Raw genomic sequence first — 108,578 nt, 5'->3', positions numbered from 1 at the left:
TGTAAGCCTTAGTGTCCATGCTACCCCTCCTCACATTTCACCTAATATATGTAGTTTTTTTTTTTTTTTTTTTTTTTTTTTTTTTTTTTTTTTTTTTTTTTTTTTTTTTTTTTTTTTTTAAATATTTTATTTATTTAACAGAGAGAAATCACAACTAGGCAGAGAGGCAGGCAGAGAGAGAGGAGGAAGCAGGCTCTCCGCTCCGCAGGGAGCCCGACGTGGGGCTCGATCCCAGGACCCCGAGACCACGACCCGAGCCGAAGGCAGCGGCCCAATCCACCGAGCCACCCAGGTGCCCCTATATGTAGTTTTTTTAAAAGAAGATTTGATTTATTTATTAATTTGAGACAGAGTAGGAGTAGGGGGAAGGGTCAGGAAGGAGGGAGAGGAAGAGGGAGAGAATCTCAGTGAGGAAAATATGGCTTGTTTATTAAAAGGTGTTAGGACACCTGGGAGCTATTTGCAGGAAAAAATAAAAGTTGGATTCATACCTCATACCAAAATAAAATCCAGCTGTTTTTTTTTTTTTTAAGATTTTTATTTATTTATTTGTCAGAGAGAGGGAGAGAGAGTGAGCGAGCACAGGCAGACAGAGTGGCAGGCAGAAGCAGAGGGAGAAGCAGGCTCCCCACCAAGCAAGGAGCCTGATGTGGGACTTGATCCCAGGCCACTGGGATCCTGACCCGAGCCAAAGGTAGCCGCCCAACCAACTGAGCCACCCGGGTGTCCCTAAAATCCAGTTTTAAATGTGAAAACTGAAATGTTTAAAGTACTTGAACAAATCATAGGAGAATCTTAAAAGATTTTAGTGCGGTGAAGACTTTTTATAAATTTGTTACAAAATCCAGAAACAATAAAAAAATTATTCAGTACAAATTTGTAATAATGTATGATATATATAATGATGATAATATAATTATATATGTGTGTATATATGTGTATATATAATAAATTCTTCATCTCAAAAACCACCATAAGCAAAGAGAAATTATAGATTTGGAAAAAAATTTGCAAATCATATCATGCATTGCTTAATATATAAAGAAGTCCTAGAATTTAATAAGAAAAAAATTCAACAATCCAAAGGAAAAAGATCCTAAACTATAAACAGTTTTCACAGAAAAGGATATAAATGACACAAATTGAAAATAAAATTCAATTTCATTGTTAAGTACAAAATAAAAACTATCCTGAGATACAAGTTTTTAACATATTTGATCAGGAAGGATTTTTTTAAATTTTATATAACATTGTGTTACATCCTAGATATTATTGATAAGAGTTGGGGAACAAGTATTTTTGCTTGTAGTGGGGTAAATTAGAACAACCACTGAAAATGGTGTGCTATCTATTCTAGATTTACTCTTCACCTACCAGTTTTCCTTCCTAGTCAGAGTGGTTGGAAAATACATTTCCCAGATTAGTTTGTACAGCTACTGTTCTGGAAGCAGTTCGATTTTCCCAATTATTTGTTCCCCGCATGATCTGAAACAGAAATGAGGCAGAGGCCATCTTTCTGGGGTTCTTGAATGTAGCATGAGACATGTTCCCATGCAGCAGTGATCAAAGGTCTTTCCTCCAACTTCCTGGAAATGGAGAAGTAGTGATGGTGGCAGCAGCTCCTTAAAATGAGACTTTAATCCCTGGATTGTGGTATCAGATCTTCTTTCTCTAGTTTACCAGGAGTGGGGAGAAGGTGATGGTAGTCCCTGGCTTCCAGCATGGCTTCACAACGACTCCAGAGGTAGTAGACCCCAGTAAGTCAATTCTGTATCACGTTGGGATTCATTCTGGGAGGTTCATTCTATATTGCTAAACCTTGCTCTTTCAGCCCTTTCAATGGCCTTTCAAGGACCAAAGTCCCTATGACAAGTGCCTTCCTGTTCAAAATCTCTAGAATGGGTTCTGTTTCCTCCATTGAAAACTGACTGATCCATTTGGCAATGGCAATCAGAACTGTAAATGTATTTCCTTTTGACCTCACAGTTTTACTTATAAGAATATATTCTATAGATATGCTTGTATCTGAAAGTAAAGAAGGTTTTTCAATGGATTGTAAACTGACATCAGTAGGGGAATCATAAAATGGATTATAGTACATGTATATAATAGAATCCCAAGTAGGTAAAAAAAAGAATGAGAAAGTTTGTATATTTAAGAGAAACAATAAACAAGGCATATCAAGTTAAAGAAAAAAAAAAAAAAGAAAACGGCCAGGGAGCCGAACTGTGTATGCCGCTTTAAAAGAAATTAATTAGCTTTGTTGAAGTATAATAGACATAAAGCATATATTTAAAGTGTGCAGTTTGACAAATTTGACCCACGAAACTCTCATCACAGTCAAAATAATGAATATATCCTTCACCCCAAAAAGTCTTCTATTGCTTCTTTGTAATCCCTTCCTCCCATTCCCTCTTTCCTTTACAGTGGTTTGAATTATCTAGAATTTTATATAAATGGACTCAGTGTATATACTTTTGAGTCTGGCTGCTTTCATCCTACATAATTATGTTAAGATTCTTCTATGTTGGGGCGCCTGGGTGGCTCAGTGGGTTAAGCCGCTGCCTTCGGCTCAGGTCATGATCTCAGGGTCCTGGGATCGAGTCCCGCATCGGGCTCTCTGCTCAGCAGCGAGCCTGCTTCCCTCTCTCTCTCTCTGCCTGCCTCTCTGTCTACTTGTGATCTCTCTCTGTCAAATAAATAAATAAAATCTTTTAAAAAAAAAGATTCTTCTATGTTGTGTTTATTAATAGCTCACTCCTTATTGTTATCCCTTCGTATGGATACACTTCTTTTTTGTTTGTTCATTCACTTGTTGGTGGACATTTGGGTTGTTTTTCGTTTGTGGCTATTACAAATAAAGCTTCTGTAGAGGTGGCTGGTTGACTCAGTAGGTGGAGAGTGCGACTCTTGATCTTGGGGTTGTGAGTTTGAGCCTCACATTGGGTGTGGAGATTACTTAAAATCTTTAAAAACAAAAAACAAAGCTTTTGTGAACATTTGTATACAACTTTTTGTAAAGACAGATGCTTTTATTTCTCTTCCATTGGGTAACTACCTAGGAGTAAAATGGTTGGACTATTTGGTAGGTGTATGTTTAACTTTTCAAGAAACTGCCAAGGTGTTTTCCAAACTAGTTGTACCACTTCATATTTCCACCAGTATCAGTTCTTCCATATTCTGGCCAACACTTGATATGGGCATTTTTTAAAGTTATAACCATTCTAATAGATGTATATATCATTGTGTTTTTTTAATCATGGTGGTTTTAATTTGTATTTCCCTAAAGACAAACGATATTGAGCATTTTTTCATGTGCTTATTTGACTTCTGTATATCTTCTTAGTGACATGTCTGTTCAAATCATTTGTCCATATTTGTTGACTTTTTTGTTATTTAGTTTTGAGACTTCTTTACATATTTTGGATACAGGCACTTTATCAGATATGCAATTTGGTCTGACTTCTCTTTCCATCCTCTAATATCTTTAAAAGAGAAATTTTTAAATGATGATGAAATCTGAGAGCTTCTCCTTTATGGATTGTGTTTTGGTGTTGTTTCTAAGAACTCTTTGCTTACTTAGCTCATCAACAATTTTCTCCTATGTATTCTACCAAAAATTTTACAGTTTTAGGTCCATGACTCATTTGGAGTTATTTTTTATATGGTACAAGGTAAATATTGAAGTTAATTTTTTTCTTTTTGCTGTAGCACCGTTTGTTTAAAAGACTGTTTTCTCTTTATTGCTTTGTGTTTGTTTCTTTGTTGAAAATCAGTTGTCTACAGATGAGTGGTTCTACTTTTTTAAAAAAATTTTACTTATTTATTAGAGAGAGAGAGCAAGTGAGAGAGCAGGAGCAGGGGAGCAGAGGAAGAGGGAGAAGCAGGCTCCCCCCTGAGCAGGGAACACAGCACGCAGGACTTGATCCCAGGACCCTGAGATCATGACTGAGCCAAAGGCAGACGCTTAACTGACTAAGGCATCCAGGTGCCTTATTCTATTTCTGAGTGCTTCTATTTCTGAACACCATTCTATTCCATTGATTTGTCTATCTTGATACAATACCATACTGTACTGATTAGTGCAGTTGTATAGTTGGTATTGATGTGTTGGTCCTTCACCTCTGTTTTTTCCCAAAATTGTTTTTGGCTATTTTAGACTCATTTGTATATGAATTTTAGAATCAGCTTGTTATGTCTATAAAAATAATTTTTAAAAACTTTTCTAGAATGCTGATTGCAATTTCATTGAATCTGTAGATCAATTTGGGAAGAGTTGACTAAACTATTGAATCTTTCAACCAATAAAGATAATATAGCTGTCCATTTACTTAGGTCTTTATTTCTTTCAGCAGTGTTTTACAGTGTTTAGTGTACAGGTCTTTTGCCAGATGTTTTTCTAATTATTTCATGTTTGATGTTATTTTAAACGGTGTTTTTAAAAAAATATTTTATTTATTTATTTGACAGAGAGAGATCACAACTAGATAGAGAGGCAGGCAGAGAGAGAGAGAGGGAAGCAGGCTCCCTGCTGAGCAGAGAGCCCGATGCGGGACTCGATCCCAGGACCCTGAGATCATGACCTGAGCCGAAGGCAGCGGCTTAACCCACTGAGCCACCCAGGCGCCCCTAAACGGTGTTTTTAATTTCAATTTCTAATTATTTATGGCTAGCATATAGAAACAAATTATTTCTTGATCTTGCATCCTATAACTTTGCTGAACTCACTTATCAGTTCTAATACCTTCTTTGTAGATTACATAAAATTTTTTTTACATTATTACATCATCAGTCAGTAAAGACAGATTTCTTTCTTTCTAATTTGGATGTGTTTTTCTTTTTTCTTGCCTTCTTGCACTGGCTATAACTCCCAGTACAATGTTGAATAGAAGTGGTTAGAATTGACATTTTTGTCTTGTTCCTGATCTTTTTTGTTGTTGAAAAAAAAAAAAAAAAAAGAGGGCACCTGGGTGCCTCAGTTGGTTGGCATCTGCCTTTGGCTCAGGTCATGATCCCGGGCATCCTGGGATTGAGCCCCACATCGGGCTCCCTGTTCAGTGGGGAGTCTGCTTCTGCTGCTCCCCCTGCTTCTGCTTTCTTTCTCTCTGTCTCTCTCTGTCATATAAAGATAAAAAAAGAGTAACCATACACATATTTGTCTCTATAGGCCTTGAATATCTCAAAAAATATACGTAAGAAACTGATTAATACTGGTTGCCTTTGAAGAGAGAAATAGGGTTGGATTGGAAAAGGGACAAGAAGCATACTTTTTGTTGTTGTTGTTAAGAGCAGGGAGCAGGGACCCTGATGCGTGGCTCCATCCCTGGACCCTGGGATCATGACCTCACCATTCTAAGGTGCTTAACTGACTGAGCCACCCAGGCACCCCTGAGAAGCATACTTCTCACTGGATACCTTGTGGTATATTTTTTTTAAAGTAGGAGTCATGCAAATATATTGCCTATTCCAGAAAATAAATGAAGCTTAAGAAAGAAAAGTTAAGTGTATAAACAGAGAATTTGCTAAAAAAATGACTTTCTTGCAAAGAAACATCTTAAGAATGTGACACAGGGATCATAAAGTTAAAAATTAACAAATGTAGATTTAATCACTTACGAATACTTGAGAGTAGATAAATAATATTTGCAGCAGACTTTGAAAGAGAGACTGAACAGAGGGTGAAGTAGACATTTTAAGAGGAAGATATATGCAATGGCATGAAAATGGGAAGTGGCAAATTTTAGCAAACAAATTGACTTGGCTGGGGGTGGGTAGGGCACGGGGCCTGGTAGAAGAAATAGGAAGGAAAAGGTAAGTGCTTTGCAGAAGAATTAAGACTAATATTAACGGTAATTTTGTAACATTCAACCCAATACCAACCTAACCAAGGCACATATTTAACTTCATTATCTTAATTCAGCTAACAGAAATTTTAATAAGTGCCTGCCATTATTCACCAGGTCCAGAGCTAGGTGTTGCATAGACATGATCCCTGTTCTGATAGAGCTTAGTCTAGTGGGCACCTCTGGGCTTCAACAGAGTAAGCAACCTCCATGGTCTCCAAAATTCTGGCTATGTATTTAGTCTAACATTCTCTGAACACCCCTAACCCTTTGTCCATCCTTAGACATCTCCATCTCTGTAACAATTTAAGTCGTTACTCCAGTTGCTTGGCCCTCCCTCCTCCTTTCTTTCCACACTTATCAGTATAGGATAAGGACTGAGACTGAAGACTGAGGCCACATGCCTGGATTTGAAATTTTATGTTGCATTTCCTGGTGAAACTTGGGCAATTTACTTAACTTTCTTTGCACAGCTTCTTCATTTATAAAATAGAGATAATAATAGTATGTACCTCATACAGATGCTGAGAATGTTAAATGAGTCATTACATATAAAGTGCTTAGAACACCCCCATGATGATAAATTATTAATAAATATTAGCAGTTATTACTATTAGCAAAAGGTTTTACTTGTGTCATTTCACCTAAGTGTGTCATTTCACTAATACTTCCCACCACCTCTTTCCCACCTCCTCCCCCCTGGTGATCTTTTAATAGATGATCTCATTTTTCCCACAGCATATTGAACAACATTCTCTCTACTCGCCATTCTTCTAGAATTATAAACATGATCAAGAACCTCCCACTTAAAATCTATCCTTAATTGTGAGCAGCTCTTTTTCTTTTTTCCTTTATAATCAAATATATTAAAAGTCCACACTGGAACCTCCATGTTCTTCTATTTTCCCTTCATTCCTCAAACTACCACAGTCTTCTGCTTGACCCTAACATGTCACAAAATTGCTTTTACCAAATTCAACTATTTTCAAAATGCCTCTCCTATGTTTTTCCATTGTATCCTAAGTTCTCCTGACTACCTTAAAATTACAACTTTTTCAACACTTCGTATCCCCTCTAACACAGTATAATTTTTACTTCTTTATTTGGTTTATATCTGTTTTCCCTGGTTAGAATGTAAAATCAGGGAGAACAGGAATTTTGTCTCCTTTGTTTATTGCTATATCTGCAACACCTAAAATAATGCTGGAACATCATAGGCACTCACTAAATACGCATTGAGTGAATGAACACTAAATTGTGATTATTTATTTTTCTGTCTTCTACTTTAGCTCAGGAGCTACTTTGAAGACTGGAACTGTTCCTCCTATCTCTTTACCAGTCGTTAGCTCAGAGCCTGACCCAAATCAGAGTGTGAATATGATGGGATCATGGGGAGTCACTATGGTTCCAGTATTTTTGGCAAATGCTCCTGGAGGATACTCCAAGGCCTGAGAAAGTATTTTTAAAATTCTGCAATCCTCAGCTCCAATGAGCTAGTATGACTATTTTGCAAATAATGGAGATTTAATTTGCCTAAAGCAACTGTATTAGTCAGTGGTCTCCAGAAAGACAGTATCAATAGGAGATTATCTATCTATCTATCTGTCTGTCTAGAGATTTATTAAGACGAATTGGCTCATGTGATTATAGAAACTGAGAAGGCTCACAATCTGGATGAGACAAACGAAAAACCATACGGTATAGAGAACAAATAGATGGTAACCAGAGGAGAGGTCGGTGGGAGGAATGGGTGAAATAGGTAAAGGCATTAAGAGTGCACTTACTATCTGAGCACTGAGTATTATATGGAACTGTTGAATCACGATCTTATATACCTGAAACTAATATAACACTGTATATTAACTACACTGGAATTAAAATAAAAGCTTAATAAAAAATAGTTCTCCTGCTAAAATAAGTTTGAAAATGAAAAGTTTAAACCAAAGACAGAGGAAGGAGGGGCACCTGGGTGGCTCAGTCACCCAGTTGGAAGTTGGGCTTCCAACTCTTGATTTCTGCCTCAGTAATGATCTCAGGGTCATAAGATGGAGCCCTACATTGGGCTTCATGCTGGCCATGGAACCTGCTTAAGGTTTTCTCTCTCTGCCCCTACCCCTGCACCCTCTCTGTCTAAAAACAACAACAACAAACAGAGGAAGAAAGGAAGTATAAAGAAAGAACAGAGGACATAGAGCTCTCAGTGCACATTCAGATCACTTGGGGAATTTCCATACTGATACCTGGGCCCCATTTCCAGAAATGTCAGTCAAGGCTAAGGATTGTGCACAGTTTTAAAATTCTTCAGGTGATTCTAATTATCAGCCAGGGTTGAGAACCACTGGAATAGGTCATCCTTGAGAAATGGAACAAGACTACAAGGGAAGATGAAGGTTAGTCTGTTGAGAGAGACAAAATGTCCCCAGTGGCTGCTTAAAGTCCTCTTTAATAATACTGAGCCATAGACAGTCCTGTTACTGGCATTTTATAGGGATCACTAGTAATTGGATCCAGACACTCGAAGGGACATAAGAGCAAAACTAAGTAAGTACTTAATGGTTACTTTATGGGACACTAATAAGAGCTAAAAAATCAAAAAAGCCATCCTTCTTCCTTGAAGCTTTCTAAAAGGTTAATTATCAACCAGTTCTTTCAACCCTTAAATTACTTTCTGAAAGTGAATTAGAGAGAGGAGCCTGAATTCTATTAGGAGATTGTGGTACTACCATAGATTAATTCTTATTAAATGGTACTCTGTTGTTCATTTGTCACCATGAAGAAGCTAACTTAATCCTTGTTTTGAGCTTGCATATTGAACAATTCTGGATAATTGCATGTAGAATGATAACCTTTATAACAGGCACAATCCAATACAGAGGAAAATTCATTCTTGGAATGCAATTTCAAATTCATAAAATGAAATTTAACATCTTAGAAAGAGGTATATGAGCTTTATGTTGTAGTATTATTATTCCCAAGGGAAATTTCCAATATTCTGTGATTCAGTATAGACTCAGAATAAACATATGCTACTCACACTGCCTGAAGGCATTCTAACAATCACATTTGATTTATTAGCAGATAAGTATTATTAATCAAAGTTTACACAATGCCGATCACAGGTGCCTTGTTTTTGTTATTATCCTCTTTATGAAAGACATTTCAATAATAGAACTCTCCATATAAAGAAGGACATATTATAATCCAGTTCTTTGTAAAGAATATTTTCATAAAATATGATGGACTTTTTTACCTTTCAAATTAACAGGTTCTTGTGAGCAAATCCGATGAAATGGTTTACCACGGGAATTGCCTTTTAAATTCCAAAACAAAAGCATTAAACAAGTTGACTTTAACAGAAATGGATATTGCATTTTTTCTTCCACAAGTGCCAGTACTTTTTATTCTGCAATGATTTGTGTTTCCTGATATGCTTTATCTCATGCTTGACTGATTACAAGTGTGAAGGAGGGTTAAATGTATTTGCTATTGGCAAGTTAGCATTAATTGTAATACGCTGTAATCCAAATTACAATCTGTCATTTCCAGTCAAATTGTGAAGCACTGTAATTGTATTTTAGAGTTCCACCATCATTGATTTTAGCTACCTCATTTGTGTTTTAATATACCATGACGAATTTGCAAATGGAAATACAATCTTGTAACAAGCCAGGAAACAAGTATTGTTCTTCCTATAGTAACAGCTAGAAAATTATTTCTTAACAAATGAAAAGAGAAGGAGATGATAAGACATTAAAGAGAATTCATTTAAGGATGAAAAAGACACAAAACTATTTCAGTTTTCTAGCAGTGCAAAAAAATAAGTGAGCCATAGATTTTTTGAAAAATATTTAACAAAACATTACAAAAATATTTTTTAAATTTTTGAAATCTACCCATACTAATACAGATTGCTTTAGTTTATTGATTTGAATTGGTGTATAGTATTCCACAGCTTATACAATATTCTTTCCTTGGTGATTATTCACATTGTTTTTACTATTACAAATAATGTTGCAGTGAGCATTCTTATATATGACTCCTCATAACATGGGGAAGATTCACTAGGGAATATACTTAGTAGTGGGATCTCTGGGTTACAGAGTATGCCTATCTTCTATTTCACTTAAAAAAAAAAATTCTGGTAAGGGGCCCCTGGGTCATTCAGTAGGTTAAGTGTTCAACTCTAGATTTCAGCAAAGGTCATCATTGCAGGGTGGTGAGATCAAAACCCTTGTCAGACTCCATCTCAGCAGGGAGTCAGCTTGAGATCCTCTCTCCCCTTCCCTGCCCCTTCCCCCAGTCACACTCTCTCTTTAATGTAAATAAGTAAGTAAATAAATAAATAAATAAAATCTTGAAAAATTCTGATAAGAACACTTAACAAGAGATCTACCCTCTTGACAATTAAAAAAAAAAAGATTTATTGTCGCGGCCAGCACGGCAAATCAACCAGGAACGTGAGGGTAAGAGGATGGTGAAAGAAAAAGACTTGAGAGACAGAGATGGGGACAGGAGGAGCACCAAGGAGGATGTCCGACAGTGCCGACTTCATTCAGGGCAGTGAGGCATTATATAGCCAACAGTAACTATTTTCAGCTGGTTACAAAAGAATTTGCTACATGCACAAAAACCCTCCGGACTTCCCCATTACCTACTTCTCAAGGTCTAATTGCAGACCCTCTGGTTTCTTATGAGAACTAGTGAGAAACAAACGAGGTACACCTGCAGGCAATGGCTGATGTTAGTACAATTGTCCCGTATTGATACCAGAAGTAACAGCAAACCTGAAAGTGATTTATGAGCTGTGCTGGAACAGCAAGGACCAGCTAAGAGTTTATGACCCCAACCAATTTGCTCTCATTTAACTAGTAAACACGTGGGAAGTCACGTTGGCGAGCGCACAACACATAGCACAGACCCTTTCTCAGTGCTACTCAACTTTTCCGTCCTAAGCCTTTTGTTAGGCTATTCCGACTTTAAAGGAGACACAAGTCAGGGCCTGGTTTGGTCCTCGTCTCAAGCCTTATCGTGGCCTCCCACAATTTCTTATTTGAGAGAGAGTATTTTGGGGAGAGGTTGAGGAAGAGGGAGAGAGAATCTTTTTTCCCCTCTCTCTTTAAAATAGTTTTTTATTTAAATTCAATGTACTTAACATGTAGTGTACTATCAGTTTCAGGGGTAGAATTTAGTGATTCATCAGTTGCATATAATACCCAGTAGGAGGAGAGAGAATCTTAAGCACACTCTGCACCAAGCGAAGAGCCTGACTTGGGGCTTGATGTCACAACCCTGAGATCACTGCCTAGGCCCAAACCAAGAGTCAGATGCTTAACTGGCTGTGCCAGTTAAGGTAGTCCAAATTTTTAAGTATACATTATTGTTGACTAGAAGTATAATTGTACAACCAGATCTCTAGAGCTCATTCATCTTGTTTAGATGAAACTCTATGTATGTTGATTAGCAACTCCCCATTTACCCTTCCTCCCATTCCCGGGTAACCACTGTTTCACTCTTCGGTTCTGTGAGTTTGTTTTAGATAGCTCATGTAAGTAGAACCATGTAGTATTTGTTTTTCCGTGACTGGCTTATTTCCCTTGGCTTCACTTCACTTATTTTTCTGTTCTTAAAGGTTCACCCATGTTGTCACATATTTCAGATTTCCATCTTTTTTAAAGGCTGAATAGTATTCTTATAGGTATATGCCACATTCTTTATCCATTTATCTACCAATGTACATTTAGCTTGTTTCCACATCTTGGTTATTGTGACTAATGCTGCAATGACCATAACAGTGGTAATATCTACTTAAGATTCTGATTGCATTTCTTTGGATAAATACACAGAGTAGGATTGTTGGATCATATGATAGTTCTATTTTTTAATATTTTGAGGAATCTCCATACAGTTTCCCATGCATTGTTTTGCATTTCCACCAACACTGTGTAAGAGTTCAGTTTCTCCACATCCTCACCAACATTTATTGTGTTTTGTCTTTTTGATAATAGCCATCCTGACAGGTATGAGGTGATAATTTATTGTAGTTTTGATTTGCATTTCCCTGATGATTTGTAACAATGAGCATTTTTTCATATGCCGGTTGGCATTTTGTATGTTTTCTTTGGAGAAATGTCTATTCAAGTTCTTATCCCATTGTTTTGTTTTGAGGGTTTTTTTTGGATTTTTAAATTTTTGTTTTATTTATTTATTGTTAAAATTTTATTTATTTGTCAGAGAGAGAGAGAGAGAGAGCACACAAGCAGGCAGAGGCAGAGAGAGAAGCAGGCTCACCACCCAGCAAGGAGCCCAATGCGGGACTCGATCCCAGAACCTTGGGATCATGACCTGAGCAGAAGACAGCGGCCTAACTGACTGAGCCACCTAAGTTTTTATTTTTATTCCAATTAATTAACATACAGTGTTATATTAGTTTCAGGTGTACCTTATAGTGATTCAACAATTCTATACACCACTCTTCATGACGAGTGCACTCCTTAATCCCTATCACTTATTTAACCCATTACTCCACCCAGCTCCCCTCTGGTAACCATCAGTTTGTTCTCTATGATAGGGACCATTTCTGGATTTCTCACTTTCTCTCATTTCCCTCTGCTCTTTTGATTTGTTTCCTAAATTCCATATATGAATGAAATCATACAGTATTTGTCTTTCTCTGACTGACTTATTTCACTTAGCATTATCCTCTCTAGCTCCATCCATGTTGTTGCAAATGGCAAGATTCATTCTTTTTAATGGCTGAATAATACTCCATTGCATATGAATAACACATCTTTATCTATTCATCATTCAATGGATACTTGGGCTGCTTATATCTTGGCTATTGTAAATAAGGCTGCTATAAACATAGGGAAGCATGTATCCCTTTGAATTAGTGTTTTTGTATTTTTTGGGTAAATACCTAGCAGTGTGATTGTTAGATCATAGGATAGATCTTTTTAACTTTTTAAGGAACCTCCACCGTGTTTTCTACAGTGGCTGCACCAGTTTGCATTCCCACCAATAGTAAATAAGGATTCCTTTTTCTCCACATCACCCCAAACTCTTGTTTTTTTCTTGAGTTGTTGATTTTAGCCATCCTGACAGGTGTGAGGTGATATCTCATTGTAGTTTTTTTTTAAAGATTTTATTTATTTATTTGACACACAGAGATCACAAGTAGACAGAGAAGCAGGCAGAGAGAGAGAGAGGGAAGCAGGCTTCCTGCTGAGCAGAGAGCCCGATACGGGACTCAATCCCAGGACCCTGGGATCATGACCTGAGCCGAAGGCAGTGGCTTAACCCACTGAGCCACCCAGGCGCCCTCATTGTAGTTTTGATATGCATTTCCCTGATGGTCTAAGTGATTATGAGCATTTTTTATGTGTCTGCTGGCCATCTGTCTTTTTAAAAAAAAAAAAAAAAAGATTTTATTTATTTATTTGGCAGAGATCACAAGTAGGCAGAGAGGCAGGCAGAGAGAGGGAGGGAAGCAGGCTCCCCACTGGGCAGAGAGCCCCATGTGGGGCTCAATCCCAGGACCCTGGATCATGACCTGAGCTGAAAGCATAGGCTCAACCCACTGAGCCACCCAGAGGCCCCTGTATGTCTTCTTTGGAGAAATGTCTGTTCATGTATTTTGTCCATTTTTAATTGATTATTCTTATTTTTTGGTATTGAGTTGCATAAGTTCTTTATATATTTTGAATTATTAACCCTTTATCAAATATGTCATTTGGGGGGTATAGCTCAGTGGTAGAGCATTTGACTGCAAATATGTCGTTTGCAGGTATCTTCTCCCATTCCATAGGTTGCTTTTTGTTTTGTTGATTTTTTCCTTTGCTGTACAGAAGCTTTTTATTTTGATGTAGTCTCAATAGTTTGTTTTTGTTTTTGTTTTCCTTGCCTCAAGGGACATATCTAAAAAAAAGCTGCTATCACTGATGTCAAAGAGGTTACTGCCTGTGTTCTCCTCTAAGATTTTTATGGTTTTAGGTCTCATATTTAGGTCTTTAATCCATTTTGAATTTATTTTTGTGTATGGTATAAGAAAGTGGTCTAGTTTCATTCTTTTGCTGTCCAGTTTTCCCAACACCATATGTTGAAGAGATTATCTTTTTCCCATTAGATATTTTTCCTGCTTTGTCTAAGACTAATTGGCCATAGAATTGTGGTCAAGTTCTTAGCCCATTTTTATTAATAATTAATAGTTCTTCTACTGGTGAGTTCTAGTATTTCCTTGGAGATTTTGGAGATGAGCCCCATTTCAGATATATGATTTGCAAATATCTTCTTCTCTTTCGTAGATTGCCTTTTCAATCTGTTGTTGCTATTGCTGTTCAGAAGCTCTTAGTTTGATGAAGTCCCACTTATTTATTTTTGTTTATATTGCCTGTTCTTTTGATGTCATATCCATAAAAGCCATTGCCAAGACCAATGCCATGAAGACTGTGTTCTTCTAGAAATTTTAGTCTGGGGTCTTACATCCAAAGTCTTTAATTCATTTTGAGTTGATTTTTGTGTATGGTGTAAGATAAAGAGTCCAAAATGTCATTCTTTTGGGTGTGGATATCCAGTTTTCCATCACCATCTGTTTAAGAAACTACACTTTCTCAATTGTGTATTCTTGAGGCCCTTGTTGAAGATGAGTTGACCTTATAGGTGGTGATTTGTTTCCAAACTCTCTATTCTGTTCCATTGGTCTATATGACTGTCTTTATGTTAGTATCATACTGTTTTGATTACTTTAGCTTTGCAATACATTTTGAAATCAGAGAGTGTAAGGCCTCCCATTTTTTAAAAAAAAAAATTATTTATTTGAGAGACTGACAGAGAGAGAGAAAGTATGAATGGGGGTAAGGGACAGAGAATGCCCATGGTGGGGCTCAATCCCAGGACCCTGGTATCATGACCTGAGCAAAAGGTAGATGCTTAACTGGCTGAGTCACCCAGGTGCTCCAAGCCCTCAGTTTTGTTGTTCTCTCTCAAGACTGATTTGATTATATGTGATATGTGCTTCCGTATGAATTTTAGAATTTTCTTCTATTCCTGTAAAAAAATGCCAGTGAGGCTTTGGTAGATATCTTTGGGTTGGATGGATGTTTAAAAAGTATTACATGTTTTAATCCATGAACACAAGATTTTTTTCCATTTGTTTGTGTCTTGTTTAATTTCTTTCATCAGTGTTTTGTAGTTGTCAGTGTACAAGTTTTTCAGCTCCTTAGTTAAATTTATTGCTAGGTATTTTACTTATTTTGATGCTATTATAAATGAGATTTTCCCCAAATTACCTTTCTAGAAAGTTCGTTGTTTGCGTATTGAAATTCAACTGATGTTTTAAAAAATTGTTTAAGTAATCTCTGTACCCAATGTGGGGCTCAAACTCACGACCCCAAGATCAAGAGTCACATGCTCTTCTGAGCCAGCTAGGCACCCTAAAATGCAACTGATTTTTGCGTTTTCAATTTGTATCTCATAATCTTAATGAATTTATTTAATCATTATAGGTTTTCTATATATAAGATCATATTGTCTGCAAACGGATAATTTTCTTTCTTTCTTCCTTTCCAATGTGGGTGCTTTTTATTTCTTTTCTTACCGAATTGCTCTGGCTAGGAGATCTAGTACTATGTCAAATAAAAGTGAGCAGCCTTGCCTTGTTCCTGATCTTAGAGGAAAAGCTTTCAGTTTTGTTTTGTTTTTTTACCACTGAACATGATATTTAGTTGTGGCTTTTCATATATGGTCTTTAGTGTGTTGAGGTAATTTCCTTCTATTCCTAGTTTGTTGAGAGTTTTTGTTATGAAAGGGTATTGAATTTTGTTAAAATTTTTTTCTACATCTACTGGGACAATAATGTGCTTTTATTCTTTATTCTGTTTATTGTGGTGTATCACATTAGTTGATTTTCATATGTTGAACCATCCTTACACACAAGGGATAAATTTCACTTGATCATGGTATATGATCCTTTTAATGCGCTGTTAGTTTCTGTTGGATAGTATTTCATTGAGGATTTTTTCATGTATTTTCATCAGGGATATTGGCCTGTAGTTTTCTTTTCTTGTGGTACTTTGTCTGGCTTTGGTATCAAGGTAATTGTGCCTTATAAAATGAGTTTGGAAATGCTTCTTCATCTTCTACTTTTCGGAATTTTTTGAGATAGATTGGCATTAATTCTTCTTTAAATATTATTAGAATATACGAGTGAAGCCATGTGGTCCTGGGCTTTTCTTTCTTAAAAGGTCCTTGATTACTGATTCAATCTTCTTACTAACTGCAGGTCTGTTTAGACTTTCTATTTCTTCATGATTTAAATGGTATGTTGTATGTTTCTATGAATTTATCCATTTCTCCTAGCTTATCCAATTTGTTGGCATGTAATTGTTCATAATTATCTCTGATGATCATTTTTATTTCTATGCCATCAGTTATAACGTCTCTTACTTTTCATTTTGAGTCTTCTTTCCTTTTTTCTTAGTCTAGCTAAGAGTTTGTGGGTCTTTCCAAAAACTAACTGCCAGTTTTGTTGATTTTTTTTCTATTTTCTGTTTCATATATTTCTGTTCTGATTTATTTCCTTCCTTCTGCTAACTTTGGGTTTAGTTTGCTCTTCTATAAGATTTCGATGAAAGAAATTGAACAAGACACAAATAAATAGAAAGATATACTATATCTATAGATTAGAAAAATTAATATTGTTAGACTCTCCCTACTACTCAAAGCTACCTATAGACTCAATGCAACCCTACCAAAATTTCAACAGCATTTTTTACAGAAATAGAAAAAAGAAATCTTAAAATTTGTATGGAACCGAAGAAGACCTTGATTAGCTAAAGTAATCCTGAGAAAGAACAAAGCTAGAAGCATACTTTCTGATTTCAAACTATACTACAAAGCTGTGGTAATCAAAATATGATACTGGCATAAAAACTGAGAGATAAGTTAATGGAACAGAATTGAGAGCCCAGAAGTAAACCCATGCATAATACAGTCAACTACTATTTGAAAGGGAGTCAAGAATACTCAGTGGGAGAAAAGATAGTCTATTTATTGATTTTTATTTTTTTTAAGATTTTACTTATTTATTTATTTGTCAGAGAGAGAGAGAGAGAGAGAGAGAGAGAGCGCTCACAGCAGGCAGAGTGGTAGGCAGAGGCGGAGAGAGAAGCAGGCTCCCCACCGAGCAAGGGGCCCAATGTGGGACTCGATCCCAGGACCCCAGGATCATGACTTGAGCCCAAGGCCGATGCTTAACCGACTGAGCCACCCAGATGCCCCAAGACAGTCTATTTAATAATGATGTTGAGAAAACTGAATAATCATATGCAGAATGACACTGAACCCCTATCTTATACCACTCACAAAAATTAACTTGAAATGGATTAAAGACTTATATGTAAGATCAGAAACTGTAAAACTCCTAGAAGAAAACATAGGAAAAAAATTTCTTTGTGTAGGTCTCAGCAAGGATTTTAGGATATGGTAGCAAAAGAAACTAAATAAAGGAATTTATCAAACTAAAAATCTTCTGCACAGCAAAAGAAATAATCAACAAGATGCCCAACCTATCGAATGGGAGAAAAAATGTGCAAATCATGTATCTGATAAAGGGTTAATATACAAAAGAGAGAGAAACTTATACAATTGTATAGGGGGTGCTCAATTTGATTAACAGTTTTGGAGGGGTGGGGGTGGGGGTTGGGAGGACCTGGTGGTGGGTACTTTTTAAAAAGATTTTATTTATTCATTTGACAGAGATCACAAGTAGTCACAGAGGCAGGCAGAGGAGGGAGGGAGCAGGCTTCCCGCTGAGAGTAGAGAGTCCAATGCAGGGCTTGATCCCAGGACCCTGAGATCATGACCTGAACCGAAGGCAGAGGTTTAACCTACTGAGCCCCCCAGGTGTCCCTTGGTGGTGGGTATTAAGGAGGGCACATATTGCATGGAGCACTGGATGTGGTGCATAAACAATGAATCTTGGAGCGCTGAAAAAAAAAGATGGGCTGAGGAACTGAATAAACATTTTTCCAAAGAAGACATATAGATTGCCAACAGTACATGAAAAGATATACAACATCACTAATCATTAGGGAAATGCAAATCAAAAGCACAATGTGACATTACCTCACACCTGTTAGAATGGCTATCATCAAAATGATAAGACATACCAAGTGTTGGTCAGGATGTGGAGAAAAGACAACTCTTATGCACTGCTGGTAGAATATAAATTCATCCAGTTACTATGAAAATAGTATGGAGGTTACTCAAAAATTAAACATAGGTCTATCATATGATCCAACAATCTCACTTCTGCATATATATCCAAAGAAAAGGAAATCAATACCTTGAAGAGATACATGCTCTCCCATTGGAGCATTATACACAATAGCTAAAATATGGAATCAACCTGGGGCGCCTGGGTGGCTCAGTGGTTTAAGCCGCTGCCTTCGGCTCAGGTCATGATCTCAGGGTCCTGGGATCGAGTCCCACATCGGGCTCTCTGCTCAGTAGGGAGCCTGCTTCCCTCTCACTCTCTCTGCCTGCCTCTCTGCCTACTTATGATCTCTCTCTGTCAAATAAATAAATAAAAAAAAATGGAATCAACCCATGTGTCCATCTACAGATTAGTGGATAAATAAAATGTAGCATATGTATATATTTATATATGTAACACACACAATATAAAATTGTTCAGCCAAGATGAAGAAGGAAATGTTGCCATTTATGATAACATGGATGGAACTTGAGGCCATTATGCTAAGTGAAGTAAGCCAAACAGAGAAAGACAAATACTATAATGATATCACTTATATGTGGAATTTAAAATAGCTAGACTCTTAGAAAATTAGAATGACAACCTGGCAACTGCCAGGGCCTGGATGTTGGGGGAAATGACATGTTGGTCAAAGGGTACAAACTTCCAATTATAACTTATAATGAATAAGTTTTGTGAATCTAATGTATAACATGGTAGTTATAGTTAATAATACAATGTTACATACTTAAAGGTTGCTAAGAGGATAGATCTTGAATGTTCTCACTACAAATAGAAATGGTAATTATGTGAGTTGATGGAGGTGTTATCTAATGCTACTGTGGTAATCATTTTTTTTAAGATTTTTATTTATTTATTTGACATAGGGATGACAAGTAGGCAGAGAGGCAGGCGGGGGGGGGGGGGAGACACGCTCCCCGCTGAGCAGAGAGCCCCATGCAGGGCTCGATCCCAGGATCCTGGGACCATGACTTGAGCCGAAGGCAGAGGCTTTAACCCACCGAGCCACCCAGGCGCCCCTATGGTAATAATTTTGAATATATATTTTACCAAATCAATATGTTGTACATCTTAAACTTACACAATGTTGTATGCCAATTATGTTAGTAATACTAGAAGGAAGTAAAAATAAAAACAAATAACCTTCCAAGAATATAAAACATTTAAAAACACATATAAAATAGCTTATGGGTCAAAGAAGAAATTATACAGAAAACTAAAAAATACTTAGAACTGAATGATAAGTGAAAATGCTACATACTGTGGGATGCAGAAGAAGTGGTCCTCTTGGCATTTTATAGATTTAAAGTTTGTATTAGAGAAGAAGTAAGGCTGAATAATAAGATAAAGAGTTAACTTAAGAAATTAGAAAAGGGGGGGCGCCTGGATGGCTCAGTCGTCAAGCAGCTGCCTTTGGCTCAGGTCATGATCCCAGGGTCCTGGGATAGAGCCCACATCAGGCTCCCTGCTCAGCGGGAAGCCTGCTTCTCCCTCTCCAGCTCCCTGGTGCTTGTGTTCCCTCTCTTGCTATCTCTCTCTGCCAAATAAATAAAATCTTTCAAAAAAATTAGAAAAAGAATAAAATCCAAAGAAAAGAGAAGGCAGAAGAAAATAATAGGAGCAGACTTCAATGAGAGAGAAAGCTGAAATATAATAGAGAAAATAAGTTCAGAAATTGGTTCTATGAAAATCTTAAAATACAAAACCTTTGGAAAATTTTTCAAGGAAGAGGAAAGCACACCTAAGCAATGTCATGAATGAGAAAGAAAACATAACTATAGTTACATTAGAAATGTAAAAGATAACAAGAAAATATTATCAATAATTTTATGCCCATAAAGTTGAAATGCACTAAAAATTGAGAGTATGTGTGACAATATGACTTAAGTAACACTGTAGACCACCTAGGTCAACTTGACTTAGCTGGTTTTTCAAGGAAATTTTGCCTGGAACGGATGTTATTATAAACAGTAATTAGTTTCACTTTAGGAAAATTCCCACAGATCAATTTATCTGAGATAGTCGACTATTCACTTCTACAATTAGCTTGCAGGCATCCACAACAAGTTACACTTGCAACAAGTGACAACAAAATTCACTTCAGGATCCTGTCATTTAAATAATTATATCACATATTTGCCTGATCTCAATCATTTCCTTTCCTTGAAAGGCCCATCTTAAACCAGTTGAACTTAGAACCCAAAACTCAGTAAGTATTCCATTTCTGATTTCTCCTTTCTGAGACATTGCTAAGATCTGCCAAGTTATGTTCTCTCTTACTGAAATAACTTCTAATTAATGGCTTTGCTTTAATAGCAGGTCTAGTGATGTTTTGGGGGAGTTCAAAAGGATTAATTCCTTCTTTTTAAAAAGTCTCTCTCTTGGGACACCTGGGTGGCTCAGTGGGTTAAAGCCTCTGCCTTCGGCTCAGGTCATGATCTCCGGGTCCTGGGATCAAGCCCTGCTTCGGGCTCTCTGCTTGGCGGGGAGCCTGCTTCCTCCTCTCTCTCTCTCTCTGCCTACTTGCAATCTGTGAAATAAATAAATAAATAAATCTAAAAAAAAAAAGTCTCTCTCTATATATTAAAAAATTCTGGTGCTCTTCATTCTTTGCCAAAGCCACATCACCGGGATAGCTCAGGTCCACTGGGTAAGGAAATATATTTCACCTTTTAAGGAAATATAAAGTCACCTTGAAAAGAAGTGGGCATATGGAAGGGATGGATAAGTGTGGCTGTTTTTGCAATCTACCACAATGATGGAGAAATCATTTACCTCCATCCCTGCATTTTACTAAAATCTCTAATTTAGAGATTGGTTGATTTGTCAATGGTTAAACAACAGTTAAGTGGTAGCACCTTTCTTGAGTCCATTCCTAGATATTCCTCTTCAGGGCTTCTCCCACGTGTGTTCTTGATTCCCATAGTTCTTAGCACAGTGTACTGACACAGTAAGCACTTAGAAAATGTAGAATTAGTGAGAGGTGCCTGGGTGGCTCAGTTGGTTAAGAATTTGCCTTTGATGGGGCGCCTGGGTGGCTCAATGGTTTAAGCCTCTGCCTTTGGCTCAGGTCATGATCCCAGGGTCCTGGGATCGAGTCCCACATCGGGCTCTCTGCTCGGCAGGGAGCCTGCTTCCTCCTCTCTCTCTCTCTCTGCCTGCCTCTCTGCCTACTTGTGATCTCTGTCAGATAAATCAATAAAATCTTTAAAAAAAAAAAAAAAGAATTTTCCTTTGGCTCAAGTCATAATACTGGAGTCCAGCATCGGGCTCCCTGCTCAGCAGGAAGTCTGCTTCTCCTTCTCCCTCTTCCTCTCCTCTTCCCCTGCTCATGCTCTCTCTCTTTTGCTCATTCCGTCTCTGAAATAAAAATAAAATCCTGGGGGGGGGGGGGACATAGAATTAGTGAATATCTATATTTTTTAAAAGATTTATTTATTTTTGAGAGAGAGAGAGTGAGAGATGAGAGCACAAGCAGGGGGAGGGTCAGGCCAAGGGAGAGAGAGAAGCAGGTTCCCCACTGAGCAGAGAGCCCCATGTGGGACTCGATCCCAGGACCCTGGGATCCTGACCTGAGCCAAAGGCAGATGCTTAACTGACTGAGCCACCCAGGTATCCTGAATATTTACATTTTAAAGGAAGATCACAAACTCAATTTAGAAATTCTTACTGATATCCTACCCTTCAAGTAAAACATTTATATTTATTTGTATAGAATAAATGGAGGGAAGGTTTGTGGCTTGAATTCCTTGGTTTTCCTCATAAAAGAATAGATAGAATTATCAGGCATATCTTCAAAATATTCTTTTTAAAAAAAGATTTTATTTATTTGAGAGAGACAGCGAGAGAGAACACTAGCAGGGAGAGGGGCAGGAGGAATGGGGGAGAGAGAGAAGCAGACTCCCCTCTGAGCAGGGAGCCCAAAGCAGGCTCCATCCCAGGATGCTGGCGGGGGTCATGACCTGAGCCAAAGGCAGATGTTTAACCAACTGAGCCACCCTGGTACCCTCTTTAAAATATTCTGATTTAAAAAATATATATATATTCTGATTATTTGATGATTTTGAAAGTAATATAGAGCCAGTGTTATGGATAGGGGGTGCTTTTTCTGGGTTCTTCCCACCCTCCAACATTATGAGAATCTGGCAGGGTTTCCAGAGGGAAAATTCAGTGGGAAGGTGGGAACACCCCCTATTCCCTGGCCCCAGGGCTATAGGCCCAGGAACTTCATATCTGGAGTTGGTCTATGCCTGGCCTCCAGCAATTCATACAGATTTCTAGTTTGGACTTCCTGCTGGTTAGTGTGGTGTTTGGTTGCTTTCCCAAGTAAGTTGCCAAAGCTTCTGACGCAAAAGAACACACGTTCAGAACTTGCATGCCATAACATTTAAAGATTAAACCACTGATGGGTTGAGGAGATAAATTTCAGAAGATTAAACCACGTGCCCCATTGTATTGTGGGTAAGGATTCACCCAAGACTGTCTCCAGATACCATATTCTCTACCACCCTCTACTGCCAAAAGGGAATCCAATTTCAGTATAAGAACGTTCGGGTAAGAGGGAAGAAAACCAATATAAAATTTCAGACAATAAAACCTGCCCAAAGTAAAGAATGGCAGTTTACTCCGGCAATTCTATACATACAGACTCCTGACTATCACTGCTATCATGAAGAATTGTAGAGAAGACTTCCAGAGATTTGATGTCCAGGCTGATTCTTAAAAGGATGAGGAGCCATTTCCTATTTGAAATGGGGAAAGCAAGGGCATGCCAGGCTAAAAGGGCTTCATAAGCAAAGGGAGAAATAGCATCGGAGTTCAGAGAACCATAAATAGTTTGGGATCATGAGTAGTAGATAATAGGCTGAGGAGTTAAGTCAAGGAAGGGGCCTGGCTTTCACCTCATCAGATGTGGATGAAAAATTAGCAAATTATTTTAAGGGGCTAATGACATTGTTATTTGAAAAAGAAAAATATATTATCACTGTGTTTCATTGTAAAGTAAGGATTATGAGAGCAATACTTTAGGCAGGGAGTACAAGGAAGTTGGTATAGTCATTATGGGTGAGATGATAGTGGCCTTAGATATAAGGATAACTAAAGCTATTACTTTTCTTTTTTATTTTTTAAAAAGATTTTTATTTATTTATTTGACAGAGAGAGATCACTAGTGGGCAGAGAGCAGGCAGAGAGAGAGGGGGAAGCAGGCTCCCTGCTGAGCAGAGAGCCCAATGCGGGGCTCGATCCCAGGACCCTGAGATCATGACCTGAGAGGCTTAACTGACTGAGCCACCCAGGTACCCCAAGCTATTGCTTTTCAATTGCATTAAGGTTGAAGAAAACTTTTCAATTCCACCCCATTTTCCACCATTCTACAATGGTGTTGCAGACATAGAGGCTGTTGACCCAATAAGCATCTTTCCCTTCTCTGTTAACTGCTCTCTGATATTGAGCAAATATACTTCAGGGCCCTAGTATATTCCCAGAGCCATACTACTCTATGAATGAGAATGAGATGCAATTCTGGCTGGTAAGATTTGAGAAAATGAATCTTAAGGACTTTTCATTAGTCTTACCAAAGGAACCCACGAAAGCTAATATCTCTCTTCTGGCCTTTGCATGTTTTTGTAGAAGGATGTGATTAAGGGGGCTGCTCTAGCCATCCTGAGACCGAGTGAACAGTTTTAATACAAAAGACAACATTCTGCAAATGAAAGAGCAGAAATATGGCAAGAAATTTGATCTCTGATGGCTATGTTGAAGTGGTGAATTAATCAGTCCTGAAACTACCCTATCTCTTGAATTTTTATGTAAGATAAATATCTACTAATTACAATTTTATTTGGATGTTCTGCTTCTTGCAGCCAAAGGCAGCCAAACTGACATGTATGTAAAAATATGTAACTGAATTAAGAAATACCCCAAATACAAACTTGGAAACTTGCAAAAGAAGTACGGGTATGCCCATATACCTTTCACCCACTTTTCCCTAAAGGTAGTATCTTATACCAGGAAATTGATATTGGTACAATCCATAGAATCTACTCAGATTTCACATTTTATATGCACTTATTTATAACTGTATGTGCATGGTGTGTATAGTGTGCAACTTTTTCATGTGTGGATTCATGTAGCCATCACTACGATCAAGATGTAAAACTGTTTCATCACTATCAGCACCTCCGCACTCATTCCTTTTCCTTCCTCTCCAATCCCAAACTCCTGGAACCACTAATCTGTTCTCTGTATCTACAATTTTGCTATCTTGAGAATGTTATGTGAATAGAATCACACGGCATGTAACCATTTGACATTGTTTTCACTCAGCATCGGCATCTTGAGATCCATCCAAGTTGTTGCATATATCAACATATATCAATAGTTAATTCCTTTTTATTGCTATGTAGTATTCCATGGTATGGATGTACCACATTGTTAAAGGACATTTGGTTTGTTTCCAGCTTTGGCTATTAAAAATAATGCTTCTGGGGCACCTGGGTGGCTCAGTGGGTTAAAGCCTCTGCCTTTGGCTCAGGTCATGATCTCAGGGTCCTGGGATCGAGCCCCGCATCAGGCTCTCTGCTAAGCAGGGAGGCTGCTTCCCTTCCTCTCTCTCTGCCTGCCTCTCTGCCTACCTGTGATCACTGTCTGTCAAATAAATAAAATCTTAAAAAAATAATGCTTCTATGAATATTAGTGTAAAGGTTTCTGTGTGTACATGGTTTTCATTTCTCTGGGTAAATGCTCAAGTGTACAATTAATTGCTGGGTCATATGGTGAGTACATGTTTAGTATTAAGAAACTGCTAAACTGTTTTCTATAGTGGCTGTACAATTTTATATTCCCACCAGCAATGTATTAATGATTCCATTTCTCTACATCCTTACAAGGATTTGGTGTTACCACTATTTTTATTTTAGCCACTCTAATAAGTATGTTTTGATATCTCATTATAGATTTAATGTGCATTTTCCTAATGACTAATGAAGTTGAACATCCTTTTTTTTTTTAAAAGAGATTTTATTTATTTATTCGACAGAGAGAGACCATGCATAAGCAGCAAAGGGAGAGTAAGCAGCAGACTCCCCACTGAGCAGGGAGCCCAATGTGGGGCTTGATCCCTGGACCCCAGGACCATGACCGGAGTTGAAGGCAGATGCTTAATCAATTCAGCCACCCAGGCCCCCTGATGTTGAACATCTTTTATGTGCTTATTTTGCCAACTTTATGTCCTCTTTAATGAAATATCTGTTTATGTCTGTGATAGGCAAAATAATGGCCTACCAAAGATACCATGCCATAATCCCTAGAACCTCAGAATATTTATCTCATACAGCTAAGATACTTCGCTAATGTGATTAAGGGTACAGACCTCGAGATGAGGAGACTGTTGTGAATTATCCAAGTGGGACCAATCTAATCCCCTGAGTCTTTAAGTGGAAAAACTTTCAGGGAGAGATGTGACTAAGAAATAAAGATCAGAGGCAGAGATTGCAGAGAAACGGAATATTGCTAGCTTTGAAGAAAGTAGGTGACTTCTAGAAACTCAAATGTTAAGAAAATTGTTTTGTGCTGGTCTCAGCCTATCAATGATCGATGTTGTAGTTGGACTGACTGGTTCTTTTTTTTTTTTAAATATTTTATTTATTTATTTGACAGAGAGATCACAAGTAGATAGAGAGGCAGGCAGAGAGAGAGAGAGAGGGAAGCAGGCCCCCTGCCAAACAGAGAGCCCGATGTGGGACTCGATCCCAGGACCCTGAGATCATGACCTGAGCCGAAGGCAGCGGCTTAACCCACTGAGCCACCCAGGTGCCCCATGTGGTTCTTATTATGATTGCAAGATGCCCTTTAGCAATAACCATCAGGAAACTTTGAAAAAATAAAGGTTTATTACTTACAAGATCTAGATATTACATAGCACACCTGGGGCCACACAGCATGGATGAAAGGAGAGAGGGATGAGAGAGTGCATGTCACAGGCTAGCAAGAGAGAGCTCATGAGTCCCAGGGGTTCACCCCTAGTATCAAGGATGAGAGTCAAGGATTTTCCAGGCTCACTCTTTAGTAGTAAATTTAAAACATAACAGTAGGAATTTAAAGTGCAGGAAGAGAAAAAAACAAGTGGCCCAAATTGTCAGTTATTAAATCAACCAAGATCTCTAAAACAAAGGAACTTCAGTGCGGGGAGGTAACTGGCTCTTTACCTAGTACTGTGGCTAGCCATGTGTTTATTTGAAATAGCCATCACTGAAGAGGGTATCTCTTTGCAGTGGATGCCTCTGCAGTCAAAGCTTAAGTCAGGCACCTGCATTACAAAAAGAAGAAAGAGAAAAGAAAAAACCCAACTGTCAGGGTTTATGCCAAGAAAGAGAATGTCCTTGAAAGCCTCTAGAAAGAAATACTGTCCTGCTGACACCCTGATCTTAGGCCAACAAGACCTGTGGCTGACATCTGTTGTGTTTTTTTCCAGCAACTAAATTTCTGGTAATTTTTTAGACCAGCAATGGAAAGTGCAATTAATGCACTTTCTTTTACCCATTTTCTAATTGGATTTTTTTAAAATGCTGAGTTTTGAGAGTTCCTTATAAAGGTTAGGTACTAGTCCTTTGTTGGGTTTGTGGTTTGCAAATGGTTTACCCTAGTCTATAGCTTTTTTTCATTCTTTTCAATCTTAAGAGCAAAAGTTTTTAATTTTGATAAAGTCTACACTTGATCTTAGCCCAAAGGCCGAGAAGCGATTAATTTTGATAAAGTCTAATCTTATCCACTATTCCTTTATGAATCAGGATTTTGATGTCAAGTCTCAGAATTCTGCTTAACCCTACGTTCTGAATATTTTCCTCTATTTTTTCCAATTATTTAAAAATTGTGGTAAAATATACACAAAATTTACCATTTCAGCCACTTTTTAAGTGTACAATTCAGTGGTATTTATTTTTTAAGATTTTATTTATTTGACAGAGAGCACAAGCAGGGGGATAGTGGCAGGCAGAGGGAGAAGCAGGCTCCCTACTGAGCAGGGGGAGCCCTATGTGGGACTTGATCTCAGGACCCCTGGATCATGACCTGAGCCGAAGGCAGTTGCGTAACCAACTGAGCCACCCAGGCACCCTTCAGTGGTATTTATTGTAATTAAAATATTTCCTTCTGTTCTTTGTACTGTTTGTATCAAAATGGTTTTTGTTTTATTTTGTTGTTGTTGTTCATTTTGGTCTCTTGTCTTTCAACTTAAAGTTCTCAAATGAGGACTGATCCATGGTTGTCTGTCCATATTTGAGGAACTAAAACCAAAAGGTGATTGGAAGTTTTAGGTATACAGGTGGGGTTTGTTGATTTTTGGTCTTCACTGTAGAATGATATGGTTGGTTATTTCAATGGAGATCACTGACTATCAGTACCTATCAGGCTGATTTCTTCAGCTACTCAATTTACCCAGAGGGAAATCCTACAGTCATTTGACTGTCAGTTCTCTTCATGGTACTACTTTGTATAGTTAAGCACAAAAACAAAGTTTTTAGTTTGACTGTTCTTTAAAAAAATTTTTTTTTTAAGATTTTATTTATTTGAGAGAGTGAAAGCGAGAGAGATCACAGAGCTCTAGAGAGGGAGAAGTAGACTTGCTGCTGAGCTGAGAGCGGGATGTGAGGCTTGATCCTAGGACCCTGTGACCAAGCCACCCAGGATGAGTCACCCATTAGTCTGACCTAAGAATTCAGAAAAGGTAGAGGTCAATGATGAGTGGCAAAGTTGGGAAGTCTTAACAGATGATGTATGACATGGGATGAGCCCTGAAAGACAAATAGTTTGGTCAGAAACTGAGGTAAGAGGGAATCAAACTGAATGGGTAATTAATGTTGTGGTTTACAAAGGGAGTAATCACTTTCAGCTGATAGTGTGGCACAGCTGACTAAGACATGTATCAGTAATGAAGTCCAATTCAGCAATAAAGCAGCTTGTGACTTTGGCAAATCATTAATCTCTTAAGAGTCTCAATTTCTTCAAATGAAAACCATGGGGAGACAAATGCTAAAGTTCTGCCTAGGTCTAGAGTTGGAAGTTCCTGGTTTAGGATACTTATTAAGATTCTTTCACAGCAGATGACTTTTTGAGTGATAAGTTATAATTAGTGAATGACTATATAGTTCATGTGAGTGAACTCAGGAACTACAGAATTACTCCCATGAAAACAACAATTATTTTAAGTGATAGGGAGCCCCATAACTTTATTTACATTAAATTTATATGATGTTGCTTCTAAAAACCTGTCCACTTACTTCGTGTAAGTGTACTATGATTTTTTTCTTAAAAAATCATATAGTAAAAAACTAAAACATGAAACAAACTACACTGAAATCCTGACCTTGTTTCTTCCCTTTGCATATAGAGGATATCACTATAAATGGAATATGGTTTCTTTCTTCTTGAATGTAAAGCATAATTGTGCCATTTGTAGAGAACTGATTTAATTTGTTAAACAAACCTTTATTTAGTATCTGCTGTGGGTCAGGCATTTGTGCCAGGAGTGATGATTCATAGCAATTAAAAGTATAGTTCCTACCTTCCATTAGTTCACAGCTTAGCAGGGAAAGGAAGGCAGGTCAGTCAGCCAGGTATTTTACAGTGTGATACCATGGGAGTGCCAAGATGGATCCTCTGTAATTAATGTCTCCTTTGGCCTGCCCAGAAACCACTCCTTCTTTCCAGAATGGTTCCTGAATTTTTCACTTGGAATTACCCCTCCTATCATTCTCTGTACTTTGACTGGGGCTGTAGGCATATGAGCCAAATCTGGCCAGTTAGAACATCTATATACTTTGGGTCACAGTGATTAGTTTAGGGATGGTCCCATGACCCAAGTCAACCTGCTACAGTTACAAGGAATCTTGGGACCTGGCATGGTATATTCAAGAAGAAGAGATATTTGGCTATTGTGGGCAACTTGGGTCTGAGTGTGTAAGGTTGGGAGATAAAGCTAAAATAGGCAAGAACAGTTCATGAAAGGCCTTGTATGTTATGCTGGGGAATTTGGACTTTTTCCTTGACGAGATGGAAAGCCATTAAAGGATTTAAAGCAGGGAGTTCACCTGATCGGATTTATGCTCTCAGAAGACAAATCTGGTGGGGTTATGAATTATTAGGGGGAAGATGAAGCAGAAAGGAGGGGAATGAATTAAGATGCCACAGTAGTTGTCCAAACCAGGGGTAACCAGAGACCTCAACTGTAGGAGTGGTAGTGGGGATAGGAAGGAGAGACACAGTGGGGATGTTTGCCATTTCTCCAGAAGACTCATACCATGATAGCAACACTTTGGGGAAATTGTGCCCTGTCTATATCTCTAATTCAGCAAACAGTAGTCAATTTCAGAGAACAAAAGCAAAATTTAAGACTGCTTCTCAAAGTTTAACATGCACAAAAATCACCTGGAGATCTTGTTAAAGTGCAGCTTTTGATTCAGTAGTTCTGGGACATGAGATTCTGCATCTTTTTTTTTCTCTTTAAATTAATTAACATACAATGTATTATTTATTTCATAGGTACAGGTCTGTGATTCATTAGTCTTATAGAATACCCACTGCTCCTTACAACACATACCCTCCCCAGTGTGAGATTCTGCATTTATAACAAGCTTCCAGATGCTACTGGTCTGCAGACTACATTTTGAGGAGCAAAGATTTAGGATTTTTTGAGGTGTGATGGGTCATTCAAGTAAAAAGGTCCAGCAGACAACAGGTATAGGCCCTATATTTTAGGAAAGAGAAGCTTGGGCTGGAGATATTTCAGCCATTAGTACATAGTAGGTAGTGATGTCAGAATATATAATGTCTAGGAATGTGCTTGGAAAAAAGTAAAAGAAACCCAAGAATAGCCTGTGGCTAGTTAGTGTCAGCATTTAAGCGGCATCTGGAGGATGAGGCTTTAAAACATGGAACCAACAGATGAAACTAGGATGCCAAGTTTTCAGTGAGAAACCTTTAATTCCCAAACTTTATATTATATAAATAATAGTTCCATTTACTGAGCATTTTATTCCAGACAGTGTACTAAGGGCTTCAACTTTTCTCCAAACCACAGGGTGTAAGAAATGTCTGTTAAAAATCCCTCTACCAGGGGCGCCTGGGTGGCTCAGTGGGTTAAATCCTCTGCCTTTGGCTCAGGTCATGATCTCAGAGTCCTGGGATCCAGCCCCGCTTCAGGCTCTCTGCTCAGCAGGGAGCCTGCTTCCTCCTCTCTCTGCCTGCTTCTCTGCCTACTTGTGATCTCTGTCTGTCAAATAAATAAATAAAATCTTTAAAAAACTTCCTCTAACCACACCCAATTACTTTGAGCTGGTGGAGTGTTTAATGTGGGTCACTATTAAGGATGTACATACCACATCTAGGATTGTATGAAGGTTCTAGGGGGTCTTACTCAAACCAGTACTTTTGGGAAAGGAGACTTCTCAAGTCTTCACTCAATGCTGGTTACTATATGCTCACTTCTCCTGCTCATTTATCCTTTCAGGGTGACCTGCTTTGCTGATTCAATGCCAAACTTGGACATGGGGTCTTGGCAGTGATTGGAATCTCTGATGCCTCGTTCGCGGCCTCCCTTACAGATACTACAAATCTATTCCTTTGGAAGGTCTTGCCACTTCCCTTACCCATTAGGTTTCTGATACTCACAGAACTTTCAACCTTCCTTTTCTGTTACGCCCTTTGGTTGCCACTTAACCCACCTGAGAAGTCTCTAACCTCTCTCCACAGTTCAGAGAGAGAAGTACCTCAGTGGGTACTTAAGTTTTAACACAAAGGGGCCATTTATTCTGCCCTGGGGCAAGGAAAGTCCCAGAGCTAGCAGAGTGGTATCCAATCATCCTCCAGCATACTGCTCCTCTCTACTCCCCCGCCCCCTCCCCCGCATTCTTTACAGCCTTGAGAACAAAACAGTATCTTGGTATCTCAACAACTTATCCTGACACACATGCACACACCCATGAGATCTCTACAACCAGTCCACCTGTAATCTTCATTTTACATCCTTAAGCTTGGATGAATTTAGAAACTTGTTTCAAGTCACGCAGCTATTAAGTAACTATGTAGGAGCTGTGAGCTATGTGCTTTGGATTCTGGAGCAATGAGGGCGTGGTATTACCGCAGTTCCTATCGAAATACCTTACTCAAGGTCATGTGTGAGTTGCAATTATCAGACTCAAATTCAGAAACTTCACATACAGAAGGTAAAGTCTCCGTGTGGGTGCTCAAATAGAGGGCTGGGATTCCTTTTACCTTCTCCATAGTCTTAAACCGATTTTCAAATGAGAAACAGAGGCTGAAGGTGTGACTTACCTATAGCTACAAAGCCAGGACCACTTTTATTGGTTCCTAATATATGTTCTTCCCACCGTACCAAACAGAAATGGCCCGTGAGCGTCTCAAAATCTCGTCCCCAGGAAAACACAACGCAAATACGCTTTAACTCAGCCTCCCTCCACGGGAAAACTTGGCGCATGCGAGGTATGCACCAGAGACTCCCTAGCGCCCTGAGTTCCACTCCACTACGCATGCGTTAGGCTATTCCTGTCCTCCTTCTCTTCGCTCTGCGCAGTTCCCGCCACCCCCCGCCCCTTTTCCGCCCGGATATCAGCCTAGTTTTGGCGGATGTTGCTGTGAATCCCAGAGACACGTGAGGCGCTGCTACGTCATCACAGGCACGCGAAGGAAACATGGCGGCGGGTGTTGTGAGCGGGAAGGTAAGTAACGGCCCCGGCGAACGTACCTGCTTTTCTCTGGGATAGGGGTGCTTTTGCTGCTTGGAGGCCGGTCGGGGAGGGACGTGAAGGCCATTCTGTATCAAGAACAGCTGTGGCGGATGTAAGAGAAGAAGACTTGGTCGTGTCACCTGTTGTCTGGAGATTGCCGGCTCAGTCTGGGAATTAAAGACCGGCTCCTGCTCCAAGACCAGCTAGGCCTCGGCGCTGTTCTGCTCTGCACTGCCCCGCAGCAGGGGGGTCTTTATTTTTTATTGCTTTTTCTAAGAGACAGGTTGCCTAGTTCCTTTCCTTCTGTGGTTCATTTTTCCCTGAATTTGGTTCTTTAGATCTACTCTGACTCCAGCGTCTTTTTTTCTTTCCCTTTGAGGCGTTAATCTAACTTGCCTGTCTTTCTCTGCATCACTTTGGTGAAGGTATCTTTGTCCTCTTTGGAAGGAGCTGAAAACAGGTGCTGTGCAGCTGAGCACTTAGAAGAAAAGAGTGTTTTGGATTCATTTTACCAGCCTGCCGAGTTGGCTGGTGCTTGTGAGCAGCAGGGCATGTTTCCACTCAGGGAGCAGGAGATTTACACCATCCCACGCTTGTCTAAGAAGGCGTTAGTTAAGGTATTTATTTCTTAGAGGTCTTTATGATGTTCTCTTGGGGAGTATCTGTGATGCTGTCATAACTTCCTCCTAGTTCGTTAGGAACTAGGATTACGTGCGGGGGAGATTTCGTTGTATATTGCCTATATACGTTCCGAGGGCACATCTTAATGTGTGTTATATAGGACTATCATCACATGCCACAGGCAGCGTTTCCTAGTACGGGAGTGTTTCGTAAACAGTTGGGTCTGGTGATGACTCATGGAAAACTAATGACTACATATTTACTTGTCACTGATAGCTTCCTCTGTGCTCCGAGTTTTGGTTATTTTCTCTATGCTGCCCTCCTTAATGCACTTTGAATTATTTGACGTTTGTGGTTTGGTGTATGGACCGCTAGACTTGGCGGCAGAATAACACATATGGTCTTGGTTTTGCTGTTACTTTGAAGTGTGACCTTGGGAAACTGAGCAAGTGTGACTTCTCTGTCCTTCATAAAATTTTTTTCTCCAGAATAGTGGTGGTGCCAATTATTATTTTTTGTATTGGGGTTGTTAGGATTGCATGAAATAATACAAACATTAAGAAAGTTTTCATACTTCTACATATTTGCTGTTTTAAATGATAGATTGGTCATAGTTTTTTGGATTATTCGTGCTCTTTGATTGTCTTAGTTTTTAAGTCTTCATAATGGATGCTGATTTTCTGTTTGACTTATTACATATTTGAAAGTTACCCTGCTTGATTTTCTGCCTGGACTGATCCAATTTAGGTCTCTCTAAGGAGGGATCCTTTCCATTTGAGATACGCTTTCCTCTTTCAGGTGTGGGCTGTTTTTGAGAGAATCCTTGAGATGATGAAGCCCAGTTGTGAAATATAAGACTTTTTTCACCCTTTCCTTCCACTCTCTTTCATAATCTGACATTTAAAAATATATATATATGTATATATATATATATATATATATATTTATTTTAGAGGTAGCATGCATAGGGGGAGGGGGAGGACGAGAGGGAGAGAGAGAATCTCAGGCAGGCTCCCAGCTGTGCATAGATTCCACACAGGGCTTGATGCCATGTCTCAGATCAGGACGCGAGTCAGTATCAAGAGTTACATGCTTAGCTGTGTGAACCACCCAGGTGCCCCCATAATCTGACTTCTTAAAATTAGTCTTTTATTAGATAACTGTGTTTCATCATCTCATTTATTCCCAGTCATTGTAAATTGACACCCGTTACCATTATACCACCTAAACTGTTTTCCTATGCCAAAAGCTGCCCCTTTCCCAAATAATACTATCATGACCTGCAAAACTCATTTATTCTTCCCTCAGTAAGTTCAGATCTAGTTTAATGGTATCATCATTCAGTGTTTGCGTGTAAAACAAACTTGGAGACATCCATTTCAATAAAAATTTATAAACAGCCAAGTCCTACCAGTTCACCTCAAAGAACTTTCTTAAATTTCTTCATACTTTTCATTCTTTGTGTTTAGTACATTTAGTCTGTGATTAGTCTTGCGTTCTTAGCTGATTTTTCTGATTTGTTGCAGTTTCTCTCTCAGTGTCCCCTCTCTCACTACCACTGGATGGTTTTTGGTTTTTTGGTGATGAACATATCTGATTGCCTCTTCTTTTAAAAAAACAAAATCTGGGGTGCCTGGGTATCTTGGTTGATTAAGTATCTGATTATTAATTTGGCTCCGGTGGTGATCTCAGGATCATGTCGTGGAGCCCTGTTGGCTCTGCACTCAGCATGGAGTCTGCTTCCGATTTTTTCTCTCCCCCCTGCCCTTTCTCCACTTGTGCATGCTCGCTCTCTTCTCAAAATAAATAAAATTAAAGAAAAAATTCTTTATTTTTTTACTGTCATCATTAGAATAATATTACAGGCTGCTTAACATGGCATTAAAGGCCATATTTCCTTTCTGGCTTTATCCTTCTCTTCCCTCCTTTCCAGTTTTGTTTTTTTGGGAAAGGGGAATAGGGAAAAATACATAGATGTGAGAGAGTGAGTGTGTGTATGTGTATGCATGTGTATTTCTTTGTCTCCACACCCTTCCCACCCAAAGGTTCAGCTAAGACCTATCTAGCTTAGAAACCTAGATCAGTGGATGTTAACCAAGGCTCACAAGAACCACATGTGGTACTTTTAAAAAATGCTGATGCTGGTGGATAGAATCAGTGTTGAGATCTGGGACGTAGAGTAATTTTTCTAACAATTCTGTTTTGCCTTCTTTGAATTTTGAGTGTAGGAAGTAATGGAGGAGTTGATCTCTGTCATATGGAGAAGCAGTGTAAGGTAACAGTTAAAAGAGTTTGGATTCTGGATCCAAACCAGTTTCAAAATTAACTTCACTCTTATTGGTGACTTCCAATTACTTAATATTTCTGTGCTTCAGTCTCCTCATTTGTATTATGGGGATCGTATAGTACCTACTTTATGAGATTGTGAAGAGAATAAGTAAATAGAACAAAGCCTGGCATGTGGTAGGTGCTGTGTAGGTGTTACTCATAATCTCGGTTTCTCTGCAAGTCACTGTTAAATGGTTTTGGTATGGATATAAACTTCATTTGAAGTCAGTTCTAGCTCTAATTCTTACTGTTACTTTAGGAATTGAAAAATACCTTGTTTTAGAAATCATGTAGTTTTGATGAATGAAAAATCATCACAGCTGGGCAGTGGTTAAGGAGATGGAACTTGATGGATTCAAATTCTGACTCCGCTGCTTTATGGCTGTATACTTTGGGCACATTTCTTAACTTCCTTGTGCCCAGTTTTCTCATTTGTAAATGAGGGATAATTATATTTCCATCATGGAATTGTAAAGAGGATTTGTAAATGAGTTAACTGTAAATGTAAATTGTAAATGAGTTAATATTTGCAAAGCATTCAGAACAGTGCCTGGTGTCAACTAAGTGCCCAGTAAACGTGAGCTGCTGCTATTACTAAGGAAAATCTTTCAGACTTCTTAAACATTATAAGGTTATTATTGGTTAGAACGTAGTTGAATGTTTATTTTTGCTGCCATTTTCCACAGATTTAAGCTGCTCACATATATAAAAGCAGTATAGTTATGTAAAATAAATTAGAAAAAAAGTAAAAGGAAAGTAGGGGTAAAAAAGGTAAATGGTACTGGAAGTACATTTATTAAATAAACTGTATGCTTTAATGGGCCACAGTTCAGCTCTAAGTTTTTTACCAGCCTAAGAGGGTAACCTGATCCATTATAAGGATTATAGGACCCACACTCAAATAAAACCCAAAAGCAAAACCCCAGAAAACTAGTTTCTGAAGGGTAGACCAGAGAATAAAGTCTTCTGTAGGTTCTTTATACTATATAATACAATGTACTTATGTGGCATAGTGCATCTTTTTCTTTTTTTTTTTTAAAGAGATTTATTTATTTGAGGAAGAGGGGAGAGTGTGAGAGAGTTTTAGGGAGGGGCAGAGGGGGAGAGAATCTCAAGCCGACTCTATGATGAATGCACAGCCTGATGTGGGACTCCATTCCATGGCCCCTGAGATGATGATGACCTGAGCAGAAACCAGAAGTTGGCTGCTCAACCGACTGCACCACTAGGTGCCCCTATATCCTTTCGGTAAGAAAAAGGACCCTCTAATACCTGTAGTATGCTGCTCGTTTTATGCCAGCGGGTAGTTCAGTAAATACAGGGTACCAATTTGATGCCCTCAGTTCTCTGATGATTTGACTTAATGAAGGGTAGGTTTTTGTTAGCATATTTATGCAAACATAAATATGTTTTGCATAAATACTTTTCTTAGCAGAACTTTTGAAAGTAGAAAGTAGGTTTGAGTTGATTATAAACCCTGATTAGTTCTTAAGTTCAGCATTTTTTTTTTTTAACTGTCTGTAGAACAGTATTTTAACAGTCAACCAGAGAAAGTGACATTCTATTGTGAATATTGTGGGGAGTTATTGGGACACTGCCTGTATAGATGATCTTTTGTCTTCTATAACTGGTGGACAGATTTGAGTTGAATTACTTTAATAATTTAACAGAATGAGTTGAATTTACCTATTACAGAAAAGGCAGGAAAAAGGAGATAGCCTGAAGTAGGTTTTGGCCTTAGACCCACTGCTCTGATTGTCAGTTTACTCTCATTCATTTATTCAGCAAATATTTATTAAGCATCTGATTTGTTCCAGGCACTGTATTAGGCTTTGGGTGTATATTAGATAGCCCTTACCTTCTATCTTAAAGACAAGTTCTTTAGAGGGAAAATAGTAACATCCACATCTTTGCCTTGTCTAAATAAGAAACGCAAAATGAATTTCAAGTCCTTGAAGTAGGTGCTATTTTTCCTGACTGTATTCTGAAGACCAGTAAACTGACTCATTATGAGGGCAGGGCCTGATGTGTTTCACCTGCATCTAGACAAAATTCTGGCACATAGTATGTATTCAGTGAGTACGAATGAGCAAGAAGATAGAGAAAATGAGTGGGGACTGGAGTGGGAGAGAGGAATCACTAAGAGTGCTCTTGTTTTGGAGTTAAAAAATCCTATTTTAGTACCCTTGGGTTTCACTCTGTTTTTACAGTGTTTGTTTTAGAATTTAGTTCTATTGAAAAAAAAAAACATGAAACAATTGGGAAATCAGCTGTTACTTTTTAAGAATTTGTTTTGATGGCATTCTTAGTAGGAATACATTTTGTAACTTAGATTTAGTCCCTTCTAATTCCCTTTAGATATGCTTATAGTTCTGTGAAACCCTTCTGCTTAAGAATGGAAAGAATATTCTAGTATCTAGATTTTCCTGGAGAACTTTTCTTTTCCTAGACTAGATCTTATATCATGGTAGTGTATTCCTGGTGTAAAATACAAAATGAGTAGGTCGTCTTTTTTTTTTTTTTTTTTTTTAAGATTTTGTTTATCAGTCAGAGAGAGAGGGGACGTGCACAAATAGGGGCAGCTGCAGGCAGAGGACCAAGTGGGCTTCCTGCTGAGCAAGAAGCCTGATGCAGGAGTCTCTCGCAGGACCCTGGGATCATGACCTGAGCCAAAGGCAGACATTTCACCCAGCCACCCAGATGTCCCTTTTCTGGCATTCTTTAGCAGACATTTAAGTACCTATTGTTTGTTCTTTGGATACTGAGTGGATAAGCATGACTTTATTTTTGACACAGTACAGTAGTTTGCAAATTTAACAAGTTTATGAATTAATAAAAACATGACTTTTATTGGGGAAAGAATTAAAATGTTAGGTCTTTGGTGGGACGTAGCTGCTGGAATTAAATGAAAAATTATGACCCAGCTTTTTTATTTTTACTTTTTGGTGGAGGGTAATCCTTATGAGATCTTTTTACTGTCTCAGTGTGGAATACTAAAATGTATATGCAGTCCTTACTATAAGAGAAGTAATTCATTTAGTCCTCCTCGTACCTCCCTAGGCTGCTAAATTATTCCTGCCCTCTTGTCTGACATTGTTTGGCATACTGTTGCCCTTAAGAAGCAATAATAGTTCTGCTGCCTGCCCTTTGAGACTTGTAACATCCTTAATATTTCAACATCTCTATATCTTTGCTCTCAGAATTTCTGTGACTTGTTACTCTTAAAACCATTTATGTTCTACATTTCTTTAGCTCCTCAGTCATTACTGATTGACTTGTCCAAATAAAACTCACTGTTTACTTTTTTCCTTCTGTATTCCCTATCTCAGTAAATAACCTCATCCACTGTTTGTCCCTGATTTCTCTTCTCTTCCTCTCCCACATCTAATCAGTCCTGAAGTCCTATCATTTTGACCTTCTAAATATTTTTCTGAGCCTCTGCCTTTCTTCATCCCCACTGCCACTGCTGTTCTTGCCACTGTGAATCTCTTCCTCCCTGGATTACTGCAGCTGTTCATTCTTGGCTCTGCAGCTGGTGTGTGTGTGCTTAGAAAAGGCAAGTCTGACCATGGCATTCTCCTGCTAGAACTTTTTAATGGCTTTCTAGTGGCAAATTCCAAACTTAAGGACAAATTCCAGACTCCCAAATTCTTGAGCATGGTTTATAAAACTCTGTGATCTCATATGGTCTCTACTCTTGTCTCTAAGCTCTTTAACCTCTACTCTCTGGTCTGGATGCTAGCCATGCACTAAACTACTGTTGCCTGTGTAGAACATACACTCTTTGCCAAGAGCATCAACCCTTTTCTAGTTAAAATTGTCACTCTCAAAAAAAAAAAAATTGTCACTCTCCAGGTCTCAGCTTATTTGTCCCTCTAGTTAAGTCTTTCTGATTTCTTATCTTGCTGAGTCCTTAGGTCTAGATTAGATATCATTTTTTTAGGTCCTACTCTGGTAGCCTATTCATGTTTGTATCACATATTGTAATTATTTGTTTTCTTATTCTAATCCCCTCTTAGATTGTAAGTGCTATGAAGTCAGTGACTGAATCTTACATATTTATTCTAGAAACATGCTCTGTGCCTGGCACATTGTATGCATTCATTATATATTTTTTGGAGGAGTAACTGAAGATGATTTCTTATTCAGGAGCCTGTGCATACTTCCATCACACTCTGCTGTGACCATTTATTTACTGGTTTACATGACATGAGTAGTTTAGGCAGATACTTTTTGTTATCTGTGTGGTTTTGGTGTGTGTTTTTCCACCAAAATCTTTTTTCCCAACATTTAGTTGAAGCTCAGTAAATGTGTTGAGTGTATGAGTAAAGAACTTCTAAATCAGGTTAGGTGGAGTGGAGGTGGTAGAAATAGTTCATACGGGCTGTTGCTCTTTTGAAGGATTTAGAAGTTATTTGCAGAGAGACTGTGTAATGAAGAGAACAGAGAGCACACATAAAAAGGCACAGGCTTTGAGGGAACAGGTAACTTAAGAGTGGCCCTAAGCAGGAAGTTTGTATGTATTGGGGAGTGTCAGGTGTTGATTAGCTGCAGAAAAATATAGTCAGAAGGATTTTTAAGCTCAGGCATGACATAGTCAGATGTACATTTTATAAAGACTAATTTTGGCAGTGTTTTCACATTATACACTTTACCAAATTATTGGAAGTAGGTTATTAATTTCTAGGTATGTGGGAGTGTTCTGAAGATATTTTAATCACTGATTTATAATTTAATTCTGTTATTGTCACGTAATATACTTGAACTCTTAAATTTACTGAGATGGCCCAAAGTATGATCTTTCTTGGTAAGTGTTTTGTGTACACTTGAAAAGAATGTGTATTCTGTTGTTGGGTAGAGTGTTTTGTAAGTGCCAGTCAGGTCAAGTTGTTTGATAGTGTTATTCAAGTCTTACATTGAGACTGGTTTCTTAACTGTTTTAGGAGTTATTGAAAGAGGTGTGTTGAAATCTGACTCTAATTGTGGAATTGTTTATTTGTGAAATTCTATCAGTTTATGTTTAAAATTTTTGAAATTCTGTTATTAGGTGCATAAACATTCAGGTTTGTTAGATTGTCTTGATCTCAATTGATCTTGATCTCAAAAAGTAGTCTATTGACTACTTTTTTATCATTGTGAAATTATCCTTGTACCTGCTAATATTTCTTTTGCTATGAAATTTACTTTGTCTGATATTAATAAAGCCATTCTAGCTTTCTTTTCATTGTGTTCGTGTGATACATGTTTCTACCTTTTTTTAAAGCCTGTTTGTCTCTATATTTAAAATACTTTTAGGTAACATAGAGTTTGGTCTTATTTTCTATCCAGTCTGGCAACCTCTTTTTGGTTGGAGTCTTTACATGATTTACATTTAATGAAGTTACTGATGTGGTTAGATTTAAATCTGTCATTTTGCTATTTGTTTTCTATTTGTCTTCTATTTGTCCCATATTTGTTTCATTTTCTATTTCTGCCTTCTTTGTGGTTAACAAAGTAGTTTTAATTATTTTGTGTTTACTTCCTTTGTTGACTTATTAGCTATATCTCTTAGTGATTGCTTTAGGGCTTATAGTATATATCTTTTACTTTAACTTACCTTAACTTTTACATCTTTAACACTTATCTTTAAGAGTTCTACTACTTGGTGTAAAGTATAAGAACTTAAAATAATATGCTTCCATATCTCTTCTCCTGAACTTCCCAGCTCTGTGTCCTCAGCTCCAGGAGACTGCTGGGTATCTGTTGGGTTTTCTCTCTCTTTGCCAGCTAGAAACTCTCAAGACAGTAAGCTCTGGCAGTTGTATGGCTCACCTCATTTGTTTCCTTTGAGCAGTCATTGTCTTTTATTACCTGATTAAAAAAAACATTGTTTCATAGGTTTGGCTGGCTTGCTTCCTTTTTTTTTGTTTTCTGATGAGAGGGTAAATCCAGTCTCTTTCACTCTATCTTATATATTATATTATATATAAAATATATTACATATATAATATATATATAAATATATATATTATATATTAAAGCCCCTATATTATAGAGTGGTTTTTTTTCCTCTCTTTTTGGTGGGATTAATTCCTACTTCTATATATGTTTTTTTCTCAATCTCAGGCTGAGCATTTGACTGTGTTCCAAATTTGTTTCCTTGATTGTTAGGAACTCTGAGATGATCTTTTTCTTCCAGAGATTTTTTCGGTTTGTTTTTGTTTTGTTTTTAAAGACTTATTTATTTGAGAGCGAGCGAGCGTGGGAGGGCACACACATGACCTGCGGGGAAGGGCAGAGGAAGAGGGAGAAGCAGACTCCTTTCTGAGCAGGAAGCCGGACATGGGGCTCTATTCCAGGACCCTGAGATCATGACCTGGGTGAAGGCAGACTTTTAACTGACTGCTACCCAGGCACCCCTCTTCCATAGTTTTTATAATAACCATTTCGTTCTTGCTATTCTGTACTGGTTTTCTTTTGCTGTGTGTTTTCTGAGAGGTGATGTTGTCAACAAGACATTTAAGAATATCAGGTCCTAAGTATTTAGAAAATGTCAGTAGATATTTGGGTGGTTGAAGGTCATAATCACTTCTATAGAGTGGGTTATGCCAGTTTGTAATTTATATCAAAGTACATTTTTTCACCATTTCATTGATAGTTTGTGTATCATCTCTGTAATGATAACATTTTTCCCCCTCCTCTGCTTCCTTTTATTTTGCTGGTATTCTTAGTGATAGGTGGTGCTATGCCCTCAAATCTGCTTGATGTATCCTTCGGTTTAGTTTCTCAGTGTATGTCCTTTCATTGTTGAATTCATGTCATGATTTCCCTCTGACAGTATTCCTTCACTGCTTGTGAGATTTGGCTTAAATTGTTTTTAAAACTACACATTTTCCTTTTATTACCAATGATTTTTAGCATTTTGGTTGTAAAACAAAATGTATGTACAGAAAATGGCACATCTATAACTTCATACAGCAAACATCCTTGTAACCACTGCTTCAGTCAAGAAATAGACCTTAACAGCCCCTCCAGGAGACCTTCCGTGTACCCTTTCCCCCCAGGTTAACCACTGTCATAACTTTTGTAGTACTTATTTTCTTGCATTTTGTAATTGGTACTAGCATTTTTAAAATACTGCTGTCTTGTCTTTTTTTGCTTGTATTTAAATTCTTCTTTTCTGTCCCCTACTTAGTATTACTGGATACTTCTTTCAGTTCTTTTTCTCTCGGTCTTGCACGTTTTGTCTTTTATGGTTTTTGATATTTATTTTTCTTTGATAGTTTGTTTATTCTCTTGTTTCATTTTAAATTCCTCAGCAGACACAGTATTTGATTTCGAGAAATTGAACCATAGAGGAATCATGGTCCTAAAACCAAAACCCCAAATCCTGATTTTGACAACTATATATCCTGTTGTATACAGTTTTCATACTTCATTTTCCCTGCCAAATAAATTGGAAGATGAAGTGAAAACACCATTTATATCTTCATTAGAGATGTATTGCAGATATATTTTTGCCATATAATTTGTCCTGTTGTAGAATATCATAAATTAGTAAGTTATTAGGCTTGGAGACTCTGATACAGACTTTATATAGTATCTCAGATATGTGTGCTAGAGAAATGATTAGGCTGTTATATTTTTACATTCAGTGCCTGTGTCCTTAGGGCAGCAATCATGGGATATCTTTACTGCCTGTACATTGTGTTCCTATTAGGGATGCTCGGTGCAGGTAACTGAGAGTTTCTCTTTGAAAGGAGGCTTAAACATGCTGTGCATCTCTAGTAGCACAGACTTTTGTCTCAGTCTTTTTCTTCTCCTGGCTTTCCATTTGCCAGCTTCCCGTGCTTGCTTTGGCAGCACATATACCATTTGCCAAGTTCCTGACGTTAGTTTTCATTGCCTTTTACTTCATTGGAATGTGATTTTTTTCTTGTTTTTCTTTCTGACTTAAGTTTGTTTTCCTATAAAGTGTAAAAATTCTTCATCTTCTTTCAAATCTTAAGTAGTAGAAAGAGAGCCATTGCTGGTGTCCTTTCTTTACTTTCTGTGGCACAGAGGACCTACTCATGTTCACAGCTTTGGAATTGCTGACTTCTTCAGATTGGAGTATGAGCATTTAGTATACTGGAATAATTTTGTCGATGTCTTTATATTATGTGCCTTATGTTGATTGGCTTGTTATTGTATATCCTTTGATCAAATGAAACTTGTCAGAGCGAATCTTTGGATCTCAGCCCCAGACTAGTGTAAGAACCTTGATCAAATCACTTAACTTCCCTTGCATTTTTTTCTCAGTTACAAAGTGGGGATGGTAACACATATCTAATTGTGTTACAACATCACATGTGATAACATACAAATGCTGTGTAAAGTAATGCTTAATAGAAACATTATGTGCTGATAATAGAATTTTAACTTCTCTTTTTATTTGGCATTAGAGATTATGAAGAAACCCCGAGGAAAGAAATTGGAAGCCTGTTTTACTAAATGTATTGCTTCAGATGAAATGCATGATATCATAATTATCCCCTGTAGCAAAATAATTTTTCGTATCAAACAAGCTTGGAGATAGCTTTTCAAATTCTAATTATTACTATTGATGGAGATAGGAAGCAGAATGTCCTATGGCAGAGATACTCCTCAGGAATCAATTCACTTATAGAGTCTAATGAAGAAGAAATACTGTTTTTATATTGTGTAAGATCAGAATTTTAGTTGTCCTTCTGTTTTTGCGTTTTGAGCTATTGAAGGTAGTTGATACCTGTAGAGTAGTGTTTTATTAGGCACATGTACCCAGAAGCTGGAGTGATGAGCAGATATATGCTGTAAAAAAAAAATAAATAAATAAAATAAAATCACTCCCGCAAAAGTAGAGTGAAGTACTATATTAAAATGAGTGATTCAAACCAAGATGATATAAAGGGGAGTACTAAGCTTTTTATGTTTAATATTTAGAAATATAGATGGGAGAAAACCGAAGATTTTTGTTTGAAGACCATATTATTAAATAGTTAGCTGCTGCATTGGTTTATAAATTAAAAACATTTAAAAATTGTTTTTAGTCCTAAGCAGCATTATTTTCTACATCTGTGTCTAATTTCAGAAACTGCTTTCCTCTAGGGAAGCCATGTGGAATTTCTTTTGGTAGGTTCTTTAGGCAGTAACAGTTGAAATTTAATGGATAAAGGCATTGGGAAATCTCCACTCCTTCCTTTGGTATGCATATGGTCTTGAGTAAAGTCACTGAACAGCTTTGTGTCACGGTTTATTCTTCTGTAAGATAGAGATGGAAATAAGGTCTATTTCTGACACATTCATTTTGGTTCTGAGGATTAAAAGAGATGGAAATGCTTTGAAAACAATAAATAGTTAAAACTGTTATTCAGTTGTTTCCTATTTGAAATAAATTATGTACTGATGCAACTAGTTTGGTCTCTTTAAATCTCATAAGACTTCATAAAGTTTAGGAACTCAGGAAGGTAAGTTTATTAATTTCATTCTATTTCTGGCAGAATTAGTAATTTGTATTGGTTAACATCACACCCTTCAAATTAGAAAGCTGAACATGACTGCTTTCTAAAGACAGTACCTAAGTCTGGGTTCGGAGTGGTGGATTTTTAGGCATGTAATTTGTGCTAAAGAGTTAAGGAACACAGAACCCAGAATGAGTGCAACTTGGATTTTTTGTAAGATGCCTGGTACTTAAATGCTTTTAAAATATTTTCTCAGCTGAATTACTTAGGAAACTCAACTTATTCTTTCTTTTTTTTTTTTTTTAAAGATTTTATTTATTTATTTGACAGACAGAGATCACAAGTAGGCTGAGAGGCAGGCAGAGAGAGAGGAGGAAACAGGCTCCCCGCCGAGCAAAGAGTCTGACATGGGGCTCGATCCCAGGACCCTGAGACCATGACCCGAGCCCAAGGCAGAGGCTTTAACCCACTGAGCCACCCAGGTGCCCCAATGAAAAAGAGAATAGGCAACACTTGACCAATATATGCATGGGAAAGAAAGTTCTTTAATGTGCTTCAGTTAGGTAAAGTGTTTTATTTGGTGCTTTAGTATTCACTAACTTTATTAAAGTTCCAGAGTCTGTTTAGTGTTAATAGTATCACAGAATCTTAGGTTGCATTGTTAATGATGCCAAGCTTTTCTGGGCAAATGAGTCTCCCTCTTTCTGCTATGAAAACTTTGAAGCTCCTTTTTTTTTTTTTTTTTTTTTTTAAACATTTTTTTTTTTTTTTAAGATTTTATTTATTTATTTGACAGAGAGAAATCACAAGTAGGCAGAGAGGCAGGCAGAGAGAGAGAGGAGGAAGCAGGCTCCCTGCGGAGCAGAGAGCCTGATGCGGGGCTCGATCCCAGGACCCTGGGATCATGACCTGAGCCGAAAGCAGAGGCTTTAACCCACTGAGCCACGCAGGCGCCCCAAACATTTTTTTTATTTGAGAGAGAGAGTGTGTGTGTGTGTGTGTGTGTGTGTTGGGGGGAAGGGGCAGAGGGAGAGAATTACAAGCAGAATCTCACTGAAATCCCATGACCCATGAGATCATGATCTGAGCTGAAACCAAGAATGGAGGCTTAACTAACTGAGCCTCTCAGGAGACCTGAAAACTATGAAGCTTTTAACTACTGTTTTAGCTGAGACTTAGGTGAAAATATGCTAACCTGTGCTTTCCAGCTATGTCTTTGATCTGTTTGTTTTTCAAGCTCGAGATTTTAACAGATTTCTTTCCCTTAACCTTTCCATACTTCCATGTTGTGGTCCCAGATATAATTATCTAGTTTAACCTCTTGTTTTAGAAATTGATAAAGTGAAGTCTGCAAAGGTTATAGTTTATACTGCTGCAGTTTCCTTTTTTACTTATTAAAGTTTTTTTTTCAATTTTTTTAAATGATTTTATTTATTTATTAGAGAGCGAGAGCATGAGAGGATTGAGGTCAGTGGGAGAAGCAGACTCCCTGCAGAGCAGGGAGCCCAATAGGTGACTCAGTCCCAGGACTCCAGGATCATGACCTGAGCCGAAGGCAGTCGCTTAACCAACTGAGCCACCCAGGCGCCCCGAAAATTATTTTTTATTACTAAGCAATGTGTAACTGTATTTTAACTTCGAAATATTCAAGTAGGTTAGAGGCATTAACGTAGACAATTAAAGTTTTCTTTCAGTCTTTCAGTATCCCATTCTCTTTTACAAGTAATCTCTGTTAACATCTTAAAGTGTGTTCTTCCACAACTTGTTCTGGGTATTTTATAGTGATTTAGAGAAGCTTAAAAAAAAAAAAAAAATGTCATCATACTATATATAACTGGCAGTTTTTTTGCATGTTTGATCGTTTGATCTATCATTTCCTTTATTAATTTCCGAATAGTATTCCCCATAGAATGACTGTCCCAGGATATATTTGATCATTGAACTCTGTGTGGATTTTTAGATTCATAACTTTCCTGTTTTCCTCCCTCTCTCACCCAACCTGATGCTATAAATAATAGTATTGTGAATAGTCTTTAGCATATCTTTATGCACATTTGTGAATAAATCTGTGTACTTTAAAGGTTTTTATCTTTATGCAAACAATACAGAATTGTCTCTCACTGATTCCCAACTCATGTCATCCCCAGTCTTTGCCTTCTGCTTAATGCTGGTCTGGTGCTTAACAATGATTTCATTGAAGGCTATCTTGGGTTTTTGAAATCAGAACTTCTCTGGTGATCTTGTTTACTAGAAGGACTCTTTTCCTGACATATAACTTCATATCACAAGTGATAACATAACATGGGAATAACAGTAAAAGTAATATACTTTATAACGAAGTAGCAGAGTTCTCTGGCACGAGATTGCCTGGATTTTAACCTCCACTCATTAACAATCCCTTACTATTTGCATCAGTGATCTGAGGCAAGTCATTTAACCTCTCTTTCAGTTTCTCATTAACACAAATGGGCTTTCCATTCTAATGATAAAATAGGATACAGTTATAGAGGCTGTGGTCTAGGGTTTTGGGAATTAAACTATAACCTGTGGAGTTCTGGTGCACAAGTATTTCATAAATGTTAGTTAAAAACAGGAAGATGCATACCCATTTACATTGGTAACTAGGGCATGATGGTGATGGGTTGTGATAGTGCTTGTCTTGCATGTTGGTCTCCATGATATATTGAATAGCGACGTGGTAAACATAAAATGTCCACACTATGGAAAGCAGTCTACAGATTTAATACAATCCCTGTCAAAATACCAACAGCATTTTTCATAGAATTAAAATAAATAATCCTAAAATTTGTATGGAACCACAAAGACCCTGACTGGCCAAAGCAGTCTTGAAAAAGAACAAAATTGGAGATATCACTGTCCCAGGTTTCAAGATATGCTGCAAAGCTTTTGTAATCAAAACAGTATGTTACTGGCACAAAAGTAGACACACAGCTGGGTGGAACAGAACAGAAACCCCAGAAATAAACCCACGTCAATTAATCTTCAACAGAGGAGGCAAGAGTATGCATTGGGGGAAAGACAGTCTCTTTAACAAGTGATATTGGGAAAACTGGACAGCTGTATGTAGAAGAATGAAACTGGAGCATTTTCTTATACCATACACAAAAATAAGCCCCAAATGGATTAAAGACCTAAAGATGAGTCCTGAAACATATAAATCCTAGAAGAAAGCATAGGTAATAATTTCTTTGACATCATTGATAACAACATTTTTCTAGATATGTCTCCTCAGGAAAGGAAAACAAAAGCAAAAATAAACCGTTGAAATTGCATCAAGATAAAAAGCTTCTGCACAGCAAAGGAAACAATAAAACTAAAGGCAGTCTATAGAATTGGAGAAGATATTTACAAATGACATAACTGATAAAGGGTTAGTACCCAAAAATATAAAGAACTTATGCAGCTCAATACCAAAGCAACCAAATAATCCAATTAAATGGGCAGAAGACAAGAACAGACATTTCTCCTAAGAAGATATACAGATGGCCAAAAGACACACGAAAAAGATCCTCATCATCACTTATCCTCAGGGAAATGCAAATCAAAACCATGATGAGATACCACCTCATGCCTGTCAGAATGACTAACAATACAAGAAACAACTGTTGGCCAGGATGTGGAGAAAAAGAACCCTTGTGCACTGTTGGTGGGAATAAAAACTGGTGCAGCCACCGTGGAAAACAGTATGGCGATTTCTCAAAACATTAATGGAATTACTATAAGATCCAGTAATTCCACTACTGGGTATTTACCGAAAGAATACAGAAACACTAATTCAGAGGGATACATGCATCTCTATGTTTATAGCAGCATTATTTACAATAACTAAAATATGGAAACATCCCAAGTATCCATTCACAGATGAATGGGTAAAGAAGATGTGATATACACCCCCCACACATAATGCAAATATCACTCAGCTATAAAAAGATGAAGTTTTGCCATTTGCAACAACATGCATGGATCTAGAGTATAATGCTAAGTGAAATAAGTCATTCAGGGAAAGACACCATGTGATTTCACTTATATGTGGAATTTAACAAACAAAACAAATGAACAAAGAAAAAGAGACAAAAAAAATGACCTTAAATATAGAGAACAAACTGGTGGCTACTAAAGAGCAGGTGGGTGGGGAATGGGTGAAATAGGTGAAGGGGATTAAGAGGGTATGTATTGTAATGAGCACTGGGTATTACATAAGACTGATGAATCACAGACCTGTACCCCTGAAACAAATAAGATACTACATGTTAATTGAATTAATTTAAAAAAAAAGAGTACACTTATGAGCACTGAATAATGTATAGAATTGTTGAATCACTATGTTGTACACCTAAAACTAATATAATTGTATGTTAATTATACTGGAATTAAAGAAAAAAGAAAAAGGTTAACATAAACAGAAATTTACACTCTATTCCAAACTTGTATATGTCAAAAGTACTTCGGTCTCAAAATGATGATTTTATTTCTCTTATTTCTGTCATGAAAAAAAGTTAATTTTTGAAGTGGGTCCCAGGATTGGAATCTTAATTTATAATATTATACTAATAGAAGATAAGTCTTAACTTGACATGGTTCAGTTTACTCAGGAGTTAACTTCAGTCTCCCTTATATTCTCATAGGATATTATTCAGGACCATGTTTTAATTATATCTAACTGTAGTCTTTCGCATGATTTTACATATACATGCACTTAGTAAATATTTACGTGGATGAGCTACTTTAATCATTCCTAGAAGTCCTCATCATTACTCTTTAAAACTCCCATATTATTCCCTGAGTTTCTATGCTACTGTGCTACGAAACTCACTGAAATGATCTTAGCGTAAAACATGTGCTGTTCTAGGAATGGTTAGAAAACATTGATTCCTTATTGTATTTCATCCGTTCTTATTTTTTAATATTTACATGGCCTTTTTCAGTTTGAAACCAGTATCTTGCTTAACGTTAAGAATATATTTTAAGTGGAATTCGCTTGAGACATGTATTAATTAGTGTGACATCTTTATGGAGATGATCAAAATTGTGATTATCGCTAAACCAACAAACTTCCATACGACAAACTTCCTTCCAATTTATCTTAGTTTGAAGTGCTCTTAAGCCCGAGTGGTATTTTAAAAATAATACGTTTGTATATGAAATAATCAGAATGTGGCTTTGTATGAAAACATCTAATTTTTTTAAACAAATGTCAAAATATTACTGTACAATAATGGTGTGATTTTTTTTTGTTGTTGTTCCAGATTATATATGAACAGGAAGGGGTCTATATTCACTCATCTTGTGGAAAAACCAATGACCAAGACAGCTTGATTTCAGGAATATTACGTGTGTTAGAAAAGGTATGTTTTTAGTAAATGATTTTATTTAATAATGGTTTATGGCAGAGGTTTATCTTTGGGGCATTATCAGTAAGTTTGAATTTCGTGTGTAAGGTAAATTATGTAATTGAACAATGATGAAAATGAAACATGAAAATGTTTGTTAAAATGAAAATGATGTTAACGTGGGAATGATGTTAAAAAATACTTTATTTAAAAAAATTTTTTTAAGGTTTCATTTTTAAGTAATTTCTTCAATCAGTGTGTGGCTTGAACTCACAAGTCTGTTATCGAGAGTACCATACTTCATTGACTGAGCCAGCCAGGCACCCAAGGAAAAAAAATACTTCCAATAGGCCCATAAAGTGGCATGGAATGTTAAAAACTTATGTAAAAGTTTCAGTATTATAAATTTTTTGTCATGAAAAATAAGCAGTATTTAAAAATAATAATTGGGTTCAGGGAATTAAAAATGGTAACTGAGAACGTAGGATGCTGCTGAATAGTAAATATAGTCCATAATTTCTTTTTCTAGGATGCTGAAGTAATAGTGGACTGGAGACCATTGGATGATGCTTTAGATTCTTCTAGTATTCTCTATGCTGGAAAGGTACTTAAAGGGAGTGTTAAAGGAAGTACCACTTTTATTTTTATTTTTTTGTTTTTGTGTTCATTCATCATTCACATACTCATTTATTCATCCCAGTGTAAGGAATGCCATTTTTATTTTTATTTTTTTAAAAGATTTTATTTATTTATTTGGCGGACAGAAATCACAAGTGGGCAGAGTAGCAGGCCGAGAGAAAGGGGAAAGCAAGCTCCCCGCTGAGCAGAGCCCGATGCGGGTCTTCATCCCAGGACCCTGAGACCATGACCTGAGCTGAAGGCAGAGGCTCAACCCACTGAGCCACCCGGGCACCCCAGGAATGCCATTTTTAAAATAACTTTTTTGAACTGTAATTCATATGCCATAGTATTTCTCTTTTAAAGTGTATAAATCACTGGTGTTAACCATTACCAATATCTAATTTTAGACACTTCCATTACTCCTTAAAAAAGAAACTGTACCTTTTCGTAGTATACCCCTCATTCCCACTTAGCTCCAGCCTCTTGCAATCAATAATCTACTTTTTATCTCTGGGAATTTGCGTGTTGTAGACATTTCATCTAAATGGAATCATAAAATATGTGATCTTTCATGACTGGCTTCTTTCTCTTAGTCTGTTGTTTTCAGGGTTTATCCATGTTATAGCACCTCTCATTTTGTTCTTTTCCTTTTTCTTTTTCCTTTCTTTCTCTTTCACTCTCTCTTTATTGCTTTCTTGCCTGCCTGCCGAACAGCATTGCAATTATGGAAATACAGTAGTCTCCCCTTATCCATGGGGATTACATTCTAAGATCCCCCCCCCCATTGGATGCCTGAGACCACAGATAGTATTGAATCCTATACATATTGTCTTTTTTCCTGTGCATACCTATAACAAAGTTTATAAGTTAGGGAAATGACAAAGGCATTGTGATATGGTGTTAGGCTACTAAATCTATGTACATAGTGTCAGAAGGTAGATCATCTGCTTCTAGATGGACCTTTGCTGACCACAGGTAACTCTTTGTGGAAGAGAGAAACCATGAATATGTGATGGGAAGGACTCCTATACCACATTTTGTTCATTCATCAGTTGATGGATTTTTGGTGGTTTTTATTTTTAGTTTAATATAAATAATGCTGACATGAGCATTCACATACAAGTTTCTGTGTGGACATATATTTTTCTCTTAAAAACCTAGCAGTGGAATTGTTGGGTTATATGATAGTAGTGAGTTTGCCATTTGTATTGTATATTGACTTACTGTGGAAGGTAGAGATTTCTGTTTTATCTCTAATTCACCCTGAAACTCAGGCTTAGTTCTCTGCATATCTTCTCAAAAATATCTATTTACTTATTTTTAAAAATTTTATTTATTTGAGAGAAAGGAAGAGAGAGAGGACAAAGCAGGGGGATTCCCAGGCAGAGGGAGAAGCAGGCTCCCCGCCAAGCAAGGAGTCCCATTCAGGACTCTGATCCCAGGACCCTGAGATCATGACCTGAGCCGAAGGCAGATGCTCGCTGGCTGAGCCACCCAGACAACCCTCTTCTCAAAATATTTCAACACGTATATGATCTTTGGATTTCATCTTTTTTTTAAGGATTAATTTGTTTATTTGAAAGAGAGAGAAAGAGAGCCATTCACATGGGTGTGGGGGCGGGGGGAGAGGGTCCCAGATGGAGAGGGAGAGAGAGAGAATCCTAAGCACACTCCTTGCTGAGTACAGAGCCTGACTGGCCCTGAGATCCATGACCTGAACCTAAATCAAGAAATCAGGAGCTGGATGCTCAGCCAGCCGAGCCACCCAGGTGCCTCTAGTTTTCCCTTTCTAGAGACATTTCTTCCAGAGTCGCCTTACAAGCTTGTTCTGAACTGGCTGCCCTTTTGGTTTGCTGTGTAGCAGTTGTCTTGAAGATTCTTTTTGCCTCTTCCTCATATTTGTATCCCCATTTCTTACATCCTGTGCTATTTTTTATTTTGGTTTACTCCTTTGTTCTCATTCAGCTCTGGTGCTTCTGAGAAAAAGGATGTATGGGATCAAAGAAATTACTTGTTTAGACTTTTCTTTCCTAATTCTGAATTGATAGCTTGGCTCACATAGAATTACAGTTGAAAAGAAATTTTCCCACATATTTTTTAACATTATTGCTCTACATTTGTCTAGTTTCCTTTATTAATATTAAGTCTAATACATTCTAACTCCTGATCCATTGTATATATTTTTTTCACTTTAGAAGCTTTCATGATTGTCTCTTTGTTTCTTGTATTCTAGATGTCCTCATAGTAGCCTTTGTGATCCTTTTTATCCATTGTTCTGGGCACTTGATGAGCTCTTTTAATATGGAAACTTGTGTTTTTTAGTTAGTAAGAAATGTCGAATTATTTCCGTGATGATTTTTTTCTTCTGCTCTATTTTCTATTTTCTCTCTTTCTTGCACTCTTTAGACCTGGATTGGTTCTCTACTTTTTTAATCCTTTCTTTCCTGTTTTTAATTCAGTGTGTGTGTATTTTTTCTAGGAAGTTCCTTCCATTTTTTTCTAATCATTCCTCATTTTCTTTCTTTTTTTCTTTTTTTAACTTTTTTTTTCTGTTAACATATAATGTATTTTTAGCCCGAGGGGTACAGGTCTGTGAATCGTCAGGCTTACACACTTCACAGCACTCACCATAGCACTCACCCTCCCCAATGTCCATAACCCAAACACCCTCTCCCTCTGGCAACCCTCCAGTTTGTTTTATGAGACTAAGAGTCTCTTATGGGGGAAAAAAAAGTCTTTTATGGTTTGTTTCTCTCCCAATCCCACCTTGTTTCATTTTTTTCCTTCCCTACCCCCCAACTCCCCACTCTGCCTCTAAAATTCCTCCTATCAGGGAGAGTATATGATTTATTGACTTATTTCGCTCAGCATAATACTCTAGTTCCATCCACATTGTTGCAAATGGCAAGATTTCATTTTTTTTGATTGCTGCATAGTATTCCATTTTATACAAAACACACACCCACTCACATACACATACACACACACACACACACCCACACCCCTGCATCTTCTTTATCCATTCATCCGTTGATGGACATCTAGGTTCTTTTCATAGTTTGGCTATTATGGACATTGCTGCTATGAACATTTGGGTGCATGTGCCCCTTCGGATAGCAATGTTTGTATCTTTAGGGTAAATACCCAGTAGTGTGATTGCTGGTTGTAGGGTTGCTCTATTTCCAATTTGTTAATTTTAGCCATTCTGACTGGTTTGAGGTGGTACAATTTTTTTTTTTTTAAGATGTTATTTGTTTGTCAGAGAGAGTATAAGCAGGGGGGAGTAGCAGGTAGTGGGAGAAGCAGTCTCCCTGCTGAGCAAGGAGCCTGAAATGGGACTCAGTCCCAGAACCCTTGAATCAGGACCTGAGCCAGAGGCAGATGATTAACCAACTGAGCCACCCAAACACCCCAAGTTTCTTCAGTTTGGTTTTTTTTTTTTAAAAGATTTTATTTATTTATTTATTTGTGAAAGAGAGAGCACAGGCAGGGGGAGTGGGAGGCAGAGGGAGAAGTAGACTCCCCACTGAACAGGGAGCCCAATGTGGGACTTGATCCCAGGACCCTGGGATCATGACCTGAGCTAAAGGCTCACTTAACTTAACTCACTTAACACTTAACTGACTGAGCCACCCAGGTGTTCCTTAAGTTTCTTTAATTTTATTTTTCAGTTCTTCTTTTGCCTTTTTCATTTTTGCTATATTTTTAATTTCTAAGACATCTTATTGTAAGTGTCCCTTTTCCAGTCCTTTTTAAAAATAGCATCCTGATCTTTATGGATATATCTTTCCTTATTTCTAAAGAGTTTAAAGGTAGTTTTAAGATGTTTTTGTCTCTGTATAATCTGTTTCTTCTAATTGACTTTTTTCTCGTTTCATTTGTACTTTTTTTCTGTGTAGACTTTGCCTTTGATGTTTTGTGATCTTTGTGGTGTGGTGCTTATTTTTAACAGCAGACACAAAAAAAAGTGATCGACTATCCTCTGTAGGTATAGGTAGGTAAGGGTAGGCTTGGTAATCCCTTGGGGGAATCCCTAATGTTAAAATTAGATCCTTTCCCTTGAGCTAGTCATTTGCCTGAGATTCCTGCAGATTCCTTCGTGGAGAGCGTATGCCTGGATGCCATTGTTCTGGGAACTGAGTGGAGAAAGAGAGCTGGAATCTCACTTACTCATTATATAGATGGATTTTTAATTAATTCTTGTTTTCAGTGTGTTATCCCTTTGCTCAGTGTGCTTGGTTTCTCCTAATCCAGAGATAATCTGTTTTATTTTCTTTAACGAGTAACCCTCCAGCCTTTTGGACTTTTGTTAGTACTCTTTTTAGCTTGACCTCTATCCTAATTTCCAGAAGTACTTGATCGACAGTTCCAAGCCTTTCTGCTGATGGGTCTCTAGATGCTTCTTAAGTCTCCCCATTGATTTCATTCATTGAGTTTTCCTCTCTGTTTTTTTAGTCTACTTCTTCATTTTCTTGTGCCTTTATAATACCTTTCTGTTCCTACAGATTTTCCTTTTTGAAAAATTACAGTAGCAATGCATGAGTACATTCTTGTAAAAATATTCAAGTAATACAAACAATAGAAATCGAAGTCCTGCTTTACTAGAATCCTGTTCTTCATCTGTCCCTGTTTAGTGTATCTTGCCAGACTTTTATCTGTACACATTTCATTATTGGTCTGTCGAGACCTAGTTTTTTTTCCTATGTCTTTACACTATCTTTCATATTTTTATTTTTTACTTGAATGGGACAAAAAATTGAAATTCATCTTAACTTGCTTTTTTGTTTGTTTTTTTCTTTTAAAGATTTTATTTATTTGAGAGAGAGAGAGAACAAGCAGGGGAAGGGGTGGAGGGAGAAGGAGAAGCAGACTCCTTGGCAAGGAGAGAGCCTGTTGGCAGGGCTTGAGGGCGTCCACCTGAGTGGAAGGCAGACACTTAACTGACTGAGCCACGCAGGCATCCCAAGTTTCTTTAGTTTTTTGTTTTGTTTTGTTTTTTAAGATTTTATTTATTTGTGAGAGAGAGTGTGCATGTGCAGGGGGAGGGGCGGAGGGAGAAGGAGAGAGAGAATCTTGAGCAGATTCCACACCAAGTGTGAGCCCAATGTGGGGCTCCATCCCAGGACTCTGGGATCATGACCTGAGCTGAAACCAAGAGTCAGACACAACCAGCCAAGCCACCCAGGTGCCCCTTAACTTCTTTTTCTTTTTCTTTTCTTTTTTTCTTTTTTTGAAGATTTTATTTATTTATTTGCCAGAGAGAGAAACAGTGAAGGAGGGAACACAAGCAGGGGGGAGTGGGAGAGGGAGAAGCAGGCTCCCCGCTGAGCAGGGAGCCCAATGTGGGGCTCCATCCCAGGACTCTGGGATCATGACCTGAGCTGAAGGCAGATGCTTTCTCAGCTTTCTCGCTGAGCCACCGAGGCACTCCTTAACTTATTTTTCTTTGATTGTTTCTGAAGTTGGATGTCTTCTATATGTTTGTTCCTTCATATTTCTTCTTGACTTGCTTGTGCATACCATTTGTTTGTTTTTCTGTTTTGATATTTGCCTATTTCTAGATAATTTGGTAGGTGTTGTTTTTGTAGTCTGGATGCTTTTCTTTTGTCTGCCATACATTTTGAAAACATTTTCACCCAGTCTTGTTTATTTTTAACTTACCTGTGCTACCTTTTATTGTATAGGAATTAAATATTTTTATTTAAATAATTATTGCATTTTAGACTTTTGGTTTTATTCTCTTTTAAAATGTTAAGTTCTGTAGAACTATACATGTGGATATGTTACTGGTAGCTCTTAGCAAATTTTATTTATTTATTTATTTATTTATTTATTTATTTATTTGACAGACAGATCACAAGTAGGCAGAGAGGCAGGCAGAGAGAGAGAGGGGAAGCAGGCTCCCCGCTTAGCAGAGAGCCCGATGTGGGGCTCGATCCCAGGACCCTGAGACCATGACCTGAGCCAAAGGCAGAGGCTTAACCCACTGAGGCACCCAGGCGCCCCCCTCTTAGCAAATTTTGGCTGAGAAATATGCAACCAGTGGTGACTTAAATAAAATTGCTACCTTGGTTATTTTTCTCAAATAACTGAAGATCTACAGGTTTGGAGTGATTCTCCTGTTTTTTTTTCTTGCAGTCATAACATGGCTGCCATATTTTTAGGCATCATAGCTACATTCGAAGTACGGGAAAGTGGAAAAGGGATGAGGCTTTTTTATTAGGAAAGCAAAAGCATTTCCAAAAGCCCTGCAGTAGATCTCTGCTTTTATTTCATTGGATACACTAACTGCAAGGAATATGGGCAAGCTTTTCTTCCTTGGCAGAGGCGGGGGTGGAGGGTGGGTGGGTGGATGGGGATGACCACACAGGTATGGGGTGGGGGGGAGCGGAGAAGTAGGGTGATGGAGTGGGTGGCAGGTGAAGATAGAAAAAGATAGAAAAGGATAGGAAATAGTAGTTGGTCCTCCCACCAGTGATGTTGGTCACAATCTCCAGACTTTATGGAGTTGAGAATATATTGTTAAATGAAATTAAATTCTAGTTTTAGTTTCTAAATATTTTATAGGTCATTTTTTTTTTTTTTTTAGGACTCTAGTTCAGTTGTAGAGTGGACGCAGGTCCCAAAGGAAAGAGGTCATCGGGGATCTGAACATCTGAACAGTTACGAAGCAGAGTGGGACATGGTCAATACAGTTCCATCTAAAAAGAAACCACATACCACTGGAGGTATGAAGTAAATATTTTGAAATCTTAAACTGATCTGCTACAGTATAATAAAAATAAAAGTGCAGAGAAAATTCTTTAATGTTTCTCTGTCACAAGGATGATTTGGTGCTTTAATCCATTGAACTCCTATTTTAGTTATATTCCCTCTTCATCTCTTTTTGTTGGTTGTAACTTTGTAAAAAAAAAAAAAAGGTCCTTAAAAATACATATTCTGTTTTGTAGTTATTCATGGCAGAAAATAGAAACATGTTAAAAAATTGCTTTAGATTTCTCTCATGCACGTTTTTCTAGTCTTTAAAAAAAAATCATGTTATTTCATCCTAAAGCACCAGGGGGAGATGGAGTATACCACTGAATCATACTGTTATAATTTCAGTGCTTACTGAGATCTTCACAGCTCATTACAGTCTCCCATTTATGTATGTCCAGTGACTATTCTCCTTTATGTATTACATGTGTATATTTAAATCTGTGTTGCTTTGTGATGATAATCTACATGTAGATAACAAAAAAGAGCCAAGCTAACAGCCTGATAGAACATATATACTACACCAATATGATTTAGGTAGCCCATTTAATGATGTAGTCACATCTATTTGTGATTCCTTTAAAAATAGTAAATACTCATACAGAGTTAAGATGTTTTTTTCCTTACTGATTAATTTGTGTTTTATAACTAAAATGACATTTAATCTCTTGCTGATTTTAGTCTGAGTTTATGATTTATCCACATTTCCCATTTCAGAAAACCTGGCCAAAATTGGCTGGAATATGTAATGCTACATTTATACATCACTGTTACCCAGTGCATCTGATTTTCATGTATGGGAATCATTCTCATATACAGTAGTTACACTTTGTACTGTATCATTTCTTGGAAACAGTGGCAATTAAGAAGTTAATAGTAACTCATAAGCTTTTGGTGAATTAAAATCAGGTCACTTCGGTGTGTTGTTTTTGGTTTTTGTTTTTTTCCTTTTTGGCATTCTTTTTCTATTGAAAGGGAAGGTTCTTACCAGAACAATACAAAGTGTTAAGATAAGACCACAGGGTTTTAGTATATTTAGCATGTGAAGTGATTTTTAACTGCTCTAGATTAGATCTTCAGGATTAATTTATGTGAATTGTTCTTTTTTTCTTTGTTGTTGCCTAATATTGTTGATTTCTTGAAAATGAAAATGTCAGGCAATAGCAAAGAGCAAGGGAGTGAGTTTTCAGAATTCCATAAAAGAAGCATTACGTGTATAAGAAGAGCATAATCTGATAATAAACATCTTTTTAGATTAGCAGTTTTCAGCTTTGGCTGCACATTGAAATAACCTGGGAGGTTAATATTTTTTAAAAAGTACTAATGCCTGTGTTTTATTCCAATGAATTAAATCAGACTCGAGGGATGGAAACTGGGCATTTGTATTTTTTAAATGCTGTCTTGTTGATTTTAATTTGCAGAACTGAGAACCTGTGTGTAACTGTGTAGTTTAGCAAAAAAACACAGATGTAAATACTGCTTATATGGCTTGGCCATGCACTGTGACTTATAAAGAGCCTTTATTTATCAGTTATTAGAAAATTTAAGGAGACATTTTCTTTTTTTTCCTTGGTGTTTAAAAAAATTTATGAGTGTATACAGTAGTAGAAAACGGTATTGAACATAATATGGCCCAGTATACATACACGTGCACATATTTGGCAGGAGTTATGAAGTATAGTATATTCTATCCCATGCCATCCCTTCTTCTCTCAGACTATCTCATCCAATTATATCTCATCAGAAATTCTCCTAAAGGAGATACTTTCTGAGCTTGATGTTTCAGAGTTCAAATTTATGCCATTATGAAACATTTTTATATGTTTAAAAAGCATTTTTCTAATTTTATTCATCATTGTATAGTTTTCAAATTTTATACTTTTTACTTTTTTGTGTGACAAAGGAAATTGGGACTAAACTTAAAAAATTGACTATTAAAGACTTAACTTTCCTTATAGTTTGTAAGAGTTCCTATTACAAAATCTTTGTTTTCATATACCAGATTAAATGTTTTAAAAATGTTTCTTCCCAGAACAACAGACTCCCATCATATTCTGTACACGCATCCAAATAAATGTCATGTCCTTGGTGTTAATTCTATTTAAGACATATAGGGACTTACTGAACTGTTTAGTTTTACTCTTCTTCTGTTATGGTTAGTTGTCCCATGTCACTGTGTTGGGGATGCTTCTTACATGTATTTGGTAATATCATCCATCAAAATAATTAGGTTTTTTTTTTTAAGATTTTTATTAATTTGAGAGAGAGTGTGCATGCAGGCATATGGGAGGGAGAAGCAGAATCCCTGCTGAGCAGGGAGCCTGATGTGGGACTTGATCCTAGGACCCCAGGATCAGAAGCATGACCAAAGGCAGATGCTTAACCAGCTGAGCCACCTAGGTGCCACAGAACTAATTAGTTTTAATTACCTTTAAGAGAAAAAAGGAAATTTTGAATTAACTCAAATTTATTAGTTTTCTTTTTGTAACCCTATTTCCGGTTAGCTGCCTGGGTGGCTCAGTGGTTTAGGCTGCTGCCTTCGGCTCGGGTCATGATCTCAGGGTCCTGGGATCGAGTCCCACGTCGGGCTCTCTGCTTGGCAGGGAGCCTGCTTCCCTCTCACTCTCTCTGCCTGCCTCTCTGCCTGTGATCTCTCTCTGTCATAAATAAAAAAATAAAAAATAAAAAAAAATAAAAAATAAAAATCTTTAAATTGCAGGTTTCTTTTGTGTTGACTTGGTAACTAGATGATTCATTTATTCGGTGCATCTTTGAGTACCTGCTATGTGCTAGTTACTTTTCTAGGCATTGAGAATATAATTATGAACAAAATAAAGTTCTTATTCTCATGAAACTTACTATGTTCAAGTAAAGGGGCTTCCGGAATTGACCTGTAATGTTTCTTTCATTGTTTATCAGAGCTTCAAGTGAGGAAATGTATAAGGCATTTCTATTTCATATGTGATGTGTTTCTTCCATTAACATGGGAAAAATCTGTGTGAAAGTTTTACTTTTGAATATGCACAAACTCCTGATAATTCATATAGCTTGCATGTATTTATATTTTTATATGATTTTCTTGCATTAATCTATAGTCTTTCTATGTAATTTAAGAACTTAATTTTAGAAATTGTCTATATCTAGTTTTTCATTGCTTCGAAAGTATTTTTAGTCTTTGCAATTAATCTAGTAGTCCTAAATACATTCACATGTAAATGATTCAGGAAGATGTTGGAATTCTAGAATTGTTTTCACTTTGATATTAGCTTGTAGTGGTGCTATGAGCTCCGTGATATAAATTCCAGTGAAATATGATGTAATCAAGTGGGCACATGGCGCTTAATCTAGTATTGGACTGAGGTGTGAGTGCATCATCTGAATTGGTGTGGAACCTAGGCAGGTCACTATAGAGATAAATCACTTTATAGTCTTATAGTCTTTCTGGACTTCTTTCTTTTTTTTTTTTTTTTAAGATTTTATTCATTTATTTGACAGACGAAGATCACAAGTAGGCAGAGAGGAGGCAGAGAGAGAGGGGGAAGCAGGCTCCCTGCTGAGCAGGGAGCCCGATGCCGGCTCGATCCCAGGATCCTAAGATCATGACCTGAGCTGAAGGCAGAGGCTTTAACCCACTGAGCCACCTAGGTGCCCCAATTTCTGGACTTCTTTCAAATGATACTTAAGTGTCCATGAAATAATGATGATGACTGTATTTTTTGTAAGTAGAGTTTCTGTAAGCTGTAGATTTCTTTGTGTCATATTAGGAGATCTGTTTGTTGGAGCTGATGGAGCTATGGTGTTCCCGACTATATAGGAAGGTGACATATATGCAGGTCAACACTGATCTACCCTTTTATTAAGTTCTGTAAGCACATATCTTCTATGCAGTTTATGTTTGTGGAGCTGATAATGTGGAGTTAAGATCTTGAATAACAGGATAGTGTAACTGTTCTTAGGAAATAACATTAGAGAAATGGATTTTTAAAATTTCAGAGATACGATATGCTTATGTCCAAGTTAAAATAGGTCAAAATGGCATTTTTGGATAGAAATGATAAGTAGTAGTGGGAAAGTAACATTTTCCCCCTTGTTCTTTAAAATTTATATATTTTTAAGCTGCTTGTTATCAGGTATGCTATTGTTCACAAACCTAAGATTTTTTTAAGCTTCTATAACTAGCCCTCAAACTCAGAAAATATTTATTTTATGTTACTATAGTTTGGCTTGAACCGAGGTCTTACTTTAGTAGATTGAATTTGTGGAAGATTGAATATATTCATTCTTTTTTCTTAAAAATATGGAATGCTTCACAAATTCACGTGTCATCCTTGCATAGGAGCCATGCTAATCTTCTCTGTATCGTTCCAATTTTATATATGTGCTGCTGAAGCAAGCACTGTATTCATTCTCTTTGAAGCACTCACAACTTAGTTATATTTGCATCCTCAACTCCCCACTGCTCTTTGGGTTTTTGCAAATAAATGTCTGTTGGTATATTTACTCCAGTGTTGTTGTTATTATTTTTAAAGATTTTATTTATTCATTTGACAGACAGAGATCAAAAGTAGGCAGACAGGCAGGCAGAGAGAGAGGAGAAAGCAGACTCCCTGCTGAGCAGAGAGCCTGATGTGAGGCTTGATCCCAGGACCCTGGGACCATGACCTGAGCTGAAGGCAGAGGCTTTAACCCGCTGAGCCACCCAGGCACCCTCCAGTGTTATTTTTTTATACCAGTGTATTTACCTTCACTCAGTGTAGTCTAGTAAAAATAATTGTAAAAGGAAGTGAGGAAGTAAAGGGTTTTTTTATTTTTTTTTTATTTTTAATGACTCTCCAAGAGCATCATGCCATTTGTATTTGGAGGGGCCTGGGGGGAGTGGGCAATGGAAAAGAGTAACATTTATTGAGTATTTGCTATATAATTGGCACTATACTAATTAGTGAAAAGTATGATCTCTTTTAATTCTTAGAATAACATTGGGAGGTAAGTATAATTATCTCCATTTTTACAGATGAAGAAACTAAGGCTCAGAGATTTTCACTTATTTGCCCCAGATCATTCAGTTAGTAAGATGGTGGTGCTGTAATTTAAATCCAGCCTGCATACTTCCAAAGCCATAGTCATTTTTGGACAAGCTTTTATTTGAAATAGGGATAACATTTTTTTCACTTTGTATTGCAGTAAGATGATTATTTTCAGAACTATTCTTTTAAGAAAATGTATGTTGTCATTTCTAATACAGGTAGAAGCCATAGTAATGTGAATGCTATAGTCATTCTCTAGGTTCAACAAGTATCTGTTAGGCAGTCATGAAGAGCGCTGTCAGTACCTTTTGAAAGGGTGAACAAAAATATTTTGCCCCACTTTCTTGTTTTTAAGATGCTCCAAGTCATAGAAATGGGAAAAGCAAATGGTCATTCCTGTTCAGTTTGACAGACCTGAAATCAATCAAGCAAAACAAAGAGGGTATGGGCTGGTCGTATTTGGTATTCTGTCTAAAGGATGACGTCGTTCTCCCTGCTCTGCACTTTCATCAAGGAGATAGCAAACTACTGATTGACTCTCTTGAAAAATATGTGGTATTGTGTGAGTAAGTATCAAATTATTTTCTACTTATTGAAACTGGATTGTTGTATTGGTCCCAAGACAAACAATTTTTACTTGTCATTGGGCATCAGTGACCTCTGTGCAGACGAGGGCACAAGCAGCATTGTTCTTTCTTGGGTATTGACTGCTTTGGATGAGGGACTGAATAAAATTTTACCATTTTAGTACTTTGGATCTGCAACTTATCACCTTATTACTGTTCTAAAGAAAAGAGTGGTCCCATATTTTTTATACACATTTAAATGAATGATGATGCATCATTAACTGGGTAACTGCATAAGTTACCCAGTAACTTATGGATTATATATTTAGGCAATTAACCTTTTATTACATATTGTCTGTTAAAGGTAGAATTTTATTTGTAATGTTGTGTATTTAAATACAGCAAGTCTAAGGCCTTTATAAAAATTATTTTTTAAATTGAAGTGAAAGTGAAAGATAGGGCTTTCTCTCTTTCCAAAAATCTGGAATATATTTATATATATTTTATATATATTGTGTGTGTGTGTGTGTGTATTTATTTATTTATTCATTCACTTGTGTGCATTTGTACACTCATATTCTTTCTTGCTTTCACTCCTTACAAATACATTTTGAGTATCAAAGTTCTGAGCACTGTGCTAGTTGCTTGATAGTTAGTAGTGAACAGAACAGGCTATTCCTGGATATCTGAGAGTTTATGGTTTTATGAAGGATGCCAACCAGTAAATGGCAATAAAACTCAAGATGAAGTACAAGGTGCTTTGGGAGATCCTAGGAAATGAAGATGGTCCCTCATTCAGACTAGAGTTTGGGTGGGATTCAGGGAAGTCTTTCTGGAGGAAGTAGTATCTGTGTTAGACCTGACAAATGAGTAAATGTTAGCACGAAAGAGAAGGAAATTAATTTAGTGGAAGAGATGTTTTAGATAGAGGGAAGAATATGAAACATGATGTAATCACAGAACAGAGTAGTTGAATAACACAGGTCTGCATACTGGGGGACAGAGAGTACCAAATTTAAAGATGAAGCTGGAGAGCTGAGTAAATGTCAGAGCATGAGAGTCTTATAAATCATTTTAGCTGTTTGTTCCAGTCATCTAGATGAGATTATAGTGGCATGAATTAGGAGAGTGACAGGAAAGATAGAAGTATTGGAGAAAAATATTTAGGGTTTGATTTTGTGATTGAATGGGTATATGGACGTGAGACGAAGGGAGAAGTTGAGATTTTTAGCTTGGGGAACTGTAGGGATGAGTGTTAACCTTATTAATAATGTCACTTTATAATCGTGTAATATATCTAAATTTAGATTATATAAATCTCGTAGTCATCCAAAAGTTGGAAAATATTGGCTGTGTTTTCTGATATGAAATTCTCCCTCCTGCCGTGTTGAGCATCTCTGGCTGGCACTAGGCATAGGTTAGTACCGATATCCATAAGAAAGTTAGGCCTGGTTGGCAGTATGTGGGTCTTGAATCTTGAAGTGGGAAGCTTTGAATAGGTTACCACCTGGAGGTGGAAGTAGGGGGTTTAAGTAGATTTCAGGAGGGGCATGATTAGAGCAAAAGGTTTGGTTGTTGAATGGCAGGTGTTGAAGGCTTGGGGGTTTTAGTACTATAGCAAGTTCTGTATTGGTCAGTGTTGTGATGTAATTGTCAGAAAAGAGTTCATTCAATTTGAGACCACTGATTAAAGCATAATGTTGAGGATGAGGTTGTAGTTCCTCTCTACCCTTTACTGTTGTTTACCTTGGAGAACCAGGGTTGGTGTTAAATGTGCTAGACTATACAGTATAGAAAAGATGACCAGTGTGTATTGAGAGGGATCAGAGTGGTATGAAGAACATTAGAAGGATATGGAGATTTAACTTACAGAGGAGGAGTTTTGGTGCAACATTAAATAAAATCCAAACTTACTAGGGTTGATGAAGTCCTGCACTGCCTTATTAACTCTGTTTATCTCTTAAGCCTCACCTCATGCTGTTCTCTTTTATATTCTAGCCATATAGTTTTCTTTCTGCTCCTGAAACATACCAAACTCTTGAGTTAGCGTCCTGTATGTATGCTGTGTTTTTTTGTTTGTTTGTTTTGTTTTTTTGCCTGGACTATTTTTCTCCCTTTCTGATCCTAACATCTCAGTTTAATGTCACTTCCTCAGAGAGGCTTATCTGGATACCCCTCCCATGTAATGTAGGTTCCCACCCCAATTTCTTTTTCATTGTCTTATTTCCTTGTTTGCCTCATAATTCTTAATAGAATAATGTTACCTCCTTACTTTTTAAATATTCTACTCTAAATATTCTACTTTAATATTTTTAAATATTCTACTCTAGAATGTACGCCCACAAAAGCAGAGATTACATCGTTTTGTTTACATTTTAGGTTCCTAGCCACCGTACCTGGCACATAATATCTGCACAATAAATTTCAGTGGAATGAATAAATGGCATAGTACTTAACCAGTTCTACAAATAATTTTGAAAGAGTTGTTATAAGAACTATATCATAGATTTGTTTTGTATGACTCCAAAGAGCAATTAGAAGAAATAGGTTGTAGCTCAGGGATTAGAGAGTTTTGTATCCTGGATGGGTTCAGTGGTAGATTCAGTAATCACTTAGATGCTTTTGAGAGTATGTGTACCTTGAATGTTGAATGTGTGTTCGTGGTTGTTTTTTTTTTTTTTTAAGATTTTATTTTTTTATTTGAGAGAGAGAGAGAGAGACAGTGAGACAGCATGAGAGGGGAGGTCAGAGGGAGAAGCAGACTTCCCATGGAGCTGGGAGCCGGATGTGGGACTTGATCCTAGGGCTCTGGGATCATGACCTGAGCCAAAGGCAGTCGTTTAACCAAAGGAGCCACCCAGGTGCCCCTGTTGGTGGTGTTTTAATGAGGGTTGTAAATGAAACTTCTTTACAAATGCAGAAAAGGAAACAAAAGTAAGGAGCAAATAGAGGAATCAGATGATGGTAAAAATATCATTATTGGTGAGGCTTAGATGTGCAGCATCATAATAATTCACTCCACTGTAATTTTGAAGTCACCCAGTTATCAATTTTGAACAACTACAGGTCTTCCTATTGAGGATAGACCGATAGATGTGAATGAAAGCAGACTGGAAAGCCCCTTCTATGTTGGTAGGCAAATCCGAGAAAGAGAGAGAGAGGTGCGTGCGCACCTGGATAGGATAATTTATGCCACGCATGCACCTTACTCTTTGCTGATCTCAGTATCAGATATGTCCTAGCGAAAAGGAGAGTTTAATAGAAGTTCATCTTTCCATTTAAAAACAGGAAGCCATGGGAATGGTGTTCCTCCATATATATATAAATATTACATATATACATTTAATTTTTTATTCAACAAGTTTATTTTTGAGGACCTCTTATGTTCTAGACACTCTGTGCTAACTTGCTGGAAAAAGCAATAAAAAAATATGGGCCCTGCCTTCATGAAGTTTGTACTATTGTGGGAGAAACAGATATTGCTTATGCAAATAAATGTAGCATTTTAGCTGTAATAAATACTCCAAATAAGAAATGTAACAGCATAGAATAGGATATTTTTAAAGTTGTTTTGTGTGTCAGTAGTAATTGAAGCTCTGAGAGAGAATGAAATTAAGGGGAGGATAAAATGGGACATGATGTGCGCATCAGTGATTAATTGTAACCTTTAATGACCTAGTCAAAGAGAAGAACTAACAAAGGAGACTGACCTCCCTCCTTGTACTTGTTCTTTTGTCTTTTCCTTTTGGGGTTTGTCGTTCAATTTATGGTCAACCAGGGATATGGCCATTCTTGGTGGGGGGGTGGGGTGGCGGTTGGGGACTAATTTATTCTTTGCCCCCTAGATGGTCTGAAATATATAAAAATAATTTATCAGATATTTTATCTCCAAGGCCCCTCTGTACCCTAAGCTGAAAATAAATACTTCCTCTTCTCTTTCCCATCATAAATTATACCCAATTATATTGCACGATAGAACTCACGAGAGATTATATGTTGAGCCTAAGTGGTAGAATATGGATACTCCAAATAAATTGTCATTGACATTAAGAAAATTCCATATTTGTGTAAACCATCTCTGTCAAATTCTTAGGGAAATATTAAAGATCCTTATTCTTTATTTCCTTAGTTATGATCTAAATAAATGGAATTCTCAATTAAGTTGAACTCCAAAGAAATGAAAATTCCCAAGTATTTTTGGTTTTTCACTCCACTAGATGTTAGCCATGGCAATCTCATTTCCTGTTCCCAGAGCAGTTATTGCAAGCAAAATCATGTTTCCGGAGTCACATTCCTGAGGCCAGAGATTGTTGTAGAGACCAGAAGGAAGAAGAATAGTTCCAGAAAACCCTGGTTTCTGCAGCCTGACTGCGGTGCCAAGCAGTCTAAGCCAGGGTCACCCTTCATGTCTTCTTTTCAATTCAGAACCAACAGAGAGAGTCAGACCATATTCTCGTTTTTCTCAGATTAATTTAGATTGCACAATGCAGTTTGCATTTGTGACCATCTTCTCTTCCTAATACTGCCCTAATGAATTAAGGGACTTAGCATACAGATGAACAGAAGTCATGAATGTCCTAGGGATGTGCAGCCTTATAAGAGAGAATGAGGCTGGGCCAGCTGTGCACACATAGTTCCTTCTTTCCTTCTCATCAGCTGGATCAGGGAGTGCAAAATAGGCTAGCTGCTTGAGACCTGTTATTTCTCAAATGGTTCTGTTATCTCCTGGGAAAAACATGTCCTTTTCATTCATGTTTGTTAGTGTTCTTTGATTTATTACCATTTAAAACATGATACTTGGGTAAAGAATGAATCATAAATTTATGTTACCTTTCTGGAACCAAGTTGGTTGCTAGGATATGAATGAAGGTTGTGATATGAAGGTTCCATTAAAATTATTTTATATATTGGCCTATTTTTATGTTAATGTATAAATAAGCGGTAAGATATGTCCTAAAAAGCCAAATTGGTTGTAACACCATTTATAAGGTTAGGTTATAAACTCTCATTTATTCCCTTTGAATTATATGGATAAAATGAGTAAGAATATATATATAGTTTTGTTGTGAATATTCTGAACTTTTTAATTTTATCATCTTTTTTGATATTTTTATCAATCTGTCAAATTCTTGCAGTGATATTTTTATTTTTATTTTTATTTCTTTAGTTTTCCATATTGGTCATTCTCAGTAGCAATGGAAAATAGTTACCACTACATCTCAGCACACAGAATATTCTTCAACTGTTATCATTCCTGAATTTATTCTGAGGTCTTTGAGAGAGGCTCACTCCAGAGTCTGGGAAATACATATCAAGTTTTAGTAGATATACTTCTGTAGTTGTGATATTAGACAATGGTTTTCTTTAAGCTCTTTAGTAGGCTCTAATAGAATTACTGATGTTAACATCATTAAAAGTTCTGTCTTGCTGCTGCGATGAGTTTGAAAGTCTTGAATAATGTCATAAGATACCAACTTCCAGAATCCATTATATTTCCAGAATATGTACATGTAAATCCCTGATATTTGTGATCTTTCCAAATTAAATCAGTGTGATACCCTGGCAGGTGGAAACGTAACAATATTCTGGAATACCACCCCTCCTTTTGATGAGCTGTGCAGTTGCCTAGCAATATACAGCTTGTCCTTTGACTCATGTACTTTTTTTTTTTAAAGATTTTATTTATTTATTTGACAGAGAGCGATCACAAGTAGGTAGAGAGGCAGGCAGAGGGAGGGGAAGGGAAGCAGGCTCCCTGCTGAACAGGGAGCCTGATGCGGAGCTCAATCCCAGGACCCTGAGTCCATGACCCGAGACGAAGGCAGAGGCCTAACCCACTGAGCCACCCAGGCGCCCTGATTCATGTACTTTTTAAAAATGTTTTTGTTGATTTCCTTAGCTAAGGGCAACTAAGTCTTAAATTTCTTATCTCTTTCTCCTAGAGCTTTCCCCAGCCCCTCATTACAGAGCATTGGGTATAAAAAGTGAAATACTTTCTATTAATTTAAAATTTAAAAAAATATATATACTTTTTATTTATTTGAGAGATAGTATGAGCAGGGGGAGGGACAGAAGGAAAAGGAGGAGAAGGACAAGCAGATTCCCCGCTGAGTGCAGAGCTCAACGCGGGGCTTGATCCCAGGATCCCAAGATCATGACCTGAGCCGAAGTTGGACACTTAATCAGATGAGCCACCCAGGCACCCCTAAATCCTTTCTTAAAAGAGTATCTGTGGGAAGATGTAGTATATATACATATACAATGGAATATTATGCAGCCATCAAAAGAAATGAAATCTTGCCATTTGCAACAATGTGGATAGAACTAGAGGGTATTATGCTGAGCGAAGTAAGTCAATCAGAGAAAGACAATTATCATATGATCTCCCTAATGTGAGGAATTTGAGAGGCAAAGTGGAGAGTTTAGGGAATAGGGAAGGAAAAAATGAAACAAGATGGGATCGGGAGGGAGACAAACCATAAGAGACTCTTAATCTCACAAAACAAACTGAGGGTTGCTGGTGTGGGGAAGAGTAGGGTTGGGTTATGGACACTGGGGAGGGTATGTGCTATGGTGAGTGCTGTGAAGTGTGTAAGCCTGACGATTCACAGACCTGTACCCCTGGGGCTAATAATACATTATATGTTAAAAAACAAAACAAAACTAAAAAGCAACATATGGAATGGGAGAAGATATTTGCAAATGACAGATCAGATAAAGGGCCAGTATTCAAGATCCATAAAGAATGCATCAAACTCAACATCCAAAAAACAAATAATCCAGTGAAAAAATGGGCAGGAGACATGAACAAACATTTCTCCAAAGAAGACATATGAATGGCCAACAGACACATGAAAAAAATGCTGAACATCATTCTGCATCAGGGAAATAAAAATCAAAACAGGGAGATGTATGGAACTGTTGAAATACTATCTTGTGGGGGCGCCTGGGTGGCTCAGTGGGTTAAAGCTTCTGCCTTCAGTTCAGGTCATGATCCGAGTATCCTGGAATCTAGCCCCATCTGGCTTTCTGCTCAGCAGAGAGCCTGCTTCCCTTTCTTGCTCTCTCTCTGCCTGCCTCTCTGCCTACTTGTGATCTCTGTCTGTCAAATAAATAAATAAAATCTTAAAAAAAAAAAAAAAGGAAATACTGTCTTGTACACCTGAAACTAATAGAACACTGTTAACCAGATGGAATTTAAAACTTTCATTTAAAAAAAAGTATCTGTGGTTGCTTATTGGTTGGGCAGTCATTTCTTCTTCCCATCGCTAGTCTAATGACTACAGTTTTGTTTTTGTTTTTGTTTTTGATCACATTTTTCTATTTTATTAAATATTTCAAGTGTAATGTTTTTTTAAAGATTTGTTTGTTTGTTTGTCTACAGTTTTAAATCTGGAGCCGTAGTAACTATCTGAGCCCAGATTGCTGAAGGTTATATATTTGTTCCCTTCCTTTTTTCTTTTCTTTTCTTCTTTCCTTTTCTTTCTTTCTTTCTTTCAAGATTTTATTTATTTATTTGACAGAGAGAGTACAAGCAGGGGGAATGGCAGGGAGCGGGAGAAGCAGGCTCCCGCAGAGCAGGAAACCTGATGTGGGGCTCCATCCCAGGACCTTGGTTTCATGACCTGAGCCAAAGGCAGGTGCTTAACTGACTGAGCCACCCAGGCACCCCATTTGTTCCCTTTCTCTATGCATAGCCAGTGTTTTGACTTTGATGACCAATTTTTATTTGGATTTTAAATAAATAATTAGACTCAATTTATTGTTGGAAATAAAATAATAACCGTAGTGCCAGCTGTACTGTGCTAGGAAAATGTATCTTGCTATATTAGTTACTTTTTCTGGTGCTACATTTAAAGGATTTATTAAAAAATGCCTTGTGGAACCATATAAGTCTTCATATTAAGCACAACCCCAGTATTCAGTGTTCAGAAAAATGACATTTGATGAAAATTGAACATTTTAAAAGTCATTATCCTTTTCTTACCTCAAATGACTCAACCTCATCTCCTTTTAAAAAGCCAAGGGGCTTATTAAGCTCCCGTTGTCTGTGAAGATCAAGTGTTGTTTCTGAATGTGTAAGAGTAAGATCCTGCTTTGGAGTTCATATCTTCTCCAGCATTGCTGTTGCATCCTGTTATGTTAGAATTGAGAAGAGATAACTGTTATTAAAGTTCTTATCTCAAACATTTATAATAAACTAGAAGTAGATAGCCACAACATAACACATTTAAGCTCTATTTTAAACACAGAAAAGTTGTGTGAACTTACTAAGTTATAAAACTTATTGAATAGAAAAAAGACTGGATAATTCATCTGATTACTTGAAATTCAGTGTCTATTTAGAAAACATTCTGCAGTTATTAAGAAATGTGAAGAAAAACTTGCTTCTAGAGCTTAATAAGCAAGAACTAAAAACACAGTTACCTTAACAGCATTTATAATTTATAACCTTGTTAAATATGTTCTTGTGTTTATAATTATGGTTAGCATAACTAATGATCTTTAAAAAAAGATCTATTTTATCTTGTGGTTTTAAAATATGTTATATTGCAGTACTACCAAGCTGTGGAATGAGGTTGGAAACCATTTCAAAATAGGACATTAAAGTGTGCTTTAACTTTCTTTAATTTTTACGATAATAAAGGCATAACGATTGTAAGGTTTTCCTACTATAAGTATAAACAAAAACTTGGGTTCATTACAATTGAGTCCTCTTGGCTTTACCTAGAATAAAATTACACTTCAACCCTTTTATATATGTTAATTTAATATTCATGTAGTTTTAGAGCTTCTTTAAGGTAGTTACTAAGTACTTGCTTATATTGTATTAATGGGAAACAGTTCTAGAACTGGACATTTGAGTTTTGAGATTTTTGTTGTTAAGGAAAAGTAACTAGGCATTAATAATTCTTCAGGTAGTAATTAATGCAGTGTGCTAGTATTTTCTACAGATCCCTTCTTTTATTACAGATCTCCACAGGATAAAAGAACACTTCTTGTGAATTGTCAGAGTAAAAGTCTTTCACAGTCTTTTGAAAATCTTCTTGATGAACCTGCATATGGTTTAATACAAGTATGTTTCTTAATCTGATTTGTATTTATCTGTTAATCTGACACCGTTATTTCATACACCTCCTACCTCTCACTTTCTCAGAGATAATATAGAACAACGCACGTGTCTCTGTGTGTAACGTTTATGGAAATATTCTCTAATTTTTATAGAAATAATATGCTTCATATTATAAGACTCAGTAGCTTCCTTGGTTCTTAGTTAACGCTTAAGGCAATTTTCCCCCTTATTGTAATACTGACATTAGACATTAGCAGATTTTTATTATCATAGCTTTTGCTAACTAGGTGCAAGGTCACTGGGTGAGCCACTTTGAAATCATTAATGATAAACTTAGTAAAAAATATGGTTTGAATTTTTATTTTCCAATTTAAATAGGTTCATTTGGGGTGATGATAAACTGATGCCCCCTAAAGTATTTGAGTATATTCTTACATTTGGCTAAAAATATGCACTTAACACAGAAATAAAGTTAATTTATTTTTCACTCAAATTTTTATGTAAACTAATGAAATGGTTGTTTATTCACTTATTCACTCAACAGTGTTTGAGTGCTTACTCTGTCCCAGGTATCTTCTTCTTGCTTCTGAAGGTAATAGGATAGAAGGGGAACTTTTGAGGAAGGAGGACAAGATAGATAAGCACTGATTAAAGTAAAAATTAGGGAACAGTTTTTGTTGTGAAAATAATAATTAAAAGACCTTTAAAAAGTAACTTTTTGCTAAATATGAATAAATAGGCAGTTTGGGATTTAGAAGGAACTCTAGCAACAGAAAAATCTTTTGCTGTTTTCCAGGGCAACACTGTCCAGAACAGATTACATTCATTGGCATGATTAATTAATCATATCATTAGATTAAAATATCAGCTAATATTTAAATATTGTGAACTTTAAAACTTAGCTGTTGAATATTTTCTGGTGGACTAGTGTGGTTCTGCACACTTTAAGAAATATTTTTTTTGTAAAGGCAGGACTACTAGACAGAAGAAAGCTGTTGTGGGCCATTCATCAATGGAAAGTAAGCACTGCATATTTGTGATGTGTGCAGATTGAATAAAGCCTGCAAATCATTTGTTCATCTGCAATTCGATCAGTAGCATTACCTTGCTGTGTAATATTCTGTTTTAACCAAATGAGAAGATTGGCTTAGAAAATATAAATTCTTCTTCCCAGAAAAAAAATAAAATTTTAAAATAATCCTAGAACACTCTGTTTTAGTTCTGATTTCCCCCCTTTAAAAAAATGTGGCTTTTTTGCATGCTGTAAAATATTTTTATTCTTCATTTGAATTAATGGTGCTAATATTTTTCTTCTTACTACATAGAAAATTAAAAAGGATCCTTATACAACAACTATGGTAGGATTTTCCAAAGTCACAAACTACATTTTTGATAGTTTGAGAGGCAGTGATCCCTCTACACATCAACGACCACCTTCAGAAATGGCAGATTTTCTTAGTGATGCTATTCCAGGTTTAAAGATAAATCAACAAGAAGAACCAGGATTTGAAGTCATCACAAGAGTGAGTGAAGATTTATATTAATATAATTCTTAGATTTTAGCAGGAGAAATGGTTTTTAGACATATACTGAATGTGATAGGAATAGAAAACTCAATTTTGGTTATATCTGCCTCTTGTAATCCTTATAGATTTTTTGCTAACTGATATATCTAACAACTAACACTTGTTCTCCTCTAAATTCTTGAGTTGCTCTTCATCGATTACTGCTTATACTTTGTTTGTTAAGTTGGATCTCTTTTCTTTGATTACTTTTTGATAATAGTGAGCAGATTGTTTGTTTCATTGAGTGCATAGCAGTGAGTGAATAGTGAGCATTACATATTGTTCCTAGTTCTGTTCCTAATTTGTGTTTTCTCAGTAGGGATCAGCAACAGATAGGACACTATTCTAGGGCTTTTATGCTCATGTGAATCTTTTCTTTTTTTAAGTAAGATGGATCTTGGCCCTGAATTATGGCAAACCTTTATATATGCTCAACAAAACTTTTGTATTTGCTACAATTCTAGGCTGTACATAGTTAGAAAATTACAAATATCTAAATTGTAATATTTAAAGGGCTTATCTTGCAAATGGCATTTTAAATTACCAACATCTGTTAATTGAGTAAAAAAAACTAGAAAATACCAAGTGGAGCTAATGGACCATGACTCATTTCTGAGAGCTACAAATTTTAGTTTGGAAGAAAAGCTAATTTTAGAATATTATTAGTGGAATAATACTGTCTTTTTAAATAATACAGCATAGCATTTAATTTGAAGGGTCTCTTATGGAATTTACATGTTGAACGTTTTGTACTTAAATAATTGAAACTCAAAATAGCAAATGTATTCCAGTCTCTGAATTTATAACCCTGTTATTTGTATGTTTAGTAGGAAGGAAAATGTTTGAAATGCTATTAAAGTTCATAAACTAGACATTGGAAAATAAGGGAAGACATTAGAAATGTTAGAACTTATGCCTGAGTAATAAATAGTATTTTAGTTATGGTTTCCATGTACCTTGATATAATTTCACTGGTATTGTGAACTCCTTATTGCTTATCTTCTGTACTGTGCTCCTTATTGCTTATCTTCTTTTAGATTGATTTGGGAGAACGACCTGTTGTTCAAAGGAGAGAGCCAGTATCACTGGAAGAATGGACCAAGAACATTGATTCTGAAGGAAGAATTTTAAATGTAGATAATATGAAGCAGATGATATTCAGAGGGGTAAATACCTTAATGAGGATATTTGAAACTGCTTATATTTAACTTTTCTTTTTTTAATGGGAAGTGTGGAGGTAGTCAAGGAATGAACACCCTTTTTTGGGAATGAACTCCTTTTTGATGAATGATGCCGTAAAATCCCTGTAGGACAGTGTGAGATCCTTGCAATGCCCCTTAAGGTTGGGTGGGGAGGTGAGGACAAGATACCATTAAGCCTTAGGGAAGAAGAGTCTTCCTTACTTGAAGTTCTGTGGGTAATAAGGAGGCATATATGTACCCCAGTGGTCACTGCCTTATCTAATAAGTATTGGATTTATAAAGACTAATCAGTCCTGCTGCCTTCTGTATAATCTGTATACTCTGCATTGTTTAAGCTTTCTGGCAGCTGCTTACATCTTCAGAATCTAGAGGCGAAAAACAAGTTAGTATTCACTGAATTGAGCTATTTTATATGTAAAACTCTCTCTCAAATATTAGTTTCCCTGTATATTTATATGTAGGTTTTATGAACTTTAAGTATTGCTTTCTTTTTTACAAGTGTGCTTAATATGCATGTTTTCTTTAGGGACTTAGTCATGCGTTGAGAAAGCAAGCATGGAAATTTCTTTTGGGTTATTTTCCTTGGGAAAGTACCAAGGAGGAAAGAATTCAATTACAAAAACAAAAAACGTAAGTAAGATTTTTTGTGTGTTGATCAAAGAAATTCAGATAACTCACACATACAGATTAGTATAGAGCTTCTATATGATTATTTTAAACAGATGAGGGTATGGGAAAATAATTTTATTTTCATCTTTTTATTTGAAAAATCATGAGCTCTGTACTTAATCTAGTCATTTCAAACACTCACTGCAGTTGTGTTGGTGAATATATAGAAAATGGTAAAAAAAAATTCCACTTCCGTTGTGAAAACATTTTGCATACTTGAAAAATAACTAATTAGATAGGGATTTTTAAATGTCATTCATATTCATTTTTATAATTTATTATGAAATTATAAAAATGTTCCATAAGAAATATGTTTATTTAGGTTAATTAGCTTTAAATTATTTTCCTGGTGCTCTTGTAGCATAAACTAGTCTTTCATTTTTTTTGGAATTCTCAGACTTGAAAAGAAACTTGGACCAACTTCCCAGGTTTTAATTCCCAGTTCATTAGTCTAGCCTATGATTTAAAGCACACCCTGAATCATTATGTGCATATTTAAACTTTCAGACAATCCTTTCTCTTTCAGCACATTTGCCAGTTCTTTCTTATTTTATTTATGTGAGAGAAAGAGAGTGAGTGAGAGAGAGAGAGAGAGAGCACCGACCAGGGGGGAGAGGCAGAGGGAGAAGCAGATTTCCCGCTGAGCAGGGAGCTGGCCTTGATCCCAAGACCCTGGGACCGTGACCTGAGCTGAAGGCAGACGCTTAATTGACTGAGCCACCCAGTTGTCCCAATTGCCAGTTCTAAGACATTTCATATTAACAAGTGTGTGAATAAACTGGCTAGAAAATGGAAATCTTATGGCACATTAAAAAAACCCCAGCAATTTGTAGATTTGTATTTATAATAATTCAGAAACTTTAGTGGTTAAAATACTTAATAATTAGAATAATTTTAGGTATCATATTAAGGACTGAGGTAAATATTTTCTTAAAATCATATCTAAATTATTCTGGTAGTTTAAGCAAAGTTTATAGTATGTATAAGGTTATTTAATTTTTCCTTCGTTTTCACATACATATTGTAACTTTAAACATTTCACTATCATATTTATAACCTCACAGCTAACTAGCATCATAAATGCTTTGATATATTGTTAATAGGAAAACCCAGTCAGAATTTTTAAAAATACCGTGTTCATAGCTTTTTTTGGTATAAAATTGTTTTCTGTAGTGATGAATACTTCAGGATGAAACTACAGTGGAAATCTGTCAGCGAAGAACAAGAGAAGAGAAATTCGAGGTTAAGAGATTATAGAAGTCTTATCGGTAATTTTTCCATACTTTTGGAAATGCATGAGAGGGGTTTATAATGAAGTTTTGTTAAGATTTAAGAAGTGAAGATATATGTGGAGATAGGGCTCAAAAGAGATATTGCCATTGGAGAGTACATTAGAATGTGTGTTGGATGTTCTTGGTTGTTCATTTTCCAATAGGAATATGAAGTCAGTCAGTGTAAGTGAGGATATATTTCATTTCCAGTTCCAAATGTGAATTTAAAAAAAGGTTTATTTGCTTATGGAATTAATTTCATTAAAAACATTATTGTCTCCTTTATTACAGTAAGTTTGTGTTTATTGATAGAAAAATTAGGAACTATAGACCAGCAAAAAGAAGAAAATAAAGTTTAGTTTTGTTTCTGTCATCCAGAGATAACTATAGTTAATAGACATTGGTTTATATCCCTCCAAACCATCTCTAAATATGCATATATTTCATTTTTTTAATAAATGACTTCAGATAGCAAATTTTTGTTAGTGTTTGAGAATTGTATAACTATTATATGGGAGTAACTATTTCATAAAAAAGAGATGCTTGACAGAATTTTACATGAAAAGAATTAGACTTACTTCCAAAGAGTGAGTACTGGGTTACCTAGCTGTTATGATAAAGGCCAGGTTGGTATAAATTATTTAGAGAATGCATATTTACTGCTGTACATGTCTAAGTTTTTGTTGATAATCTCCATTTTACAAAAGAAAACTGAACCATTGAAAGCATAAATGACTTGTTCAAGATTGCATAGTTAAGGGCAGTACCCAGTTTTCATACTCTTTAATACTCTTTAACTATCTTGTTAGCTAGCCTCTATATAGTTTTAGGATAACTTTGGATAGTAGTGGAACTTATTTTTAAAATTCTGATAATTGCTTTTGGATTTATTTATAGCTTCATAAATAAAAATGGGGGATATTTTTACCACCATGGTCAATACCACCTTCCCATGGAAGAAGAAAAATCTCTTGAATTATGGTTAGAAAGTGCAACATAACCAGTTTGGTAGCTGTTTTTTTCTGTTTTTAAAGATTTTACTTAGGGGTGCCTGGGTGGCTCAGTCATTAGGCATCTGCCTTTAGCTTAGGTCCTGCAGTCGAGCCCTTATCAGTCTTCCTGCTCAACGGGGAACCTGCTTCTCCCCCTGCCCCAACTTGTGTTTCCTCTCTCTTCACTCTCTCACGGTCTCTCTCTTTGTCAAATAAAATCTTTAAAAAAAAAATAAAGATTTTCTTTATTATAAAGTTGGGGGAGGTCAAGGAGGAGGCAGAGGAAGAAGCAGACTCCCCACTGAGCAGGGAGCCCAATGATGAGCTCGGTCCCAGGACCCTGGGATCATGACCTGAGCTGAAGGCAGATACTTAATGATTGAGCCACGCAGGCATGCACACCCCCTTTTTAAAATGATTATTTATTTTAGAGAGAATGTGAACAGGTGAGAAGAAGGGCAGGGGGAGAGAGAGAATCCTGAAGCAGACTCCCTGCTGAGCTCAGGGCCATTGTGGGGCTTGTCCCAGGACACTGAGATCATGACCTAAGCCAAAATCAAGAGTCAGCTGCTTAATTCACTGAGCCATCCAAGCACCCCGATTTCTTTGCATTTGTAGACATAAAGACAAATGATGAGTTTTTTCAATTTAAATTCAATTAGTTAACATACAGTATATTAGTTTCAGAGGTAGAATTCAGTGATTCATCTGTCTTTATAACACCCAGTGCTCATTATATCACTTGCCCTCCTTAATGCCCATCAGCCAGTTAGTTACCCATCCCTCTGCCCTCCCTCCCTCCCCTCCAGCAACCCTCAGTTCGTTTCCTATGATTAAGAGTCTCTGATTGTTTGTCTCCCTCTCTCATGTCTTGTTTTTTTCCCCTCCCAATGAGATCTTTTTGGTGATAGTACTTTTGAATGTAAAGTTTTTATTTATTCGTGTAAGTAATCTCTACACCCAGTGTGAGGCTTGAACTCATAACCTTGAGATCAAGAGTTGGATGATCCTCTTACTGAGCCTGCCAGGTGCCCCAGTACTTTTGATTGTAAAAGAACTTTGTTTCTAAAAAATAAATTATACCAGAATAAACTGTGTCTTTCCTCGGGTTAAGCAAAAGGTTGGGAGTCTTGAGGCATGGAGCTATGTGAAGTTTCCAGTTGAAGTCTCCTGCTGTTTTCACTTTTAGTAGGGAAAATGGTAATGAACTGTTTTTTCCTGTTTGAACATAAACTATTTGAACTGGAAGGGATCTTACAGATTAAGTAATTCAATATTTTAAGCCTTTTTTTTTTTTTTTTCCTTTTTTTAAGTTTTAATTTATTCATTTAAGTAATCTCTACACCCAGCAGGGGGCTCGAACTCATGACCCAGAGATCAAGAGTTACATTCTTGCCCTGACTGTGAGCCAGCCAGGCACCCCTCAAGCCTTTTCTTCCCATATGTCAGTCATATCATCTTCCCTTTTTATCAGGCCGCAGTGATAATGGCTCTGATATTCTCTGTCTTGTGTCTTATTCTCACTTTTACAGGATCTTGGAAGAAAAATGTAGATGTTTTAAATCCCCATAGTATAATTTAAATGGATCCATACTTTAATCCAATTCTTTCATTTTTAGCAGATAACAAAACTGAAGCCCAGAAAAGGTTAGTAAATTGTTATTAGTCATCTGTGGAGTTAGTTTCATTGCCCAGACTCATTCATAATCAGGTCTAATTCCTAATTCAGTGGCCTTTCAACTGTACCATGCTTTTCTACCAGTAGAAGTATATATAATAAGTTGGTTTTAAAGCATTCGTTTTCTAAAATGAAACAAGATGGGATTGGGAGGGAGACAAACTATTTGAGACTCTTAATCTCACAAAACAAACTGAGGGTTGCTGGGGGAAGAGGAGCTATGGAGAGGGTGGTTAGGTTGTGGACATAGGGGAGGGTATGTGATATGGTAAGTGCTGTGAAATGTGTAAGCCTGATGATTCACAGACCTGTACCCCTGGGGCACATAATACATTATATATGTTAGTAAAAATAATAATAATAAAATTTTTAAAAAACTACTAGAGTAGTTTTTCTCAAAAGTATTTTTTAGGAAAGATTACTAAAAGCTTTTTTCTGTTTGTTTTCTTTGGTATAAATTTGCTTTATTAGAAAATACACAGGTAAACTGTAGGTTTTGCGGTTAGTGCCAAGAAGTTGGATTTTATTTTAAGAGAAGAGAAACTATTGGAGAATTTTAAGTAAGACCATTTTATTTATATTTTAAAATCAGTATTTCTGCTGTATGGAAAATGGATTGAATCAAGGTAAGAGTAGGAACAAGGAGACCAATAAGTGGGAACAACTATAACCAATAGGTGATAGTAATGGAGATGTAGAGAAATAAATGCATTCAGCTTATATTTTGGTGATAAAATTGATAAGACTTTCTGATGTATTGAATGTAGGATATGAAGAGGGAAAGAGAGAATTTAGGATTGGACTATATTTCTTGACTTGAGATATTGGCCATTTGGTGGTTCCACTGATGGAGATGAGGAGATTGGGGTATGGTGAAATTGAATTAGGTGTTACTTATATATTGCTTAAGGTGAGACATAAAAATGTAAAGTCAAGTGGCTAGTTGAATAATCTGGCGTAATCTAGGAGATATAAATTTGGGTATTATCAGTATAAGTATCCATGGGAATAGATAATGTCACCTGGGGGAGAAAAAGAGGCAGATAAGGCGGCCCAGGAATCCTGGTCTTTATCCCTAACTTGGGCTGTATGCTAGAATCACCAGGAATTTTTTGAAAATCACGTTCATTATTTTAAACATTCATACTCATTCAATAAATATTTACTTAGTGCCTCTTATGTGGCATTTATATGGCTCTTCCCCAGGCTCTGGGGATTTATTAGTGAACAAAACAGACAAAATACTTACCTTCGAGGAGCTTCTATTCTTGTGGGAAGAACAGACAGTAAACAAGTAACATATGTGGTATGTTAGTGATAAGTGCTAAATAGAAAATGAGGCAGCCAAAATGGTTAGGAAGTTTATGTGTGATACTGCAGTTTTAACTTGGGTGACCTGAGAATGCTTTTACTGAAAAGGTTATATTTGAGTAGAAACTTAAAGGGGGAAGGGTGAGATGCCCATATCTAAGTGAAGGGCATTCCAAGTAGAAAAGAACAACATATGTTAGACTTATTTTTCACCCCAGGCTCTCTGCATATTTGAAGTAAAGCAGGGAGGTAAATGTGATTAGAGCAAGGTGGCATAGGATATAGAAACTATTGAGGTCAGAGAAACAGTGGAGGAATAGGTACAAATCCAGAGAACCTTGTAGTTCATTGTAAAGACTTGAGCTTTTCCTCTGAATGTGGGGGGAAGCCGCTGGAGGATTTTCAGCAGGAGAGTGATACGATCTGACTTTGTACAGATTCCTCTGGCTCTTGTCTGGAGAATACCTGTTGGTGGTGGGGAGTAAGGGAGGAGATAAAAAGATCACGTGAGGATATTCCTGTAATTCAGGCGAGAGATGATGATGGTTGCTTGATATGAAGGCCTAGCAATTGAGTGAATGAGATTTGAATAGAGACTTGAAGAAACAGTATATGCCGTGCAGCTATCTGGACGAAGGGCATTCTGAGCACAGGGGGACCATGTGGTCTAGACTTGTTTCTACCTCAGGGCCTCCAAATGTTTGAAGAAGAGCAAGGAGGAGGCTGGTGTGGCTAGAATGAAGTGAATGGGAGGGGTGGCATGGAATGAGTAGTTGGGAGAGTTCAGTGTTGGTTTCTATACGTATTTTGAAAGTTTAACGTGTGTGTGTGTGTGTGTGTGTGTGTGTGTGTGTAAATGTTGGGCAAGAAAAGCAAAGAGTCAGGAGTGACCCCCAGAGTTTTTAAGGTGAGTAACTGGAGGAATGGAGTTTTGGGTTTTTTATTAAGACGCAGAAAACTATGAGAGAAGCAAGTTTGGAAGGACATATTTGGAACTTAGTTTTGGACATGTTTAAGTGTGAGAATGCCTCATGGATGTTCCTATATTAATATGTACAGTAGAAGGTAGATGGGGCTGAAATTCAGGGGAGAGATAGGGACTGGAGATAGAAATTTAGAGGTCTTAAACATTTAGATGGTGGGGGACTAGATGACATTGCCAAAGGAGTGATGTATTTAGAAAAGTAGGGGTCCAAGAACTGAGCCCGGAGATACTTTAACTGGTAGGTAGGAACAATTAGGAGAAATCTACAAAAAAGACTCAGAAGAGCCAGAGAAAGAAGAAATTCTGAGAGTTTGTCTTGGAAATCAAGTGAAGAAAGTATTTCAGGACAGAATGAGTAGAATGTCAAGTGAGCTGAAGACTTGGATTCACCGTTGTACAAGGTAGTAAGGAGATCACTGGAGATTTTGATGAGAGGACGTTTTGGTGTAGTGGTGGAAGTGACAACCAGATTGGAGTGAGTTCAGGATGAAACAGGAGGAGTGGACTTGGAGACAATACAGCTTTTTAAGAAGTTTTGCTCTAGGAGTGCCTGAGTGGCTCAGTGGGTTAAGCCTCTGCCTTCGGCTCAGGTCATGGTCTCAGGGTCCTGGGATGGAGCCCTGCATGGGGCTCTCTGCTCAGCGGGGAGTGTGCCCCCCCCCACCTGCCTCTCTGCCTACTTGTCATCTCTATGTCAAATAAATAAATAAAATCTTTAAAAAAAAGTTTTGCTCTAAACAGATGGAGACAAAATGGGCTGCCATTAGAGGGGAAAGTGAGGTTAAGTAAGGCTTTGATGAAGATGAGAGAATAACAGTATGGTTGAAAGCTAGGTGAGAATGGACCAAGTAGGAAGAAAAACTGAAACTAGAGAGGGAGACAAGAATTAACTAGGGCATTATCCTTGGGTAGCCACTAGAGGGTGGATTTCATGCAGTAGAGGAAGGGTTGGACTTAACCACCATCCTGGAAGCTCCTTTAGAGTGATAGGAGAGGAGACTGTGGATACAAATGCAGTTATGTGGTTAAAATAGCAGGATTCAAAAAAAAAAAAATAGCAGGATTCTGTGGATGTTATCTTTGGATAACTTCCATTTTCTCAGAAATAGGAAGCAAGGGCCTCATCTGAGAGCTTGAGTTGGGAGGAGATAAGGTGTAGGAGGCTTGAGGACAAAGGAGAAGATAGGAAATAGTTATGTGAATGGGGACAAGGAATGGATGAATGAAATAAAGCATGATTGTCAGGCAGCATTAGGGGCCCACTTCAGATTAGTGATTAGTCTCTCAAATCTTCAGATTTGAGAGAGAGCACGAGTGGAAGGAGGGGTAGTGGGGGGAGGGGGAGAAGCCAACTCCTCACTGAGCAGGGAGCCCGACACCAGCCTCTATCCTAGGACCCTGAGGTCATGACCTGAGCAGTAGGCAGATGCTTAACTGACTGAGCCGCCCAGGGGCTGCCATTTTGATGTTTTTAAATGAAATTTTACATTCATTATGCTTTTTTTTGGTATTGTTTTTCTTTGAAAAATGTATCCACAATTCTATAGATATGTACTTGCTTTTATTAAATCTAATGTAGTGTATTTTAATAGAAAGCTATGATATTTGTCTCATATTTTCTTAAAATGCCCTTACAGAATCTAAACTCATATCATCTTCTATTGTTAAATTCTACTCTGTTGTAAAATACCTCCCCATTTCTTCGCAAGTATAGATTTACCCTGCTATCTGAAAGTAGAGTGTTCCTATGAGACCTTTCATAAGTCTGAATGATATAAAGCAGAGAAATAATTACTATTAACTTATATGGAAGATTTTTTAAGCATTCCCAGACCAAAAAAATAACCTCTTTTAGGCTCTTTGCTAACAGATACACAAAATCAATCAAGATACAGCACAGATGCCCACAGACACAGTTCAGAGCTGTGGTGGCATGATGCTGAGATGTTGAGTGTAGGTCCTGGGGAGGGAGTGTGGTGGGGCCACTCTTGCTACCCAGGGCAAGTGCTGCCTTAGTAACCAGTTTGCTTCAAAACAAATCCTGAATGTTATTTTCACTTTTCATTATTTTTTTGTAAAAGTAAAAATCTTTGGATTTCTTTTGATTAGTGAAATGTAGGTCTTTTGTAAAAGTGAAGTGGTGTAATGCAAACTTTTGAAAAACACCAGGAGTACCTATATTGAGAATGTTTTCAATTTATTCATTTTAAGGGGGTGGGGGGGAGAGGTCAGTTATAACTTTTAAACAGAATTGATTATAGAGTAGTTAAACACTGCGTTTCTGTAAATTATTTCTTCCTAATGTACTAAGGGATTTGTTTGGGGAATACCTTTTAGTTGTAAAGCCTTCCACAATAAGCTGCGTTTATTAATTATCAGTGTTTGTGAATTGAATTGTCAGTACAACTTGGGGATACACTCATGGTGATGTTTCCAAATCTGTTTTTAATGTCATGAAATCATTGCTAGCACAATGTGGGTTTTCATTTTCTCAAAATAAAAATAAATTGTTTATACTAATATGTAAACTGAATAATGTATATATGAGAAATAATTTGTCCTGAAGATGTTTGTGGAACATGATAAAGAAGTTGATAATGAATGAAGCAAATATGAATGAAACAAATCTCTTTGACTATAGTTGATTGCATAGTAGCTTTTTAAATTAATGTTTTCAAGTAACCCTGCCTACCACCTGCATCCTGACTGGCATTTTTATTGCTAAATAATATGAATTATTGGCGTTCCTTTTAATTAATTAAAATTGTTTTCTGCTATTGAAAAATTTCTGTGTTTAGATAAGAATTGAAAAATATTTGAAAATACACCCATGAGGAAGTGGACTGATTTTTGGAAAATATTCTAGAATCTTATTGCATGTCTGAAATGGAATTTGATGAATTTTTTCATTAAGTAAAAGGTCAGCAAGAGAGTAAAATTTACAGCAAGAAAAATAATTTTGTTCTTATAAGATAATAAGCTTTATAAAAATCTGTTTTTGAAAAGTTTTCAAATATGTGGTGATTTTCATCCTCAGAGAAAGATGTTAACAGAACAGATCGAACAAACACGTTTTATGAAGGCCAAGATAATCCAGGGTTGATTTTGCTTCATGACATTTTGATGACCTACTGTATGTATGATTTTGATTTAGGTAAGTTCTCTTCTAATATCCCAATTTTAAAAGATTTATATATGCTTATTTTAGAATTTAAAGTTACTAGCCTGTTAGACATATGCGACATCTCTGTGTGCTATTTTCTAAAGGGATTGTTCTATTGGACTGGAAACGTGGAAGACAGTGATTCCCAGATTGTGCATGAGGAGCACTGAGTTGGCACAGCATACTCGTGAGGCAATATGGGATATTTTAAATTTTTGAGGAAGATAGTGACATCTGTAAGGATACTGCTCTGAGTCCTCGCTGATGTAGTTCAGAGTTTCAACATTTGATTTCCACATTCCTCCTAATGAAGTTACAGTATTGCAAAGCAGGGCTTTTGGCCTTGTTGTGATAAGCAAGTATTGTGTAAAAATAGATGAAGGACAGGAAATGAGGATGGTGGTATCCAGTTGGATTCCAAGGTTTGAGAAGTATTACAGTGCCCAACAGGTGCTAAGTTCATAGGACGTAAATAGTTATTAAGTTGTTTGGATTTAAGTACTTAATAAATAGAAATGTTAGTTACTTCTTTGAGCCTAGGGGTGCCTTGGAAAAATTTACTAAGGCATTATGGCGTCTGAACTGAGAAAGTTTGGTAAACTTTGTATGAAGTGCTTTCCTCCCTTGTGGAGGAAAGTACTGATGTGATGATATCTTTCTGGGCAAGCCAGGCAGATAAAATTCTTTAGGTCATGTAGAACTTTACTCTGTTTTCTTGGTATATGTGTTTCCTACGAAAATGGGTTAGCAAGATGGGCTGGTAGGGGTAGTAGCGGATTGTATGAGGAAGGGTTAAGGGGGAAGAAAATATAAGGAATTAATATTTTAAGGAGTAAGAACTTGAGCTGTTTCTTTAAAAATCAACCTTTAGGTAAGTATAAGTAATGGAAAAGTGTCTGAGTTATCTACCATGTGAGTAATTCCCAAGTAGAGAATAATGGAAGTAGATGTTTTCCAGATTTTTTTTTTTAAAAGATTTTATTTATTTGACAGAGAGAGAGAGAACACAAGCAGGCAGAGAAGCAGGCAGAGAGAGAGAGGAGGGGAAGCAGGCTCTCTGCTGAGCAGAGAGCCTGATGTGGGACTCGATCCCAGGATCCTGGGATCATGACCTGAACCGAAGGCAGAGGCTTTAACCCACTGAGCCACCCAGGCACCCCTTCCAGACTATTTTAATAGAGCTTGATATAGGTTTTGGAGAAGGTAATTGGATATTTAGCATATTAAACCTAAATGAACCTTGAATTGTGGTACATTTTCCTCACCTTATGTGAATTCCTCTTCTTTTATATGTTAGGGGAGGATGTAAACTCTTTTGTGGATCTTGAGGCATTAGCCTCTTTGGTGACAGTAAGTTGAAAACCACAGATTTCTCTTTAAAATGTAAAATTTAGCCAATGCTATCTATCACACCTCATATTGGGTCATTGAAAACATATTGGTAGAGTGCTTTTCAGGTTAAAGTGTTGTCATACTTGGTTTTGACTCATAACCAATAGCAGCCTTTTGAAGAAGTGGGGAAATAATCCCAATAATATGAGTCACGCTTTATTGTTTGAGAGAGTGACTCAAGGTTGCAGAAGTAGTAAATATTGGACTAGGGGTAGAGACCCAGGTCTTTATTTCAGGCTGACATTTTTACCTCTTCTCATCTTTAAATTTTTGAGGAAGATAGTGACATCTGTAAGGATACTGCTCTGAGTCCTATTGCCTCAATGACCTATTGCCATTTAACTACAGGGACTAGGACCGTTGTCTTAGGGAACAGGAGGCATTGTCTTGTACTCTCAGGTGATAATTTTGAAATAGGAATGCATGCATATTCTTAAGGAGTTCCTGAATGCTCAGTTTTTTCAGGGTGTGGTCCCAGACCAGCTAACTGGGTATATTGCTGTCTTCATTTGTCTGTATTAATCCCTCATTCTTTCTAAGCAAATACTTAAGTTATCTGAAACATAGCCAAGGTTCCTGTTAAGAACTCTGGCTTTGTGAGGAGCCAAGGTAGTTTTCATAAAGCAGTGCACCAAATTTCTCATCTTTTACTGTGGCAAAGTAACCTTGGCTGTAAATTTACTCTCGTAGGTAATTCTATCATATTGAGTTGTTTGGCTTCATAGACCAAGTAAATGAGATATAGGTGTATTTACACTGAATACAATCTCATTAATAATGAGGAAGGAGACAGAAATTACCAAAAGCAGAAGAACTCAAGGAAGAATAATTTTTAGTTAGTGCAAAGACACCACGCTTAGGATGTTTCTATGAGAGGTAATCTTTTTAAATGGTGTATGTACATAATGATGATCCTAAATAACCACTAAAACATTAAATGTTACTCAAAATACTATATGTAAGAAGGCAGAGAGTATCTAATTAAAAAAATGATTTCCAACTCCTAGATTGCTAATTTTTATTTGATACTCTAAGGGCTAAGCTTCAGTTAACCTGAAAATTGACCTGTATGTGTGAAATTTTTCTTTTCAGTGGAAGAAAGTGTACACTAGGATGATAAGTTCATTTCTCACACCTCCCTGCTGAAACAAATTTGCTCTGAAAATAATTTTAGGGAACTCCTTGAGAAATTGTAGTAGTACTGGTTAAGATGTGCATCAGTCAGCACTGCTGCAGGATCTTAGTGTCACCGAATGCTAATTTAAACAGCTTTAATCTTTCTTTAATTAAAATGAATTTGTGCATTAATTCCACCCCCGCAACTCATGACATACCCCAAAGAACATCATGTGTAAAATAAAATAGATTAAAAGCAACTAGAGTATGAAGATTAATTTGACTACTTGCTTCAGCTAAGACTTGTATAAGAAATATGGTAGTGATCCCATATGAAAGCTGAAGACTTAAATGATTAAATTAGCTTCTTAGAAATTTTTATTCATTATAACTTTATAATAAAGCATTTTTATTCCCAGATGAAAGATGCTTTGTAAATCTTTTGAATAGCACACTTTGAAATATTTTTATTATAGACTGTATGCAGTCAGACCCAGTAAAGTAGTACTCCTTTGCACTCTGTTGAATTCAGATCAAGTTTCTCTCGTGCTTCAATTGGTTTAGGCTTTATATGTCTTTGCTTTCTCTGTGTCATTGCCATGTAGAAAAGTACTGATAACAATTTAGTCTTTCTTCCAACGTATTTATTCTTTTTTAAAGGATTTTATTTATATATTTGAGAGAGAGAAAGAGATCACAGAGGGAGAGGGAGAAGCAGAGAAGCCAACGTAGGGCTCCATCCAAGAACCCTGGGATCATGACCTGAACCTAAGGCAGATGCTCAACCAACTGAGCCTCTCAGGCTCCCCTATTCTTTTTTTCAAAGTTTTTTTTTTCTTTTTTTTTATTACGGTTCTGCAGGGGAACAGAGCCATCAAGGTTATGTATGTTTATATATTTTCATTTCTGTTTGTATATATTTATTATATATTTTAACATATATACACAGAGAAAGAAAAAGATTCTTTTAAGGTGTTGGCTCACACGATTTTGGAGACTGAGAAGTCTCACAATCTGTTATCTGCAAATTGGAGACCCAGGAAAACCCAAGAGCAGGAGAACCAGTGGTGTAGATGCCAGTTCAGGTCTGTAGGCCTGAGAACCATGGCAGAAGATCTGTGCCCCAGCTCAGAAAGCTGGGCAGAGCACATTCAACCTTCCTCCATCTTTTTATTCTGTTCAGGCCTTCCATGGACTGTGTGGTACCCACCATATCCGAGAGGGCCATTTGCTTTCATTATTTCATCATTCAAATACTAATCTCGTCTAGAAACACCTTCAGGACTCTCACAGAAGTAATGCTTAATCAGGCTTCTGAGCATCCTGAGGCCTTCTCAAGTTGACAAATCTAATCATCACAAGTGTGCATGATTTTTTAAAAAGTCTAAATTTATAAATTTAATTTATAAATTATAAATTTATAAATTATAATTATATAAAAATTTATAAATTATAAAATAAATTGTAAATTTATAAATTTAATTTAAAAAGTCTAAATTTATAGAAATACTTATATTTAGCTATTGTGTCATATGCCACTTTTTTCTGGCATTGTCTCCAAATGTTATTCCTGGTACTGTAATAATTGGATACCCACCATGGCAGCCCAAGTGTTCTTTCATGCTAATGTGAGTAGAACCATACTTTTTCACAGGGTGTCCTATAGACAGGTTGATAGGAACATAGTAGATGTTGGGAAGCTCAGAACAGATAGAAAGAAACTTATTTGTAGGGCGATCCTGAGGTGATCTGAATTGTCTCTGTGTTACACCTCTAATCTGAGGTTTCTCAAGAAACTGGCCTGCATGCTTCCTGAAGTCATTTGTTAAAGCTTTACGCCAAAATAGGAAGAGAGATGTAGAATTGTGTATCATTTCTTGCAGAAATATCCTCTTCCCCTTTAAAATATATACTCTTTTAATGGCTTCAGTGCACATCAATTTTTTTGAATGAAGAATGTAAGCTTTAGACTTACACCTGAAAGACTGTATTTTCTGTGACTTCAAGCTACCTTGGAATAAAAAAAAAATCTCTGTGTAACTTTAACACATGTATAAAAGTTACCAAAGTTGAATAATAATTTGTGTGTAAAATGGCATACTATGAACTTCTGCCCCTTTGTTGGTTCAAGAATGTTTGTCTTAAATCTGAAATCAATTGTTAAAGAATTAAAAGAATTGAGAGTTTTATAAGGTGGAACTAAAAAATACAGGAGTGTTAAGCATCTGCCTTTGGCTCAGGTCGTGATTCCAGTGGGATCGCCCGCATGAGGCTCCCTGCTTAGTGGGAGGCCTGCTTCTCCCTCTCCCACTCCCCCTGCTTGTATTCCCTCTCTCACTGTCAAATAAATAAAATCTTAAAAAAAAAAAAAGCAGCAGCAGCAGCTTGACATGTTCAGATGGAAAGCAAAACCAAGACTTTTTAAGTGAGGGGCCTGATTCTTTAACTTTTGAGTTTTTCTTTTTAATCATGGCCTATAATTGTCATGACTGAGAAATTACAGAGTGTCAAGAGAAAGGTCACCTTCCTCTTGTGATGGTTTCAGGTACAGAGTATTAATCAGATTAAACCCAGTTACTAGCATTAGTTATCCATAGAGTAACAAGAAAAGAAAAACAAGAACATAGATACGAGTACTTAGAAGAAGTACGTAATTTTGTTATGACTTCTTTTGGTTTAGATTACCAATGACCTAGTGGCTAAAGCAGTTGGACCTTTTTTCATTCTTGTTTGGCCTGTTCATGGCAGTTAGAGCTATTGGCTGCTTGGGTTCTGAAATTTTTTTTCCCCTTGACTTTTATAACACTTTCTCCCTTGACTTTTTTCCCCTCCTCTTTACTTCTGACTACTCCTTCTCAAATGCCCTTTGAGTATATACTCTTTTACCTTTGATGTTCTTCTGGGTTTTCTCTTCACTCCTCCTCTTTATCATAATAATTTTGCATATTTTTTAATAACATTATCCTGTCTTGATAATGATATCTACACCAAGACATATAATAGCAGCTATCTGTCTGCTTGACATCTCAGTCTAAACTCATTTTTCTTACTCATTGCTAGGCTTCCTCCTTGTTTATTTTCTTTTCTTGGTAAATGCCATTATCTACCAGTTTCTGAAAGCAAAGAATAGTTGAAATTTTAAGTGAAATCATGGTGATATGCACAGAAGGATACATAAAGCTTAGGTTTTCAGAGACATGATTTTTTTTTTCTCTATTCTTAGGGTATGTTCAGGGAATGAGTGACTTACTTTCCCCTCTTTTATATGTGATGGAAAATGAAGTGGATGCCTTTTGGTGCTTTGCCTCCTATATGGACCAAATGGTAAGAATAGGGGCTCCTTACTTGAATCAAACTAATTTTGAAAATTTTAGTTGTATAATCTTATTATATAAGATTGATGTTTATATTTAGACAATTATGGTGGAACTTAAAAGAATTACTCCTTGTTACTTGTTTGTTTCTTTCTTTTTTAAATAGCCTTTCCAAGGGACTTGAAAATATGGACATTGCTTTTAATACAAAAAGTAGATAGTAAGTGCCTATAGCATAGGAAGAATCAGGGTTTAGTATCAGTAAATGCTTGTGTTCTGCAGAAGAGCTGTGAGTCATAGAATATTGATGGAATAAATGAATTCAGTGCTTGTGAAGTAGTTGAACTTTCGTATTCTCTGCTTAGTCATGACTAGTAATATCCTTAGTTTTTGTGAACATTTTGGATTTTGTTATTATAGTATCTGATTTTTCTTCTAGATCTGTTTGAACTATTTGTAACAGTGACACTTTTATAGTGATTCATTGTTATTTTCTCAGAAGCATGTGATAGAGTTGAACTGTGTTTATATATACATATTACTACAAAGAATATTGTATCTATTGATAATAGCTTGGAGACAGAATTCTGGAACAATAGCACAGAGAGTATTAATAGGGAAACAAAATAGGCTTCTCAAGTAATCCATTAAAAAAAACAGCAGAGAGCTAAGAGTAGATAAAGGCATATGAAATCCGAAGACCTGACTACATAGGTCACTGTAGTGTTTCAGAGAAAAACCAATATACTTGATGCTGGACTTTGATGTTGGGTATTCAAATGGCTTGCTTGCAAGGGGATAAAGATTTTGAATATGTAGTCATATACAGTATTTCCCTGTTATATAAGGTTTAATTCATTTTCTGGGATACAAATGTGGAGTTTAGAAGTACCCTTCTCTTTTTTCCATACTTCTGTTCTTCCCCTCTTGCTTGCCAATTTTTCTTTCCCCTTCCAGTTTCTCCCACTTTTATCTATTTCTTCAAGTCTCTTATATCCATGGTTCCATCTCATCCTCACTTCTCCTACTTCTTTTCAAATGCATATTTGATAAGATTTGATAGTTTTAAAAATACTCTTTACTCTTAAATTAATAAGTATTTAAAGTACCTAGTCATGAACATGAATTAATGTTTTGGATTATTTGGAAAGATTATTAATTGCAGTAATCTGCTAATATCATAGTTTGTGTTCCTTACCTTTTTGATTGATTGATTTTACCTGCCTTCTTAGTTCCAATTACTCCCAAGTGCTCTAGAAACCTGAGGCATTTGTTATAAAGGTCTGTACAACTGATACTAATTGTATAAAAACTGTTGTCTGCCTTTCTTGTGTTTTGTTGTTTATCCTCTTTTCATTAGAGCTAGTATGTTCCTTGATAAAAGGGTCATGTCTTTATTTAACTAGTTTTCCGGTATGCTTCCAGAATTTTCCTAATGCCAGCATGAGGTTTTTGTAGAATAAACACATGAATATTTCCCCAGTGCTTATTTAGACATTTACTTATAGTAAGTATTCAAAAAATATTAACATGAACATACTGTATTTAGATTTTTACAGTAATAACTTTGATAAAATTGATACAGTATTCACATGTTCAAAAAATTGGTTTATGATGCCATATATATATTTATACACACACACATACATGCATGTGTATGTATGTACTTGTGCATGTATCAGGTCTCAAATGTAAAGACTTTTCTGAACATCTGTAATACATACTTTACAGCCTTTGTCATTTTTGTGTATGAAGGTTCAAATTCTTTCTTCTTTTTCATAGTAAATGTTTTCCGTGTTTGCCTTTTCCATTGAGGATGGTCTGGGGATTTTTCTAGTCTTTATTCTAAAAAAAATCTCTTAATATATTGTCTACTAACATTTTTTAATTTGAATAAAAGGGTAATATTTTGCAATCAAAATAATCTGCATGATTATTTTTTACTGCATTGCTATTGGTTTGGTGTCCTTAAATCCATACTGCCATTTGACTCCTTCTTTTTGTTTTACAGCTTTATTTCATGTAAGTTTTTATTTCTTTTGTGATGGCTGAGCCTAATGTCCATAGATTTATTGTATTTACTCATATCTGATGTAGGTGTAGGCATAGGCTATGTGTCTAGTATAGAAATATTATGGAAAGATTAGCAAAATGATCTAATGAACTTTCTTACCCACCATTCATTTTGCCATACAGTTTAGTTTTTCCCTTCCTTTTCCTCACCTCCCTCCCCATATATATGTGTGTGTGTATATATAGACATATATATACACATACATACCCCCATGTGTACATGTATGTATAGATATACAGATATTTAAAGATATATAGATAGATATACAGATACACATACATATGTGTATGTATATATGTATATACATATGTGTATGTGTATATGCACACATACATATGTATTTATATGCACACATGTATTTATTTTACAGATTCAGTTGAAGCCATTTGTATATCCATTGTTGATCTCATTTTCTCTTCTCCCAGAGTAGCTACTTTTCCAAAGTAGCTGTCATTTTGGGAGTGGTCTTTTTTTATAGCAGATTTGCCATGTTGGTACTACCAGACCAACTCTGGCCTTTGGCTGTCGTAATAAAAATGCTGCTGTTAATCAAAGAGTTGATTCTGTCTTTCCCTTACAGGTCTGTGTGGTAAATGTGAAGAAACAATATCCCAAAGGCTTGTGTCAGTCTAGTAAACTAATTCTTTAAGCATAAAGGAGAAATCAGTTTTTTTAGAAAGATTTATTTTATTTTAGAGCGAGTGTGCATGCAGGGGGAGGGGGAGAGGGAGAGCAAATCTCAAGCATATGCCCTGCTGTGCTGGGCTCGATCCCATGACCCTGAGACCATGGCCTAAACTGAAATCACGAGTCAGATGCTTAACCGACTAAGGCTCCTAGGTGCCCCAAGAAATCAGCTTTTTGAGAATCAGTAGCTTTAAAATTTTATTTTACTTTATCTTTACCAAGAATGATGCTTTGTCCCCAAAACTTAAATAGAAGTTTGAGGGAAGAGAGGTTGTCTTTAGGCTTTTTCTAAGCATTAGGACAATAGGTCACCATAGAGGGTTTGGGACACATGGATAAAAGAGATTGGAATGATCTAAGAAGACTTCCAGTTATTTTGGTCTCCCTTCCCAGCTCCTAAACCTTGACTAAAGTTTTGGTGGGGAGTGTACTCAACTTTGCAGAGTGTTTAAAATTATATAAACCATAGCAATTCTCATACTTCATGATCTCAGGAACCCTTCACACTCTTAGATACTATTGAGGACTCTGAGAGCATTTGTTTATGTAGGTTATATCTCTTAATGTTTACCTATATGAAAAATCAATAATGAGAAATGTGTATTTATTAGTTTTTAAAAAATAAACCTTTTATACTTTAACATACATAATGCTATTTTTTAATGAAAAGTAACTTTGCCAAAACAATTTACTGAGAAGAGGGATTGTTTTCCATTTTCTTTGATGTCTAGTTTAATGGAAGACATCTGAATTTTTATATCTGATCTTGTATTCAGTCTACTGCGATATCACTCCTCATACATAGCCTTTACCCTTGTGGGAGAATTTAAAATGCAAAATGCATGTAGGATTTTAGAATTGTCATGAAAATGGTTTTCACTTCACAGATTACCTAATGTCATCAAATTTAAGAAATAATTAAAATGATTAGTTCTTCAAAATAAGATACATGTTACAGCTAAAATTTATTTTATTTTATATGACAGTTTGAAGAAATATTTAACAATGCAAGTGATTTCATAAAAGTTTATTGCCCAGGTGTGTGTTTCTTTCACGAAGTTTGTTTCTTTCTTTCTTTCTTTTTTTTTTTTTTTAAAGATTTTATTTATTGATTTGACATGGAGAGCACAAACAAGGGAAGAGGCAGAGAAAGAGGGAGAAGCAGGCTCCCTGCAGAGCAGGGGATGCCCAATATGGGACTCGATCCAAGAACTCCGGGATCATGAACTGACCTGAAGGCAGTGCCTTAACCCACTGAGCCACCCAGGCGCCCTCTTTCACCAAGTTTCTTTTTTTTTTTCTTTTTTTATATTTTTTATTTTTTTAAGATTTTATTTATTTTATTTAACAGACAGAGATTACAAGTAGGCAGAGAGGCAGGCGGAGAGAGAGAGGAGGAAGCAGGCTCCCTGCTGAGCAGAGAGCCTAATGTGGGGCTCAATCCCAGGACCCTGGGATCATGACCTGAACCACCCAGGTGCCCCTTTTACCAAGTTTCTTATTTGATGTAAGAAGTAGGTGTATCAGTCTGTAGCTCTGCATTTTTCTCTAAGTGAAATGAATAGAGGAAAAGAAGTAATCCTTAGTTTGAGACCAAGGAGTCTCTTTCCCTCCTTTTTAATGTTGTGTTAGTTTTTTAATTTGTTGTGATTTTTAAAGATATAACCAGTGTGGTGTAAGTCCAGCATTTGTCCTTAAACTCATGGTTTAGTTACCAGTGATTTTGTAACATATTTATTAAGTATTATTTATGTGGTGACGTTTATTTCCCTTTAAAGCATCAAAATTTTGAAGAACAAATGCAAGGCATGAAGACCCAGCTAATTCAACTAAGCACCTTACTTCGATTGTTGGACAGTGGATTTTGCAGTTACTTAGGTAAGCTTAGTGAATCAAATTATATACCCAGCAAACTGTAGAGTAATATACAGAGAGGAAAAAAAGTAAAGAACTGTCTTAAAGATACTTATATCATGTCACTGTTGCCTGAGTTCCTTTGACAAATAAAAGTGTGGGACCAAACTTTCTTTGTATAATTATGCCTTAAAACAGTTTATTCATAAAATGAATTATTTGTTGTTATTTTATGGTTTTCTTTTAAACAAATTTGAACTGTTTCCTTGAATTAGTAGCAGGCACTTAAATTTTAGGACTTGTGTAGCTTAAGCAGCATAAAAAAATTTGAGGTTGGAATAAGTAACTGAATTCTGAGATAATTAGCATAAGAGTAAGCCATATATATGTTGTTTGTTTGTTTGTTTTTCTTTCTGTATAGAATCTCAGGACTCTGGATACCTTTATTTTTGCTTCAGATGGCTTTTAATCAGATTTAAAAGGGAATTTAGCTTTCTAGATATTCTTCGATTATGGGAGGTAAGTTCTTAAATAATTATACAAAAGTAATACTTATTATGGAAGGAAACACTTTATTCTGTAGAGTATAAATGGATTATAAGTTCTAAAGCATGTATCTTAACGAAATTCTGATAGTTTTTGTGGTCTTTCCTTAATGAATGCCTGGTCTTTGGAGCATTTTTCATAAATCACAATCCTCATGAGATTTGGGGCAGTTAGATTTCCTAGAAACACTATTCTAGACTGTTGGCAATTGTGTTCTTTCCTTGAGAGGCTTGACTTTACGTGAGGCTCTTCCACATCCTGGTATAGATTTGTGTAGAGTTCAGGGGAGTTTTGACAGGCAGGCAGTTGAGACGGCACTTTGTAGTCTGAACTATTGGGAGGGAGCTGATCTGTGTTTTGCTTTTTTAAAGAACTTTTTTTAAAGAACCTTAAAGTTCTTTAATACAGCAAACATCTTGTGAATATACAACCATTTACTTAGTTTCTACCTGATAGATATTTTGCTTGATTGCCCCAATAGTGTTGCAACAAACATCATATTTAATACTAGGACACATATCTTAATATTCAAATTTTCATGTGTACCTCTGAATATGTCCTTAGAATAAATTTCTAGATACCTCTGAATCAAAGACCTAGTCAGTTTTTAAGGCTGTTGATAGATTTTGCCAAATTACTCTCAAGAAGAGGTGAGAGATGATTTATTTTTCAGAATGGGCAACCAAAGGTAGAAAAGGCCACATTTAATCACTGGCAGTCAGCTTGAACTCTGACCTAATTACCTTAGCTAATTACTCGAAGTTGAGGAGGTGGAATGTAATTGTGGATTAAAAAATATCCCACCATCCATATTTAACATATGTAAACATTTTGCCATATTTACTTCTAGTTTTTCTCTTTTTCTCCAAGAAAAAGAACTAAAGATATAGCTAACATCTTCTTTAATCTCCACCCCAAGTCCCATTTCCCTGTCCTGACTCTAGACAATCTTCATGAGTGTATATCCTTTTATTCATTTTGGACCCAGGGTAACTTGAAAAACAAAATTATTATTTTCTTCCAAGGTATGTTAATTATTAACAGGTGAGTATATGTTTAAAATAGAATGTTGGTGTAATGACTAATTGCTACCTTATCTTTATAAAGGCAAGGGATTACAGAAATTCTCCCAAGGAAGGGATGGGGGAAATAATCCATTGGGATAATAAATAGGTGTATATATAGTGGAACCCCTGTGTCCTCTAAGGCTTTTATAGCTGGAAATTGGTTCCTATGCTTTTGGCCACCATGCTACCATTAGAGAAGGGGACGTGCTAATTGAAAGGATCATTGCTTTGTGTGGGATGACTTCTTCTGTTTGAAATTAGAAGTAAAACTTACATGTTCTTGAGCTGGAATCGTATTTAATTTAATATAATTAATTTATTTTTGAGGGTCATTATGAAATTTAATCTCAGTGGTTTGATAATTAAGCAAAAAAGCACAATAATTATCACATCCTAATTTTCTAGTAAATATGTTGCTGACAACATCATATTTTTTTAAAGTTTATTTATTTATAAACTGGAGTATAGTTGACATATAGTATTATGAGTTTGATGTACAACATAGTGATTCAACATTTACATACATCATGAAATGCTCTCCATTTAAGTGTAATTACCATCTGTCACCATGCAAAGTTAATGACAATACTATTGACCATATTCCCTGTGTTGTATTTTACATCCCCATGACTTCTTTATTTTACAACTGGGATTTTGTACCTTTTAATCCCTTTCAGTTTTCCTACCTTCCTGTTCCCCTTCTCCCTTTGACAACCACTAGTTTGTTCTCTGTATAGAATCACATTTAAAGTTACCAGTTTGGTTAAATAAGTATCTCAACTTCTTTTTTAAAGGATGACTTGAGAATATTATTACTGTATAGATAGAATAATCCTCAGTCTGTTTACCAAATAAATTGAACCTTTAATGAAAATTTTGAGGTTAATTGCATTGTAAATTAAACTTCTAAAAATGGGATTTAGTCTGCAAATTATTCAGTTTGATTTATTCTTGATGAAACAAGTGAAAACATTTTAGGTATGCTTTAGTAGTATTATTTGTGTGGTTTTTTTCACTTTCCAGATAAGATATTGTTATGTACATTAATAGGAAATTAAGACTTTAAATTTGAGGCCGTTATCTATATTTAAGAAGTACGGCTATTGATCAAATGTTTTACACATTTGGGTATAAATTTTGGCTAGTTGATTCGGTTTTTGTCACAATCAGAGATGCTCTGTGTTATGTAATATAATGTAGAGCTGTCTCTGGGAGGTTTTGATCTCATGCACTATTTCACTGAATTTTTTTCTTTTATATCCACGATTTAGCTTTTTTTTTTTTTTTCCCTCCAGAGATTGAAGGTGATTTGTAAGTGAGAAACTAAAGGGTTAGAAAAGTACTGAAGAGGCTTCTACCTTATCCGTAGACTTAACATTTGTGGATGTAGCTTCTTAATTAATATCATTTATCATATAAATTAGGCTCAGTGATATGCTTATTATAGTTACCTAAAGGGCCACATTTGGAATTCATCATATGCACATAATGTTAAACCTGATGTTGCTATGTAGGTGAAGGTAAGACTTTTCCACTCCTCATTTCCTAACTAGAAAAACAGTGGTCTGTCCTATCTATGCAACTTATGCTTTGCATAGAAGTCATTCAGAGTTCAGCATTGTTTCTGTGAGGAGAATATTTTAGAATTGATACAGTTTACTAAATAGTTCTATTTTTTATAGGTAATGTGGACTGAACTGCCATGTAAAAATTTCCATCTTCTTCTCTGCTGTGCTATTCTGGAATCAGAAAAGCAGCAAATAATGGAAAAGCATTATGGCTTTAATGAAATACTAAAGGTAGTTATTCCTTTAATTTAGATCTTAATATTTTGGCACTTTCCCTTGTTTGGTGGGACCAGTATACAAAACATTTCCCTGGAGCTTTATTGAATGCCTTGAATAAAACTTAAATTATATCAATAACACTTAATATGAAACTGACTCTGAGAATGATAGTTCACTGAATACATACTGGCCAGTTATTTTTACCTGGCTAATTAGGAAGAAAAGGAAATTCAGCAAATGCTCTTTTATGTAGTTTAGTTTTCTTAAAAAAAAATTGTCTTTTGCTTATAACTTTAAAATAACAGACTTGGGACAGCTGCTGGATTTAATGTTCCATAAGCTTATTAGCTGTTCTTTAATTTTAAAACTGAAATATATATTGAATTTCCTGCTTATTTGTAGTATGTGAATACTTTTAAGGTTTTTTATCTGCAATGAAATATAACTGGTAATAAATTGTTTAAATAGTAGAATATAATAGTGCTTTTAGTTTCAATTATCATTTTATTTTATGGATTCATTTTAGCATATCAATGAATTGTCCATGAAAATTGATGTGGAAGATGTACTGTGCAAGGCAGAAGCAATTTCTCTACAGATGGTAAAATGCAAGGTATGCAGTGTTTTCAATAATTGTAAGGTTTTTTATTTGTGTGCTTTTGTGGGCTGAGGTCAGGAAAGAATTTTTCTTTGTAGAAATAAGATAAATGGCAGTTTTAGCAAGTTGAGGGCAGGCATCAAGCATTAGCTAGGATTTTACCATTATGGATTTATCACACTTAATTGAAAACAGTTGATTAATTATACCAGATAAGAAACATAGTACAGCAAAATGGCAAAAGTAATGAAAACATTTCTGCAACAACTAAAGAGGCTGTAGAATTTAAGTATTGATGATGTATTATCCAGTCTGAATACAGACTAGGACTTTATATTAAATGTGGTATCCCCAATAAAGAGAGATGCTAATCACAAATAATTCAATGAATAGTATTTAGTCCATGTCTTTACAACTGTATCAATCAGGCTCTTAGTACTTTCTAAAAACAAGGCAAATTTGTTGTATTATGATCTGAATTCAAACCAAATCATTCTTCTGATGTATTTTGGCTTTTGCATTTTTATGAGCTTTCCTATTTGGTCTTTGTGTCATTTGTTCATGGTTCCAAATACTTATTTTGGTTCACTTTACAAACATTTATTTGGTAGCTATTCTGTTGAAAATAGGTCAGTGAGACACATTTCTTTAAGGAACCTTGTGTATTAAGGGAGAAAGATGGTGTAAATAAGATCTCATTTAATAGCTAAGATTCTATAATAACAGGGAGAATGAAATAAATGCTAAATATTAGAAAACCTATGTTTGTGGGAGTGGTAGGGTGGGATAGAGAGTGACTGACTTGGGAAAGAAGATCACAGAACTGCTTATGAAAAAAAGGGGTTAGGATTTCATTTGAAATGGAGAAGGAAGTTGTGAGAAGATGTATAACAATCATACTGTTAGAATGAATGTTCAGATTCTGGAATCAGTATAGTCTTAAGGAGAAGTGTTATTTCGTGATTACTTTTCCTCAATAGTGAAGGATGGTGTTGTGTTTCATTTTGCATATTCAGGAATTGCCACAAGCAGTTTCTGAGATCCTGGGACTTCAGGACAGTGAAGTTACAACACCAGATTCAGACACTGGTGAAGATGAAAATGTTGGCATGACTAGTTCTACATCTACATTTCAGAGTGACTCCTTGCCTGTACTTGCTGCCAGTGGAGCCAGAGATGACAACCCAACACAGATATCAGTGTCCCCAAATGTTAGCAGATTAACACCTGCATGATCATTCTTCTTGCTTAGTTTTCGAAGAGACATTCTGTTGCAACCTTTTTCAAGTACTTGAAAGGTGGAAATTTAAAATCTTGGTATTGATCATGCTTTAAGGTTTATGGAAAGAAAGTGTACTGATGTTCTTGCATTAAAGCTTTACAAAGATTTAAACTAATTATTTTTGTAGTTACTTCTACCAAATAGCCTTTCCTTTTCAATAACATTCCTTAGTATTTTTATAGCCAAGTACATTTTATTTTCTTGCTGATGAACTGGAATTGGATAAATATTACAAGTGGATGAGTTGGAAATTATGCACTTTGAAAAACATTCACTTTGTTTACTCTAAGTTTAGTGGATTTTGGATTTGATTAAATGTTGGGCCTTTCTATAGCATTCTAAGCTGAGATGTAGATTGTGTTACCCAAGTGATAAGATAAAAGAATTTGTTTTTCTCTATTGTTTACAACAATACTCAGCTTAAATATTTATGCTGGTTGAATGTGATTTAAATTGGATATTTTCATCAATGCAATTTAATGTGTAGATAAAAAGAGCTATTTCAACCGTAATAAGTGGATTGGCAGTATATTTTTTACAATGAAGTTTTCTTCACTTGTATATAAAAACTATATAAGTACTTATTTATGAGTATAAAAAGGATAGGCATATTTTTCATTAACTGAATAAACTTGACTATTGATTTGTATAACCTGATTTGACAAAAGTAATGCATAGCTTCAGTATGAGATCTTTTTCAAAACTATTTTCTTAACCAAACATTTATTTCATGGGACTACATTCAACCCTGTACCTGGTGTAATTTTAAAATTAATTGCTTGTAATCCTCACTTTACTAATAATGTGTTTATTATCTTTCCTAATAATGCATTAACTGATTAATCAGGTCTTTAAATTTTTATAAAATGCTCTTTGCAAAAAGCTTATGTCAGAAATTTCAGTATACTATCACGAGCCTCAAAATAATACTTTTTTGTATATGAATGAAGCTGTTTTTACCATGCAGTGTTGCATGATTTTAAGTTATGTGGAATTAACATAACTGATTCCGTTTTAATTGTAATTTGTTAACTCCTGTACATATCATTAAAATAAATTTGAAGTTAATGTAGTGTTTTCAGTTAAATTATACTTAGAAGTAGTCTGATAGTTTTTTTTTTTGTTTTTTATTTATTTATTTATTTTTTTTTTTTATTTTTTTTTTAGTCTGATAGTTCTTCATTGGAAGAAAAAAATCCAAGATGGTCCCCAGCACATTTTTTTTTTTTATATGGTTGAAACAATCACTGGAATGAGTTATGGACATGAGAAAGAAACACGATCCTTTTAGAACCAAAAGCAAATTTTCTCACCATGGCCTTGAGCATAGTGTTGTCTTGGAGGATGTAATTGTCTGACTTGGGAAAGCAACTTCCTACAATTGATGTTAATAATATAAAATAAAAGTTATGCAGTTCTGAAATGGTCCAGGAGACAGATTTTTTTTTTCCTCCAGAAAACTGGGGAACCAAATGAACTTTTTTCCTACTTGAGTAGGAATCTGACAATCCTGACAGTCGAACCATTAGATTTTAGTTTTTTAATATCATATGTGTGTTATCTTTCATCAGTTAATAATGAGTAAGCCTATTTAGACAAAAAAAGTAAACTGATCAGACACTCGGCATCTCCAGTCTTTCATTTCCTGCTGTTCAGGAAATTGCTTAGAACATCTTGATGTCCTTCTTGTTCTTCCTGGGCAGGGGCTTTGGAGGAGTTTTTTCCCCACAATGTAATGTCATATCTACTTCAGAGTTTAAAAAAATCTTAACACATTTAGTAACTTGAACTTTTGTCAAGTTTTATTATAAAACTACTTGTTAAAACAAACTGAAGAGTCTGAATTTCTGTCTAGCTCATTTTTGATGGGGAAGTAATAATACAGCACAGTGCTAGATAAAGTCTTAATGAGAGTCTACAAAATCCACTTAGCAAATTCTATATAAATTTGAGTTATTGAGATTGCTAAAATAGGTAGGTCAGGTAAATTGGTTAGTCTAACTTCTTAAAGATTTATTTCAGTTTTCACAAGATGTTCTGTTCGTACCCTGATAACATGTATAATATATTCTTTATAATGTGATATTTAATGTTAAAATTTAAGTAATTCCTAATTTAACTGAGAGTCTGTGGGAAGCCTTTTTGCATTTAAGAACATCCCTATTTTGATTGTCTCATGTGCCTAGGACTCTTCTATCTCTTTGTATGTTAGGAACTTTAGTCTTGGTGATGACTAAGGAAAAGAGCATTTTGGGATACATAGTTATTCTTGCTGAACCTGACCTTTCCAAAGATTTTATAGATGCCAACTAATTCTTATGGGATAGTCATATACTTATGTCCGTCACTAAAGGTAGTTTATATAAAGTAACCCAGAATGTTTGTTGAAGAACTTAAAACTTTACCTGACTTGTGTGTTACTGTGTAAGCAGATAATATCCTTCTAGCTTGGATTTCTTTACTTTCAGAGGATGTATGAACCTCTTACTATATTTGAAGTTTTGTATGCATATTTTTGCAGACAGGTCATATAGTTTTCTCCAAACATCCAGGTGGTTCCTGAGCCTCCCTGAAGTTAGAGAACTGCCATTATATATTGTATTTCATAGGGTAACATCTTGACTTACTGTCGGATAGACAAGTCCCTGAGTTTTAAAAAAGTAGTTTCTTGATTTTCTAAGGTGGATCTGCCCTGGTTTGGGCCACCATTTTTAGTATAAAGTGATGATAGTTGTCATGGCCTATTTTAGGTAGACTTCCTTTTCCATTGTACGTTTTGAAGATAAACTTCCAGTATTACTTCGTTTCTAAACATGAAACAGGATTAAATTTAAAATGAAATCTGAGGTTTCCATCAGTATCTAATGTCATTACCTGATACCAAACATCTGTTCTTTTTTTTTTTAGAGTAAAATGAGAAAATACCCTTTATTGCAGTCTCTGATCTCTCCCTTACATCAAACCATTACTTTCCCATAGGTTAGCATTGACAGTGTTCAGCAGAACTGGTAAACTGTAATACACCCTTTTTTTTTCCATTTTATTTATTTTTTCAGCGTAACAGTATTCATTGTTTTTGCACAACACCCAGTGCTCCATGCAAAACTTGCCCTCCCCATTACCCACCACCTGTTCCCCCAACCTCCCACCCCTGACCCTTCAAAACCCTCAGGTTGTTTTCCTGCTGGGGGGAGGTGGGAGTGGGAGAGGGGGAGGGGGCTACGGACATTGGGGAGGGTATGTGCTATCGTGAGTGCTGTGAAGTGTGTAAACCTGGCGATTCACAGACCTGTACCCCTGGGGATAAAAATACATTATATGTTTATTAAAAAAAAAAAAATTGGAAGGGGAGGCGAACCATAACAAACATCTGTTCTTATCTGTACTTTTAATGTGAATACACTGCCATATGAATAATGCAATGTCTGTGGCCTGTTCTCCTCTTGGGTTCTTATAATATGGGGATTTTAACTTGTAGATATTTGAGTATTGTTCTGATTACAAATATTTTTCTGGCTTGTAAACAGAGTCCTGTTTTTTAGGTTATCCATCTTGACATAGAGAAAAACATTTTGTTGCTCTTAGCAAAGGTAGGGTGGGGCGGGGCAATTAGACTGGACATATTTCTATAACTTTTTAGATATCCAAAGCACTTTTAGCTCATGGGAAGTTACACTATTTACAAACTCACTGTAAAGAAAAACTGATTACAATCACGATCTTTTTCTGTAACAACCATCAGGAATCAGAAATATCATATTTGCTTAAATTAAGAATTGGAATGTTAGAATAGTAGGGAGCCAGCTGTTATTCCTTCTCAACTATCTATATGGTATATTGCTTCTTATCTATGTGGGAAAAAAAAACAATGAGAAGAACATTCCAATAAGCTTAGCTGTGATCAATGACCAATCCATTTGTGGTTCAGCTTTTTTAATTAAGAAGATGTATTAACCTCAGAGATGGGCTTTTGCTGTGACAGTCAATAAATAGATGTTTCCAACACCACACTAGTCTGATTTGGGGCATGAGACCCAATGGGTTAGTAGACTGCCTTAGAAACACAAATAGGGCTGTTTGTAGATTGTTTTAGATGTTGTATGGCCTGATTGTACGAGGGATTAGAATCTCTTTGATGAGTGTTACAGGCTCATTTTGTAAAGAAAATTGCTCTCCAGTGGAGAAGCCATCAAGGTACTTCTCAGTGCTCAGCAATTACACTGCATACTGCTGTCACTGTTGGGCACAACTACGCGGGATACACCCAGAGGAAATTTGGGCCACATGCTTTTTGTTAGCTGAGTCAAGTGTTAAATGAGCCAAATGGAGTATTTGCTGACTAGGAAGTCATTAGCAGTTAGCAGCATCTAACCCAAATAGACAATGCGAAGACCAAATTGTAAAATTGTTACGTTTTCCGAGTGAAATTGTTTAAGTACTTTTACTTTTTGTACTCCTAATAGACAAGCTATTAGAAACACATAGATGCTCCTATATCCTGCTCCAGGAAAAGGAAAAAATTCAAGATACATTTTTTTTACACCTATCAGGGTGCAAAGAAGTCTAAAAACTGAGTTTTGTTAGATTGCTCAATTCAACTTCTGAATAACTTTGGGACAAATCCTTACTTTCTTTTGGTTTACAGAGCTTTTAAGGATTCTATATAAAGGCTAATGGACTTCCTAAAGGAGGGGAAATCCAGTCTTCTGGCTCTCGGTAGCTTCCTTCACGTCCTGTTACCTGTTTTTCCAAATTAGCCTTTAAACTTTTGTGTTTAGTATGACTCATGCCAAAATTTTACTGATGGGTGAGAATAGAGGGGAGCAGAATCCTTTTCCATAGATATTTCATACCTAAGAAGGGTGACAAAAGAAACCCTAGCTTCATAAACTAGGACTTACAGAATGGGTAGGTTAGCCTTGGCATAGGTACATCTTTTCTTAGGGAATAATGCATAATCTGGTAGCCAGCAGATTGAATTCAAGTGATGGGATGTTAGGGCCATCACAGCCTCAGCAGGGTACTTTCCCTAATCTATTAGCAATAATCGCATCTCGGATAAACGTCATTGGCTACGATACTGCCACTGCGCAAAGCTTACTTTCCCTAATCTATTCCCTTGGTCCTAATAGGACCTAATAGGTCCTTGGTCCTAATAGGGACCAAGGGAATGTCTCATTCCAGATATGAGACCCTAGTTCCCTTCTTTCTCTTTTCAAAGAACTTATGGAAAAGGTTTTTTTTTAAAAGTCTGTTTAATATTTTTTCCCTTTTTTCTTGAAGATTTTATTTATTTGACACAGAGAGAAAGAGCACAAGCAGGAATAGCAGGCAAAGGGAGAGGGTGAAGCAGGCTTCCCAAGGAGTGGGAAGCCCGATGCAGGACTTGATCCTAGGACTCTGGGATCAGGAACTGAGGCGAAGGCAGTTGCCCAACCAATTGAGCCACCCAGGTGCCCCTATTTTATTTAATTTTTAAATCACTTTATTTCATCATGATGAGAATACTCTCTAATCCCATCACTTACTTCCCCCATCTCCCCACCACCTCCCCTCTGGTAACCATCCGTTCTCTGCAGTTACGAATCTGTTTCTTGGATTGTCTTTTAACCTTCGCTCTTTTTTTATTTTCATTTTAAAAATTTAAATTCAATTAGTAAACATATAATGTATTACTCATTTCAGAGGTGGAGGTCAGTGATTCATCAGTCTTCTATAATACCCAGTGCTCATTACATCATGTGCCCTCCCTAATGTACATCACCCAGCCACCCCATGCCCTCACTCTCTTCCCTCCAGCAACTCTCAGTTTGTTTCCTAAGATTAAGAGCCTCTTGTGGTTTGTCTCCCTGACTTCATCTTGTTTTATTTTTTCCTCTCTTCCCCTACGATCCTCTATTTTTTAAAAATTTTGTTCAAATTCCACATATGAGTGAAATCATATGGTTATTTTCTCTGACTCAATTCTGCTTAGCATAATACTCTCTAGTTCCACCCACATTTTAGCAAATAGCAAGATTTCATTTTTTTTTAAAGATTTTATGTATTTGACAGAGAGACAGCGAAGGCAGGAACATTAACAGGGGAAGCGGGAGAGGAAGAAGCAGGCTTCCTGCTGATCGAGGAGCCCGAGGTGGGGCTCAATCCCAGGACCCCAGGATCATGACCTGAGCAGAAGGCAAACACTAAACAGCTGAGCCACCCAGGTGCCCCAAGATTTCATTTTTTGATGGCTGAGTAGTATTCCATTTTGTTTCTTAAATTCCCCTCATGAGTGAGATCATATGGTATTTGCTTAGCATTATACTGTAGCTCCATCCATGTTTTTGCAAAAGTAAGATTTCATTCTTTTTATGGTTGAGTAATATTCCATAGAATATATATGCCATGTCTTTTTTAAAAAAATTTTTAAAATTTTTAATTAACATATAATTATTATTAGCCCCAGAGGTACAGGTCTGTGAATCGTCAGGCTTACACATTTCACAGCACTCACCATACCACATACTCTCCCCAGTGTCCATAACCCAACCACCGTCTCCCTACCCCCCTCCCCCCGGCAACCCTCAGTTTGTTTTGTGAGATTAAGAGTCTCTTTGTGGTTTGTCTCCCTCCCGATCTCATCTTGTTTCATTTTTTCCTTCCCTACTCCCCAAACCCCCCACTTTGCCTCTCAAATTCCTCATATCAGGGAGAGCATATGATAATTGTCCTTCTCTGATTGACTTATTTTGCTCAGCACAATACCTTGTAGTTCCATCCACATCATTGCAAATGGCAAGATTTCATTTCTTTTGATTGCTGCATAGTATTCCATTGTATATATATACAACATCTTCTTTATCCATTCATCTGTTGATGGCCATCTAGGTTCTTTCCATAGTTTGGCTTTTGTGGACATGCTGCTATAAACATTCGGGTGCACGTACCCCTTCAGATCACAACGTTTGTATCTTTAGGGTAAATACCTAGTAGTGAGATTGCTGGTTGTAGGGTATCTCTATTTTCAACTTTTCGAGGAAACTTCATGCTGTTTTCCAGAGTGGCTGCACCAGCTTGCATTCCCACCAACAGTGTAGGAGGTCTCCCCTTTCTTGGCATCCTCGCCAGCATCTGTCGTTTCCTGATTTGTTAATTTTAGCCATTCTGACTGGTGTGAGGTGGTATCTCATTGTGATATGGAGCACTTTTTCGTGTGTTTGTTGGCCATCTGGATGTCTTCTTTGCAGAAATGTCTGTTCATGTCCTCTGCCCATTTCTTGATTGGATTATTTGTTCTTTGGGTGTTGAGTTTGATAAGTTCTTCATAGATTTTGGATACTAGCCCTTTATCTGATATGTTGTTTGCAAATATCTTCTTCCATTCTGTCAGTTGTTTTTTGGTTTTGTTGGCTGTTTCCTTTGCTGTGCAAAACTTTTGATCTTGTTGAAGTCCCAATAGTTCATTTTGCCCTTGTTTTCCATGCCTTTGGTGATGTCCCTAGGAAGAAGTTGCTGCGGCTGAGGTCGAAGACGTTGCTGCCTGTGTTCTCAAGGATTTTGATGGATTCCTGTCTCACATTGAGGTCTTTCATCCATTTTGAGTCGAATTTTGTGTGTGGTGTAAGGAAATGCAGTTTCATTCTTCTGCATGTGGCTATCGAATTTTCCCAACACCATTTGTTGAAGAGACTGTCTTTTTCCACTGGACATTCTTTCCTGCTTTGTCAAAGATTAGTTGACCACAGAGTTGAGGGTCTATTTCTGGGCTCTCTTGTTCTGTTCCATTGATCTATATGTCTGTTTTTGTGCCAGTACCATACTGTCTTGAGGATGACAGCTTTGTAATAGAGCTTGAAGTCTGGAATTGTGATGCCACCAACTTTGGCTTTCTTTTTCAACATTCCTCTGGCCATTCAAGGTCTTTTCTGGTTCCATATAAATTTTAGGATTATTTGTTCCATTTCTTTGAAAAAAATTGATGGTATTTTGATAGAGATTGCATTAAACGTGTAGATTACTTTAGGTAGCATAGACACTTCTTTCACAGTATTTGTTCTTCCAATCCATGAGCATGGAACATTTTTCCATTTCTTTGTGTCTTCCTCAATTTCTTCCATAAGTACTTTATAGTTTTCTGAGTACAGATTCTTTGCCTCTTTGGTTAGGTTTATTCCTAGGTATCTTACGGTTTTGGGTGCAATTGTAAATGGGATTGAATCCTTGATTTCTCTTTCTTCTGTCTTGTTGGTGTACAGAAGTGCAACTGATTTCTGTGCACTGATTTTATTTCCTGACATTTTACTGAATTCTTGTACAAATTCTAGGAGATTTGGAGTGGAGTCTTTTGGGTTTTTCCACATAAAGTATCATATCATCTGCAGAGTGGTAG

The 108,578-nt window shown here is 36.5% G+C and overlaps 1 protein-coding gene and 1 non-coding gene across 4 annotated transcripts; one reads left to right on the top strand and one right to left on the bottom strand.

Annotated features, from left to right (window-relative positions):
* Window positions 1-31,773: 31,773 nt before the first annotated feature.
* On the top strand, window positions 31,774-101,275 carry TBC1D15 (TBC1 domain family member 15). 3 transcript variants are annotated; one of them, XM_046013160.1, is made up of 18 exons: window positions 31,774-31,847; window positions 49,531-49,629; window positions 50,144-50,218; window positions 56,825-56,963; window positions 62,371-62,581; window positions 71,555-71,657; window positions 72,623-72,673; window positions 72,980-73,177; window positions 74,257-74,385; window positions 74,948-75,051; window positions 76,264-76,358; window positions 84,365-84,481; window positions 90,222-90,322; window positions 94,852-94,951; window positions 95,349-95,446; window positions 98,223-98,339; window positions 98,854-98,940; window positions 99,942-101,275. In XM_046013160.1, the coding sequence occupies exons 1-18, from the start codon at window positions 31,821-31,823 to the stop codon at window positions 100,158-100,160; spliced, it is 2,070 nt and encodes a 689-aa protein (XP_045869116.1). In that variant the 5' UTR covers window positions 31,774-31,820; the 3' UTR covers window positions 100,161-101,275. The 3 variants fall into 3 exon arrangements, with proteins under 3 accessions (XP_045869116.1, XP_045869115.1, XP_045869118.1); XM_046013159.1 differs by lacking the exon at window positions 31,774-31,847 and adding an exon at window positions 32,300-32,473; XM_046013162.1 differs by lacking the exons at window positions 31,774-31,847; window positions 72,623-72,673 and adding an exon at window positions 32,301-32,473.
* On the bottom strand, window positions 61,283-61,388 carry LOC123947754. Its single transcript, XR_006819798.1, has one exon. It is a non-coding gene; the product is annotated as a U6 spliceosomal RNA (small nuclear RNA).
* Window positions 101,276-108,578: the final 7,303 nt, after the last annotated feature.

The sequence above is a fragment of the Meles meles genome, chromosome 7 (genome assembly GCF_922984935.1).
Source record: "Meles meles chromosome 7, mMelMel3.1 paternal haplotype, whole genome shotgun sequence".
Taxonomy (NCBI): Eukaryota; Metazoa; Chordata; class Mammalia; order Carnivora; family Mustelidae; genus Meles; species Meles meles.
Note: the sequence above shows the minus strand (reverse complement) of the source record. Positions and strands in the feature narration are given on the sequence as shown.

Coding starts and splice junctions, on each gene's coding strand:
- TBC1D15 (XM_046013159.1), top strand. CDS start 32,408: ATGTTTCCACTCAGGGAGCAGGAGATTTACACCATCCCACGCTTGTCT. Junction 72,674..72,979: donor GGGCCATTCATCAATGGAAA/GTAAGCACTGCA, acceptor CTTACTACATAG/AAAATTAAAAAGGATCCTTA. Junction 94,952..95,348: donor TGGATTTTGCAGTTACTTAG/GTAAGCTTAGTG, acceptor CTTTCTGTATAG/AATCTCAGGACTCTGGATAC.